This window comes from Carettochelys insculpta, chromosome 34, assembly GCF_033958435.1.
Source record: "Carettochelys insculpta isolate YL-2023 chromosome 34, ASM3395843v1, whole genome shotgun sequence".
In the NCBI taxonomy this organism is placed as follows: domain Eukaryota; kingdom Metazoa; phylum Chordata; order Testudines; family Carettochelyidae; genus Carettochelys; species Carettochelys insculpta.
The window spans coordinates 1,049,454-1,167,478 of NC_134170.1; the positions used below are offsets into that span (position 1 = coordinate 1,049,454).

At 70.0% G+C, this 118,025-nt stretch overlaps 9 protein-coding genes across 14 annotated transcripts; 4 read left to right on the forward strand and 5 right to left on the reverse strand.

Moving 5' to 3' along the window:
• Nucleotides 1-16,895: 16,895 nt before the first annotated feature.
• On the forward strand, nucleotides 16,896-33,739 carry ACHE (acetylcholinesterase (Yt blood group)). The gene is made up of 4 exons (XM_074982965.1): nucleotides 16,896-16,968; nucleotides 26,800-28,293; nucleotides 28,853-29,019; nucleotides 33,476-33,739. The coding sequence occupies exons 2-4, from the start codon at nucleotides 26,807-26,809 to the stop codon at nucleotides 33,595-33,597; spliced, it is 1,776 nt and encodes a 591-aa protein (XP_074839066.1). The 5' UTR covers nucleotides 16,896-16,968; nucleotides 26,800-26,806; the 3' UTR covers nucleotides 33,598-33,739.
• Nucleotides 33,740-46,608: 12,869 nt separating this feature from the next.
• BACC1 (BPTF associated chromatin complex component 1) lies at nucleotides 46,609-48,248 on the reverse strand. Its single transcript, XM_074983024.1, has 5 exons — nucleotides 48,102-48,248; nucleotides 47,905-48,006; nucleotides 47,609-47,805; nucleotides 47,138-47,242; nucleotides 46,609-46,848 (listed from the first exon to the last, which is right to left on the reverse strand). The coding sequence occupies exons 1-5, from the start codon at nucleotides 48,137-48,139 to the stop codon at nucleotides 46,844-46,846; spliced, it is 447 nt and encodes a 148-aa protein (XP_074839125.1). The 5' UTR covers nucleotides 48,140-48,248; the 3' UTR covers nucleotides 46,609-46,843.
• A 2,437-nt stretch (nucleotides 48,249-50,685) lies between these two features.
• Nucleotides 50,686-52,751, reverse strand: RNASEK (ribonuclease K). The gene is made up of 3 exons (XM_074982915.1): nucleotides 52,588-52,751; nucleotides 51,553-51,632; nucleotides 50,686-51,094 (listed from the first exon to the last, which is right to left on the reverse strand). Exons 1-3 carry the CDS (start codon nucleotides 52,663-52,665, stop codon nucleotides 50,956-50,958), a joined length of 297 nt encoding a protein of 98 aa, XP_074839016.1. The 5' UTR covers nucleotides 52,666-52,751; the 3' UTR covers nucleotides 50,686-50,955.
• Nucleotides 52,752-55,173: 2,422 nt separating this feature from the next.
• Nucleotides 55,174-66,732, reverse strand: PELP1 (proline, glutamate and leucine rich protein 1). The gene is made up of 17 exons (XM_074982902.1): nucleotides 66,598-66,732; nucleotides 64,973-65,037; nucleotides 64,756-64,861; nucleotides 64,505-64,654; nucleotides 63,287-63,358; nucleotides 63,157-63,216; nucleotides 62,897-63,047; nucleotides 62,648-62,780; nucleotides 62,296-62,383; nucleotides 62,121-62,209; nucleotides 59,602-59,718; nucleotides 59,245-59,395; nucleotides 58,118-58,259; nucleotides 57,986-58,041; nucleotides 57,708-57,914; nucleotides 56,021-57,313; nucleotides 55,174-55,316 (listed from the first exon to the last, which is right to left on the reverse strand). The coding sequence occupies exons 1-17, from the start codon at nucleotides 66,721-66,723 to the stop codon at nucleotides 55,227-55,229; spliced, it is 3,096 nt and encodes a 1,031-aa protein (XP_074839003.1). The 5' UTR covers nucleotides 66,724-66,732; the 3' UTR covers nucleotides 55,174-55,226.
• On the forward strand, nucleotides 66,722-86,903 carry ARRB2 (arrestin beta 2). Of its 4 annotated transcripts, none has more exons than XM_074982903.1 (17): nucleotides 66,722-66,941; nucleotides 68,564-68,743; nucleotides 71,023-71,053; nucleotides 74,167-74,278; nucleotides 74,360-74,420; nucleotides 75,069-75,113; nucleotides 75,355-75,551; nucleotides 77,098-77,157; nucleotides 78,736-78,803; nucleotides 80,422-80,557; nucleotides 80,639-80,723; nucleotides 82,622-82,694; nucleotides 82,968-83,105; nucleotides 84,385-84,468; nucleotides 84,551-84,630; nucleotides 85,874-85,928; nucleotides 86,265-86,903. In XM_074982903.1, the coding sequence occupies exons 1-17, from the start codon at nucleotides 66,722-66,724 to the stop codon at nucleotides 86,353-86,355; spliced, it is 1,716 nt and encodes a 571-aa protein (XP_074839004.1). In that variant the 3' UTR covers nucleotides 86,356-86,903. The 4 variants fall into 4 exon arrangements, with proteins under 4 accessions (XP_074839004.1, XP_074839005.1, XP_074839006.1 ...); XM_074982904.1 differs by lacking the exon at nucleotides 66,722-66,941 and adding an exon at nucleotides 67,869-68,082 and having other exon boundaries at nucleotides 86,265-86,902; XM_074982905.1 differs by lacking the exon at nucleotides 66,722-66,941 and adding an exon at nucleotides 68,210-68,252 and having other exon boundaries at nucleotides 86,265-86,900.
• Nucleotides 86,904-87,771: 868 nt separating this feature from the next.
• Nucleotides 87,772-93,229, reverse strand: LOC142005628 (autophagy-related protein 16-1-like). Of its 3 annotated transcripts, XM_074982910.1 has the most exons (10): nucleotides 93,127-93,229; nucleotides 92,559-92,621; nucleotides 91,740-91,821; nucleotides 90,865-90,940; nucleotides 90,717-90,790; nucleotides 89,910-90,119; nucleotides 89,751-89,816; nucleotides 89,123-89,192; nucleotides 88,086-88,141; nucleotides 87,817-87,972 (listed from the first exon to the last, which is right to left on the reverse strand). In XM_074982910.1, exons 1-9 carry the CDS (start codon nucleotides 93,227-93,229, stop codon nucleotides 88,094-88,096), a joined length of 792 nt encoding a protein of 263 aa, XP_074839011.1. In that variant the 3' UTR covers nucleotides 87,817-87,972; nucleotides 88,086-88,093. The 3 variants fall into 3 exon arrangements, with proteins under 3 accessions (XP_074839010.1, XP_074839012.1, XP_074839011.1); XM_074982909.1 differs by lacking the exon at nucleotides 88,086-88,141 and having other exon boundaries at nucleotides 87,772-87,972; XM_074982911.1 differs by lacking the exons at nucleotides 88,086-88,141; nucleotides 92,559-92,621 and having other exon boundaries at nucleotides 87,772-87,972.
• Nucleotides 93,230-93,281: 52 nt separating this feature from the next.
• MED11 (mediator complex subunit 11) lies at nucleotides 93,282-95,141 on the forward strand. Its single transcript, XM_074982913.1, has 3 exons — nucleotides 93,282-93,439; nucleotides 94,387-94,517; nucleotides 94,736-95,141. The coding sequence occupies exons 1-3, from the start codon at nucleotides 93,310-93,312 to the stop codon at nucleotides 94,871-94,873; spliced, it is 399 nt and encodes a 132-aa protein (XP_074839014.1). The 5' UTR covers nucleotides 93,282-93,309; the 3' UTR covers nucleotides 94,874-95,141.
• A 213-nt stretch (nucleotides 95,142-95,354) lies between these two features.
• On the reverse strand, nucleotides 95,355-100,182 carry CXCL16 (C-X-C motif chemokine ligand 16). The gene is made up of 5 exons (XM_074982908.1): nucleotides 99,974-100,182; nucleotides 98,341-98,464; nucleotides 95,997-96,391; nucleotides 95,709-95,913; nucleotides 95,355-95,590 (listed from the first exon to the last, which is right to left on the reverse strand). Exons 1-5 carry the CDS (start codon nucleotides 100,026-100,028, stop codon nucleotides 95,560-95,562), a joined length of 810 nt encoding a protein of 269 aa, XP_074839009.1. The 5' UTR covers nucleotides 100,029-100,182; the 3' UTR covers nucleotides 95,355-95,559.
• An 810-nt stretch (nucleotides 100,183-100,992) lies between these two features.
• Nucleotides 100,993-117,681, forward strand: ZMYND15 (zinc finger MYND-type containing 15). Its single transcript, XM_074982916.1, has 19 exons — nucleotides 100,993-101,293; nucleotides 101,976-102,092; nucleotides 103,099-103,193; nucleotides 103,799-103,976; nucleotides 104,376-104,629; nucleotides 105,340-105,377; nucleotides 108,859-109,192; nucleotides 109,781-110,000; nucleotides 110,953-111,108; nucleotides 111,586-111,746; nucleotides 112,329-112,478; nucleotides 112,770-112,856; nucleotides 113,301-113,417; nucleotides 113,949-114,037; nucleotides 114,343-114,444; nucleotides 114,520-114,649; nucleotides 115,006-115,064; nucleotides 115,869-116,029; nucleotides 117,501-117,681. Exons 1-19 carry the CDS (start codon nucleotides 101,178-101,180, stop codon nucleotides 117,679-117,681), a joined length of 2,745 nt encoding a protein of 914 aa, XP_074839017.1. The 5' UTR covers nucleotides 100,993-101,177.
• Nucleotides 117,682-118,025: the final 344 nt, after the last annotated feature.

A 118,025-nucleotide genomic window follows, 5' to 3' on the forward strand; every position in this document is an offset into this window, starting at 1 on the left:
CTGGGGGAGGAGACGGAGCTGGTCTCTGTCGTAGAGGACGGGATGGAGGTGCTGGGAGAGGAGACGGAGCTGGTCTCTGCCGTAGAGGACGGGATGGAGGTGCTGGGAGAGGAGACGGAGCTGGTCTCTGCAGTAGAGGATGGGATGGAGGTGCTGGGGGAGGAGACGGAGCTGGTCTCTGCCGTAGAGGACGGGATGGAGGTGCTGGTAGAGGAGACGGAGCTGGTCTCTGTCGTAGAGGACGGGATGGAGGTGCTGGGGGAGGAGACGGAGCTGGTCTCTGCTGTTGAGGACGGGATGGAGGTGCTGGAGGAGGAGACGGAGCTGGTCTCTGCCGTAGAGGACGGGATGGAGATGCTGGGAGAGGAGACGGAGCTGGTCTCTGCTGTAGAGGACGGGATGGAGGTGCTGGGGGAGGAGACGGAGCTGGTCTCTGCCGTAGAGGACGGGATGGAGGTACTAGGGGAGGAGACGGAGCTGGTCTCTGCCGTAGAGGACGGGATGGAGGTGCTGGGGGAGGAGACGGAGCTGGTCTCTGCCGTAGAGGACGGGATGGAGGTGCTGGGGGAGGAGACGGAGCTGGTCTCTGCCGTAGAGGACGGGATGGAGGTGCTGGGGGAGGAGACGGAGCTGGTCTCTGCCGTAGAGGACAGGATGGAGGTGCTGGGGGAGGAGACGGAGCTGGTCTCTGCCGTAGAGGACAGGATGGAGGTGCTGGGGGAGGAGACGGAGCTGGTCTCTGCCGTAGAGGACGGGATGGAGGTGCTGGGGGAGGAGACGGTGCTGGTCTTGGACGTGTTGCTGGACGTGGATGTATTACTGCTTGTGGCCGTGGCCGTGCTGGTGCTGGTTTTGGACATGGGCGTGTTGCTGGACATGGACATGGTGCTGTGCGTGTTGCTGTACGTGGATGTATTACTGCCCGTGGTCGTGGCCGTGGTGGTGCTGGACGTGGCGTTTGTCTGTGCGTCAGGAACCACTGTGGATAATACAGTTGTGTCACCCCCCAATTGTGTCCCCGGCGCTATCACCCGTCCCCCTTTCACCCTCTGGCCCTTGCTGTGCCCCACAGATCCCCTGTGGCCCCTTCTCTCCTTCCGTGCCCCCGACAACAGGAAGTGTAGCCGCCTCTCGGGGTGCTGCTCCCAGGAAGCCCCTGCTCCCCCCCATGCCCCACTGCCTGCCAGGGGTCTGCCACCTCCCCTGGGCCCTTGGAGTTTGTGCTCCAGGCCAGCCCCATCAGGCAGTGGGGCTCCATGGGGGACTTGTGGGGCTCTAGCGGTTCCCCTACACCTCCCCCACGGGCACACAGGGCTGCCTGCCTCAGTTTACCTCTGTGCTGGTTACAGCTGTGTGGGAGCGGCCCCGCGTGGGGCTGCTGCGGTTCGGCTGTGGGGCGGGTGGGCAGGTCCCTGGGGGGTGGGGCACTGGGGTCACACCCAGGGGGCCGGCGACTGAGCGGGACCCAGGCGAGGCCCTGGGGCTGTGTGATACCCCCTCCAGGCTGTGCTCTCGCACTGACCCCCATCTCCTGCCACGTCCCCACCCTCACCAGTGCACCCCCAGAACCCCCCGGCCCCAAGCTCCTCCCCGCCCCCCAGCCACCTTGCTCCAGCCGCCCCGCCCCCTGTCTGTCCCCCGTCCCTCTGGCCCCATATCCCTCTGTCTGTCCCTCTGGCCCCATGTCCCTCTGGCCCTCCCCTGCCCTCTGTCCCCATCTGTCCTCCCCCGTCCCTCTGTCCCTCTGCCCCCATCTGTCTGTCTCTCTGTCCCCACGGCCCTCTGTCTGTCCCCCGTCCCTCTGGCCCTCCCCTGCCCTCTGTCCCCATCTGTCCTCCCCCGTCCCTCTGTCCCTCTGCCCCCATCTGTCTGTCTCTCTGTCCCCATGGCCCTCTGTCTGTCCCCCGTCCCTCTGGCCCTCCCCTGCCCTCTGTCCCCATCTGTCCTCCCCCGTCCCTCTGTCCCTCTGCCCCCATCTGTCTGTCTCTCTGTCCCCATGGCCCTCTGTCTGTGCCCCGTCCCTCTGGCCCCATGTCCCTCTGGCCCTCCCCTGCTCTCTGTCCCCATCTGTCCTCCGCCCCCATCTGTCTGTCCCCCGTCCCTCTGACCCCGTCCCTCGTCTATCCCCATCTGCTCCTCCATTGCTCTTCCCCCACCTCTCTCTCCCTCTGTCCCCGTCCCTCTTCTGTCCCCATATCCCTCTGTCTGTCCCCCTGCCCTCCGTCCCCATCTGTCTGTCCCTCCGTCTGGCCCCATATCCCTCTGTCTGTCCCCCTGCCCTCCGTCCCATCTGTCTGTCCCTCCGTCTGGCCCCATATCCCTCTGTCTGTCTCTCTGCCCTCCGTCCCATCTCTCTGTCCCTCCGTCTGTCCCCATATCCCTCTGTCTGTCCCTCTGCCCTCCGTCCCCATCTCTCTGTCCCTCCGTCTGTCCCCATATCCCTCTGTCTGTCCCCCTGCCCTCCGTCCCCATCTCTCTGTCCCTCCGTCTGTCCCCATATCCCTCTGTCTGTCCCTCTGCCCTCCGTCCCCATCTCTCTGTCCCTCCGTCTGTCCCCATATCCCTCTGTCTGTCCCTCTGCCCTCCGTCCCCATCTCTCTGTCCCTCCGTCTGTCCCCATATCCCTCTGTCTGTCCCCCTGCCCTCCGTCCCCATCTCTCTGTCCCTCCGTCTGTCCCCATATCCCTCTGTCTGTCCCTCTGCCCTCCGTCCCCATCTCTCTGTCCCTCCGTCTGTCCCCATATCCCTCTGTCTGTACCCCTGCCCTCCGTCCCATCTGTCTGTCCCTCCGTCTGTCCCCATATCCCTCTGTCTTTCCCTCTGCCCTCCGTCCCCATCTCTCTGTCCCTCCGTCTGTCCCTCTGCCCCCATCTGTGTCCCCCTCCGTCTGTCCCCCCATTCCTTCCCCCCACTCCCCTCCTCTGTCCCCACACCCCCAGCCCCCCTCCTGCCCGCCCTCGGCCTGGGGCCGGAGGGGGCACACGCCCTGGGGGCGCAGGGGGCCAGGGCTGCGTGCCGGATCCTCGGCGGGGGCTGCTGTGGACAGGGGGGCCCCGGCCCCGCACCCACCGGGTACTCACCCGCCGCGAGGGCCAGCAGCGCCCAGAGGCAGAGCGGCAGGGCCTGCACCCCCATGTTCCCAGCACGGGCCCCCGGCTGGGCACGGAGGTGAGCAGGATGTGGCCGCCGGGATCCTGCCTGCAGGTGAAGTGCCACCCGCCCCAGGGATGTTGGATTTCGCCAAGGAGAGGGAGGAGAACAGGTGGGCGGAGACCCGGCAGCCGCCCAAACCACAGAGATTATCCATTGATAAAAGGCCGGTCCCAGCCGGGCCGGCCCCACGCCTGGCACCCCACAACCGCCGGGTGGGGGAGTCCATCCACAGCCGGGCCACAGAGCCAGCCTGCCCCTCACCGGGGACACTCACCGTGGCTGCCCCGTTGCACATGGTTGTGCGCAACAGAGCATGGCTGTGAGTGAGCTGGTGGGAATGACAGAGCACGGCCCATGCAAGCTGGTGGGACATGTGCAGGTGACAGTGCACGGCCTCGTGCGAGAGGGTGGGAACAACAGAGCATGGCCACGTGCAAGCTGGTGGGACGTGTGTGGGTGACAGTGCACGGCCTCGTGCGAGAGGGTGGGAACGATAGACCACAGCCACATGCGAGCTGGTGGGACGTGTGTGGGTGACAGTGCACGGCCTCGTGCGAGAGGGTGGGAACAACAGAGCATGGCCACGTGCAAGCTGGTGGGACATGTGTGGGTGACAGTGCACGGCCTCGTGCGAGAGGGTGGGACATGTGGGTGACAGTGCACAGCCATGCGAGTGGGTGGGATGTGTGTTGTGACATCACACAGCTACATGCGAGCTAGTGGGACGTGTGTGTGTGTGACAGCGCACGCCCACGTGCGAGAGGGTGGGAACGATAGAGCATGGCCACATGTGAGCTGGTGGGACGTGTGTGGGTGACAGCACATGGCCTCGTGCGAGAGGGTGGGATGTGTGTTGTGACATCGCACAGCTACATGCGAGCTGGTGGGACGTGTGTGGGTGACAGTGCACGGCCTCGTGCGAGAGGGTGGGACATGTGGGTGACAGTGCACGGCCATGCGAGTGGGTGGGATGTGTGTTGTGACATCACACAGCTACATGCGAGCTAGTGGGACGTGTGTGTGTGACAGCGCACGCCCACGTGCGAGAGGGTGGGAACGATAGAGCATGGCCACATGTGAGCTGGTGGGACGTGTGTGGGTGACAGCACATGGCCTCGTGCGAGAGGGTGGGATGTGTGTTGTGACATCGCACGGCTACATGCGAGCTGGTGGGACGTGTGTGGGTGACAGTGCACGGCCACATGCGAGAGGGTGGGAGGCGTGGTGACAGCGCACAGCACGGGTGACAGGACAGCTGGCTGGCAGGGCACAGCTGGGGGTGAGCAGATGTAACATCTCGGAGAGCGAGGGGTGGAAGCAGCTGTGGGGGGAAGACAGTGCACAGCCACAGATGAGCAAGTGGGATGCACATGTGTGTCAGGGCACGGCCACGTGCAAGCACAAGGTACGTGTGTGACAGCAGATGGCCATGTGCAAGCACAGTGAAATGTTTGAGAAAGACAGTGCGTGGCAGTGCACAAGCAAGTGGGAGCGTGGGAGTGACAGGGAGCTCCTGTAGGTGAGCAGGTGGGACGTGTGTGAGTGAGAACACACACCTGTGGGTGAGTAAACAGGATATCGGTGAGTGTGCACAGGGTGGTGCGAGCAGGTGGAATGTGTGAGTGAGAACAGAGCTGTAGGTGAGCAAACAGGATGTTTGTGAGCATGTACAGGGTCGTGCAAGCAGGTGGGACATGCAAGTGAAAACGCAGCTGCGGGTGAGCACATAGGACGTCTGTGAGCGTGCACAAGGTCGTGCGAGCAGGTGGGACGTGCAAGTGAGAACACAGCTGTGGGTGAGCAAACAGGATGTTCATGAGTGTGCACAGGGTCATGCGAGTGAAAATACGCAGCTGCAGGTGAGCACACAGGATGTCTGTGAGCGTGCACAGGGTCGTGCGAGTGAGAACACACAGCCATAGATGAGCAGACAGGATATCTGTGAGCGTGCACGGGGTCGTGCAGGCAGGTGGAATGTGTGAGTGAGAACACATACCTGTGGGTGAGCAAACAGGATATCCGTGAGCGTGCACAGGATTGTGCAAGCAGGTGGAATGTGTGAGTGAGAACAGAGCTGAGGGTAAGCACACAGGACGTCTGTGAGCGTGCACAGGGTCGTGCGAGCAGGTGGGACGTGCAAGTGAAAATAAGCAGCTGCGGGTGAGCACACAGGATGTTCATGAGTGTGCACAGGGTTGTGCAAGGAGGTGGAACATGCAAGTGAGAACACAGATGTGGGTGAGCACACAGGATGTCTGTGAGCGTGCACAGGGTCGTGCGAGTGAGAACACACACCTGTAGATGAGCAAACAGGATGTCTGTGAGTGTGCACAGGGTTGTGCGAGCAGGTGGGCCATGTGCAAGTGAGAACACACAGCTGTGGGCGAGCAAGCTGGGTGTCCATGACAGCTCACGGTAGCATGCGAGCAAGTGGGCAGTGTGCGAGTGACAGCACACCCCACGTGCGAGAGGTGGGCACGTGTGGCTCCGGGGCCACGCGTGTGCGAGGTCTGACACGCCCAGGCACACGTGAAGCGGGACGGGGCAGCGCAGGGGTCCCTGGGGCCCACGTGACTGGCGGGTCACACGGGGGTGCCGATAACTCCGCCGTGACGTCAGGGTGTGACGGCCGACTTCCCTCTGCACACAGGGTGTTCCCTCCCGAGCAGCCCGGAGCGTGAGCAGCCCTTCAGAGAATGTTTGTCCCCCACCACACCTGCCCTTGGAGCACACTTATCTCGGCAAACACGCCGGCTATTAATAGCCCTGCCAACGTGCGGCACACCCGGCCGCCCCCACACGCCCCTCGCCTCACCCAGCCTGGCTCTTCCTCCTAAGGGCACGGGGGGGCAGGGGCGGGCCAGGACATGGGCGCTGGGAGGGCAGTGGGGGCTGGTGGTTAGAGCGGGGGGGGGCCGAGAGCCAGGACTCCTGGGTTCTCTCCCCGGCGCTGGGAGGGCAGTGGGGGCTGGTGGTTAGAGCACGGGCCGGGAGCCAGAACTCTTGGGTTCTCTCCCCGGTGCTGGGAGGGCAGTGGGGGCTGGTGGTTAGAGCAGGGGGCTGGGAGCCAGGACTCCTGGGTTCTCTCCCCAGCGCTGGGAGGGCAGTGGGGGCTGGTGGTTAGAGCAGGAGGTGGAAGCCAGGACTCCTGGGTTCTCTCCCCGGCGCTGGGAGGGCAGTGGGGGCTGGTGGTTAGAGCAGGGGGGTGGGAGCCAGGACTCCTGGGTTCTCTCCACAGTGCTGGGAGGGCAGTGGGGGACGGTGGTTAGAGCAGGGGGCCGGGAGCCAGGACTCCTGGGTTCTCTCCCTGGCACTGGGAGGGCAGTGGGGGCTGGTGGTTAGAGCAGGGGCCAGGAGCCAGGACTCCTGGGTTCTCTCCCCGGCGCTGGGAGGGCAGTGGGGGCTGGTGGTTAGCCGAGAGCCAGGACTCCTGCGTTCTCTCCCTGGCGCTGGGAGGGCAGTGGGGGCTGGTGGTTAGAGCAGGGGTGGGAGCCTGGACTCCTGGGTTCTCTCCCCGGCGCCGGGAGGGCAGTGGGGGCTGGTGGTTAGAGCAGGGGCCGGGAGCCAGGACTCCTGGGTTCTCTCCCCGGCGCTGGGAGGGCAGTGGGGGCTGGTGGTTAGAGCAGGGGTGGGAGCCAGGACTCCTGGGTTCTCTCCCCAGCGCTGGGAGGGCAGTGGGGGCTGGTGGTTAGAGCAGGGGCCGGGAGCCAGGACTCCTGGGTTCTCTCCCTGCCTGACTGAGCTGCCCCTGCGGTTTGGGGGGGGGGGGTGACCCGTTGGGACACCGGGTTGCGGGCAGGTCAGCTGGGTACATTCCACGGGATTTACCTGGCACCACCTCACCCCCTTTCGGTTTTTCACTTCCTCCTCTGCTCAGTGGGCAGGACCGGCCCGGCTCAATGTCATGTCCTTGCCGAGACGGGCCGGGGAGGATTACGCAACCCCCGAGGTGCGGTCCTGTGTGCGGGGAGCTGCCCGGCAGAGCCCCTGGCGCTGGGGAGACACAGCAGAAATGGTTAGGATGGGATCTCAGGAGGCCATGGAGTGCCGCCCCCTGCCCGCAGCAGGCCCAGCCCCAGCCCAGTCGGCCCCCCAAGAACAGCCTCTCCCCGGCCTCGTCCGAGCCCCTCCAGCAAATCCCCCCTGGCTCTGCTCCTCTGCCGACTCACCGCGCCCCAGTCCCTCGGCCACGTGCTCCGGCCCCCGACGCCTTCCCGTGGCCTCCGCCGGCCCCTCTCCAGCGCACCCCCGTCCTTTCTGCACGGGGGGCCGGAACCGGACGCGACCCTCCGGCTGCGGCCTCCCCGGTGCCGAGGGGAGGGGAACAGCCACTTCCCTAGCGCCGCTGGAAATGCTCCTCCGGAGGCAGCCCCATGCGCCCTTGGCCGTCTCGGCTGCAAGGCCCCACTGGCGGCTCCTCTCCGGCCCCTCGCCCACCGCGCCCCCCAGGGCCGTGTCTGCTGCCCGGCTCCTTAGCCGGTCGGGCCCAGCCTGGAGCAGTGCGTGGGACTCTTCCCGCCCAGCTCCCTGTTCACCTCGGTCCCTCTGGGCCCTGTCCCACCGCCCCGTGTATCTCCCTGCCCCCCGCCTCTCCCCACTTCTCCTCTGCTGACCCCAGGCCCTGCTGGGCCATTGTGATGGAGCTGGGGGGAGTGCCTGTGTGAGACTCGGGCTGGGTGTGTGTGTGAGGGGCAGAGCAGCTCCCAGCTTGGGGGAGGCAGCTGGGGCGGAAAGGAGCTGGCAGCCAGGCTGCCAGGGCGATGCACAGAACCGCCTTAGGCTGCAGGGCTCACACGGAACCAGGAGGCGGGACCAGCCAGCATTGCCACGGTGATGCACAGAACCCCGCGGCGTTGCCACGGTGAAGCACAGAACCCGGCGGCGTTGCCACGGTGACTGACTGGCAGAACCAGGCTCCGTTGCCGCAGTGATGCGCAGAACCAGGCAGCTGCTGCGGCGATGTGCAGAACCAGCCATCGTTGCCGTGGCAATACACAGACCCCGGGTGGCGTTGCCGTGGCAATACAACCACCCCCCCACCCCCGGCGCCGTTGCCGTGTCGATCTGCAGGACTAGGCGGCGTTGCTGTGGTATTGCCATGGCAACCAGCAGACCCCCCCCCCCCCACCCAACAGGGCGATGCACGGACCAGCCGGCGCCGTGGCGTGCGTGGAATGGGCTGGCTCCCTGGCTGGGCTCTGCTCAACCGACCTCTCGCCCGCCCCCCGACTGCGACCCCCGGTGGCTCTGGGCGGGACAGGAGCAGGGTGCCTGTGGGGACGGACCATGGGCTCCCAGGGCCCACTCGCTGGGCAGGGACATCTCCACGTGCAGCCCGGCCCAGCGTCGCATGGAGCAACAAACAACAGAGAGAATAAATAATCAAAGGTCACCCGGGTCCCAGCGAAAGGCTCCCATGGGGCGGGGAGGCCACACCCAGCGGGTGACACAGCAGAGACTGGGAGCAGGGCTGGGAGCCAGGACACCTGGGTTCTCTCCCAGCACTGGGAGGGCAGTGGGGGCTGGTGGTTAGAGCAGGGGGCTGGGAGCCAGGACTCCTGGGTTCTCTCCCTGGTGCTGGGAGGGCAGTGGGGGCTGGTGGGTAGAGCAGGGGCCGGGAGCCAGGACACCTGGGTTCTCTCCCCGGCGCTGGGAGGGCAGTGGGGGCTGGTGGTTAGAGCAGGGGCCGGGAGCCAGGACTCCTGGGTTCTCTCCCCGGCGCTGGGAGGGCAGTGGGGGCTGGTGGTTAGAGCAGGGGCCGGGAGCCAGGACTCCTGGGTTCTCTCCCCGGCGCTGGGAGGGCAGTGGGGGCTGGTGGGTAGAGCAGGGGGCAGGAGCCAGGACTCCTGGGTTCTCTCCCTGGTGCTGGGAGGGCAGTGGGGGCTGGTGGTTAGAGCAGGGGGCCGGGAGCCAGGACTCCTGGGTTCTCTCCCCGGCGCTGGGAGGGCAGTGGGGGCTGGTGGTTGGAGCAGGGGGCTGGGAGCCAGGACTCCTGGGTTCTCCGAGTGGAGACAAGAATGGTGGGTCGGGGCTGGGAGCCCAGGTCCCATACCTGGCTGATTTACGGTGCACGGGGGGCAGGGTGGAATCACAAGCACGTGCGAAGCCCCTCACACGAGGGGGGGGGCCCTGTGATCAGGCGTGGGTTCTGTGTTGGGTGGGGTCCTACGGAGGCCGGGGGCAGGTGCGCAGAACAGACGTTATTCCCCCACTGAGGGCCGACGGCAGAGCCCAGCGGTGCAGGGCTGCACTGGGAGCCGGGGGGGGGAAGCCCCCTTCCCTCCCTCCCTCTGCCCAGGCCCAGCAGCCGAGGCCTCGCCCAGGGATGCCAAGGGCTCAGTGTTTGCTCAGGGATAGACACTGGAGAGGAAGATAAACAGACCAGAGGGCTGGGGAGGGGGCACGTCCCCAAACCGGTCAAGCCCCCGGAGACAGGAAACACATACCTGGGCGCTAGGCAACAGCCATCCCTGACACAACTGCCCAGAGGGGTGTCCCCAGAGCCACCCCCCTGTGCAAGGGGGGCAGAGCCCAGGGGAGCTGTGTGCCTGGGCCAGGGACTCACCTGTGCAAGGGGGGCAGAGCCCGGGGGAGCTGTGTGCCTGAGCCAGGGACTCACCTGTGCAAGGGGGGCAGAGCCCAGGGGAGCTGTGTGCCTGAGCCAGGGACTCACCTGTGCAAGGGGGGGCAGAGCCCAGGGGAGCTGTGTGCCTGAGCCAGGGACTCACCTGTGCAAGGGGGGCAGAGCCCAGGGGAGCTGTGTGTCTGAGCCAGGGACTCACCTGTGCAAGGGGGGCAGAGCCCAGGGGAGCTGTGTGCCTGGGCCAGGGACTCACCTGTGCAAGGGGGGCAGAGCCCAGGGGAGCTGTGTGCCTGGGCCAGGGACTCACCTGTGCAAGGGGGGCAGAGCCCAGGGGAGCTGTGTGCCTGAGCCAGGGACTCACCTGTGCAAGGGGGGCAGAGCCCAGGGGAGCTGTGTGCCTGAGCCAGGGACTCACCTGTGGGGGGGGGCAGAGCCCAGGGGAGCTGTGTGCCTGGGCCAGGGACTCACCTGTGCAAGGGGGGCAGAGCCCAGGGGAGCTGTGTGCCTGGGCCAGGGACTCACCTGTGCAAGGGGGGCAGAGCCCAGGGGAGCTGTGTGCCTGGGCCAGGGACTCACCTGTGCAAGGGGGGCAGAGCCCAGGGGAGCTGTGTGCCTGAGCCAGGGACTCACCTGTGCAAGGGGGGCAGAGCCCAGGGGAGCTGTGTGCCTGAGCCAGGGACTCACCTGTGCAAGGGGGGGCAGAGCCCAGGGGAGCTGTGTGCCTGAGCCAGGGACTCACCTGTGCAAGGGGGGCAGAGCCCAGGGGAGCTGTGTGCCTGAGCCAGGGACTCACCTGTGCAAGGGGGGGCAGAGCCCAGGGGAGCTGTGTGCCTGAGCCAGGGACTCACCTGTGCAAGGGGGGGCAGAGCCCAGGGGAGCTGTGTGCCTGGGCCAGGGACTCACCTGTGCAAGGGGGGCAGAGCCCAGGGGAGCTGTGTGCCTGAGCCAGGGACTCACCTGTGCAAGGGGGGGCAGAGCCCAGGGGAGCTGTGTGCCTGGGCCAGGGACTCACCTGTGCAAGGGGGGCAGAGCCCAGGGGAGCTGTGTGCCTGGGCCAGGGACTCACCTGTGCAAGGGGGGGCAGAGCCCAGGGGAGCTGTGTGCCTGAGCCAGGGACTCACCTGTGCAAGGGGGGCAGAGCCCAGGGGAGCTGTGTGCCTGGGCCAGGGACTCACCTGTGCAAGGGGGGCAGAGCCCAGGGGAGCTGTGTGCCTGAGCCAGGGACTCACCTGTGCAAGGGGGGCAGAGCCCAGGGGAGCTGTGTGCCTGGGCCAGGGACTCACCTGTGCAAGGGGGGCAGAGCCCAGGGGAGCTGTGTGCCTGAGCCAGGGACTCACCTGTGCAAGGGGGGCAGAGCCCAGGGGAGCTGTGTGCCTGAGCCAGGGACTCACCTGTGCAAGGGGGGCAGAGCCCAGGGGAGCTGTGTGCCTGGGCCAGGGACTCACCTGTGCAAGGGGGGCAGAGCCCAGGGGAGCTGTGTGCCTGGGCCAGGGACTCACCTGTGCAAGGGGGGCAGAGCCCAGGGGAGCTGTGTGCCTGAGCCAGGGACTCACCTGTGCAAGGGGGGCAGAGCCCAGGGGAGCTGTGTGCCTGGGCCAGGGACTCACCTGTGCAAGGGGGGCAGAGCCCGGGGGAGCTGTGTGCCTGAGCCAGGGACTCACCTGTGCAAGGGGGGGCAGAGCCCAGGGGAGCTGTGTGCCTGAGCCAGGGACTCACCTGTGCAAGGGGGGCAGAGCCCAGGGGAGCTGTGTGCCTGAGCCAGGGACTCACCTGTGCAAGGGGGGCAGAGCCCGGGGGAGCTGTGTGCCTGAGCCAGGGACTCACCTGTGCAAGGGGGGCAGAGCCCAGGGGAGCTGTGTGCCTGGGCCAGGGACTCACCTGTGCAAGGGGGGCAGAGCCCAGGGGAGCTGTGTGCCTGAGCCAGGGACTCACCTGTGCAAGGGGGGCAGAGCCCAGGGGAGCTGTGTGCCTGAGCCAGGGACTCACCTGTGCAAGGGGGGCAGAGCCCAGGGGAGCTGTGTGCCTGGGCCAGGGACTCACCTGTGCAAGGGGGGCAGAGCCCAGGGGAGCTGTGTGCCTGAGCCAGGGACTCACGCGGGGTGGGGTGGGGGGGCAGAGCGCAGGGGATTTGTGTGCCTGAGCCAGGGACTCACCTGTGGGGGGGCAGAGCCCAGGGGAGCTGTGTGCCTGAGCCAGGGACTCACGCGGGGTGGGGTGGGGGGGCACAGCCCAGGGGATTTGTGTGCCTGAGCCAGGGACTCACCTGTGGGGGGGCAGAGCCCAGGGGAGCTGTGTGCCTGAGCCAGGGACTCACGCGGGGTGGGGTGGGGGGGCTGAGCCCAGGGGATTTGTGTGCCTGAGCCAGGGACTCACCTGTGGGGGGGCAGAGCCCAGGGGAGCTGTGTGCCTGAGCCAGGGACTCACGCGGGGTGGGGTGGGGGGGCTGAGCCCAGGGGATTTGTGTGCCTGAGCCAGGGACTCACCTGTGGGGGGGCAGAGCCCAGGGGAGCTGTGTGCCTGAGCCAGGGACTCACGCGGGGTGGGGGGGGGCACAGCCCAGGGGATTTGCGTACCTGAGCCAGGGGCTCACCTGGGCAGCTCCATCCCCCACGGGCCGCGGCTGATTCGGGTCCCGGCCCCACGTGGACCGCTGGCCCCTCCCCCGCGCCGCGCCGTGGGAACCTTTTGGGCAGAGAGGTGCTGCCCCCTGCTGGCTGCGTGTCCGCCGGGAGCCCCTCCCCGCCCGCGTGTGCGCGCGCGCGTGCGTGTGCGCGAGCAAGCCAGGCGTGGCCGCCTGCGTGCGTGCCAGCCGGCCTGGGCTGCCTGTGTGTTTGTGCAAGCAGCGAGCGGCTGCCAGCGGGTGTGAGCTGGGCGTGGCCGCCAGCTTGCATGCATGTGCGTGTTTGTGCAAGCCAGGCAGGGCTGTCTGCGAGCGTGTGCACGCGTGTGTTTGTGCCCATTAGGCAAGGCTGCCTGCGTGTACATGGGCATGTGTTTTGTGCAAGCTGGGTGTGGCTGCCTGTGTGCGCAAGTGGGTGTTTGTTCAAGCCAGCCAGGGCTGGCTGCCTGTGTTTATGTGTGTGTTTGTGCAAGCCAGGTGGGGCTGCCTGTGTGGGCGTGTGTGTTCGTGTAAGCCAGGCGGGGCTGCCTGTGTGTGTTTGTGTAAGCCAGGCGGGGCTGCCTGTGTGTAAATGTGTGTTGGTGCAGGGCAGCCGGGGCTGCCTGAGTGTGCGTACGGGTGTGCGTGTGTGAGCTCACGTCCCTCCCCTCCACCCGGCTGTAACCAGAGCCCCCCGAGGGAATCTCCGCTGTGGATGCCTCAGCTCTTCCGGCCCAAAATAGCCCCTGGCACCTGGCCCCTTTCCGGCCCCCCCGGGCCGGGGCTGCCCCGGGGGAGGGGTGACCTTCACGGCGGGGCCGTTGCACGCCCCCCGTCAGGCCCAGACACACCCAGCGAGGGGCACAGACCTACGAGCAAAGACACGGGGACACACGCAGAGAAACGTGCCCACACGTATCCCAGACGTGAACACACACACGCACCAGGACACAGATAGGCACACTCAGACGTGTGAACACACAGGCACCGGCACAGGGACAGACACACCCAGACGTGTGAACACACAGGCACCGGGACACGGATAGACACACCCAGACGTGTGAACACACAGGCACCGGCACAGGGATAGACACACTCAGACGTGTGAACACACAGGCACCGGCACAGGGACAGACACACCCAGACGTGTGAACACACAGGCACCGGGACACGGATAGACACACCCAGACGTGTGAACACACAGGCACCGGGACAGGGATAGACACACCCAGACGTGTGAACACACAGGCACCGGGACAGGGACAGACACGCCCAGACGTGTGAACACACAGGCACCGGCACAGGGATAGACACACCCAGACGTGTGAACACACAGGCACCGGGACACGGATAGACACACCCAGATGTGTGAACACACACAGGCACCGGGACAGGGATAGACACACCCAGATGTGTGAACACACACAGGCACCGGGACAGGGATAGACACACCCAGACGTGTGAACACACAGGCACCGGGACAGGGACAGGGACAGACACGCCCAGACGTGTGAACACACAGGCACCAGCACAGGGATAGACACACCCAGACGTGTGAACACACAGGCACCGGCACAGGGACAGACACACTCAGACGTGTGAACACACAGGCACCGGGACAGGGACAGACAAGCCCAGACGTGTGAACACACAGGCACCGGGACACGGATAGACACACCCAGACGTGTGAACACACAGGCACCGGGACAGGGACAGACACGCCCAGACGTGTGAACACACAGGCACCGGGACGGGGGTAGACACACCCAGACGTGTGAACACACAGGCACCGGCACAGGGACAGACACACCCAGACGTGTGAACACACAGGCACCGGGACAGGGGTAGACACACCCAGACGTGTGAACACACAGGCACCGGCACAGGGACAGACACACCCAGACGTGTGAACACACAGGCACCGGGACAGGGACAGACACGCCCAGACGTGTGCACGGAAGGCCCCCCTGGCCCCAGGTGCATGGGTACACACACACACACACACACACACACACACCCCAGCACAGGGATAGACACACCCAGACATGCGCGCACAACCCCCCTCCCCGCCCACGCAGTGCGGCCGGGCCCTGCGCCCTCTCCCCGGCGCCGTTAATGCAATTAACCTCCTGGCTCGGCTCATCCCCTGCTGCAGCGGGCAGGAGCCGCACAGGCACGGGGGGGGGGGGGGGGGGTGCGCTCGCACACGCGCACACCCACACTCACAAACACACACCCTGCCATACAGTCACACACACGCACACACACACCCTGCCATACAGTCACACACTCACACACACACACTCAGCCATACAGTCTCACACACACACACACACTCACAAACACACACCCTGCCATACAGTCACACACACACTCACACACACACACTCAGCCATACAATCTCACACACACACACACTCACAAACACACACCCTGCCATACAGTCACACACTCACACACCCACACTCAGCCATACAGTCTCACACACACACACACACTCACAAACACACACCCTGCCATACAGTCACACACACACTCACACACACACACTCAGCCATACAATCTCACACACACACACACTCACAAACACACACCCTGCCATACAGTCACACACTCACACACCCACACTCAGCCATACAGTCTCACACACACACACACACTCACAAACACACACCCTGCCATACAGTCACACACACACTCACACACACACTCAGCCATACAATCTCACACACACACACACTCACAAACACACACCCTGCCATACAGTCACACACTCACACACCCACACTCACAAACACACACCCTGCCATACAGTCACACACACACACACACACCCTGCCATACAGTCACACACTCACACACCCACACTCAGCCATACAGTCTCACACACACACACACACACTCACAAACACACACCCTGCCATACAGTCACACACACACTCACACACACACACTCAGCCATACAATCTCACACACACACACACTCACAAACACACACCCTGCCATACAGTCACACACTCACACACCCACACTCACAAACACACACCCTGCCATACAGTCACACACACACACACCCTGCCATACAGTCACACACTCACACACACACACTCAGCCATACAGTCTCACACACACACACACACTCACAAACACACACCCTGCCATAGTCTCACACACACACACACACACACACACACCCTGCCATACAGTCACACACTCACACACACACACTCAGCCATACAGTCTCACACACACACACACACTCACAAACACACACCCTGCCATACAGTCACACACACACTCACACACACACACTCAGCCATACAATCTCACACACACACACACACTCACACACACCCTGCCATACAATCACACACTCACACTCACACACACACACACACACACACACACACACACTGCCATAGTATCACACACACACACAAACTCTGCCATACAGTCTCACACACACACACACACACACGCACACAAACACACACCCTGCCATACGGGAGACACACACACACACACACAGCCGTATGGTAACACACACACACTCACAAACACACACCCTGCCATATGGGGGAGACACACACACACACACACACTCACAAACACACACCCTGCCATATGGGGGAGACACACTCTCACACACACACACACACACACACACCCTGCCATATGGGGGAGACACACTCTCTCTGTGCCATACAGTCACACGTGTGTGCATGCACAAACACACGCACACATGGCTGTACGTACGCACCCTGCCATATGTTGACACACACACACACACACACACACTCAACTTGTTGTGTGGTGACACAACACGGACACACACATGGCTGTACTGTCACACACACACACACACACACACACACACTCACACACACACTCAGTGTCCAGCCCCACACAGCGACACACGGCTCAGTAGGGTGAGTGTGATGGGGGGGTGTCACCTCTGAGCTGGGGCTTGGAGCAGGGCCCCCGCCCCACAGCCCTGCCCTGCCTCACTCCTCTGTCCGCTCCCCATAGGCGACCCCACTGACACCAGCCTGGCCCCACAATGCCGGCCTGCCCCCTGCCTGCCCCCCACCTGCCCCACAATGCCGGCCTGTCCCCTGCCTGCCCCACACCTGCCCCACAATGCCGGCCTGCCCCCAGCCTGCCCCACACCTGCCCCACAATGCCGACCTGCCCCCTGCCTGCCCCACACCTGCCCCACAATGCCGGCCTGCCCCCCGCCTGCCCCACACCTGCCCCACAATGCCGACCTGCCCCCTGCCTGCCCCACACCTGCCCCACAATGCCGACCTGCCCCCTGCCTGCCCCCCACCTGCCCCACAATGCCGGCCTGCCCCCCTGCCTGCCCCTCACCTGCCCCACAATGCCAGCCAGCCCCCTGCCTGCCCCCCGCTGCCAGGCAGACCCCAGCCCGCCCCTCCCTCGGCCGGCCCCCCCCCTTCCCCCCCGGGGCGGCAGGGGCTGGGCAGGCTCGCGAGACGTGGCTGCGGAGGGGGGGCGGGGGCGGGGGCGGGGGGGGGCCGGTTTAGCCCAGAGCCCGGATCCCGGATCCCGGAGCCTGCAGCCGGCGGCGCCCGCCAGCCCGGACCGGGGACCCGCTTCCCCCCGCCCCCAGGTGAGCCCGTCCCCCTGCAACCCCCCGGGGTTCCCCATTCCCCTGCAACCCCCCGGGGACCCCCATTCCCCTGCAACCCCCCGGGGTTCCCCATTCTCCTGCATCCCCCGGGGACCCCCATCCCCCTGCAACCCCCCCTGCGTCCCCCAGGGACCCCGTTCCCCTGCAACCCCCGGGGTTCCCCATTCTCCTGCATCCCCCGGGGACCCCCATCCCCCTGCAACCCCCCCTGCGTCCCCCAGGGACCCCGTTCCCCTGCAACCCCCGGGGTTCCCCATCCCTCCTGCAACCTCCTGGGGTTTCCCATCCCCCTGCAACCCTGCCTGCGTCCCCCGGGGACCTCGTTCCCCTGCAACCCCCGGGGTTCCCCATCCCTCCTGCAACCTCCCGGGCCCCCGTTCCCTGCAACCCCCCTTGCGTCCTCCCGGGGACCCCTTTCCCCTGCACTGCCCCTGGGGTTCCCCATCCCTCCTGCAACCCCCTGGGGCCCCGTTCCCCTGCAACCCCCCCTGCATCCCCCAGGGAGCCCCATCCCCCTGCAACCCCCCGGGATTCCCCATTCCCCTGCATCCTCCCGGGGACACCCAACCCCCTGCAACCCCCCTGTGTCCTACTGGGGACCCTGCTCCCCTGCAGCACCCCCGGGGTTCCCCATCCCTCCCGCATCCCCCAGGGACTCCAGTCCCCCTGCAATCCCCCCTGCGTCCCCCTGGGGACCCCCATCCCGCTGCAACCGCCCCTGCATCCTTCCAGGGACCCCGTTCCCCTGCAAACCCCCGGGGTTCCCCATCCCCCTGCAACCCTGCCCTGCATCCCCCGGGGACCCTCGTCCCCCTGCGTCCTTCTGGGGTCCCCCATCCCTACGGCCCATCCGCATCTGCAGCATCGGGAGGCACCTGCAGGGGGGCGGGAGTTACGCAAGCGGGGGGGCTGCGGACTGGTACCCGGCTCCCCCTCCCTGCCCAGCCACCTCCCCCGAGGCCCGGGAGGGGGGGCAGGAGGCTGCTGCGGTAGGGGGAGGGGGAGGGGAGGAAAAGGGAGTTCATGTGACCTGCGGACTCCCCCCACCCCCCCCCCGCAAACACAGGCGCCCCAGGAGATGTTTCCCTTCACAGTGCTGCTGGCCCCGACCAAGGCAGAACCCCCTTGCACCCCCCCACCACCTGTGCGCCCCCTGCCCTGCCCCGTGCTGCCCCGTGCGACCCCCGACCTCCCCCGTGCACACCCCCTGTGCGACCCCCACCCTGCGTCACCCCGTGCGCCCCCCCGCCTTGCATGCCCTCCCATGCTCCCCCCAGCCCTGTGCGCCCCCCTGTGCGCGCCCCCAGTGCGCAACCCCACCCTCTGCACTAACTGTTTGTCCCACCACCACCCGGGCACCCCCCCGCCCTTCATCCCCCAGTGCGCGCCCCCGCCCCGCATGCCCCCCGCCCTGTGCACCCCTCCGTCACCCTCGATCCACCCAAACACCACCCCTCCGTCACCCTGTCCATCACCCTCGCTCCACCCACCCATCCACCCATCCACCCCGTCATCCCTCCGTCACCCTGTCCGTCACCCTCGATCCACCCACCCCATCACCCCTCCGTCACCCCGTCCGTCACCCTCAATCCACCCACCCACCCATCCATCCACCCATCACCCCTCCGTCACCCGTCCCTCACCCTCGCTCCACCCACCCATCCACCCATCCACCCCGTCATCCCTCCGTCACCCGTCCGTCACCCTCGATCCACCCACCCCATCACCCCTCCGTCACCCCGTCCGTCACCCTCAATCCACCCACCCACCCATCCATCCACCCATCACCCCTCCGTCACCCCGTCCGTCACCCTCGATCCACCCACCCATCCATCCATCCACCCCGTCACCCCTCCGTCACCCTGTCTGTCACCCCGTCCGTCACCCTCGATCCACCCACCCATCCATCCATCCACCCCATCATCCCTCCGTCACCCTGTCCATCACCCTCGATCCACCCACCCATACACCCATCACCCCTCCATCACCCGTCTGTCACCCTCAATCCACCCACCCACCCATCCATCCACCCATCACCCCTCCGTCACCCTGTCCATCACCCTCGATCCACCCACCCACCCATCCACTCCGTCATCCCTCCGTCACCCCGTCTGTCACCCTCGATCCACCCACCCCATCACCCCTCCGTCACCCCATCCGTCACCCTCGATCCACCCACCCATCCACCCCGTCATCCCTCCGTCACCCTGTCCGTCACCCTCGATCCACCCACCCCCCCACCCATCCACCCACCCCATCATCCCTCCGTCACCCCGTCTGTCACCCTCCATCCACCCACCCATCCACCCACCCCATCATCCCTCCCTCACCCCGTCTGTCACCCTCGATCCACCCACCCACCCATCCACCCACCCCATCATCCCTCCGTCACCCCGTCTGTCACCCTCGATCCACCCACCCATCATCCCTCCACCACCCGGTCTGTCACCCTCCATCCATCCACCCCGTCATCCCTCCGTCACCCTGTCTGTCACCCTCCATCCATCCACCCACCCATCCATCCACCCCGTCATCCCTCCGTCACCCTGTCTGTCACCCTCCATCCATCCATCCACCCACCCTTCAGTCACCCTGTCTGTCACCCCCATCCATCCATCCATCCACAGCCACACCCACCTCCCCATCCATCCATCCATCCACAGCCACACCCACCTCCCCATCCATCCATCCATCCATCCATCCACAGCCACACCCACCTCCCCATCCATCCATCCATCCACAGCCACACCCACCTCCCCATCCATCCATCCATCCATCCACCCATCCACAGCCACACCCACCTCCCCATCCATCCATCCATCCATCCACAGCCACACCCACCTCCCCCTCCATCCATCCATCCATCCACAGCCACCTCCCCATCCATCCATCCATCCATCCATCCATCCACAGCCACACCCACCTCCCCATCCATCCATCCATCCATCCATCCATCCACAGCCACAGCCACACCCACCTCCCCCTCCATCCATCCATCCATCCACAGCCACCTCCCCATCCATCCATCCATCCATCCACAGCCACACCCACCTCCCCATCCATCCATCCATCCATAGCCACAGCCACACCCACCTCCCCATCCATCCATCCATCCATCCATCCATCCACAGCCACAGCCACACCCACCTCCCCCTCCATCCATCCATCCATCCACACCCACCTCCCCATCCATCCATCCATCCATCCACAGCCACACCCACCTCCCCATCCATCCGTCCATCCATCCATCCACAGCCACACCCACCTCCCCATCCATCCATCCATCCATCCACCCATCCACAGCCACACCCACCTCCCCATCCATCCATCCATCCATCCACAGCCACAGCCACACCCACCTCCCCCTCCATCCATCCATCCATCCACAGCCACCTCCCCATCCATCCATCCATCCATCCACAGCCACACCCACCTCCCCATCCATCCATCCATCCATCCATCCACAGCCACACCCACCTCCCCATCCATCCATCCATCCACAGCCACACCCACCTCCCCATCCATCCATCCATCCATCCATCCACAGCCACGCCCACCTCCCCATCCATCCATCCATCCATCCACAGCCACACCCACCTCCCCATCCATCCATCCATCCATTCACAGCCACACCCACCTCCCCATCTATCCATCCATCCATCCATCCATCCACAGCCACACCCACCTCCCCATCCATCCATCCATCCATCCATCCACAGCCACACCCACCTCCCCATCCATCCATCCATCCATCCATCCACAGCCACACCCACCTCCCCATCCATCCATCCATCCATCCACAGCCACACCCACCTCCCCATCCATCCATCCATCCACAGCCACACCCACCTCCCCATCCATCCATCCATCCATCCACAGCCACACCCACCTCCCCATCCATCCATCCATCCATCCACCCACCCACAGCCACCTCCCCATCCATCCATCCATCCACAGCCACACCCACCTCCCCATCCATCCATCCATCCACAGCCACACCCACCTCCCCGTCCATCCATCCATCCATCCATCCATCCACAGCCACACCCACCTCCCCATCCATCCATCCATCCATCCACAGCCACACCCACCTCCCCATCCATCCATCCATCCATCCATCCACAGCCACAGCCACACCCACCTCCCCATCCATCCATCCATCCACAGCCACACCCACCTCCCCATCCATCCATCCATCCATCCATCCACAGCCACACCCACCTCCCCGTCCATCCATCCATCCATCCATCCATCCACAGCCACACCCACCTCCCCATCCATCCATCCATCCATCCACAGCCACACCCACCTCCCCATCCATCCATCCGTCCATCCATCCATCCACAGCCACACCCACCTCCCCATCCATCCATCCATTCACAGCCACACCCACCTCCCCATCCATCCATCCATCCACAGCCACACCCACCTCCCCATCCATCCATCCATCCGTCCATCCACAGCCACCTCCCCATCCATCCATCCATCCATCCACAGCCACACCCACCTCCCCATCCATCCATCCATCCATTCACAGCCACACCCACCTCCCCATCTATCCATCCATCCATCCATCCATCCACAGCCACACCCACCTCCCCATCCATCCATCCATCCATCCATCCACAGCCACACCCACCTCCCCATCCATCCATCCATCCATCCACCCACAGCCACCTCCCCATCCATCCATCCATCCATCCATCCACAGCCACACCCACCTCCCCATCCATCCATCCATCCATCCACAGCCACACCCACCTCCCCATCCATCCATCCATCCACAGCCACACCCACCTCCCCATCCATCCATCCATCCATCCACAGCCACACCCACCTCCCCATCCATCCATCCATCCACAGCCACACCCACCTCCCCATCCATCCATCCATCCACAGCCACACCCACCTCCCCATCCATCCATCCATCCATCCATCCATCCACAGCCACCTCCCCATCCATCCATCCATCCACAGCCACACCCACCTCCCCATCCATCCATCCATCCACAGCCACACCCACCTCCCCGTCCATCCATCCATCCATCCATCCATCCACAGCCACACCCACCTCCCCATCCATCCATCCATCCATCCACAGCCACACCCACCTCCCCATCCATCCATCCATCCATCCACAGCCACACCCACCTCTCCATCTATCCATCCATCCATCCACAGCCACACCCACCTCCCCATCCATCCATCCATCCACAGCCACACCCACCTCCCCATCCATCCATCCATCCATCCATCCACAGCCACACCCACCTCCCCGTCCATCCATCCATCCATCCATCCATCCACAGCCACACCCACCTCCCCATCCATCCATCCATCCATCCACAGCCACACCCACCTCCCCATCCATCCATCCGTCCATCCACAGCCACACCCACCTCCCCATCCATCCATCCATCCATCCACAGCCACACCCACCTCCCCATCCATCCATCCATTCACAGCCACACCCACCTCCCCATCCATCCATCCATCCACAGCCACACCCACCTCCCCATCCATCCATCCATCCGTCCATCCACAGCCACCTCCCCATCCATCCATCCATCCATCCACAGCCACACCCACCTCCCCATCCATCCATCCATCTATCCATCCACAGCCACACCCACCTCCCCATCCATCCATCCATCCACAGCCACACCCACCTCCCCATCCATCCATCCATCCATCCACAGCCACACCCACCTCCCCATCCATCCATCCATCTATCCATCCACAGCCACACCCACCTCCCCATCCATCCATCCATCCATCCACAGCCACACCCACCTCCCCATCCATCCATCCATCCATCCATCCACAGCCACACCCACCTCCCCGTCCATCCATCCATCCGTCCATCCATCCATCCATCCATCCACAGCCACACCCACCTCCCCATCCATCCATCCACAGCCACACCCACCTCCCCATCCATCCATCCATCCACCTGTCACCCCCTCCATCACCCTGTCTGTCTGTCCATCCCCAGACTGGACTGTCCCCCTCTGTCTCTCCCCACACCACAGCCACACCCTGCCCCCCTCCGCCCCTAGCCGAGCTCTCCAGGTGTGGTGCAGTGTGAGTGGGGGAGGGGATGTCTTGGAGTCGGGGGGCAAAGAATGGGGCTACGGGGCAGGGCAGATGCAGGGGCGGGAGGAAAGGCCGGTTGGGGGGGCGCTTTCTCCGAAGGCTGGTCCCCGCCCCCCCAGCAGTGCCCATGGAGACCCTGCTGTGTTTGCAAACTGAGGGCTATTAACAGCTGTGAACACATCGGCGGGGGGCGGGGAGGGCTGGCTGTTCCCCCAAGGGCGTCCTCAGGCGCGGGCAGCGTGCACGTGCTTTCACACACGTGCGAGTTTCATGCACGTGGATGTGTGCTGGTACATACATGTGAGTTCCATGCCGGTTGGGGGGGCGGTTACAGGTGTGTGGCGTGCCTGGTGTGTCTGATAAGTGTGTTTCAGGCCTGGTGTGGTGATCCACACGTATCCTCTGTGCCTGGTTTGTGTGTGTGTTTTACACAAGCGTTCAGTGCCTGGAGCACATCACAAACACATGTGCTCTGTGCCTGGTTTGTGTGTGACACACACCCATCTTCCACGCCTGGTGTGTGTGTGTCTGTGTGTGTGTGTGTGTGTGTGTGTGCGCGTTTTACACAAGCGTTTGGTGCCTGGGGTAGCTTACACCCATCTCCTGTGCCTGGGGTTTCTGCGCTGCACATTTGTGCGCCGTGCCGGGTGTGTGGGTGCCTGTGCGCCCGTCCCTCATGCACGCACGTGTGCACGTGTGGGGGGGGGGTGTTCCGTGCGCCCCTCTTCAGAGCTGCCCGTGGGGCGGAGGGGGCTGGTCCCAGCCTCCATGGGCCAGTGGGGAGGCTCTGAAATAATCCTTGGCTGGGTTGGGGGTCTCCGGCTAGAGGGGCCCCATCCTGCCCCAAACGGGGAGCCCCTCCCCCTGCGTACCCCAGATCAGCCCCTCCCCCTTTCCCAGGACTACCACAGCAGGGGGCCCCCGGCCCCAGCCCCAGCCCCAGCCCCCGAGCGAGTGCTGGGAATGTCCGGCCGGGGTATTTTGGGCACCAACAGCTGAGCCCGCGCCAGGCCTGGGCACAGCTGCTCCCCACGGCAGGGGGGTGGGGGGCTGGCTCAGGGCCCGGCGGGGGGCAGAGCCCAGCCCCCACCCCTCCCTCCCTGCCAGGCCCCTCCCCCAGCCAGCACAGGGACCGGCAGAGACGCAAGCTCGCCCCCAAACGGCACCGCCCAGAGACGGGGTCCTGCCCCACAGCGCCCCCCTGCTGGGAACCCCCCTCCCACACACACCCCCACACCCACACCCAGGGCTTCTGCCCCACAGCGCCCCCTGCTGGGAACCCCCCTCCCACACACCCCCCCCCCAGGGCTTCTGCCCCACAGCGCCCCCTGCTGGGAACCCCCCTCCCACACCCCCCCCCCAGGACTTCTGCCCCACAGCGCCCCCTGCTGCGACCCACACACACCCAGGGATCCTGCCCCACAGCGCCCCCTGCTGGGAACCCCCCTCCCACACCCCCCCCCCCCCAGGGCTTCTGCCCCACAGCGCCCCCTGCTGCGACCCACCCACACCCAGGGATCCTGCCCCACAGCGCCCCCTGCTGCGACCCACACACACCCAGGGATCCTGCCCCACAGCGCCCCATTGGGAGCCCCACCCACACCCAGGGATCCTGCCCCACAGCGCCCCATTGGGAGCCCCACAAAACCCAGGGATCCTGCCCCACAGCGCCCCATTGGGAGCCCCACAAAACCCAGGGCTCCTGCCCCACAGCGCCCCCTGCTGCGACCCACCCACACCCAGGGATCCTGCCCCACAGCGCCCCATTGGGAGCCCCACAAAACCCAGGGCTCCTGCCCCACAGCGCCCCATTGGGAGCCCCACAAAACCCAGGGCTCCTGCCCCACAGAGCCCCCCTGCTGTGACCCACACACACCCAGGGATCCTGCCCCACAGCACCCCATTGGGAGCCCCACAAAACCCAGGGGTCCTGCCCCACAGAGCCCCCTGCTGGGAACCCCCCTCCCACACACACACCCACACCCAGGGCTTCTGCCCCACAGCGCCCCCTGCTGCGACCCACACACACCCAGGGCTCCTGCCCCACAGCGCCCCATTGGGAGCCCCACAAAACCCAGGGCTCCTGCCCCACAGAGCCCCCCTGCTGTGACCCACACACACCCAGGGATCCTGCCCCACAGCGCCCCGCTGGGACCCACCCACACACACCCAGGCTCCTGCCCCACAGCGCCCCACTGGGAGGTTCACCCCAGCCTGGCCAAGCCGGTTTTTCCGGCCTCAGCGGTGGGGGTACCACCCTGTTTGCTCAGGGATCAAGGGCCTGTCTGCCCCCTCCCCGCCCCATGGACTCCAACCCCACGGGCACTGCCAGCCAGCGACGCATGGGCGGGGCCCTGGCTGGAAGGGGGTGAGTGTGCGATGGGGGGCTGTGATTCCTGCCGGGGCGCCGGGCGGGCTGGGGGGCAGCCGCACAGCCAGTGCAGGGGGACCATGTGTGTGTCGGGGAGCTGTGTGTCGTTGGGCTGGGCAGGGTGTGTGTGTGTCGGGGAGCTGTGTGTCATCGTGGTGGGCAGGGTGTGTCTGAGAATTGTGTGACAGTGTGCACTGGCTAATTGTGTGTGTGTGTGTACATAGTCCCTGGTACCAGGGCTCCTGCTCTGAGTGTGACACCCTGGAGGTGGGAGAGAACCCAGGAGTCCTGGCTCCCGCCCCCTGCTCTAACCACCAGCCCTCACTGCCCTCCCAGCACCTGGGAGAGAACCCAGGAGTCCTGGCTCCCAGCCCCTGCTCTAACCACCAGCCCCCACTACCCTCCCAGTGCCAGGGAGAGAACCCAGGAGTCCTGGCTCCCACCCCCGGCTCTAACCACCAGCCCCCACTGCCCTCCCAGCGCCGGGGAGAGAACCCAGGAGTCCTGGCTCCCGCCCCCTGCTCCAGCCACCAGCCCCCACTGCCCTCCCAGCGCCGGGGAGAGAACCCAGGAGTCCTGGCTCCCGGCCCCCTGCTCTAACCACCAGCCCCCACTGCCCTCCCAGCGCCAGGGAGAGAACCCAGGAGTCCTGGCTCTCACCCCCTGCTCTACCCACCAGCCCCCACTGCCCTCCCAGCGCCGGGGAGAGAACCCAGGAGTCCTGGCTCCCACCCCCTGCTCTAACCACCAGCCCCCACTGCCCTCCCAGCGCTGGGGAGAGAACCCAGGAGTCCTGGCTCCCACCTCCTGCTCTAACCACCAGCCCCCACTGCCCTCCCAGCGCCGGGGAGAGAACCCAGGAGTCCTGGCTCCCGGCCCCTGCTCTAACCACCAGCCCCCACTGCCCTCCCAGCGCCGGGGAGAGAACCCAGGAGTCCTGGCTCCCGGCCCCCTGCTCTCACCACCAGCCCCCACTGCCCTCCCAGCACTGGGGAGAGAACCCAGGAGTCCTGGCTCCCACCCCCTGCTCTAACCACCAGCCCCCGCTGCCCTCCCAGTGCCGGGGAGAGAACCCAGGAGTCCTGGCTCCCACCTCCTGCTCTAACCACCAGCCCCCACTGCCCTCCCAGCACTGGGGAGAGAACCAGGAGTCCTGGCTCCCAGCCTGGCCGTGCTCTACCCACTCCCTGGCGCTGCCCCGCTGGGGCGCTGCATGCGGTTGATAAGGGCCCTGGGGCTGGCGGGCTCCTTATCAGGGCGGCGGGAGGGGCTGGCGGGTGCAGTGGGGCGGGGGGGAGGCACGTCCCCCGCTGCCCCCTAACCCGTCTCTCCCTCCCCCACAGCCTCGACATGGCCGGAGCCGCGCCCGCCGTCCTGCTGTGCTGGGCCCTGGCCCTGGCCCTGGCCCGGGCCAACGAGCTGGTGGTGAGCACCCGGGCCGGCCGGCTGCGGGGCCTGCGGCTGCCCGTCCTCTCGGGCCACGTCTCGGCCTTCCTGGGCATCCCCTACGCCGAGCCGCCCGTGGGGGCCCTGCGGTTCCGGCGGCCCGAGCCCAAGCAGCCCTGGGCCGGGGTGCTGGAGGCCACGGCCTTCCAGCGCGCCTGCCACCAGTACGTGGACACGCTGTACCCCGGCTTCCCCGGCATGGAGATGTGGAACCCCAACCGGGAGATGAGCGAGGACTGCCTGTACCTCAACGTCTGGGCGCCCTCCCCGCGGCCCCGCAACGCCTCCGTGCTGGTGTGGATCTACGGGGGCGGCTTCTACAGCGGCTCCGCCTCGCTGGACGTGTACGACGGGCGCTACCTGGCCCACGCCGAGCAGCTGGTGCTGGTCTCCATGAACTACCGCGTGGGCGCCTTCGGCTTCCTGGCCCTGCCGGGCAGCGCCGAGGCGCCGGGCAACGTGGGACTCCTGGACCAGCGCCTGGCGCTGCGCTGGGTGCGGGACAACGTCCACCTCTTCGGGGGCAACCCCCGGGCGGTGACGCTCTTCGGCGAGAGCGCCGGGGCCGCCTCGGTGGGCCTGCACCTCCTGGCGCCCGCCAGCCGGCCGCTCTTCCGCCGGGCCGTCCTGCAGAGCGGCGCCCCCAACGCCCCCTGGGCCAGCGTGCCGCCCGCCGAGGCCCGCCGCCGGGCCACGCTGCTGGCCAAGCTGGTGGGCTGCCCGGTGGCGGGCGGGGACGCCGAGCTGGCCGCCTGCCTGCGGGGCAAGGCCCCCCACGAGCTGATCGCCCAGGAGTGGCAGGTCCTGCCCCACCCCAGCGTCTTCCGCTTCGCCTTCGTGCCGGTGGCGGACGGGGACTTCGCGGCAGAGGCGCCGCCGGGCGCCGGCCCCGGGGCCGAGACCCAGGTGCTGCTGGGCGTGGTGCGGGACGAGGGCTCCTACTTCCTGCTGTACGGGGCGCCCGGCTTCAGCAAGGACAACGAAAGCCTCATCAGCCGGGAGGAGTTCCTGGGGGGCGTGCGGGTGGGGGTCCCGCAGGCCTCCGAGCTGGCGGCCGAGGCGGTCGTGCTCCACTACACCGACTGGCTGGACCAGGAGAACCCGGTGAAGAACCGCGAGGCGCTGGACGACATCGTGGGCGACCACAACGTGGTCTGCCCCGTGGGGCACTTCGCCGGGCGGCTGGCCGAGCGGGGCGCCCGGGTCTACGCCTACCTCTTCGACCACCGGGCCTCCAACCTGCTCTGGCCCCCCTGGATGGGGGTGCCCCACGGCTACGAGATCGAGTTCGTCTTCGGGCTGCCGCTCGAGCCCACCCTCAACTACACGGCCCAGGAGGCCGCCCTCAGCCGCCGCATCATGCGCTACTGGGCCAACTTCGCCCGCACTGGGTACCGGGGCACGCCGGGTGGGGGGCGGGAGCTCTGCACTGGGGCGTCAGTGAGTTTGGGGGACCCCTGCGGTGCGGGGTAGGTGGGGGCCTTTGGGGGAGCATCTGCGCCCCCCGCGCACAAGCAGGCAACACGCACGGGCTCCGCTGTCGGACGTGCCACGAGCCCTTCCGTCGCCGCCGGCCGCGTCCTGCACAACGTGCGCGCGGTACATTCTGCACCACTGCCGCGCACCCGCGCCCTTGTGCGTGGGCAGAGGTCACGCGCCCTCCCGGCTTGCACCCTCCCGCTGCATACGCACTGCGTAGGGGCTCCCGCTCTGGGGTGGAGGGGTTTGGGGGTTCCCCTCACCGGGTCAGAAATTGGGTGGGTTGGGAGGGGTCCCCAGAAAGAGGGCCCTGCCCCTGCAGAATAGGTGAGAGGTGGGGGGTCCCAGCATTGGGGATAGGTGGGGGAGTTTGGGGGTCCCCAGTGGGGGTCTCTGACCCTGAGGGTTTTATGGGTAAGTTGGGGGATCCCTGGCCAGCTGGACATGACCCTCTCTTCCTCTCCTGCGCAGGGACCCCAACGAGGCGTCAGAGCGGGGCACACGCTGGCCCCCCTACACCCTGCAGCAGCAGCAGTACGTGCAGCTGAACCCGCGCCCTCTGACGGTGGGGAAGGGGCTCCGGGCCCAGGTCTGCGCCTTCTGGAACCGTTTCCTGCCTAAGCTGCTCAACATCACTGGTGAGGCACCTGCGGGGGAGCAGCCTGTCTCGGGGGGCAGGGGGGTTGCGGGGCTCCGTGGAGGACTCTTGCCTGGTGGGAGGAAGGACAATGCATGGGAGGCGGGGTGACCAAGAAGCTCATGGAGGGGAAACTGAGGCAGACGCCACATTGATCTCTCTGCCCGTCGTGGCACGGCCAGCCTGGTATCCCAGCCCCCCAGGGGCCGGTTCATGGCTTAACCCCCCTCCTCCTCTTTTTTCTCTCCCCTCTAGAGCCATGTGCTGCAGCTGGTGGGGGACCAGGGCCCCCCCTTGTCCTCCTGCCCCTCCTCACCCTGCAGATCTGGCCCTGAGGGCGGACCCCGCATGCACCCAGAAGCCGGCAGAGGGCTGGGGCGGGGCAAGGCAGGGCTGGCCCCAGCCTGGAGGACTGGCGGGGCCTGGGGACGCCCCAGGCCCTCGGCAGGGTAGCTGGGGGTGGGGCCCGCGTGGCATATGCGCGCGTGCTCCCTGGTGCACGGGGGGGCAGGCCCCGTTCCCGCCCGCAGCCAGACGTGACCGGGTGGCAGGGACCCAGCGCAGAGCACAGGAACCAGGAGCTGCCAGTACAATCCATCTCCGGGAAGGGGGCCAGGGGGGGGTCCCCGAGCCAGGCACTGGCCTCCTCCCTCCCTCCCCACCCAGCCCAGGCTGCCCCACTCCACGGCCCAGTTCCAACTCAAAGCAGCCAGGCCCCTCCGACCCTTTGTCCTGCTTCCTGGGGAAGAAAGGGGTTACTGGCAGCCTGGGTTACAAGGGCCATGGAGGGCCACCGCCGACAAGGGAGAAATCGTCACACTGAAACGCCCCTCACCAATTCAGTGCGACGGGAAACTGAGGCACCCTATGGGTTACTGCAGAACAGTAGGAAAATACCTGCAGCCTAACCGGGGGAATAAAATGCCCCCCTACGCCAGAGCTTGCTTACAAAGAGCTGAGACATCTGCGACACACCCACCTGTGCACTGCGCACGCTCAACGCACACCGCTCTTGTGCACTCTGAACGTGCAGACGCACTGCGGGCCGACTCCACGCCTGCTGCATGTTGTCCACAGCCCCTGCATATCGACACGCTGTGTTGCAGATGCTGAAAAGTCACTGCTTGAACACTGCACACGGACACACTGCATTGTGGATGCTGAACGGTCACTGCCTGAACACTGCACATGGACACACTGCATTCCAGACGCTGAACAGTCACTGCCTGAACACTGCACATCAACGCACTCAGACACTGAACAGTCACTGCATGAACACTGCACACGGACACACTGCATTGTGGATGCTGAACGGTCACTGCCTGAACACTGCACATGGACACACTGCATTCCAGACGCTGAACAGTCACTGCCTGAACACTGCACATCAACGCACTCAGACACTGAACAGTCACTGCATGAACACTGCACACGGACACACTGCATTGTGGATGCTGAACGGTCACTGCCTGAACACTGCACATGGACACACTGCATTCCAGACGCTGAACAGTCACTGCCTGAACACTGCACATCAACGCACTCAGACACTGAACAGTCACTGCATGAACACTGCACACGGACACACTGCATTGTGGATGCTGAACGGTCACTGCCTGAACACTGCACATGGACACACTGCATTCCAGACGCTGAACAGTCACTGCCTGAACACTGCACATCAACGCACTCAGACACTGAACAGTCACTGCATGAACACTGCACACGGACACACTGCATTGTGGATGCTGAACGGTCACTGCCTGAACACTGCACATGGACACACTGCATTCCACATGCTGAACAGTCACTGCCTGAACACTGCACATCAACGCACTCAGACACTGAACAGTCACTGCATGAACACTGCACACGGACACACTGCATTGTGGATGCTGAACGGTCACTGCCTGAACACTGCACATGGACACACTCAGACACTGAACAGTCACTGCCTGAACACTGCACATGGACACACTGCATTGTGGATGCTGAACAGTCACTGCCTGCACACTGCACATCAACGCACTCAGACACTGAACAGTCACTGCATGAACACTGCACACAGACATACTGCATTCCAGACACTGAACAATCACTGCCTGAACACTGCACATCAACGCGCTCAGACACTGAACAGTCACTGCATGAACACTGCACACAGACACACTGCATTCCAGACGCTGAACAGTCACTGCATGAACACTGCACACGGACACACTGCATTGCAGAAACTAAACAGACACTGCTTGAACACTGAACATCGACACACTCAGACACTGAAGTCACTGCCCGAACACTGCACACAGACACACTGCATTGCAGAGGCTCAACAGTCACTGCCCAAACACTGCACACAGACACTGAACAGTCACTGCATGCACAAACAGTGTTCACAAACCTTGCACAGTCACTTTGCACCCCCACACAGAGAGCACAAGCACCGTGCAAACGTGCACACGCACTCACACCAGGGTCCTGAGCAGGGACGGCTGGATCACGCTGGCTCTGGGCTCTGTCAGGGGAGCTGGCACACACGGGGCAGGCTCACACCAGCCAGCGAGGGGGGAGCCAGGCTCACGCTGCCCCTCCTGGCCCCAGCACCCTACACCCAAAGGGGGCGGCTGAGGGCTTTGGCCATGGATAAATGGCCGTCGCTGTGTTTGCTTTCACATGTCATGATCGTGTCTTTGCTGCTTCAACCCCCCCCCTGCAAATCAAGTGACTTGGGGTGGAGCAGGAGGAGGCCCCCTGAGTGGGGGCACGGGGGGGGAGGTGGGCCCTGGGGTGCAACAGACGGACAAAGCTCAGGTGGGAACAACAGAGGAATAAGATTCCTGAGGGGATGGACAAGGCACATGGGGGGCCCAGTCCTGGGGGAGGGGGGAAGAGGAGTCTTGGCTCTGAACCTCCCCCTCCCCCACTCCGACCCACCAGCCCCCACTGCCCTCCCAGCGCCAGGACAGAACCCAGGAGTCCTGGCTCCCACCCCCTGCTCTAACCACCAGCCCCCACTGCCCTCCCAGCGCTGGGGAGAGAACCCAGGAGTCCTGGCTCCCACCCCCTGCTCTAACCACCAGCCCCCACTGCCCTCCCAGCGCCGGGGACAGAACCCAGGAGTCCTGGCTCCCACCCCTCCTCTAACCACCAGCCCCCACTGCCCTCCCAGCGCTGGGGAGAGAACCCAGGAGTCCTGGCTCCCACCCCCTGCTCTAACCACCAGCCCCCACTGCCCTCCCAGCGCCAGGACAAAACCCAGGAGTCCTGGCTCCCACCCCCTGCTCTAACCACCAGCCCCCACTGCCCTCCCAGCGCCAGGGACAGAACCCAGGAGTCCTGGCTCCCGGCCCCTGCTCTACCCACCAGCCCCCACTGCCCTCCCAGCGCCGGGGAGAGAATCCAGGAGTCCTGGCTCCCGGCCCTGCTCTAACCACCAGCCCCCACTGCCCTCCCAGCGCCGGGGAGAGAACCCAGGAGTCCTGGCTCCCGCCCCTGCTCTAACCACCAGCCCCCACTGCCCTCCCAGCGCCGGGGAGAGAACCCAGGAGTCCTGGCTCCCGGCCCCTGCTCTGACCACCAGCCCCGGGGAGAGAACCCAGGCGTCCTGGCTCCCACCCCCTGCTCTAACCACCAGCCCCCACTGCCCTCCCAGCACCGGGGAGAGAACCCAGGAGTCCTGGCTCCCGCCCCTGCTCTAACCACCAGCCCCCACTGCCCTCCCAGCGCCGGGGAGAGAACCCAGGAGTCCTGGCTCCCACCCCCTGCTCTAACCACCAGCCCCCACTGCCTCCCAGCGCCGGGGAGAGAACCCAGGAGTCCTGGCTCCCGGCCCCTGCTCTAACCACCAGCCCCCACTGCCCTCCCAGCGCTGGGGAGAGAACCCAGGAGTCCTGGCTCCCGGCCCCTGCTCTGACCACCAGCCCCGGGGAGAGAACCCAGGCGTCCGGGCTCAGGAACAGAAGGCTGAACGCATGACCCTGTTTGGGCAGCGGCAGGGCTGTGTGAAATCCTACCAGGGAGACCCACTCTCAGGCCTGTCCACCCACCTGGCCGGTTACACGCGTTCTGTGGGCCCCAGGGGATTCAAGGAGTCGACGTGCGAGGGTGCGGGCGACACGCCGGGCACGGTGGGAACGGAGCCGCGGGGGGCGAGCTCGGTGCTGGGCTCTGGAGGGAACAAAGCAGCTTTAATGCCGGCAGACCCGCCACCCGCCCAGGCGTCACAGGGACACGGTGCGCCCCGCACAATGCGCGTGTTCCCGACCCCCCGCGTGCGCCCCAGACGAGTGCAGCAGCGTCGCGCCCCGCGCAGCACCCGGACGCGCCCACACCCCGGGCGGAGGGACGGACGGGAACCCGGCGCAGGCGGCCGGGGAGGGCAGTGTTGTGAGGCTGGGGGGGCTCCAGGCTGACGGCCGGGGATTGCTCACCCCCCCCCCCGTTTCTCCCCCGGCCAGATAACATCGAGGAGGCGGAGAGACAGTGGCGCCTGGAGTTCCACCGCTGGAGCGCGTACATGGGGCACTGGAAGAGCCACTTCGACCATTATAGCCGGCAGGACCGCTGTGCCGAGCTGTGAGGGGCCCCCAGCCCCCCAGCGTTACCCCCCACAGCCCCCCACCGCTGTGCCGAGCTGTGAGGGGCCCCCAGCCCCCCAGCGTTACCCCCCACAGCCCCCCACCGCTGTGCCGAGCTGTGAGGGGCCCCCAGCCCCCCAGCATTACCCCCCAAAGCCCCCCGCAGCCCCCCACCGCTGCGCCGAGCTGTGAGGGGCCCCCAGCCCCCCAGCATTACCCCCCCAATGCCCCCCACAGCCCCCCACCGCTGCGCCAAGCTGTGAGGGGCCCCCAGCCCCCCAGCATTACCCCCCAAAGCCCCCCACAGCCCCCCACCACTGTGCCGAGCTGTGAGGGGCCCCCAGCCCCCCAGCGTTACCCCCCCAATGCCCCCCACAGCCCCCCACCGCTGTGCCGAGCTGTGAGGGGCCCCCAGCCCCCCAGCATTACCCCCCAATGCCCCCCACTGCTGTGCCGAGCTGTGAGGGGCCCCCAGCCCCCCAGCATTACCCCCCCAATGCCCCCCACCGCTGTGCCGAGCTGTGAGGGGCCCCCAGCCCCCAGCATTACCCCCCAATGCCCCCCACAGCCCCCCACCGCTGTGCCGAGCTGTGAGGGGCCCCCAGCCCCCCAGCGTTACCCCCCCAATGCCCCCCACCGCTGTGCCGAGCTGTGAGGGGCCCCCAGCCCCCCACGTTACCCCCCCAATGCCCCCCACCGCTGTGCCGAGCTGTGAGGGGCCCCCAGCCCCCCAGCATTACCCCCCACAGCCCCCCACCGCTGTGCCGAGCTGTGAGGGGCCCCCAGCCCCCCAGCATTACCCCCCAATGCCCCCCACAGCCCCCCACCGCTGTGCCGAGCTCTGAGGGGCCCCCAGCCCCCCAGCATTACCCCCCACAGCCCCCCACCGCTGTGCCGAGCTGTGAGGGGCCCCCAGCCCCCCAGCATTACCCCCCAATGCCCCCCACTGCTGTGCCGAGCTGTGAGGGGCCCCCAGCCCCCCAGCATTACCCCCCCAATGCCCCCCACAGCCCCCCACCGCTGTGCCGAGCTGTGAGGGGCCCCCAGCCCCCCAGCATTACCCCCCAATGCCCCCCACTGCTGTGCCAAGCTGTGAGGGGCCCCCCAACCCCCAGCATTACCCCCCCAATGCCCCCCGCAGCCCCCCACCGCTGTGCCGAGCTGTGAGGGGCCCCCAGCCCCCCAGCATTACCCCCCAAAGCCCCCCGCAGCCCCCCACCACTGCGCCGAGCTGTGAGGGGCCCCCAGCCCCCCAGCATTACCCCCCCAATGCCCCCCAGAGCCCCCCACCGCTGTGCCGAGCTGTGAGGGGCCCCCAGCCCCCCAGCGTTACCCCCCCCAATGCCCCCCACAGCCCCCCACCGCTGTGCCGAGCTCTGAGGGGCCCCCAGCCCCCCAGCATTACCCCCCACAGCCCCCCACCGCTGTGCCGAGCTGTGAGGGGCCCCCAGCCCCCCAGCATTACCCCCCAATGCCCCCCACTGCTGTGCCGAGCTGTGAGGGGCCCCCAGCCCCCCAGCATTACCCCCCCAATGCCCCCCACAGCCCCCCACCGCTGTGCCGAGCTGTGAGGGGCCCCCAGCCCCCCAGCATTACCCCCCAATGCCCCCCACTGCTGTGCCAAGCTGTGAGGGGCCCCCCAACCCCCAGCATTACCCCCCAATGCCCCCCGCAGCCCCCCACCGCTGTGCCGAGCTGTGAGGGGCCCCCAGCCCCCCAGCATTACCCCCCAAAGCCCCCCGCAGCCCCCCACCACTGCGCCGAGCTGTGAGGGGCCCCCAGCCCCCCAGCATTACCCCCCCAATGCCCCCCAGAGCCCCCCACCGCTGTGCCGAGCTGTGAGGGGCCCCCAGCCCCCCAGCATTACCCCCCAAAGCCCCCCACAGCCCCCCACCACTGTGCCGAGCTGTGAGGGGCCCCCAGCCCCCCAGCGTTACCCCCCCCAATGCCCCCCACAGCCCCCCACCGCTGTGCCGAGCTGTGAGGGGCCCCCAGCCCCCAGCTATACTCCCCAAAGCCCCCCACAGCCCCCCCACTGCTGCGCCGAGCTGTGAGGGGCCCCCAGCCCCCCAGCATTACCCCCCCAATGCCCCCCACAGCCCCCCACCGCTGTGCCGAGCTGTGAGGGGCCCCCAGCCCCCCAGCATTACCCCCCCAATGCCCCCCACCGCTGTGCTGAGCTGTGAGGGGCCCCCAGCCCCCAGCTATACTCCCCCAAAGCCCCCCACAGCCCCCCACCGCTGCGCCGAGCTGTGAGGGGCCCCCCAGCCCCCCAGCTTTACTCCCCCAATGCCCCCCACTGCTGCTCCCAGCTGAGGGGGCCCTCATGATCCCCCAACCTGCCACGGGCCTCAACCCCCCAGCCTTACTGCCCCCCATAGCCTCCCACCGCTGCTCCGAGCTGTGAGGGGCCCCCCAGCCTTACTCCCCCACAGCCTCCCACCGCTGCTCCCAGCTGTGAGGGGCCCCCCAGCCTTACTCCCCCACAGCCCCCCACAGCCCCCCACTGCTGCGCCGAGCTGTGAGGGGTCCCCAGCCCCCCAGCCTTACTGCCCCCACAGCCTCCCACCGCTGCTCCCAGCTGTGAGGGAGCCCCACAGCCCCTCACCTGCCCCCAACACACTCCCGCGGGGCCCCCCATGCCCCCACCACACTTCCACAGCCCCCACCCCTCCCCCCAGACCCCCAGCCATAGGAGGCAGGAAATAAACTGGACTGTGCAATATAAGGAACCCCCCAAGTCTATGGTGTGTGTGTGTGTGTGTGTGTGTCCCCAGGAGACAGGACCCCACCCCCTGCCCCCATCTATCTATAACGGGTATTTAAGGGACTGGTCAGGCGTTAATATCGATATTATATAAAGTAGCAACCCCCGGTCGTGGCCCGAGCGCCCCATGGTGCCCCCCCAGCCCTCCACGTCACCCCCACTCCCCCCCAGCCCCACACCCCTTCTTCACATCCTCCCAGCCCTTCGGCATCACCCCAGCTGCCCCCCAAAAAGCCCCAGTCCTCCCACACCAACCCCCAAACACTCCCCTGCCTGTACCCCAGACCCTCCCATGTCTCCTAACCCCCCCAATGCTCCCATTCCTCCGCCAACCCCTCCCTGGCTGACACCCCCATATGTATTACCTGGATCTCACAGATGCTCCCCACCACCCCCCCACCCAAATCTCCTGCCCCACAACCAGCTCCAGCCCACCTCTGGGCTCCCCCAGCCCCTGACAACCCCCACCGAGCAGGAACCTGCACCTACAAGCGGCGCGCCGGGCCCCACCTGTGTGTGAACCACCCAATAAAGGAATTAAACCTACAAAGAGAGAGAAAAACACTGTCTGGGGGGCAAGGGGCTGTGGGGCGGGAGCGAGGGGACCGGCAGGGCTGGGGGATGCAGGGGCTGTGGGGCGGGAGTGAGGGGACCGGCAGGGCTGGGGGATGCAGGGGCTGTGGGGTGGGAGTGAGGGGACCGGCAGGGCCAGGGGATGTAGGGGCTGTGGGGTGCGAGTGAGGGGGACCGGCAGGGCCGGGGGATGCAGGGGCTGTGGGGGTGGGAGTGAGGGGACCGGCAGGGCTGGGGGATGTAGGGGCTGTGGGGGTGGGAGCGAGGGGGCCGGCAGGGCTGGGGGATGCAGGGGCTGTGGGGTGGGAGCGAGGGGACCGGCAGGGCTGGAGGATGCAGGGGCTGTGGGGCGGGAGTGAGGGGGACCGGCAGGGCTGGGGGATGCAGGGGCTGTGGGGTTAGGAGTGAGGGGACCGGCAGGGCCGGGGGAGGCAGGGGCTGTGGGGCGGGAGAGAGGGGACCGGCAGGGCTGGGGGATGCAGGGGCTGTGGGGCAGGAGTGAGGGGACCGGCAGGGCTGGGGGATGCAGGGGCTGTGGGGTGGGAGTGAGGGGACAGGCAGGGCTGGGGGATGCAGGGGCTGTGGGGCGGGAGGGAGGGGACCGGCAGGGATGGGGGATGCAGGGGCTGTGGGGTTAGGAGTGAGGGGACCGGCAGGGCTGGGGGATGCAGGGGCTGTGGGGCGGGAGTGAGGGGACCGGCAGGGCTGTGGGGTGCAGGGGTTGTGGGGTTGGGAGTGAGGGGACCGGCAGGGCTGGGGGATGCAGGGGCTGTGGGGCGGGAGTGAGGGGACAGGCAGGGCTGGGGGATGCAGGGGCTGTGGGGTTAGGAGCGAGGGGACCGGCAGGGCTGGGGGATGCAGGGGCTGTGGGGCGGGAGTGAGGGGACAGGCAGGGCTGGGGGATGCAGGGGCTGTGGGGCGGGAGTGAGGGGACCGGCAGGGCCGGGGGATGCAGGGGCTGTGGGGGCGGGAGCGAGGGGACCGGCAGGGCTGGGGGATGCAGGGGCTGTGGGGCGGGAGTGAGGGGACAGGCAGGGCTGGGGGATGCAGGGGCTGTGGGGCGGGAGTGAGGGGACCGGCAGGGCCGGGGGATGCAGAGGCTGTGGGGGTGGGACTGAGGGGACCGGCAGGGCCGGGGGTGCAGGGGCTGTGGGGGTGGGAGTGAGGGGACCGGCAGGGCCGGGGGATACAGGGGCTGTGGGGCGGGAGTGAGGGGACCGGCAGGGCTGGGGGATGCAGGGGCTGTGGGTGGGAGTGAGGGGACCGGCAGGGCTGGGGGATGCAGGGGCTGTGGGGTGGGGAGTGAGGGGACCGGCAGGGCTGGGGGATGCAGGGGCTGTAGGGCGGGAGTGAGGGTCACCAGCAGGCTCAGTCCCCGGCCCGGTGGTGGTTCCCTGAGTGGCCGCTAGGGGGCGCCCCTCCCCTCCTGCAGCCCCACGGGGATGTGGGGGGGCCCAGGAGGAGACGGCTGATAACCCACACCCCCCACTCTCTGTGGGGCCAGGCCTGGAGGCAGAGCCCAGCCCTGGGGCGGGAGGGTAACTGCACAGACCCAGGAGCCCCCCACATCTGCTGGGGCGGGGGTATGGAATTTAGAGGGGCAGGGAGGATCCGGGGGTCCCCCCAACTGGCCCGGCCAGCCCAGCCCTGGGGGTGCCATCAGAGTGCAGAGAGACTCGGGGGGCATAGCACTGTAGGAGGCCAGGGAGTGGGCTGGGGGTGCGGCAGGGGGCTGGTGGCCCCCGAGATCTGTGCACGGGGGGGCGGGGGGGCAGGCTCTGGGACTCCAGGGGGAGGTTTCGGGGTGCAGGGGTTTTACCTCAGGCGGATCTGCTCTGGAGGGGCCGGGGTCAGTTTTGGGGGTCCAGGCCCCCCTCAAATTCCCACCTCTCCCCCTCACCTGGTCTAACACCAGGGCCCCTCCATGGGGTGCTACAATAGGAAGAGACATGGGGGGGTCCGAGTTACGATCAGGGGCCCCCAGGCACTTGCAGGAATTGGGGAGCTGCTCTCAGCCCACGGCCTCCATGGAGGGGTCCCCCTGACAGCTCTGCAGACGGTTCTGGGGTCCCACGAATCCCCGGGTTGAGCCGGGGTCTCCGAGCCCAGGGCTGAGGTCTGGGGGGGAGCATTGGGCCAGGGCCCCTGCTTCGTATGCAGCCTCCTGGGCAGGAGCTGAGACCCCCTCAAACTCGTGTCACAGGATGTCGGCCATCAACCCATGAGTGCCAGGGGCTTAACCCAGAGAGGTGCCCCGGGCTGTGGGGGGATACAGGGGCTGTGGGGCGGGAGCGAGGGGACCGGCAGGGCCGGGGGATGCAGAGGCTGTGGGGGTGGGACTGAGGGGACCGGCAGGGCCAGGGGGTGCAGGGGCTGTGGGGGTGGGACTGAGGGGACCGGCAGGGCTGGGGGGTGCAGGGGCTGTGGGGCGGGAGCGAGGGGACCGGCAGGGCTGGGGGATGCAGGGGCTGTGGGGCGGGAGCGAGGGGACCGGCAGGGCCGGGGGATGCAGAGGCTGTGGGGGTGGGACTGAGGGGACCGGCAGGGCCAGGGGGTGCAGGGGCTGTGGGGGTGGGACTGAGGGGACCGGCAGGGCCGGGGGGTGCAGGGGCTGTGGGGCGGGAGCGAGGGGACCGGCAGGGCTGGGGGATGCAGGGGCTGTGGGGCGGGAGTGAGGGGACCGGCAGGGCTGGGGGATGCAGGGGCTGTGGGGCGGGAGCGAGGGGACCGGCAGGGCTGGGGGATGCAGGGGCTGTGGGGTGGGAGTGAGGGGACCGGCAGGGCTGGGGGATACAGGGGCTGTGGGGCGGGAGCGAGGGGACTGGCAGGGCTGGGGGGCAGGGGCTGTGGGGTGGTGCAGATAAGGTCAGTGTGGGTCAAGTTACATTTCCCCTTTGACCTTTGCTCATTTGGAGACCAGATAATTGATTGACAGCCCCATAGTCCCTGCTGTGTGGGGCTCCGAGCCAGGACTCCTGGGTTCTCTCCCCAGCGCTGGGAGGGCAGTGGGGGCTGGTGGTTAGAGCAGGGGGTGGGAGCCAGGACTCCTGGGTTCTCTCCCCAGCGCTGGGAGGGCAGTGGGGGCTGGTGGTCAGAGCAGGGGGCCAGGAGCCAGGACTCCTGGGTTCTCTCCCCGGCGCTGGGAGGGCAGTGGGGGCTGGTGGTTAGAGCAGGGGGTGGGAGCCAGGACTCTTGGGTTCTCTCCCTGGCGCTGGGAGGGCAGTGGGGGCTGGTGGTCAGAGCAGGGGGCCAGGAGCCAGGACTCCTGGGTTCTCTCCCCGGCGCTGGGAGGGCAGTGGGGGCTGGTGGTTAGAGCAGGGGGTTGGAGCCAGGACTCCTGGGTTCTCTCCCTGGCGCTGGGAGGGCAGTGGGGGCTGGTGGTCAGAGCAGGGGGTGGGAGCCAGGACTCCTGGGTTCTCCCCCTGGCACTGGGAGGGCAGCAGGGGCTGGTGGGTAGAGCAGGGGGCCGGGAGCCAGGACTCCTGGGTTCTCTCCCGGGCGCTGGGGGGCAGTGGGGGCTGGTGGTTAGAGCAGGGGGTGGGAGCCAGGACTCCTGGGTTCTCTCCCCGGCGCTGGGAGGGCAGTGGGGGCTGGTGGTTAGAGCAGGGGGTGGGAGCCAGGACTCCTGGGTTCTCTCCCCGGTGCTGGGAGGGCAGTGGGGGCTGGTGGTCAGAGCAGGGGGCGGGAGCCAGGACTCCTGGGTTCTCTCCCCGGTGCTGGGAGGGCAGTGGGGGCTGGTGGTCAGAGCAGGGGGCCAGGAGCCAGGACTCCTGGGTTCTCTCCCCCAGGTTCCTTTCCCTTTTACTCTTACCCTGCCCGGTTGCCGGTGCCCCCCAGCCCTGCCCCACAGCTGGCCCCCCACTATTGGGACGATCGGGGCAGCGTTCGCAGCCCAGGGCTGGGCTCTGTCCCTGGGGGGTGGGGGGGCTCACCCTGCGCCCCCTTTGGGTGCTGAGCTCCGCAGGAGACGGGGAGCTCCCCCCCGATGCTCTGCAGCTGCCGCCGGGGCTCCCCCTGGCTGGGGGGGGGCAGGGCCCGGGTAAAGCCGGCTGTGGGTTGGCACCAGCAGATTCCAGCGTGCGGAGCCGAACGGCTCAGATGTGCCCCATGTAAATCAGACACCCCCCCAAGGCCCCCCCCAGGCCCACGGGGCGCCCTGGGCATCGGGGGTGGGGGGGGCATCTGGAGGGGGCGCCCGGGGGGGGCCGGCAAACGGCCGCTCGCAGCCTGCCGCCGCCTGCCAAGTTGCCGGAGTTGGCACGGTGACAGCCAGCCAGGGACGCTGGGCTTGGCGCGGGCCGGAGCCTGCACAGGGTGATTTTTCCCCAGCCCCCCGGCGGGCCGAGCGCCCCCAAACTCCTCCCACGCCCCGGGGGGGCCCGGGGCCACCCCGGGAATTTTTGCCCGATTTTTCCCGCCCGCCCAAGGGGGGTTATTCGCGTGTAGAAAGTAGCGTGGGGGGAAAAAGACCGAACCTCGGCCGCTCACCCGACTCCGTCCCCTCCCTCGGAGCAGCTGCACCGATGGGGGCCCGGGGCGGGGACCCCCCCTCTCCCTGCGCCCCCCTACCCAGAGAGGGGTGCCCCGCCGGCGGGGGGCGGCTCTGGGCGGGGGTGCTGCCCCAGTGTGCCCCGCCGGGGGGGCAGAACGCGGAGGGGGGGGCTTTTCCGGCCCCCCCAAACGGACGGCGCCGGGTCCCCGCCCCAGGCGTCGGAGGTGCGTGCGGGGGGCCCCGGGCAGCCCCCCGAGTCTGGCTCAGGGCCGAGGAAGGAGCTGGCCTCAGCCAGACACCACCCCCCCCCCGGCCGGGCAGCAGGTAAGTGGGCGCATGGGGCAATGGGGGGCCCCCGGTGGGCGCGGACCGGACCGGACCGGCTCCGGCCCCCCACGACTGGCGGGCGGGTGGGCTGGCAGAGGGCTGCTTCGCTCCCTCGTCCGGGGTGGCAGCAGGAGCTTTTACTGCGCAGGAGGAAGGGAAAACCCCATCTGCGCGGCGAGGGGGAAACCCCCGGCCTCTGGGAACCCCCCAGCTTTGGGGGCGCTGGCGGGTGGGGCGCACAGCCAGAATCGGGCCTGGGGGAGCCGCCCGGCGCCAGGACGGGGGTCCCGGAAACGGAGCTGAGCTGGGCCCCGAATCGCGCCCGCCCCCCCACTTTTTTCAGGGAAAATCCCCGCCCGCCCCACCAGCCCCGACTCGGCCGGCCGCAGACCTGCCTGGCCCCCCGCAACCCCACCCAGGGGCCCACGGCAGCTGGGGGGCGGCCGCCAATCTGCCCCCCGCTGCGACAAGCTCTCCCAGGCGGCTGCGAGGCAGAAAACTGGCCCCCGCCCGCACCCGGGGGGCAGAGGAGAGACGCCCCGCAATCATCCAGCTCCCCCCAAGTCACTGGCGGGGGGCGGGAGCCGCCGGACCCCTATAACACACCCCCCACCATACAGAAACAATGGAGCTCAGTTTCGGGGAGAAAAACACTGTCTGGGCTACAGCCGGGGCGGGGGGGAGACGGCCGGGGCTTCGCCCGCCCGTTTGGGGGAGCCAGCCGCAGATCGGGGGGGCGCTGCTGGAGAAATCGGGCCCCTTGTAAATTCGGGGCCGTCTCCCGCCAGCACTGTGACCCCCCCCCGGAAATGTGGGGCTTTGGGGGTGAATGAGCCGAGTCCAGGAAGGGGGTGGTCGGGGTGTGGCTCGGGGGTGGGGGGTGGCTGGTCGGGGGGGGGCCGGCACCCGGATTTGGGAGGCAGGGGGCTGGGTCACTGGACCCCCCAACCCCCATGAGCAGGCCAGGCCGTGAGCCAGCCGGGAGGGGAGGGGAGGGGGGTTCGGCCCCCCCGCTTTCACCCTCTCACCCCAACAAAGATAGGGAGAACGTCGACCGAGGGGTGGGGGCGCAACGCAGCCCCGGGGGCTCGTACTGGGGGGCTGGATTTATGGGGGTGGGCTGAATGCAAGAGCTGCCCCAGAGGCTGCTGGGAAACACCTCCATTTTCTTTCTCAGACCAGACTCCATTTTGGGCTGGGTGGGAAGAGGCGGGGCGGGGGGGGGGGAGTGGGTGGTGCCCCCCCCATAGATGCGCAGCTGGAGGCCTGTCCCCCCTCCAGTGATGCACCCCGCTCGTCACCCCCACCCCAGTCCCATTATGGGGTACAAACATCCCCCCCAAGAAACCAGTTTGAGTCCAGATCCCCCCCGAAACCGAGTGACCCCCCCAACCAAACGACACCCCCCCCAAAACCGAGGAAGCCCTGGAAATCGAGTGACCCCCAGAAGCAGGCACTCTGCAGCTGAGTGCCCTGCAAAACTGAGCACCCCCGAAACCAAGAGCCATCCGAAACTAAGAGCCCCCCAAAAGCGACCATCCAGCAAAACTGGGCACCCTCACGAAACCGAGGGCCCCCGAAACCGCACCCCCCCAGAATGGAGCACTGCAGAAAACTGAGCGCCCCCTGCAAACGGGGGGCCCCAGCAGCCACGTGGCCCCGAAAAACCGACCACCACAAAACGGGATCCCCCACAAAATCGAGAGACCCCTGAAACCCACCACTGCCCGAAACCGATCACCCCACAAAACTGAGAACCTCACGAAACTGAGCACCCCAGAAACCAGATCTCCCCTGAAACCCAGCACCCCCCAAAAGGGAGCAACCCCTGAAATGGAGCACCCTGAAACCAACCACCGCTGAAAACAATCACCCCGCAAAACTGAGAACCTCACGAAACTGAGCACCCCAGAAACCAGATCCCCCCCTGAAACCCAGCACCCCCCAAAAGGGAGCAACCCTGAAATGGAGCACCCTGAAACCAACCACCGCCTGAAAACAATCACCCCGCAAAACTGAGAACCTCACAAAACTGAGCACCCCAGAAACCAGATCCCCCCCGAAACCCAGCACCCCCCAAAAGGGAGCAACCCCTGAAATGGAGCACCCTGAAACCAACCACCGCCCGAAAACAATCACCCCGCAAAACTGAGAACCTCACAAAACTGAGCACCCCAGAAACCAGATCCCCCCCTGAAACCCAGCACCCCCCAAAAGGGAGCAACCCCTGAAATGGAGCACCCTGAAACCAACCACCGCCCGAAACCAATCACCCCGCAAAACTGAGAACCTCACGAAACTGAGCACCCCAGAAACCAGATCCCCCCCGAAACCCAGCACCCCCCAAAAGGGAGCAACCCCTGAAATGGAGCACCCTGAAACCAACCACCGCCCGAAACCAATCACCCCGCAAAACTGAGAACCTCACGAAACTGAGCACCCCAGAAACCAGATCCCCCCCGAAACCCAGCACCCCTCTAAAATGGAGCACCCTGAAACCGACCACTGCCTGAAACTGATCACCCCCGCAAAACTGAGCACCCTAGAAACCAGATCCCCCCGAAACCCAGCACCCCCCAAAAGGGAGCAACCCCTGAAATAGAGCACCCTGAAACCAACCACCACCCGAAACCAATCACCCCGCAAAACTGAGAACCTCACGAAACTGAGCACCCCAGAAACCAGATCCCCCCCGAAACCCAGCACCCCCCAAAAGGGAGCAACCGCTGAAATGGAGCACCCTGAAACCAACCACCGCCCGAAACCAATCACCCCGCAAAACTGAGAACCTCACGAAACTGAGCACCCCAGAAACCAGATCCCCCCCGAAACCCAGCACCCCTCTAAAATGGAGCACCCTGAAACCGACCACTGCCTGAAACTGATCACCCCGCAAAACTGAGCACCCTAGAAACCAGATCCCCCCAAAACCCAGCACCCCCCAAAGGAAAGCACCCCCTGAAACTGAGAACCCTGGAACTGACCAGCACCGGCGAAAACAAGCGCCCCCCAGAACTGGACTCCTCTCAAAACCGAGCGCCCCTGGAAACCAAGCACCCCCCGACACCGAGCCCCCCTCCCCGGCCTTCGCCCCAGCAGCACATCATGGTTTGTTGAGGCTCTCGGCGCACAAACCGTGTTGTGGTGTTACCGCGCGGGCCGGACTGCAGCTGCCGAGCGACATGAGCGCCCCCCCCACACACACCCCGCCAGCCCCTCTGCCCCGGCCTCAGGCCTCCCGTGCCAGTCCCGCCCCAGCAGCACGTAAATATTGGCAGCATCGGGGCGCCCGCCTGCCAGTATTTCCTCGTGTTGCTCCCGCGGGGCCGGGCCCCACGCCGCCCCCCAGCCGCTGCACCTGCCGGGAGATGCGCCCACCTCCGGGGGGACGGGGGCGCTGACACGGGGACCCCTCACCTGGCATTGAGATGCGCCCGCCTCTGGGGCAGGGGGGCCGGTGACACGGGGACCCCTTGCCCAGTGCTGAGATGTGCCCCCCTCTGGGGCGGGGCGGCCGGGGACACGGGGACCCCTCGCCTGGCACCAAGATGCGCCCACCTCTGGGGCGGGGCGGCCCGGTAACACAGGGACCCCTCATCCAGTGCCAAAATGCGTCCACCTCTGGGGTGGGGCGGCTGGTGACACAGGGACCCCTTGCCCAGTGCTGAGATGTGCCCTCCTCTGGGGCAGGGTGGCCAGTGACACAAGGACCCCTCGCCCGGTGCCGAGATGCGCCCACCTCTGGGGCGGGGCGGCCGTGGACACAAGGACCCCTCGCCCGGTGCCGAGATGCGCCCACCTCTGGGGCGGGGCGGCCGGTGACACAAGGACCCCTCGCCCGGTGCCGAGATGCGCCCACCTCTGGGGCAGGGTGGCCAGGGATACAGCGACCCCTTGCCCAGAACTGAGATGCGCCCACCTCTGGGGCGGGGCGGCCGGTGACATAAGGACCCCTCGCCCGGTGCTGAGATGCGCCCACCTCTGGGGCCGGGGCGGCCAGTGACACAGGGACCCCTCTCCCGGTGCTGAGATGTGCCCACCTCTGGGGCAGGGTGGCCAGGGATACAGCGACCCCTTGCCCAGAACTGAGATGCGCCCACCTCTGGGGTGGGGTGGCCGGTGACATAAGGACCCCTCGCCCGGTGCTGAGATGCGGCCACCTCTGGGGCAGGGTGGCCAGGGATACAGCGACCCCTTACCCACCACTGAGATGCGCCCACCTCTGGGGCAGGGCGGCCGGTGACACAGGGACCCCTCGCCCAGTGCTGAGATGCGCCCACCTCTGGGGCGGGGTGGCCGGGGACACAGGGACCCCTCTCCCGGTGCTGAGATGCGCCCACCTCTGGGGCAGGGTGGCCAGAGAGACAGGGACCCCTTGCTCAGTGCTGAGATGCGCCCACCTCTGGGGCAGGGTGGCCGGTGACACAAGGACCCCTCGCCCGGTGCTGAGATGCGCCCACCTCTGGGGCGGGGCGGCCGGGGACACAGGGACCCCCTCGCCCCGCAGAGGGACTGGTATACCAACGTTCCCCCGGGGCTCTAGCAAAGCCGGGGTACAGCCCCCCGCCCCCCGCGACTCTCTGACCACAGCGCCCTTGCCGACCTGGTTCTTGCTGTTCCCTCCCCTCCTTATCTGTCAGCGCCTCCTCCTGGGCCTAGCCCCCCACAAGGGGCACCCCCCCCCATCCCCAATCTCCTCAGGGGCAGGGCCCTGCGCTCCGCTGCAGGACTCTTGTCCTGTCCCTGGGGGAGCACCCCCCTTCTTCCATCACGTCCCGGGGGAGCCCCCTGCCAGCCCCCAACGAAGCACCCCCCACGGCTGCCCCCCACTGCAGGGACAAGGCACACACCAGCGGTGGGGGAGGGGTCACTTTTATTTGTAATAGAAAACGGTCGCGGGGCAGGGGGCAGCAGGGGGGCACCCACGCCCCGCCTGGCTGGGGGGCAGGAGGGGTGACTCCTCCCCCGTCTCGGGGGGGTGGGGGGCAGTCCATCTGTCTGTCCGTCCGTCCGCGGGAGGTGGGGCGCCATCTCAGCGGGACAACAGGGGCAACCTCGCCAGGCGTCAGCAGAAGCCCGGAGTCCAGGGTCAGACTGTCTGAGAGAGGAGAGGGGTGGAGAGAGAGGCTCAGGGAGGCGGAGCCGGGGCCGGCGCTGGTGCCGGTGCTGGGGGCGGCACTGGTGCCAGGGGCGGCGCTGGTGCCGGGTGCCCCATCTGCAGAGGAACCAACCAGCGCTTTCGGGGCACTCCCCCACCGGCTACAGCCCTGCCCAGCATGATGTCCCCCATTGAGGAGCGCCGCTGGTTACCGGAGCGCCAGGATAAACGATACTCGCCCCACAGAGACACCCCCCACCCCCCAGCAGCCCTCCAAGCCCATACCCTGGTCGAAGTTGAGCTTCTTGGCCGGGGGGGCGTCGCCCAGCCCCTCGATGTCCACCAGGTCGCTGTTGGCGTCCGAGTCGTTGAGGGCGCTGAGGGTCACGTCTGCCGGTGGGAGGGGAGGGTGGGTGGCGAGGGGATGCCCCCTCTTTGCAGCCCCCCTACCCCAGAGCCCCAGCTCGCAGGCAGCGGCCCCCCCCCCTTCTCCCGTTTCTGCTGCGGGCTAACGTGCCCCTGGCCCCCCCAGGGCTGCCGCTCCCGGCCCGACCTCCCCAGAGTGCCCCCGTTGGCTGAGCCCCCACCCCTACCCCACAGATGCTCCCTGCCCGCCGAGACTGGCCGCCACTGCACGCCCCCATACTCCCATTCACAGCCTGCATCCTAGGGCCCCCCCTACCCTGGGAGGCGGCCCCGCCCCACAGCACCCCCTTCCCCCACACCAAAATCGTGGGGGCGGGGGGGGTCACTTACCTGACGCCTTCTGCTTCTTCACAGGGGGGGCGTCCACTGGGGCCGGGGCCGGGGGGGCTGGGGCTGGGGGGGCCGCGGCCGCCGCCCCCACGCCCAGCCCGTGCCCCTTGCGGGGCCCCTTCTTAGGGGAGTCGGCAGGCAGGGGCACCCCGCTGTCCTCGTAGGCCTTGCGCTTGGCGGCCGCCTTGAGCTGCGCCCTGCGGGGGGCGGGAGGGGGGGCGTCAGGGCACTGGGGTGCTGGCTGCCCCCCACCTCCACCCCCACCCCGGCTGCCCCCCGCCCGCCCCCCCCCTTACACCGTCCGCTCCTTGATGAGGGCGCTGATGCGGTGAAGGTCGTCCCCGAAGCGGGTCACCGCCGTCCGCAGCATCTCGATCTCCGCCTCCGTCCACTTCGCCCTGGGGGGTGCGGGGGGGGGACACGGGTCAGGCGCCCCCGACCCTCCCCACCGCCGCCCCCCGCCCCGGCCTCCCCCCACCCCCCCGGTGCTCACCCGGCCGGCGAGGAGTCGCAGACGGGGTGCAGCTGCATGGTGAGCTCGCCCAGGCGGGAGAACGCCGCGCCCGCCGCCGAGAAATCTCCCCCACCTGCGGGGGGCGCGGGGGGGTGGTGAGAGACCCCCCCCGGGAGCCCCCGCCCCCGGGAGCCCCCCGCCCTGATACCCCCCCACTGATACCCCCCCCTCCTCCCCCCGGAGCCCCCCCGCCCTGATAGCCCCCCCCCTCCTCCTCCTCCCCCCCTGGGAGTCCCCTGCCCTGATACCCCCCTCCTGGGAGCCCCCCGCCCTGATAGCCCCCCCCCTCCTCCTCCTCCCCCCTCAGGAGTCCCCCGCCCTGATACCCCCTCCTCCCCCCCCGGGAGCCCCCCGCCCTGATAGCCCCCCCCCCCTCCTCCTCCCCCCCAGGAGCCCCCCGCCCTGATACCCCCCTCCTCCCCCCCAGGAGCCCCCCGCCCTGATAGCCCCCCCCCCCCTCCTCCTCCTCCCCCCCTGGGAGTCCCCTGCCCTGATACCCCCCTCCTCCCCCCCCCGGGAGCCCCCCCGCCCTGATAGCCCCCTCCACCGCCCCGGGAGCCCCCGCCCCTGATAGCCCCCCGCCCTGATCCCCCCCTCCTCCTCCTCCCCCCCCGGGAGCCCCCCGCCCTGATAGCCCCCCGCCCTGATACCCCCCCTCCTCCTCCTCCCCCCCGGGAGCCCCCCGCCCTGATACCCCCCCCTCCTGATACTCCCCCTCCTCCTCCTCCTCCCCCCCCCCGGGAGCCCCCTGCCCTGATACCCCCCCTCCTCCTCCTCCCCCCCCGGGGAGCCCCCCGCCCTGATACCCCCCCCCTCCTGATACCCCCCCTCCTCCTCCTCTTCCCCCCCCCCGGGAGCCCCCCGCCCTGATACCCCCCCCCGGGAGCCCCCGCCCTCATCCCCCCCCCTCCTCCTCCTCCTCCTCCTCCTCCTCCGGGACCCCCCCCGGAGCCCCCCCCCTCCGCTCCTGATACCCCCCCTCCTCCTCCTCCTCTCCTCCTCCCCCCCCGGGGAGCCCCCCGCCCTGATACCCCCCTCCTCCTCCTCCTCCTCCTCCTCCTCCCCCCCCGGGAGCCCCCTGCCCTGATACCCCCCCCCGGGAGCCCCCGCCCACATCCCCCCCCTCCTCCTCCTCCTCCTCCGGGACCCCCCCCGGAGCCCCCCCCCTCCGCTCCTGATACCCCCCCCTCCTCCTCCTCCTCCTCCTCCCCCCCCCCCGGGGAGCCCCCCGCCCTGATACCCCCCCCCTCCTCCTCCTCCTCCTCCTCCTCCTCCTCCCCCCCGGGGGAGCCCCCCGCCCTGATACCCCCCCTCCTCCTCCTCCTCCTCCTCCCCCCCCGGAGCCCCCTGCCCTGATACCCCCGGGAGCCCCCGCCCTCATCCCCGCCCTCATCCCCCCCCTCCTCTCCTCCTCCTCCGGGACCCCCCCCGGAGCCCCCTGCCCGGACCTTGGTGGACGCTGACGTCATGGTGGCCCCGCCCCCGCCGGGCCGCGCCGCGCCGCGGGGGATGACGGGAAGGCGGCGGACGGACCCAGCGCGAGGAGAACGGAGCGGCGGCAGCGGCGGCAGCAGCAGCTTCCGGCCCCCTGCACCCCCCCCCCAGCCACTTCCGGCAGCCGCACTGGGGGCCCCGCCCCTCGCCCAGCGTTCCACGGCCCCGCCCCTTCCTGGCCCCGCCTCCTCCTCGGCGTTCTGCGGCCCCGCCTCCCACCAAGGCTTCCATGGCCCCGCCCCCCGCCGGCGTTCTTCAGCCCCGCGAGGCGCCTAAGCCCCGCCCCTTCCCCCCTGCTGTAGCCCCGCCCCGCCCCCCCCCAGCCCTGCGGCCCCGCCTGTTTCCCCCCCAGAGTCACCCCCCCCCAGTGTCCCCCCAGGCCCAGCCCTGCCCTGCCCCCACATCAGGCCCCCCCCCAGGAATCCCTTCACACCCCCCCTCAGCCCTGTGTGCCTCAGTTTCCACCCCCCCGAGTCACCCCCACCCCAGTGTTCCCCAGGCCCTGCCCTGCCTCCACATCAGCCCCCCCCAGGAATCCCTTCACCCGCCTCAGCCCTGTGTGCCTCAGTTTCCCCCCCCCCAAGTCACCCCCCCCAGTGTTCCCCAGGCCCTGCCCTGCCCCCACATCAGCCCCCCCCAGGAATCCCTTCACACCCCCCCTCAGCCCTGTGTGCCTCAGTTTCCCACCAGAGTCACCCCCCCCAGTGTCCCCCACGCCCTGCCCCCCCCATCAGCCCCCCCCAGGAATCCCTTCACACCCCCCCCTCAGCCCTGTGTGCCTCAGTTTCCCCACCAGAGTCACCCCCCCCAGTGTCCCCCACGCCCTGCCCCCCCATCAGCCCCCCCCCAGGAATCCCTTCACCCCCCCTCCCCCTGCCAGCCCTGTGTGCCTCAGTTTCCCCACCAGAGTCACCCCCCCCAGTGTCCCCCAGGAATCCCTTCACCCCCCTCCCCCCCCGCCCCCAAGCCCTGTGTGCCTCAGTTTCCCCACAGCAGGGGAGCCCTCAGCCCCACCCCACGCCCCCCCCATATAACCCCCCCACGCCCCCCCCAAGACAGGGCCAGCAGCTGCAGGTGGGGCCAAGCTGTTTTATTGAGGGGCCAGCCCCCCCCGGCACACGGGGAGGAGGGTACAACACAGTGGGGGGGCACAGAGTGAACATGAACCCCCCCCAGCCCCTGCCCCCACACGAGGGGGCGGGATTCCAGCCCCAGGGGGAGCACCCCCTTGCCCCAGGGCAGCTGGACGCCCCCAATCCCAGGGCAGCATGGAGGGGCTGGGCGACCCCAAAGCAAAGGGGGGGCAAATAAATAGGGGGCCGGGCGTGGGGCAGCTGTGCTAGTGCACCATGTACTCCTTGCGCTTGTTGAGCCGGACCTGGCAGAAGGCGAAGGCCCCCAGCAGCACGTAGAGCCCGGCCGCGATGAAGCAGTTGTAGCTGACCTGCTCGTACAGGCGGTAGATCCGGTCCGGCCCACTGCGGGGAAGGGGCAACGTGAGTCCTGGTGCCCCACTCCCTGCCCCCCGGCCAGCCAGGCCTGCCCTGGGCCCGGGGGAGCCGGCGCCCCCACAGGGGCCAGGCCCTGCCCCATTCCCACCCCGAGCCAGCCAGTCCTGCCCTGGGCCAGGGGAGCCGGCGCCCCCCACAGGGGCCAGGCCCTGCCCCATTCCCACCCCGCCAGCCAGTCCTGCCCTGGGCCAGGGGAGCCGGCGCCCCCCACAGGGGCCAGGCCCTGCCCCATTCCCACCCCGAGCCAGCCAGTCCTGCCCTGGGCCAGGGGAGCCGGCGCCCCCCAGAGGGGCCAGGCCCTGCCCCATTCCCACCCAGAGCCAGCCAGTCCTGCCCTGGGCCGGGGGGGGGGGGGAGCCGGCGCCCCCGGAGGGGCCAGGCCCTGCCCAGGGGGAGAACGCAGGCCCCCAGAGAACAGCACTCACTCCTTGAAATCCTCCTCCGTGTAGGGAACGTCTTCAATGAGGACGGCTGAGTGTACATTGAAGAAGATTCCCAGCAGGATCTGTGGGGGGAACGGCACAGAGGTGGGGGTCAGCAGGCAGGGGGCTGGGTGGAGCCGGTGCCATGCCCCCAGACCCGCCCCCCGAGCTCTGGGGCAGAGGGTGCTGGCGCCCCCCCTGCAGGAAGCCGGAGCAGCCCAGCGCCTGTTTACACAACAGCAGGCGGCCCAGGCCCAGAGGGAACCGGCCGAGGGGAGAGAGGCCGACCTTGACCGGGACAGAGGGCAGCCGCCGGCCGGCCGGCCACACCCAGGGACCTGCTCTCGGAACCCCGGCACAGCGCCCCCGGCGAGGAGTTCCACCGGTTAACGGGGTGCCCGACCCACGGAAACCCCGCGAGCGCCTGGCCAGTGACACCCTCCGGGGCAGCTCCACCCCCGCCCCGTTACCTCTTCCAGCCGGCGTGGGGAAGTCTGCAGATGGGGAAGTTGGGGTGGGGGGGAGCCGGATCCAGGGACCACAAGGCAGCCCCCCACCCAGCCCATGCCCCCACCTCCAGCCCCTCTGGCCACCCACTTGCGTGCCCCCCCCCCCCCCCGACTGCCAGCTTCCCCTGCCCTGCCATCCGCTCATGTCCGACCCCATGCACCCTTCCAGACCCACACCTGCCCCGCTCCCATGCAACCCCCAGCTCCCCACCCACAGGGGTCCCTCACCCCCCTGCACCCACAACCCTTCCCCCAGACACCCCAGCGCTGCCTGCCCCATGGGCACCCCCACCACACCCCAACCCTTCCCCCAGACACCCCAGCGCTGCCTGCCCCATAGGTACCCCCAACTCCCCCACACCATACCCCAAGCCCTTCCCCCATCCCCCCACTGCTGCCCGCCCCATAGGCGCCCCCAGCCCCACACACACCACACCCCAAGCCCTTCCCCCATCCCCCCCACTGCTGCCCGCCCCATAGGCGCCCCCAGCCCCATGGCCTGCACCCCCCCGCCGCCGCCGCCGCCCACCAGCATGATGACGCCCCAGGCGCTGAGCACGATGCCGCAGGCGGCCAGCTTCGGCCCGCAGCACAGCAGGGAAGCCATGGGGCCGGCGAGGCGGGCCGGACGCGCAGACCCTCCTCCTCCAGCTGCTGCGGGGCCGGGCCGACGCAGCAGAATGAGGCCGGCGGCCCAGGCAGCGGAGGGGTCAGGTGACCGGGCTGAACCACTCTGCCGGCACTGAAGGGGGGGTACCAGAGAACATCGGTGCACCCCCCCCCCGGGAAGCACAATGGAGTCGGCCCGTCAGCCCCAGCCGCGCCTTGGATTGGTTGAGCCGCCCCGGACCGTTCCATTCATTCCCTGGAGCGGGGGGAGGCTATTTGGAGCGGCAGCTCTGGGAGCGCCCCGTACCCCTCAGGCGTGCCGTGGGGAGCAGGGGGGTGGAGAGACACAGTGGGTGAAAATCTTCGGTGTGTGGAAGGAGACGGAACGTGGATTTAAATAGGGACATAAAAAATCACCCCTCCCCCGGAAGTGGTACAGTCTAAAGGCGAGCTGTCACATGACAGGGGCGTGCTGAGGACAGGGGTCACATGAGACCCCCCCCGGCCCCCGTCATGTGACTCGGGACGAGCTCGGATCACGTGACGGTCGCCTGGGGACAGGGTCGCTTGAGGACGGGACCTCCCGGCCTGTGGGCAAGGGGGGGGAGAAGGCCCCAGTAGTGTCACGTGATGCTGGGTCATGTGACCCTAGGCAAGGGCTGGGCCACAGGGGTCACATGGTGCTGGGTCATGTGACCCTAGGCAAGGGCTGGGCCAGGTGACCATGTGCAAGGAATGGCCCACAGGGGTGTCTCATGGTGCTGGGTCAGGTGGCCGTGTGCAAGGGCTGGGCCACAGGGGTGTCACATGGTGCTGGGTCAGGTGGCCATGTGCAAGGGCTGGGCCACAGGGGTGTCTCATGGTGCTGGGTCAGGTGGCCGTGTGCAAGGGCTGGGCCACAGGGGTGTCTCATGGTGCTGGGTCAGGTGGCCGTGTGCAAGGGCTGGGCCACAGGGGTGTCTCATGGTGCTGGGTCAGGTGGCCGTGTGCAAGGGCTGGGCCACAGGGGTGTCTCATGGTGCTGGATCAGGTGGCCGTGTGCAAGGGCTGAGCCACAGGGGTGTCTCATGGTGCTGGGTCAGGTGGCCGTGTGCAAGGGCTGAGCCACAGGGGTGTCACATGGTGCTGGGTCAGGTGGCCGTGTGCAAGGGCTGGGCCACAGGGGTGTCTCATGGTGCTGGGTCAGGTGGCCGTGTGCAAGGGCTGGGCCACAGGGGTGTCTCATGGTGCTGGGTCAGGTGGCCGTGTGCAAGGGCTGGGCCACAGGGGTGTCACATGGTGCTGGGTCAGGTGGCCGTGTGCAAGGGCTGGGCCACAGGGGTGTCTCATGGTGCTGGGTCAGGTGGCCGTGTGCAAGGGCTGGGCCACAGGGCTGTCACATGGTGCTGGGTCAGGTGGCCGTGTGCAAGGGCTGGGCCACAGGGGTGTCTCATGGTGCTGGGTCAGGTGGCCGTGTGCAAGGGCTGGGCCACACGGGTGTCTCATGGTGCTGGGTCAGGTGGCCGTGTGCAAGGGCTGGGCCACACGGGTGTCTCATGGTGCTGGGTCAGGTGGCCGTGTGCAAGGGCTGGGCCACAGGGGTGTCACATGGTGCTGGGTCAGGTGGCCGTGTGCAAGGGCTGGGCCACAGGGGTGTCACATGGTGCTGCGTCAGGTGACCATGTGCAAGGAATGGCCCAAGGGGTGTCAGATGGTGCCGGGTCACATGACCGTGTGCAAGGGCTGGGTCAGGTGACAGAACAAAGCCAGGGTCACATGGCTCCAGGCAAGGTGTGAAGCAGCGCCCATGTGACTGGCAGCCAAGCGCCTCCCGCCTCACCCCCTCCCCAGGGCCTGGCCCCTTGGCCCCCCACGTGCCGGCACCCAGAGCCAGCCAGCAAGCCCGGGGGGAGCGCCAGGGCGGGCAGCCTCGCGCTAAAGCCCCCGCTGGGACCCCCCGCCTTCCAGCGGCCCCCGGGCAGCGTCCCTCCGGCTGGAGGGGAGGGGGGCGTGATGGGCGCAGAGACACCCCCCAGCTGCGACTGGGACTGGCAGGGCAGCCGACGCTCTCCCGCACCAGCCAGAGCTGGGGGACAGAGAGCCCGGGGGAGAGGCTTCCCTGGGGCCCCCAGAAAGCGCCAGAGCCAGCCCCCCCTGCCTTCACCCCGAGCAGTTCTGAGCCCCCAGCCTGCTCGGGGCTCCCCGGAGCCTCCAAGGGTCGAGGGGGGAAGCGGTGGGGAGTGCCCAGGTGTAGCCCAGGAGGGAGGCCCCCCAACTCCCTGGGGGGGCTCTGGCGGGATAGGACCCTGGCCTGGGTGAAGTCCTCGTGCCCCACAACTGCTAGGGAGGCACAGCCCCACGCAGGCCCTGGTGGAGATCTCTGCTGAGCTAGGACCGCCCAGCTTGGAGGAAGCTGGTACAAGGGGACAGCTCGCAGGGCTACCCACCCCCTGGGGCAGTGGCCTGTCCCCGCTCTGGGCGGCAGGACCCTGGGGCCCCCCCCAGAAACCCCCACACACTGCACAGCCTGGAGCTAGGGGGTTTATTCACTCAATCGTCTGGCACACAGAGGGGCGGCTCCTAGGGGCCGGGCTCGGGGGGCTGCGTCTCGTCGTCCGGGGGGCAGTCAACGAAGTCAGCCAGCATGGTCGCGGTCTCGTCCGTCTCCGCCTGTGGGGAGAAAGGGGGTCAGCCCCACTGCCCTCCCCCAACATCTGCCCCAGTCGCCCCAGCTTCAGGGGAGCAGCCCCACCGCCCTCCCCCGACATCTGCCCCATTCGCCCCAGCTCCAGGGGGCTCAGCCCCACCGCCCTCCCTCGACATCTGCCCCACTCGCCCCAGCTCCAGGGGGCTCAGCCCCACCGCCCTCCCTCGACATCTGCCCCACTCGCCCCAGCTCCAGAGGGGTCAGCCCCACCACCCTCCCCCAACATCTGCCCCACTCGCCCCAGCTCCAGGGGGACAGCCCCACTGCCCTCTCCAGACATCTGCCCCACTTGCCCCAGCTCCAGGGGGTCAGCCCCACCGCCCTCCCCCGACATCTGCTCCACTCGCCCCAGCTCCAGGGGGACAGCCCCACCGCCCTCCCCCGACATCTGCTCCACTCGCCCCAGCTCCAGGGGGTCAGCCCCACCGCCCTCCCCCGACATCTGCTCCACTCGCCCCAGCTCCAGGGGGACAGCCCCACCGCCCTCCCCCGACATCTGCCCCACTCGCCCCAGCTCCAAGGAAACAGCCCCACCGTCCTCTCCACCGTCTCCCTCACTCCCCACAGCCCCAGGGGATCAGGCTCATGTCACCTTGAGATCTCCCCCTGCAGCACCGGGGGGGCAGCCCCATCTCCCCCCTCCGCCCCCCAACAGCTCCCGGCTCACCTCTCCCTTGCCAGCCGTGGGCGGCTGCTCCAGCTCGGAGCTGGGCTGGGCCTCCTGCTGACCCCCTGGCCCCTCTTCAGCCCTCTGCTCTCCAGCATGGGGCAGCCCCTCCTCCTTGGGGGGCTGCTCCGCCTCCAGGATGGGGGGCGGGGCTTCCAGCAGCGGTGGCTCCTCCCCCGTCTCCTCCAGGCTGGCCAGTGGGGCCTGCAGGGGGCTGGCTCTGGGCGGCGGGGTGGGTGGGGCCGGCAGCAGCTCCTCCCCCTCTTCCCGCCGGGGCGGAGGGCTGGCCTTCATCACCAGCACCTCCTCCTCCTCCTCCTCCTCCTCCACCTCCGGCAGGGGCGGCGGCTCCGGAGCCTGGCTCTCTTCCACCTCCATGATGAGGTCGTCGGGCTCCCCGGGGGCGGCCGGCAGCTCGGGGGGCCCGGGGGGCGGCCGCTCCTCCTCCGACAGGCCTTCCTCCCCCTCTGACAGGCCTTCCTCCTCCTCGTACTCCTCCTCTTCCTCCTCCTCCTCTTCCAGCTCCTCGTCCTCAAACTCCTCCTCCTCCTCGTCGAAATCCTCCTCCTCCTCCTCCTCCTCTTCCTCCTCCTCCTCGTCTTCCTCCTCGTCAAAGAACTCCTCTTCCTCCTCCTCCTCCTCGTCCTCCTCCTCCACGGCCGCCTCCCCCTCCCCTTCCCCCTCCCCCTCCTCCTCTTCACTGCTGTTGATGCTGATGACGGCTGGGGGGACCTCGCCTGGGACAGGGGGCCCCTCGTCCTCCTCCTCCTCCTCCTCCTCCTCCTCCGGGGGCGGGGCCGGGGCCGGGGGGGCGGGGGGCGGCGGTGGGGGCGGGGGCGGCGGGGGGGCCTTGGGCAGCAGCCCCTTGGGCACAATAACCACACTGTCGTCCGAGTCGCTCTCCAGCGAGATCTCAACGTCCGACTCCTCCTCCTTCTCGTAGTGTACGTAGACGGGGCGCCGGGCCTTGCCCCCTAGCCCCGCCCCCGGCCCCAGCCCCGGCCCCGCCTCCTCCCCGGGCGAGGCCGCCCGCCCCTCCCCCGCCTCCTCAGGCCCGGCCGCCGGGGGGGGCAGCAGCCCCAGGTGGTTGGCGGCGGTGGCGGTGGGCGGTGGCGGGCGGGCGGGTGGCGGGCCCGGGAAGGGCGCGGGCTGCCGGAAGGGGGAGGCGGCCAGCTCGGCGGGGGCGGGGCCGGCGGAGGGGGAGGGGCCGGTAAGCGGCAGCTGCAGGGAGGGGACGCGAGGGCGGGCCAGGGCGCTGCAGGTCACCAGGGCTTCCGCGCAGAAGGACGACACCTGTAGGGGGCGAGAGAGGGGTGGGGGGTCTCACCTGCAGGCTGGGGTCCCGCTGGCCCAGGCGGGAGGGGGCAGGCAGGGGCAGGGGGTCTCACCTGCAGGCTGGGGTCCCGCTGGCCCAGGTGGGGGGCAGGCAGGGGGCAGGGGGTCTCACCTGCAGGCTGGGGTCCCGCTGGCCCAGGTGGGGGGCAGGCAGGGGGCAGGGGGTCTCACCTGCAGGCTGGGGTCCCGCTGGCCCAGGTGGGGGGCAGGCAGGGGGCAGGGGGTCTCACCTGCAGGCTGGGGTCCCGCTGGCCCAGGCGGGAGGGGGCAGGCGGGGGCAGGGGGTGTCACCTGCAGGCTGGGGTCCCGCTGGCCCAGGCGGGAGGGGGCAGGCAGGGGCAGGGGGTCTCACCTGCAGGCTGGGGTCCCGCTGGCCCAGGCTGAAGGCCCGGAGGGCGCAGTGCAGTGGCGGAGAGCAGGTGGGCGCAGGCGCCAGCAGCAGGGCCAGCAGCAGGCGATAGAGCTGCTGGCGACAGGCTGGGCTGGCGTAGGGGCCCCCCGGGGGCACATCGCCCTGGCCCAGGCGCAGCAGCAAAGGCACCGCCAGCTCCTGCAGCCTCTGGGGGGCAGAGATGGGGATCAGGTAACGCCCCAGGGCCTCCCCGCTGCCCCCCGCGCGCCGCCACTCACCCGGTGGGTCTCCTCCGGCAACAGGCTGCCTGCCAGCAGGACGGCCCGGCTCAGCGCTGTGGGGAGGCAGAAGGCAGGGCTCAGGGCAGGCGCAGCAGGAATGGGCCCCCCGGCCCCCCAGAGCCCCCTTACCTTGCAGCGCCGCCTGGCACACGTCGCTGTTGGCCAGGGGGTCCTGCTTGCGGTGCAGGGCCGGGGCCTCGTCCCCCTCCGACAGCTTCGGCTTCTTGGGGGCGCTGGGCTTCCCCTCCGAGCCGGCCCGCCACGCCTTCAGCTGGGGGCGACAGGGGGGCTGACAGGTGCAGGGGCGCTCTCCCCGGCAGCCAGGGCTGGCCCCAACGCTCTCTGGGGCAGGGAGCAGGGCAGAGACCAAGAAGGAAGCGCAGTGGGGCAGGGAGCAGGGTTGGGGCCCAGCAGGGGGCACTGTGGAGTAGGAAGCGGGGCAGGGCTGGAAGACTCTGGGGGCGCCGTGGGGCAGGGAGGGGAACACGGGCCCAGCAGGGGGCACCGTGAAGCAGGAAGTGGGGCGGGGGCCCAGCAGGGGGCGCCGTGGGGCAGGGCAGGAAGACTCTGGGGGCGCCGTGGGGCAGGGAGCGGGGCGGGGGCCCAGCAGGGGGGCCATGGGGCAGGAAGTGGGGCAGGGCAGGAAGACTCCGGGGGCGCTGTGGGGCAGGGAGCGGGGCGGGGGCCCAGCAGGGGGGCGCCGTGGGGCAGGGAGCGGGGCAGGGGCCCAGCAGGGGGGTGCCGTGGGGCAGGGAGCGGGGCAGGGGCCCAGCAGGGGGGCGCCGTGGGGCAGGGAGCGGGGCGGGGGCCCAGCAGGGGGGCGCCGTGGGGCAGGGAGCGGGGCGGGGCGGGGGCCCAGCAGGGGGGCGCCGTGGGGCAGGGAGCGGGGCGGGGGCCCAGCAGGGGGGCGCCGTGGGGCAGGGAGCGGGGCGGGGGCCCAGCAGGGGGGCGCCGTGGGGCAGGGAGCGGGGCGAGGGCCCAGCAGGGGGGCGCCGTGGGGCAGGGAGCGGGGCGGGGGCCCAGCAGGGGGGCGCCGTGGGGCAGGGAGCGGGGCGGGGGCCCAGCAGGGGGGCGCCGTGGGGCAGGGAGCGGGGCGGGGGCCCAGCAGGGGGGCGCCGTGGGGCAGGGAGCGGGGCGGGGGCCCAGCAGGGGGGCGCCGTGGGGCAGGGAGCGGGGCGGGGGCCCAGCAGGGGGGCGCCGTGGGGCAGGGAGCGGGGCCGAGGACTCTGGGGCGCCCCGGCGGGGGGCGCTCTCACCTTCACGCTGTCGGCGGGGGGCGCGATGTCGCTCAGCAGCTGGCCCAGCAGGGGCTCGGTGCGGTGGGGGGGGCCCTGCAGCACCCCCGCCCCGGCACCGGCCACCTGCACCCACAGATCCAGGACGCGGTAGAGCCTGGTGCGCACGGCGCTGCAGGGGGCAGGAAGAGGGCCTCACTCTTCCCCCCAGGACGGGCGCAGCCCCACCTCCCAGCCCGCCCCACAGCACAGCCCCAGGGGCCGGGGGGCAGCCCCAGCCAGACACCCGCAGCTTGGGGGGGGGGCAGTGTAACCCCCAGGGTCACCCCTGGACCCTCCCGCGACCCCCCAGCCTGCAGCCCCCCCCGTCCCACTGACCTGTGGGGCTTCTCCTGGCCCGGCAGTGCCGCCTCCCTGCCCCCGCTCCACATGGCCAGCACCTGGGGGAACAGACGCCCCAGCACACTGCCCCAGCGCACCAGCCGCGCCCCACACCTGTGGGGAGAGGAGACCAGCGTCAGCCTGCGACCCCCCCCAGCGCAGCCCCCCAGCCGCGCCCCACGCCCAGGGCAGAGGTGAGCCCCAGGGGCCAAGGTCCCCACTCACAGCCCCCAGCCGCGCCCCACGCCCAGGGCAGAGGTGAGCCCCAGGGGCCAGGGTCCCCATTCACAGCCCCCAGCCGCGCCCCACGCCCAGGGCAGAGGTGAGCCCCAGGGGCCAGGGTCCCCATTCACACCCCCCAGCCGCGCCCCACGCCCAGGGCAGAGGTGAGCCCCAGGGGCCAGGGTCCCCATTCACAGCCCCCAGCCGCGCCCCACGCCCAGGGCAGAGGTGAGCCCCAGGGGCCAGGGTCTCCATTCACAGCCCCCAGCCGCGCCCCACGCCCAGGGCAGAGGTGAGCCCCAGGGGCCAGGGTCTCCATTCACAGCCCCCAGCCGCGCCCCACGCCCAGGGCAGAGGTGAGCCCCAGGGGCCAGGGTCCCCATTCACAGCCCCCAGCCGCGCCCCACGCCCAGGGCAGAGGTGAGCCCCAGGGGCCAGGGTCCCCATTCACAGCCCCCAGCCGCGCCCCACGCCCAGGGCAGAGGTGAGCCCCAGGGGCCAGGGTCCCCATTCACAGCCCCCAGCCGCGCCCCACGCCCAGGGCAGAGGTGAGCCCCAGGGGCCAGGGTCCCCATTCACACGCCCCAGCCGCGCCCCACGCCCAGGGCAGAGGTGAGCCCCAGGGGCCAGGGTCCCCATTCCCGGCCCCCAGCCGCGCCCCACGCCCAGGGCAGAGGTGAGCCCCAGGGGCCAGGGTCCCCATTCACAGCCCCCAGCCGCGCCCCACGCCAAGGACAGAAGTGAGCCCCAGGGGCCAGGGTCCCCATTCACACCCCCAGCCGCGCCCCACGCCCAGGGCAGAGGTGAGCCCCAGGGGCCAGGGTCCCCATTCACACCCCCCAGCCGCGCCCCACGCCCAGGGCAGAGGTGAGCCCCAGGGGCCAGGGTCCCCATTCACAGCCCCCAGCCGCGCCCCACGCCAAGGACAGAAGTGAGCCCCAGGGGCCAGGGTCCCCATTCACACCCCCAGCCGCGCCCCACGCCCAGGGCAGAGGTGAGCCCCAGGGGCCAGGGTCCCCATTCCCGGCCCCCAGCCGCGCCCCACGCCCAGGGCAGAGGTGAGCCCCAGGGGCCAGGGTCCCCATTCACAGCCCCCCAGCCGCGCCCCACGCCCAGGGCAGAGGTGAGCCCCAGGGGCCAGGGTCCCCATTCACAGCCCCCCAGCCGCGCCCCACGCCCAGGGCAGAGGTGAGCCCCAGGGGCCAGGGTCCCCATTCACAGCCCCCAGCCGCGCCCCACGCCCAGGGCAGAGGTGAGCCCCAGGGGCCAGGGTCCCCATTCCCGCCGCGCCCCACGCCCAGGGCAGAGGTGAGCCCCAGGGGCCAGGGTCCCCATTCACAGCCCCCAGCCGCGCCCCACGCCCAGGGCAGAGGTGAGCCCCAGGGGCCAGGGTCCCCATTCACAGCCCCCCAGCCGCGCCCCACGCCCAGGGCAGAGGTGAGCCCCAGGGGCCAGGGTCCCCATTCACAGCCCCCAGCCGCGCCCCACGCCCAGGGCAGAGGTGAGCCCCAGGGGCCAGGGTCCCCATTCACACCCCCCAGCCGCGCCCCACGCCCAGGGCAGAGGTGAGCCCCAGGGGCCAGGGTCCCCATTCACAGCCCCCAGCCGCGCCCCACGCCCAGGGCAGAGGTGAGCCCCAGGGGCCAGGGTCCCCATTCACACCCCCCAGCCGCGCCCCACGCCCAGGGCAGAGGTGAGCCCCAGGGGCCAGGGTCCCCATTCACAGCCCCCAGCCGCGCCCCACACCAAGGACAGAAGTGAGCCCCAGGGGCCAGGGTCCCCATTCACAGCCCCCAGCCGCGCCCCACGCCCAGGGCAGAGGTGAGCCCCAGGGGCCAGGGTCCCCATTCACAGCCCCCAGCCGCGCCCCACGCCCAGGGCAGAGGTGAGCCCCAGGGGCCAGGGTCCCCATTCACAGCCCCCAGCCGCGCCCCACGCCCAGGGCAGAGGTGAGCCCCAGGGGCCAGGGTCCCCATTCACACCCCCCAGCCGCGCCCCACGCCCAGGGCAGAGGTGAGCCCCAGGGGCCAGGGTCCCCATTCCCGGCCCCCAGCCGCGCCCCACGCCCAGGGCAGAGGTGAGCCCCAGGGGCCAGGGTCCCCATTCCCGGCCCCCAGCCGCGCCCCACGCCCAGGGCAGAGGTGAGCCCCAGGGGCCAGGGTCCCCATTCACACCCCCCAGCCGCGCCCCACGCCCAGGGCAGAGGTGAGCCCCAGGGGCCAGGGTCCCCATTCCCGCCGCGCCCCACGCCCAGGGCAGAGGTGCGGAATCCCACCCCCCGCCCCGGCACTCACGCCAGGATCAGGGCCGCCAGCACGTCCAGGATTTCCAGGTGAACGGAGGGCAGGAGATGCGCCCTCAGCAGCCCGTCGCCGATGCAGCTCTGGGGGGAGGAGGAGGTGGGGGTCAGCCGGGCGGCGGGGGGGGCTCGCGGAGTGAGGCGAGCAGCACCCCCACGCCCGCACTCACCACGCTCTTGAGCGAGATGTTCAGAGCCCGACAGACGACGTCCAGCACGTCCTGGACCGGGACGCTCACCGGGGCCACGAACTCGCCGCTGCGGGAGGACAGGGCGGGGGAAGAGGCTAGTGGGGGGCTCCCCCCTTTGGCAGGCCCGGCCCCTGCACTCCAGCCCGAGGGGCAGGGCCCCGGCTGCCACGCTTGTCGGGTGGTCTCCGGCCGCCCGCTCTGGGCCTCGGGTTCCCCACGTTACCCCTCTGGAGGCGGGGCTGCGGGTGGGGCTCCGCCTGCCTGGGGGCGCCCAGCCCCTCGGGAGAGCCCCGGCGCGGCGAGGGACGGGGGGACGGCGGTGGGCGCGTACCTCAGCGTGAGCTGCAGACACTTGGCCAGGCCGGAGAAGCGGGCGTGGAGGCCGAGGACGAAGCTGGTCTCCCCGTCGGGCGCGGCAGGCGGCGGGGGCAGGTCCACGCCGGGGCCCTCATAGGGCAGGGGCTCTGCGGGGGGCAACGGAGGCCCTGAGCGGCTGCCACCGGCGCCCCAGATTCTGGGGAAACCCCCACGTCCCCCAGGGCCCCGCAGGGCGCCTGGTCCCCCCCCGCCCCCCCCTTACCCGTCTCGGCTCCCTCGTAGAGCTTCCCCAGCAGGCTGTGGAGCGTGGCCAGCAGTCCCCGGACCTGCTGCTCGCAGCATTCGCGGTGCTTCAGCCCCTGGGTGAAGCCGGCGCCCAACGAGGGCAGGAGAGCGTAACACTCACACGCCAGCTGGGGGCGGGGGGGAGGGGGTGTCAGCGGTGGGCCCAGCAGCCCCCCACCAGCGCCGCCCCGCCCCGCCCCCGCAGATCCCCACGGGCCCAGCCCCCCAGCGCGGTACCTGCTGCAAAGGAGGCGACTCCGCATCGACGCGGGACAGGAAATAGGCCGCCAGCTTGCCCTGGGGGGGAGAGCGGGTGAGCAGCCAGCCGGAGCGCACCCAGGAGCCCCCGCCCCCCGGGGGCACTTACCCGCAGAGAGCCGCAGGCCCGGGGGTAAAAGCTCATGCAGGCCTTGATCCCCTCCAGCGCCGACAGCTGGCACTGGGGAGAGAGCAGAGACGTGGACCCCCGGCCCAGGGAATGGGGCAGGGCCTGGCCCCTCTAGGGGCGCCGGCTCCCCCCGGCCCAGGGCAGGACTGGCTGGCTCAGGGGGTGGGAATGAGCCAGGGCCTGGCCCCTCTAGGGGCGCCGGCTCCCCCCAGCCCAGGGCAGGGCTGGCTGGCTCAGGGGGTGGGAATGGGGCAGGGCCTGGCCCCTCTAGGGGCGCCGGCTCCCCCCGGCCCAGGGCAGGGCTGGCTGGCTCAGGGGGTGGGAATGGGGCAGGGCCTGGCCCCTCTAGGGGCGCCCAGGGCAGGACTGGCTGGCTCAGGGGGTGGGAATGGGGCAGGGCCTGGCCCTCTAGGGGCGCCGGCTCCCCCGGCCCAGGACAGGGCTGGCTGGCTCAGGGGGTGGGAATGAGCCAGGGCCTGGCCCCTCTAGGGGCGCCGGCTCCCCCCGGCCCAGGGCAGGACTGGCCGGCTCAGGGGGTGGGAATGGGGCAGGGCCTGGCCCCTCTAGGGGCGCCGGCTCCCCCGGCCCAGGGCAGGACTGGCTGGCTCAGGGGCAGGGAATGGGGCAGGGCCTGGCCCCTCTAGGGGCGCTGGCTCCCCCGGCCCAGGACAGGGCTGGCTGGCTCAGGGGGTGGGAATGAGCCAGGGCCTGGCCCCTCTAGGGGCGCCGGCTCCCCCGGCCCAGGGCAGGGCTGGCTGGCTCAGGGGGTGGGAATGGGGCAGGGCCTGGCCCCTCTAGGGGCGCCCAGGACAGGGCTGGCTGGCTCAGGGGGTGGGAATGGGGCAGGGCCTGGCCCTCTAGGGGCGCCGGCTCCCCCGGCCCAGGGCAGGACTGGCTGGCTCAGGGGGTGGGAATGGGGCAGGTCCTGGCCCCTCCAGGGGCGCCGGCTCCCCCCGGCCCAGGGCAGGACTGGCCGGCTCAGGGGGTGGGAATGGGGCAGGTCCTGGCCCCTCCAGGGGCGCCGGCTCCCCCCGGCCCAGGGCAGGACTGGCCGGCTCAGGGGGTGGGAATGGGGCAGGGCCTGGCCCCTCCAGGGGCGCCGGCTCCCCCCGGCCCAGGGCAGGGCTGGCTGGCTCAGGGGCTGGGAGTGGGGCAGGGCCTGGCCCCGGGCAGGCGCTGGGGGTCGGGGTGACTCACCTCCGGCTTGAGGGCCAGCAGGGACGTGAGGAGGCCGGGGATGTGGTTGGTGCCGATCTCGCGGGCGAGCTCGGGCAGCTGGCTGGAATAGCGCAGCAGGTCCTGCAGTACCGCCACCCCCAGCGCCATGGTGGGGGCCGGGTCCTGGGACTGCGGGGGGCCGGGAGGGAGAGGGAGAGGGAGAGGTGAGGCCACGCCCCCGGCCGGCTCGCCCCACCCCCCCCGCCCCGGCCCGCCCCCCAGGCGCTCACCTGGAGCAGGTGCTGCAGGCTGCGGAGCCAGGCCAGGCAGTGCAGCTGGAAGGGCTCCGTGGGGGTCTCGCTCACCAGCAGGGAGAGCAGGCACAGCCCCTCGAACCTGGGGGGCAGAGGGGGCGGAGTCAGGCGCTCGCCCGGCTGGGCACCCAGGGCAGCCGCCAGGCCCTGCGCCAGCCGGGGCGGGGGGCGGTGGGACGGGCGGGGGACTCACCGTGTCTTGAGGGCGCCCAGCCGGGCGGAGGTCACCCCCATCAGGCGCCCCAGGGCCGGGAGGTTCTGGGCAGACAAAGCAGCGGGGGACAGTGAGGGGCAGTGGGGACCCCTCAGATCTCTAGTCCCCCAGCGCCCCACGGACACTACAGGGGAACCCCTCAGATCTCTCCCCCCCGCGCCCCACGGACACTACGGGGGACCCCTCAGATCTCTCCCCCCCGCGCCCCACGGACACTACGGGGGAACCCCTCAGATCTCTCCCCCCCGCGCCCCACGGACACTACGGGGGAACCCCTCAGATCTCTCCCCCCCGCGCCCCACGGACACTACGGGGGACCCCTCAGATCTCTCCCCCCCGCGCCCCACGGACACTACGGGGGGACCCCTCAGATCTCTCCCCCCCGCGCCCCACGGACACTACGGGGGAACCCCTCAGATCTCTCCCCCCCGCGCCCCACGGACACTACGGGGGAACCCCTCAGATCTCTCCCCCCCGCGCCCCACGGACACTACGGGGGACCCCTCAGATCTCTCCCCCCCGCGCCCCACGGACACTACGGGGGGACCCCTCAGATCTCTCCCCCCCGCGCCCCACGGACACTACGGGGGAACCCCTCAGATCTCTCCCCCCCGCGCCCCACGGACACTACGGGGGAACCCCTCAGATCTCTCCCTCCCGCGCCCCACGGACACTACGGGGGACCCCTCAGATCTCTCCCCCCCGCGCCCCACGGACACTACGGGGGGACCCCTCAGATCTCTCCCCCCCGCGCCCCACGGACACTACGGGGGAACCCCTCAGATCTCTCCCCCCCGCGCCCCACGGACACTACGGGGGAACCCCTCAGATCTCTCCCTCCCGCGCCCCACGGACACTACGGGGGAACCCTCAGATCTCTCCCTCCCGCGCCCCACGGACACTACGGGGGACCCCTCAGATCTCTAGTCCCCCAGCGCCCCACGGACACTACGGGGGACCCCTCAGATCTCTCCCCCCCGCGCCCCACGGACACTACGGGGGACCCCTCAGATCTCTAGTCCCCCAGCGCCCCACGGACACTACGGGGGAAGGGCGAGGCTGGAAGCGGGGCTCTGGGGGTGGGGCTCCGGGCGGGGGTGGGGCTGGAGGCGGGGCCCGGGGAGGGGGCGGGGCCGGGACTCCGGGCAGAGGCCTGGGGAGGGGGCGGGGCTCCAGGCAGGGCTTGGGGCAGGGGTGGGGCCCGGGGAGTGGGCGGGGCTGGGGCGGGACTCAGGGCGGGGCTCTGAGCTGTGGGAGGGGCTGGAGGCGGGGCCGGGGCTCTGGGGAGGGGGCGGAGCTCTGGGCGCGGGGCTCTGAGAGAGAATGGGGGCGGGGCCCGGAAATGGGGCGGGGCCGGGGCTCTGGGCGAGGGGGCGGGGCCCGGGTATGGGCTCTGGGAGGGGTTGGGGGCGGGGCTCTGCAACGGGATGGGGGCGGGGCCCGGGTAGGGGGCGGGACTAGGGCAGGGCTCTGGGAGGGGCTGGGGGCGGGGCCGGGGCTCTGGGGAGGGGGCGGGACTAGGGGCGGGGCTCTGGGCGAGAATGGGGGCGGGGCCCGGGTATGGGCTCTGGGAGGGGCTGGGGGGCGGGGCCCGGGGCGCTCACCTGCCCGGCGGCGCCGCTGTCCCGCAGGCCGCGCACGAGGCCGGGCAGCGCGCGCGGACAGGGCGGCCGGGCCCCGCCCAGCGCCTCCAGCAGCAGCCGCCCCGGCGAGCCCGCCACCGCCGCCATGCTGCCAGCCGCGCGCGCGCCGCTCCGACGTCACCGCCGCGCGACACGTCGCCCTGGCAACGGCCCCCTCCGACGCGTCACCGCCCCGCGACCGGCCGCCCGGGCAAACGCCCGCGCCCCCCTGCTTACGTCGCGGCGCCGTGATTGGACACCCGAGCCACCCGCCTTTCCCGCCCTCCTGACGTCATTCCCTCGCGACGGCCAGGTGGAAGCGAGCGGTAGGCGGGGCCAGGGACCGCCCCTGGAGACCACTTCCCGCGGGGGGCCTAGAAACCGCCCCGAGTTCCTCTTTCCGGGTGGGGGGGTCTGGAAACTTCCCCTTGACCCTCTCCCCTCGACCGGGGAGGCCTGGAAACCGCCGTGTGTGCGTGTGTGTCCGTGTCCATCTCCTGGGGAGCCTGGAAACCGCCCACTGTCACCCTTTCCCCGTTGGGAGAGGCCTCGAAACAGCCTCTCCTCCTCTTTCCGTTGGCGGGGTGGCCTAGAAACGTCCCTTCTGTCCCTCTTCTCATGGGGGGGGTGCTATTAAACCACCCCCAGTCCTCTTGGGGGGAATAGAAACCACCCTTTGTGGCCTATCTCTAAGGAGGGGGCCTGGAAACCGCCCTGGGCCCCTGTTTCCCCTGTGGAAACCACGTTTGCTTGGCCAGCCATAGAAAACCCTGGAAAGCATTGCAGAGCATCTGTTGCAGGAGGGCTGAAAACCACCACCCCTACCCCTCCTCAGTGGTGGGGGGAGTCTGAAAACCACTGTCTGTGCCCCTTCCCTGAGTGGGGAGGCTGGAAACCACCATAGGTTGGGGGGGTCTTGAAACCGCCATATGGGCCACTCCTCAGTAGGGAGGGCCTGGGACATGTGCCCACAACCAAAAGTGGGCTGGCAGGGAAGTGCCCCTCTCCAACGGGTGGACTGGAAACCGCTCTTTGCCACCCTCTCAGCGTCCCATTTGGAAACTGCCTGTGGCTTCTGCCTCCATGGAGGGGCCAGGCCAGGTTGACGGCCTCAAAGGGGTGCTGGGAAGGTGTCTGAAAACCGCTGTGGTTCCCTGTCAGGAAAGGGGGGCCTGGAAACTGCCATATACCTGAGGCTGGGGGGTGGCTCTTGACAGGGAGTCCATAGAACCATCTGGGGGAGACTCCGGGCAGCCCCCAAGGCGGGCATGGGGCCAGAGCACAGCCCTGGTCTTTCTACCGGTGGGGCCCAGTGCCAGCCTCCCCCCAGGCCCTGGGGAAAGCCAGGACAGACCCCGGCCAGTCCGGAACAGGCCGCAACCGCTGCTCTCAGTTCCGCTTTCACACCTGATGGGGCAACTTCCGCGGGCCAGCGGCTGCTTTCCAGGCAGGGGGCAGGGTGCTCAGGTCGGTGGCTCAGTGTATGCAGAGGGTGTGCACGAGAGAAGGGGGGCTGCACGGTGCATGCACGTGGGGGGGTACACGGTGCATTGATGGGGTGACGTGCACAAGGGGAGCCGCACAGTGTTAGCACAGGGCGTGCACACAAGGGGAGGTTCCACGGTGCGCGCACAGGGGTACGTTGGACGGACTGGGGGTGGTTGCAGGGTGTGTACACACGACAGGGGGGTTGCACAGGGCTGTGTTGCACGGACGGGGGGCATTGCACGGTGCGTGCATGGGGGTACACGGGTGTGTTGCACGGACGGGGGGCATTGCACGGTGCGTGCATGGGGGTGCACAGGGCTGTGTTGCACGGACGGGGGGCATTGCACGGTGCGTGCATGGCGGTGTTGCACGGTGCAATCAGAGGGGGGCTGCCCCCCCCCCCAAGTTGCAGCAACATCTTCTCTCTTCCCCCGCCCCCCACTACTCCGCCTCCTCCCAGGCGCGCCCCCTGATTGGCTGCGCCTCCCCCCACGTGACCCGGGCGCCGGGGCTGGCCATGGCTTCATTGGGGTCCGCTGCAGCTCGGGGCCGCCCGGAGCCGGGACGCGAACCCCGCACCTAGCGCGGCGCCTGCAGCGGAGCGGAGCGGACACGGCATGGGGGAGAAGGCGGGCACCAGGTAGGGGTGGGGCGCGCCGGGCCGGGGGGGGGGTGCGTGGAATCCAGGCGTCCGGCCCGAGGGGCAGGTCCCCCCACCCCCCCGGAACCCAGGAGTCCGGCTCCCTGCCCCTCCCCCCCGCTCTAACCACCAGCCCCCACTGCCCTCCCAGCGCTGGGGAGAGAACCCAGGAGTCCTGGCTCCCACCCCCTGCTCTAACCACCAGCCCCCACTGCCCTCCCAGCGCCGGGGAGAGAACCCAGGAGTCCGGGCTCCCACCCCCTGCTCTAACCACCAGCCCCCACTGCCCTCCCAGCGCCGGTGAGAGAACCCAGGAGTCCTGGCTCCCACCCTCTGCTCTAACCACCAGCCCCCACTGCCCTCCCAGCGCCAGTGAGAGAACCCAGGAGTCCTGGCTCCCACCCCCTGCTCTAACCACCAGCCCCCACTGCCCTCCCAGCGCCGGGGAGAGAACCCAGGAGTCCGGGCTCCCACCCCCTGCTCTAACCACCAGCCCCCACTGCCCTCCCAGCGCCAGGGAGAGAACCCAGGAGTCCTGGCTCCCGGCCCCCCGCTCTGACCACCAGCCCCCACTGCCCTCCCAGCGCCGGGGAGAGAACCCAGGAGTCCTGGCTCCTGCCCCCTGCTCTACCCACCAGCCCCCACTGCCCTCCCAGCGCCGGGGAGAGAACCCAGGAGTCCTGGCTCCCGGCCCGTGCTCCGACCACCAGCCCCCACTGCCCTCCCAGCACCGGGGAGAGAACCCAGGAGTCCTGGCTCCCACCCCCTGCTCTAACCACCAGCCCCCACTGCCCTCCCCGCGCCGGGGAGAGAACCCAGGAGTCCTGGCTCCCGGCCCCTGCTCTAACCACCAGCCCCCACTGCCCTCCCAGCACCGGGGAGAGAACCCAGGAGTCCTGGCTCCCACCCCTGCTCTAACCACCAGCCCCCACTGCCCTCCCAGCGCCGGGGAGAGAACCCAGGAGTCCTGGCTCCCGGCCCCTGCTCTAACCACCAGCCCCCACTGCCCTCCCAGCGCCGGGGAGAGAACCCAGGAGTCCTGGCTCCCGCCCCCTGCTCTAACCACCAGCCCCCACTGCCCCCCCAGCACTGGGGAGAGAACCCAGGAGTCCTGGCTCCCGGCCCCCCTGCTGTAACCACCAGCCCCCACTGAGTGGAGAGAACCCAGGTGTCCAGGCTCCCCTATGTGGGAGGAACTGGCTGTGGGGCAGGCCTGGGGGACCCCCTGCTCTGCCCCCGTGGCTGGTCTGGACGCCCGCCAGCGGTACCAGGTACTGGGAGAAGAACGAGAAAACGGTGAAACCAGTTCCTGGTAGCAGCCACTGGTTCGGACACCTGGGTTCCTACTGGCCTCTGGCTGAGCTCCTGGACACCTGGGTCCTCGAGGGCTAGGGGGAGGGCCTTCCCCCACTGCCCCATCTCTGCCCCAGGGGACCCAGCTGGCCGCTGCCCAAAGGGGGGAGCCCCACCTGCCCCCCACGCAACCTCCCGGTGCCCACCCACTCCCAGCCCACAGCCCCTGGCTCCGTGGAGTACCCAGACCGGGCTGGGATGCAGCCAGCTCTGGGGTGGGGCGGTGTCTGCAGGGCGCTGGGAGTGGGGGGGCTGTGGGACCCCCCAGCTGTCACCCACTGCCCCTCCTCCGGACTTCCTAACGATATCCTGTTTAGAAACCAAAACAGGAAACGGCACGTCCTGTGAGAGGCACGTGTCCCTGAGGAGGGCTGGCCCTGCCCGCCGGCCGGGTCCCCTGCCCCCCGGCTCTGCCCCCCGGCCGGGTCCCCTGCCCCCTGGCTATATCCCCTGCCCCCGGCCAGATCGTCTGACTCCTGGCGCTGCCCCCTGAACCCCACCCCTCTGGCTCTGCTCACACCCCTGTACCCCGACCCACAGCCCTTGTGCCCCAATCCTGCCCCACCCCTGCTGGTACAACTAGTCCCCAAGGGGGCTGGGGCTGGGGCTGGGGTGAGACCCACTGTAACGCCCCTGGGCAGGATGGGGGAACCCTGGGGCCAGCTCTGCCTGCCCACCTTGTGGGGGGACAGCCGGGGGGGGCAGAGATTGGTTCTGTGTGGGAGGGGCTCCACAGATGGGTGGCAGACGAGGGGGTTCAGCTGGGTGCTCCCTTCCCAGGCCCCCCCAGCTACTGCTGTTGCTAGGCAGCCAACCTGGATCCTGTTACCACGGCGAGGTGCTCAGCCAGGGCAGGTGGGAGAGCAGAGGTTTGGGGGGGCCAATGGGAGGCGGTTCTGACCCCCCCGTTTTCTCCCCCCCCCCAGGGTCTTCAAGAAATGCAGTCCCAACTGCAAGGTGAGTGACAGCCTGGAGCCCCCCAGTACCCCCCACTCAGCTGGCGTCCCCCACTCCCACCCACAGCTCCTGCACCCCCCAGCCCTGCCGGTCCCCTCACTTCCACCCACAGCCCCTGCACCCCCAGCCCTGCCGGTCCCCTCACTCCCACCCACAGCTCCTGCACCCCCCAGCCCTGCCGGTCCCCTCACTCCCGCCCAACAGCCCCTGCACCCCCAGCCCTGCCGGTCCCCTCACTTCCAACCCACAGCCCCTGCACCCCCAGCCCTGCCGGTCCCCTCACTCCCACCCACAGCCCCTGCATCCCCCAGCCCTGCCGGTCCCCTCACTCCCACCCACAGCCCCTGCATCCCCAGCCCTGCCGGTCCCCTCGCTTCCAACCCACAGCCCCTGCATCCCCCAGCCCTGCCGGTCCCCTCGCTTCCAACCCACAGCCCCTGCATCCCCAGCCCTGCCGGTCCCCTCACTCCCGCATCCCCCAGCCCCTGCATCACCCAGCCCTGCCGGTCCCCTCGCTTCCAACCCACAGCCCCTGCACCCCCAGCCCTGCCGGTCCCCTCACTCCTAACTCCACAGCCCCTGCATCCCCCAGCCCTGCCGGTCCCCTCACTCCTAACTCCACAGCCCCTGCATCCCCCAGCCCTGCCGGTCCCCTCACTCCCGCCCCCACAGCCCCTGCATCCCCAGCCCTGCCGGTCCCCTCGCTTCCAACCCACAGCCCCTGCACCCCCAGCCCTGCCGGTCCCCTCGCTCCCGCCCCACAGCCCCTGCATCCCCAGCCCTGCTGGTCCCCTCACTCCCACCCACAGCCCCTGCACCCCCAGCCCTGCCGGTCCCCTCACTCCCGCATCCCCCAGCCCTGCACCCCCAGCCCTGCCGGTCCCCTCACTCCCACCCCACAGCCCCTGCATCCCCCAGCCCTGCCGGTCCCCTCACTCCCGCATCCCCCAGCCCTGCATCTCCCAGCCCTGCTGGTGCCCTCACTCCCGCCCCACAGCCCCTGCACCCCCCAGCCCTGCCGGTCCCCTCACTCCCACCCCCACAGCCCCTGCATCCCCAGCCCTGCCGGTCCCCTCACTCCCACCCTGCAGCCCCTGCATCCCCCAGCCCTGCCGGTCCCCTCACTCCCACCCCCACAGCCCCTGCATCCCCCAGCCCTGCCGGTCCCCTCACTCCTGCCCCACAGCCCCTGCACCCCCCAGCCCTGCCGGTCCCCTCACTCCCACCCCCACAGCCCCTGCATCCCCCAGCCCTGCCGGTCCCCTCGCTCCCGCCCCACAGCCCCTGCATCCCCCAGCCCTGCCGGTCCCCTCGCTCCCGCCCCACAGCCCCTGCACCCCCCAGCCCTGCCGGTCCCCTCGCTCCCCACCCACAGCCCCTGCATCCCCCAGCCCTGCCGGTCCCCTCGCTCCCGCCCCACAGCCCCTGCATCCCCCAGCCCTGCCGGTCCCCTCGCTCCCACCCCACAGCCCCTGCATCCCCCAGCCCTGCCGGTCCCCTCGCTCCTAACCCCACAGCCCCTGCATCCCCCAGCCCTGCCAGTCCCCTCACTCCTAACCCCACAGCCCCTGCATCCCCAGCCCTGCCGGTCCCCTCACTCCCACCCCCACAGCCCCTGCATCTCCCAGCCCTGCTGGTGCCCTCACTCCCGCCCCACAGCCCCTGCACCCCCCAGCCCTGCCGGTCCCCTCACTCCCACCCCCACAGCCCCTGCATCCCCAGCCCTGCTGGTCCCCTCACTCCCACCCCCACAGCCCCTGCACCCCCAGCCCTGCCGGTCCCCTCACTCCTGCCCCACAGCCCCTGCACCCCCAGCCCTGCCGGTCCCCTCACTCCCACCCCCACAGCCCCTGCACCCCCAGCCCTGCCGGTCCCCTCGCTTCCAACCCACAGCCCCTGCATCCCCCAGCCCTGCCGGTCCCCTCGCTTCCAACCCCACAGCCCCTGCACCCCCAGCCCTGCTGGTCCCCTCACTCCCGCCCCACAGCCCCTGCACCCCCCAGCCCTGCCGGTCCCCTCACTCCCACCCCCACAGCCCCTGCATCCCCAGCCCTGCTGGTCTCCTCACTCCCACCCCCACAGCCCCTGCACCCCCAGCCCTGCCGGTCCCCTCACTCCTGCCCCACAGCCCCTGCATCCCCCAGGCCTGCCGGTCCCCTCGCTTCCAACCCACAGCCCCTGCATCCCCCAGCCCTGCCGGTCCCCTCACTCCCGCATCTCCCAGCCCTGCATCCCCCAGCCCTGCCGGTCCCCTCACTCCTGCCCCACAGCCCCTGCACCCCCCAGCCCTGCCGGTCCCCTCACTCCCACCCCACAGCCCCTGCATCCCCCAGCCCTGCCGGTCCCCTCACTCCTAACCCCACAGCCCCTGCATCCACCAGCCCTGCCAGTCCCCTCACTCCCACCCCACAGCCCCTGCATCCCCCAGCCCTGCCGGTCCCCTCACTCCTAACCCCACAGCCCCTGCATCCACCAGCCCTGCCGGTCCCCTCACTCCCACCCCACAGCCCCTGCATCTCCCAGCCCTGCCGGTCCCCTCACTCCCGCCCCACAGCCCCTGCATCCACCAGCCTTGCCGGTCCCCTCACTCCCACCCCCACAGCCCCTGCATCCCCCAGCCCTGCCAGTCCCCTCACTCCCACCCCACAGCCCCTGCATCCCCCAGCCCTGCCGGTTCCCTCACTCCCACCCCCACAGCCCCTGCATCTCCCAGCCCTGCCGGTTCCCTCACTCCCGCCCCACAGCCCAGCCTGGGTGCTGGGTTTAAGAGTCCCTCCCTACTTTTGGTTTCCTGTTGTGGTTCCCCCGAAACCCCCCGCCTTGCCAGCTTCCTCCCGCCTGTGCCGACACAGGCATCCCAGCGTCCCTCCCCACCCCCCCCTTCGCACGCGCTAGTGAGCGCCTCTGGCACAACGTGGCAGGGCCCAGTCCATGGGGCAGGAGGGGAGCCCTGGGCTCCGGGCAGGCACGGGTTAACCCCCCTCCCCGGGGTTTGTTTACCTGAGTTCCCACGCACCGGCCCCCCCCTCCGGCTGCCGATTGGCTGCCCCCCTCCCTGGGGCTGCCCCGGTCCCGGGGGGCGGGAGCTGGCGACAAACAGGTGTTGGCAGCAGCCAGGGGCGGCGAGCACGGCCGGGGGGTGTCATGGAGCTCCTGGATCTCGACCGGATTAGGTGCGAGGTGCCCGGCGGCCTCCAGGTGTTCAGGAAGGGGCTGGGGACCCAGGTAAGGCGGGGGGGGGGCAGGCTGGCCGCTGGGGGCCCCGTCCGTCCGTCCGTCCTGCCATCCGTCCGTCTGTCCCCACAGCTCACCGTCTACCTGGGCCAGCGGGACTTCGTGGATCACCTGGACAGGGTGGACCCTGTGGGTGAGTCAGGGGGCAGTGGGGCCAGCAGTGGGGGCCTCAGGGGGGTCAGTGGCGGGGAGTGAGGGAAAGGTCGGGGGTGGGGGGAGTTGGGAAAGGGGGGGGGAGTGGCAGGGTGGAGTTAGGGAAAGATGGGGGTGGCAGGGGGAGCCAGGGAAAGGCGGGAGTCCGAGGGGGGGGGAGCCGGGGAAAGGCGGGGGGCCGAGGGGGGGGTCGCAGGGGAAAGGGGGGGGAGCCGGGGAGAGGGGGGGGCCAAGGGGGGGGTCGCTGGGGAAAGGCGGGGGGCCGAGGGGGGGGGTCGCTGGGGAAGGGTGGGTGGCCGAGCGGGGGGGAGCCAGGGAAAGGCGGGGGGCCGAGGGGGGGGTCGCAGGGGAAAGGCGGGGGGCCGAGGGGGGGGAGCCGGGGAAAGGCGGGGGGCCGAGGGGGGGGAGCCGGGGAGAGGGGGGGCCGAGGTGGGGGTCGCCGGGGAAAGGCGGGGGGCCGAGGTGGGGCTCGCAGGGGAAAGGCGGGGGGCTGAGGGGGGGGTCGCAGGGGAAAGGCGGGGGGCCGAGGGGGGGGGAGCCGGGGAAAGGCGGGGGGCCGAGGGGGGGTCGCCGGGGAGAGGGGGGGGGCTCGAGTCAGGGCCGTCTCTCACCCCCCATGCCCCCGCAGACGGCGTGGTGCTGGTGGACCCGGAGTACCTGAAAGATCGGAAAGGTGAGAGCCGTGGGGGGTGGGGGGAGTCCAGGCTCTGCCCCCAACTCTGTCAGTCATGCAGAGGCGGAGCTAGTGGGGGACAGGAGTGAGTGTCCAGGCCCCGCCCTGGGGGGGGGGCGTCGGTGCCGGGCAAGGGGCGGGGGAACATCCTTGGGAGGCGGGGCCAGTTGAGGGGTGTGGTCACAGGTGGGCGGGGCCAGGAAAGGCCACGCCCCGACCCTGCCCGCCCCGTCCCCTGCAGTTTTCGTGACTCTGACCTGCGCCTTCCGCTACGGGCGGGAGGACCTGGACGTGCTGGGCCTCTCCTTCCGCAAGGACCTCTTCGCCGCCACCTGCCAGGCCGTGCCGCCCCTGCCCGAGGGGCACCGGCCCCCCACCCGCCTGCAGGAGCGCCTGCTGCGCAAGCTGGGGCCCCACGCCCACCCCTTCGCCTTCACGGTGAGACGGGCCCCCCGAGTCCCCCCAGGGACCCCAGAACCCCTCCCCCGGGGCCCCCACGCCCACCCCTTCGCCTTCCCGGTGAGACGGGACCCCAGAACCCCCCCAGGGACCCCCACGCCCACCCCTTCGCCTTCACGGTGAGACGGGCCCCCCGAGTCCCCCCAGGGACCCCAGAACCCCTCCCCCGGGGCCCCCACGCCCACCCCTTCGCCTTCCCGGTGAGACGGGCCCCCCGAGTCCCCCCAGGCACCCCAGAACCCCTCCCCCGGGGCCCCCACGCCCACCCCTTTGCCTTCACGGTGAGACAGGACCCCAGAACCCCCCCAGGGACCCCAGAACCCCTCCCCTGGGGCCCCCACGCCCACCCCTTCGCCTTCCCGGTGAGACGGGCCCCCTGAAACCCCCCAGGGACCCCAGAACCCCTCCCCCGGGGCCCCCACGCCCACCCCTTCGCCTTCACGGTGAGACGGGCCCCCCGAGTCCCCCCAGGGACCCCAGAACCCCTCCCCTGGGGCCCCCACGCCCACCCCTTCGCCTTCACGGTGAGACGGGCCCCCTGAAACCCCCCAGGTACCCCAGAACCCCTCCCCCGGGGCCCCCACGCCCACCCCTTCGCCTTCCCGGTGAGACGGGCCCCCCGAGTCCCCCCAGGGACCCCAGAACCCCTCCCCCGGGGCCCCCACGCCCACCCCTTCGCCTTCCCGGTGAGACGGGCCCCCCGAGTCCCCCCAGGGACCCCAGAACCCCTCCCCCGGGGCCCCCACGCCCACCCCTTCGCCTTCACAGTGAGACGGACCCCCCGAGTCCCCCCAGGGACCCCAGAACCCCTCCCCCGGGGCCCCCACGCCCACCCCTTCGCCTTCCCTGTGAGACAGGCCCCCTGAAACCCCCCAGGGACCCCAGAACCCCTCCCCCGGGGCCCCCACGCCCACCCCTTTGCCTTCACAGTGAGACGGACCCCCCGAGTCCCCCCAGGGACCCCAGAACCCCTCACCCAGGGCCCCCACGCCCACCCCTTCGCCTTCACGGTAAGGCAGGCCCCCCGAGTCCCCCCAGGGACCCCAGAACCCCTCACCCAGGGCCCCCACGCCCACCCCTTCGCCTTCACGGTAAGGCAGGCCCCCCGAGTCCCCCCAGGGACCCCGGAACCCCTCCCCCGGGGCCCCCACGCCCACCCCTTCGCCTTCACGGTGAGACGGGCCCCCTGAAACCCCCTGGGGAGCCAGAACCTCCCCCGGCACCCCACAACCCCCAGGGCCCCCCCCAGGGCTCCCATTCCCACCCCTTCACTTTCACATTGAGATGGGCCCCCCAGAACCCCCCGGGTCCCCCCCGCTCACCCCTTCGCCTTTGCAGTGAGATGGGACCCCAAACCCTTAGAGTCCCTCTGAAATCCCAGAGCCCCCCAGGATCCCCAAAAGCCTCCAGAGCAATCTAGGCCTCTTGACTCTTCTTCATCTTGGCGGCGACACAATTCCCTGCACCCCAACCCCAACACCCCATTGGCGGGGTCTGAGTCCTATTAACTTTCCCGTTGTCTCAGATCCCCCAGAACCTGCCCTGCTCCGTCACACTGCAACCCGGCCCTGAGGACACCGGCAAGGTACGGACAGGGCTGTGGAGCAGGAGTGAGGGAACTGGCAGGGCTGGGGGATGCAGGGGCTGTGGGGCAGGAGTGAGGGAACCGGCAGGGCTGGGGGATGCAGGGGCTGTGGGGTGGGAGTGAGGGGACCAGCAGGGCCGGGGGATGCAGCGGCTGTGGGGTGGGAGTGAGGGGACCGGCAGGGCCGGGGGATGCAGGGGCTGTGGGGCGGGAGCGAGGGGACTGGCAGGGCTGGGGCATGCAGGAGCCGTGGGGCAGGAGTGAGGGGACCGGCAGGGCCGGGGGATGCAGCGGCTGTGGGGCGGGAGTGAGGGGGACCGGCAGGGCTGGGGGTGTAGGGGCTGTGGGGGTGGGAGTGAGGGGACCGGCAGGACTGGGGGTGCAGGGGCTGTAGGGCGGGAGTGAGGGGACCGGCAGGGCTGGGGGGTGCAGGGGCTGGGGGGTTAGGAGCGAGGGGACCGGCAGGGCTGGGGGATGCAGGGGCTGTGGGTTAGGAGCGAGGGGACCGGCAGGGCTGGGGGATGCAGGGGCTGTGGGGCGGGAGTGAGGGGGACCGGCAGGGCTGGGGGTGTAGGGGCTGTGGGGGTGGGAGTGAGGGGACCGGCAGGACTGGGGGTGCAGGGGCTGTAGGGCGGGAGTGAGGGGACCGGCAGGGCTGGGGGTGCAGGGGCTGTAGGGCGGGAGTGAGGGGACCGGCAGGGCTGGGGGGTGCAGGGGCTGGGGGGTTAGGAGCGAGGGGACCGGCAGGGCTGGGGGATGCAGGGGCTGTGGGTTAGGAGCGAGGGGACCGGCAGGGCTGGGGGATGCAGGGGCTGTGGGGCGGGAGTGAGGGGACCGGCAGGGCTGGGGGATGCAGGGGCTTTGGGGTTAGGAGTGAGGGGACCGGCAGGACTGGGGGATGCAGGGGCTGTGGGGGTGGGAGTGAGGGGACCGGCAGGAATGGGGGTGCAGGGGCTGTGGGGCGGGAGTGAGGGGACCGGCAGGACTGGGGGGTGCAGGGGCTGTGGGGTTAGGAGTGAGGGGACCGGCAGGGCTGGGGGATGCAGGGGCTGTGGGTTAGGAGTGAGGGGACTGGCAGGACTGGGGGGTGCAGGGGCTGTGGGTTAGGAGTGAGGGGACCGGCAGGGCTGGGGGATGCAGGGGCTGTGGGGGTGGGAGTGAGGGGACCGGCAGGGCTGGGGGATGCAGGGGCTGTGGGGCGGGAGTGAGGGGACCGGCAGGGCTGGGGGATGCAGGGGCTGTGGGGGTGGGAGTGAGGGGACCGGCAGGGCTGGGGGATGCAGGGGCTGTGGGGGTGGGAGTGAGGGGACCGGCAGGGCTGGGGGATGCAGGGGTTGTGGGGTGGGAGTGAGGGGACCGGCAGGGCTGGGGGGTGCAGGGGCTGTGGGGCGGGAGTGAGGGGACCGGCAGGGCTGGGGGATGCAGGGGCTGTGGGGCGGGAGCGAGGGGACCGGCAGGGCTGGGGGATGCAGGGGCTGTGGGGCGGGAGTGAGGGGACCGGCAGGGCTGGGGGATGCAGGGGCTGTGGGGGTGGGAGTGAGGGGCACTGAGCTAACAATTTCTTTTTCTCACTCTCAGGCCTGTGGGGTCGATTATGAGATCCGAGCTTTTTGTGCCAAATCGTTGGAAGAAAAAATTCACAAAAGGTACTAAAGCCCCAGTGTAGCGACTGTGAACCCCCCCACTGCCCTCCCAGTGCCAGGGAGAGAACCCAGGAGTCCTGGCTCCCACCCCCTCCTCTAACCACCAGCCCCCACTGCCCTCCCAGCGCCGGGGAGAGAACCCAGGAGTCCTGGCTCCCACCCCCTCCTCTAACCACCAGCCCCCACTGCCCTCCCAGCGCTGGGGAGAGAACCCAGGAGTCCTGGCTCCCGGCCCCCTGCTCTGACCACCAGCCCCCACTGCCCTCCCAGCGCTGGGGAGAGAACCCAGGAGTCCTGGCTCCCGGCCCCCTGCTCTGACCACCAGCCCCCACTGCCCTCCCAGCGCCGGGGAGAGAACCCAGGAGTCCTGGCTCCCACCCCTGCTCTGACCACCAGACCCCACTGCCCTCCCAGCGCCGGGGAGAGAACCCAGGAGTCCTGGCTCCCGGCCCCCTGCTCTGACCACCAGCCCCCACTGCCCTCCCAGTGCTGGGGAGAGACCCCAGGAGTCCTGGTTCCCGGCCCCTGCTCTGACCACCAGCCCCCACTGCCCTCCCAGTGCTGGGGAGAGACCCCAGGAGTCCTGGCTCCCGCCCCCGCTCTAACCACCAGCCCCCACTGCCCTCCCAGCGCCGGGGAGAGAACCCAGGAGTCCTGGCTCCCGGCCCCCTGCTCTGACCACCAGCCCCCACTGCCCTCCCAGTGCTGGGGAGAGACCCCAGGAGTCCTGGTTCCCGGCCCCTGCTCTGACCACCAGCCCCCACTGCCCTCCCAGTGCTGGGGAGAGAACCCAGGAGTCCTGGCTCCCGGCCCCCTGCTCTGACCACCAGCCCCCACTGCCCTCCCAGTGCTGGGGAGAGACCCCAGGAGTCCTGGTTCCCGGCCCCTGCTCTGACCACCAGCCCCCACTGCCCTCCCAGTGCTGGGGAGAGACCCCAGGAGTCCTGGTTCCCGGCCCCTGCTCTGACCACCAGCCCCCACTGCCCTCCCAGTGCTGGGGAGAGAACCCAGGAGTCCTGGCTCCCGGCCCCCTGCTCTGACCACCAGCCCCCACTGCCCTCCCAGTGCTGGGGAGAGACCCCAGGAGTCCTGGCTCCCGCCCCCGCTCTAACCACCAGCCCCCACTGCCCTCCCAGCGCCGGGGAGAGAACCCAGGAGTCCTGGCTCCCACCCTCTGCTCTAACCACCAGCCACCACTGCCCTCCCAGCGCCAGGGAGAGAACCCAGGAGTTCTGGCTCCCGGCCCCCTGCTCTGACCACCAGCCCCCACTGCCCTCCCAGCGCTGGGGAGAGAACCCAGGAGTCCTGGCTCCCGGCCCCCTGCTCTGACCACCAGCCCCCACTGCCCTCCCAGCGCCGGGGAGAGAACCCAGGAGTCCTGGCTCCCACCCCCTGCTCTAACCACCAGCCCCCACTGCCCTCCCAGCGCTGGGGAGAGAACCCAGGAGTCCTGGCTCCCGGCCCCCTGCTCTGACCACCAGCCCCCACTGCCCTCCCAGCGCTGGGGAGAGAACCCAGGAGTCCTGGCTCCCAGCCCCCTGCTGTACCCACCAGCCCCCACTGCCGTCCCAGCGCTGGGGAGAGAACCCAGGTGTCCGGGATCTGACCCCTGCCCCCGCAGGAACTCGGTCCGGCTGGTAATCCGGAAGGTGCAGTACGCCCCCGAGACGCCCGGCCCCCAGCCCATGGCCGAGACCACCCGGCACTTCCTGATGTCCGACCGCTCCCTGCACCTGGAGGCCTCGCTGGACAAGGAGGTGGGGCTGGGGCTGGGCCTGGGCGGGGGGGGGGGGCACTGGAGCTGGGGGCCTGGTCTGACCCCTGCCTGTGCCCCCCAGCTGTACTACCACGGGGAGCCCCTCAGCATCAACGTGCACGTCACCAACAACTCCAGCAAGACGGTCAAGAAAATTAAAGTCTCAGGTGCGTGGGATGCACTGGGCGGGTGGGGGCAGCTGGAACTCGGGGGGCGGTGCAGACAGACGGGGGGGCGGTTGGTACCGGGGGGGGGCGGCTGGTGCTGGGGGGCAGCGCAGACAGAGTGGGGGGGGGCGGCTGGAACTGGGGGGGCGGCTGGTGCTGGGGGGCAGCGCAGACAGACGGGGTCGGGCGGCTGGTGCCGGGGGGGCGGCTGGTGCTGGGGGGCAGCGCAGACAGAGCGGGGGGGGGGCGGTTGGTACCGGGGGGGGCGGCTGGTGCTGGGGGGCCGCGCAGACAGACGGGGTCGGGCGGCTGGTGCCGGGGGGGCGGCTGGTGCTGGGGGGCAGCGCAGACAGACGGGGTCACGCGGCTGGTTCTGGGGGGTGGCGCAGACAGATGGGGACGGGCGGCTGGTGCCGGGGGACGGCTGGTTCCGGGGGGTGGCGCAGACAGAGCAGTGGGGGAGCGGCTGGTGCCGGGGGGCGGCTGGTTCTGGGGGGTGGCACAGACAGAGCAGTGGGGGGGCGGCTGGTTCTGGGGGGGCGGCGCAGACAGATGGGGACGGGCGGCTGGTGCCGGGGGACGGCTGGTTCCGGGGGGTGGCGCAGACAGAGCAGTGGGGGAGCGGCTGGTGCCGGGGGGCGGCTGGTTCTGGGGGGTGGCACAGACAGAGCAGTGGGGGGGCGGCTGGTGCCGGGGGGTGGCTGGTTCTGGGGGGTGGCGCAGACAGAGCAGTGGGGGGGCGGCTGGTGTCGGGGGGCGGCTGGTTCTGGGGGGTGGCGCAGACAGAGGAGTGGGGGGAGCGGCTGGTGCCGGGGGGTGGCTGGTTCTGGGGGGTGGCGCAGACAGAGCAGTGGGGGGGCGGCTGGTGTCGGGGGGCGGCTGGTTCTGGGGGGTGGCGCAGACAGAGCAGTGGGGGGGCGGCTGGTGCCGGGGGGTGGCTGGTTCTGGGGGGTGGCGCAGACAGAGCAGTGGGGGGGCGGCTGGTGTCGGGGGGCGGCTGGTTCTGGGGGGTGGCGCAGACAGAGGAGTGGGGGGAGCGGCTGGTGCCGGGGGGTGGCTGGTTCTGGGGGGTGGCGCAGACAGAGCAGTTGGGGGGCGGCTGGTGCTGGGGGGTGGCGCAGACAGAGCAGTGGGGGAGCGGCTGGTGCCGGGGGGCGGCTGGTGCTGGGGGGTGGCGCAGACAGAGCAGTGGGGGAGCGGCTGGTGCCGGGGGGCGGCTGGTGCTGGGGGGTGGCGCAGACAGAGCAGTGCGGGGGCGGCTGGTGCCGGGGGGTGGCTGGTTCTGGGGGGTGGCGCAGACAGAGCAGTGGGGGGGCGGCTGGTTTCGGGGGGTGGCTGGTTCTGGGGGGGCGGCGCAGACAGAGGAGTGGGGGGGCGGCTGGTGCCGGGGGGCGGCTGGTTCTGGGGGGGCGGCGCAGACAGAGGAGTGGGGGGGTGGCTGGTGCCGGGGGGCGGCTGGTTCTGGGGGGTGGCGCAGACAGAGGAGTGGGGGGGCGGCTGGTGCCGGGGGGCGGCTGGTTCTGGGGGGGCGGCGCAGACAGAGGAGTGGGGGGGCGGCTGGTGCCGGGGGGTGGCTGGTTCTGGGGGGGCGGCGCAGACAGAGCAGTGGGGGGGCGGCTGGTTCTGGGGGGGCGGCGCAGACAGAGCAGTGGGGGGGCGGCTGGTTCTGGGGGGGCGGCTGGTGCCGGGGGGCGGCTGGTTCTGGGGGGGCGGCGCAGACGGACGGGGACGGGCGGCTGGTGCCGGGGGACGGCTGGTTCCGGGGGGTGGTGTGGACAGACCAGGCAGCGGCCGCCCAGGGCAGCCCCAGAGAACACCCCCCAGGGCAGACGGTGGCGGGGGGGGTGAGTCACACCGGGGGGCTCCCAGCCCCCCCACATCTGACCCCTTCCCCGCAGTGCGGCAGTACGCGGACATCTGTCTCTTCAGCACCGCCCAGTACAAATGTCCTGTGGCACAGACGGAGCAGGAGTGAGTCGACCCCCTAAACCGCCCCCCCAACAGCCCGGGGGAGATTTCCAGCCCCCCATCAGTGGGGGGAGCCCTGGGCGGAGGGCTGTGTCTGGGAGGGTCCTGGGGAGACGCCCGGGGGGTCCCCGGCTGGGGTGCACCGGGGGTGTGGGGCTCGGGGTACGGGGGAAATGGGGTTCACGTGGGCCAGGGCTGGGCAGACTGAGGGGTACGTAGAGACCCCTGGCAGGGGTGGGGGCCCCTGCTCACCCCCCACTCCCTCTCTGTCCCCAGCGACCAGGTCTCGCCCAGCTCCACCTTCTGCAAGGTGTACACGCTCACCCCACTGCTGGCCCACAACCGCGAGAAGCGCGGCCTGGCCTTGGACGGCAAACTCAAGCACGAGGACACCAACCTGGCCTCCAGCACCATGTGAGCACCGCCCCGTCCCGCCCCAGAGCTGGGCGCATCTCGGCGCCGGGTGCCTGCGTCCCTGGCCGCCTTGACACCGGGTCCCCGTGTCGCCAGCCGTCCCGCCCCAGAGCTGGGCGCATCTCGGCGCCGGGTGCCTGCGTCCCTGGCCGCCTTGACACCGGGTCCCCGTGTCGCCAGCCGTCCCGCCCCAGAGCTGGGCGCATCTCGGCGCCGGGTGCCTGCGTCCCTGGCCGCCTTGACACCGGGTCCCCGTGTCGCCAGCCGTCCCGCCCCAGAGCTGGGCGCATCTCGGCGCCGGGTCCCTGTGTCCCTGGCCGCCTTGACACCGGGTCCCCGTGTCGCCAGCCGTCCCGCCCCAGAGCTGGGCGCATCTCGGCGCCGGGTGCCTGCATCCCTGGCCGCCTTGACATCGGGTCCCCGTGTCGCCAGCCGTCCCGCCCCAGAGCTGGGCGCATCTCGGCGCTGGGTCCCTGTGTCCCTGGCCGCCTTGACACCGGGTCCCCGCGTCGCCAGCCGTCCCGCCCCAGAGCTGGGCGCATCTCGGGGCTGGGTCCCCGCATCCCCGGCCGCGCCCCCCCCCCCCCCCCCCCCCAAGAGCTGGGCACATCTCGGCGCCGGGTCCCCGTGTCGCCAGCCGTCCCGCCCCAGAGCTGGGCGCATCTCGGGGCCGGGTCCCCACATCCCGGCCGCCAGCCGTCCCGCCCCAGAGCTGGGCGCATCTCGGGGCTGGGTCCCCGCATCCCCAGCCGCGCCCCCCCCCCCCCAAGAGCTGGGTGCATCTCGGCACCGGGTCCCCGTGTCGCCAGCCGCCCCGCCCCAGAGGTGGGCGCATCTCGGCGCTGGGTCCCTGCGTCCCTGGCCGCCTTGACACCGGGTCCCCGCGTCACCAGCCGTCCCGCCCCAGAGCTGGGCGCATCTCGGCGCCGGGTCCCTGTGTCCCTGGCCGCCTTGACACTGGGTCCCCGCGTCACCAGCCGTCCCGCCCCAGAGCTGGGCGCATCTCGGCGCCGGGTGCCTGCGTCCCTGGCCGCCTTGACACCGGGTCCCCGTGTCGCCAGCCGTCCCGCCCCAGAGCTGGGCACGTCTCAGTGAGGAGTCCCCGCATCCCCGGCTGCCCCGCCCCAGAGGTGGGCGCATCTCAGTCGGGCGAGGGGTCCCCGCGCCCCCGGCCGCCCCGCCGCAGAGGTGGGCGCATCTCAGTCGGGCGAGGGGTCCCTGCGCCCCCGGCTGCCCCGCCCCAGAGGTGGGCGCCTCCTGACTCTGGGTTGCGTTTCAGAGTGAAGGAGGGGGCGAACAAGGAGGTGCTGGGGATCCTGGTCTCGTACCGCGTGAAGGTGAAGCTGGTTGTGTCCCGGGGCGGGTAAGTCTCTGGTCCTGTTACCCCCCAGCTCTGTCCCTCTCGGCCTCCTGCTCACTGTGGGCTGTGATCTCCTGCCCCCCAGGGACGTGTCTGTGGAGCTCCCCTTCGTGCTAATGCACCCGAAGCCCCCCGAGCCGTTTGCACCGTCAAAGCCACAGTTAGGTAAGGGGTAAACAGCCCATTTAACTATCCCGCCCCGCCCCAGAGGTGGGCGCATCTCAGCGCTGGGCAAGGGGTCCCCTTGTCACTGGTCGCCCTGCCCCAGAGGTGGGCGCATCTCAGTGCCGAGCGAGAGGTCCCTGTGTCACTGGCCGCCCTGCCCCAGAGGTGGGCGCATCTCAGCGCCGGGCGAGAGGTCCCTGTGTCACTGGCCGCCCTGCCCCAGAGGTGGGCGCATCTCGGCGCTGGGTGAGGGGTCCCCACGTCACTGGCCGCCCCGCCCCAGAGCTGGGTGCGTCTCAGTGCCGGGTGAGGGGTCCCCGTGTTATTGGCCGCCCTGTCCCAGAGGTGGGCGCATCTCAGCGCCGGGCAAGGGGTCCCCTTGTCACTGGTCGCCCTGCCCCAGAGGTGGGCGCATCTCAGTGCCAGGCGAGAGGTCCCTGTGTCACTGGCCGCCCTGCCCCAGAGGTGGGCGCATCTCAGTGCCAGGCGAGAGGTCCCTGTGTCACTGGCCGCCCTGCCCCAGAGGTGGGCGCATCTCAGCGCCGGGCAAGGGGTCTCCTTGTCACTGGTTGCCCTGCCCCAGAGGTGGGCGCATCTCAGTGCCAGGCGAGAGGTCCCTGTGTCACTGGCCGCCCTGCCCCAGAGGTGGGCGCATCTCAGTGCCGGGCAAGGGGTCTCCTTGTCACTGGTTGCCCTGCCCCAGAGGTGGGCGCATCTCAGTGCCAGGCGAGAGGTCCCTGTGTCACTGGCCGCCCCGCCCCAGAGCTGGGTGCGTCTCAGCGCCGGGTGAGGGGTCCCCTTGTCACTGGTCGCCCTGCCCCAGAGGTGGGCGCATCTCAGCGCCGGGCAAGGGGTCTCCTTGTCACTGGCCGCCCTGCCCCAGAGGTGGGTGTATCTCAGCGCCGGGCAAGGGGTCTCCTTGTCACTGGCCGCCCTGCCCCAGAGGTGGGCGCATCTCAGTGCCGGGCGAGAGGTCCCTGTGTCACTGGTCGCCCCGCCCCAGAGGTGGGTGCATCTCAGTGCCAGGCGAGAGGTCCCTGTGTCACTGGCCGCCCTGCCCCAGAGGTGGGCGCATCTCAGTGCCAGGCGAGAGGTCCCTGTGTCACCAGCCGCCCCGCCCCAGAAGTGGGCGCATCTCTCGCCAGGCACTGAGGTCCCTGTGTCACCAGCCGCCCCGCCCCAGAAGTGGGCGCATCTCGGCGCCGTGCCTGGCGGGAGAATAATGCTCTTTTCTCTCCCCTAGTTGTTCCCGAGACAGACGCCCCTGTGGACACAAACCTCATTGAATTTGAGCCTCAGTAAGAGCTCCCCCATTCCCTGGGGGCCTGGGGGGAGGGATTTGGGCCCTGCACCCGGGGTGGGGGAAGGGGGGCTCAGCCACCAAGTGGCTTAATGGAGTCTTGGGGGGAGTGGGGCAGACTCGGCTTGTTACTCGGCTGCCCCCATCAACAGGCTGTGAGGTACAGCGCCTCCCTGCTCCCTGCTGAGAGTCAGGGCCGGCTCCAGGTGGGACTGAGCCCAGCCCTGTGGGTCTCTCCCTGGGGGGGCCAGGGTGGAGTCCACCCCACACAGGCTGGTGGGAGGGAGGGGAGCTGGCACCACCCTCACCCCCCATCCGTTCCCCCCCACCCCAGCTATGGGCAGGACGACGACATTGTCTTCGAGGACTTTGCCCGTCTGCGGCTCAAGGGAGTCAAGGACGACAAGGACGACGACCGTTTCTGAGGGGAGGGGGCGACTGTCCGTCCCCGTCCCCCCCCGCTTCTCCCTTGCCTGTGCCAGGGTGGGGCGTGCAGGGCATTTTAACCGTGTCTGTCTGGCCTTTTTAACGCTGCCCCCCCAGTGCTGGGGCACCCCGACCCCCAGTTCACTTCTCTGGGGGGGCCCCTGGAAACAGGAGTCTGTCTTAGTAATGTCACGGGGGGGCCATCAGCTTCTCTCCCCCACCCCGAAGATTTTAATCCTGCTGAGCTCTGTAGGGGGCACAGCTCAGCTCCCCCCCAGGCCCCCCCCCCCAAGAAGCACTGGACTCCCCCTCCCCCAGGGGTTATTGCTGCTTGAAGGCCTGTTCTCTCTTCCTGGCTGGCTGGATTTTTAACTGGGGGGGGGAACCCTCCTCTTCTCTCCCCCCCCCCCCCGCCCCCACAGTTCTGCCCCAGCCCTGGGCTTGCTGCTGGGGGGAGAACCTGGCAGCATCTGCTATCCAGCCATGGGGTGGGATTGTGGGGGGCTAGGATGCTGCAGCCATGTGGGATTGGGGGGTGGGGCACAGAAATAAAGAAAATATCAACTCATTCCTGGTGTGAGAGGGGCTTCCTCAGGGCAGATCAGCTGTTCTACTTCATGGCCTCAGAGCCAGCTGCCCTGCCCCAGAGGTGGGCGCATCTCAGTGCTAAGCAAGGGGTCCCAGTGTCACCAGCCACCCCGCCCCAGAGGTGGGCGCATCTCAGTGCTAAGCAAGGGGTCCCAGTGTCACCGGCCACCCCGCCCCAGAGGTGGACGCATCTCAGTGCTAAGCAAGGGGTCCCTGGGTCACCCGCTGCCCCGCCCCAGAGGTAGGCGCATCTCAGCGCCAGGCAAGGGCTCCCTCTGTCAGCAGCTGCCCCGCCCCAGAGGTGGGCGCATCTTGGGGTTGGCCGGGGGTCCCTGGGTCACCTGCTGCCCCGCCCCAGAGGTGGGCGCATCTCAGCGCCAGGCAAGGGCTCCCTCTGTCAGCGGCTGCCCCGCCCCAGAGGTGGGTGCATCTTGGGGGCAGGCAAGGGGTCCCTGTGGCACCGGCTGCCCCACCCCAGAGGTGGGCACATCTCAGCCCCAACATCCCCTGTAATGTCCATAAGGTCAGTGTTGGAGGACTGCCTGACCATAGAGCACAGCTACGGCGGCTAGACCAGAGTGCGGGCCAGTAGGGGTTCATGTCTGCAGCCTGGAGGACGTGGGAGACACTCTAGTCTCCCTCTCTATGGCAAGGCATCTGGAGCTCCCCCACCCCACCATAGAGAGGAAGGTGCGGTTTCCCTTGGGCTTAGAGAGTCTGCCAGCTGCCATAGAGCCCAGCTCTGGGGCAAGAGCAGCACTCAGCAGGGCCACTCTTGCTCCAGCTCTATGGTCATGGATGACTTCAGTTACCAGCCAGCATTTTCGCCACAAAGTTGATGTGTATTCAAATATGCAGATCAGCATCCCCCTCTATTTGCATACACCAGCCAGTTTTCCATCCCCTGCTCAGGCAGACGGAGCAGCTGCAGCCCACCGCCCCCCCCTTCTTCACAATGGGGGTCACTTGACTGCCCCTAACTTAGGGGGCAGTAGGCTTGGGCTGCGCTGTGGGTCCAGGTGCTGGTTCTGCAACAAGAAATGGGGGGGGCTGTTAGAGGGACAGTGTGGGGGGGGCTCTGCATAGGGCCAGGGGTGCAGGGACATGCCCTGGTCTGACACCCCCACAGCCTCACACTTACCTCCCCCCTCAGTGGGCGTCTCCACTTCTCTGCCTGGGGTTGGGACCCACCCCTGGCTGGCGGGGCAGGGGAAACGGACAATAGCATGAGAGACGTTTGGATCCCACCCCTCACCAGGAGAGAACCCAGGAGTCCTAGCTCCCACCCCCTGCTCTAACCACCAGCCCCCACTGCCCTCCCAGCACCGGGGAGAGAACCCCGGAGTCCTGGCTCCCACAACCTGCTCCAGCCACCACTGCCCTCCCAGCGCCGGGGAGAGAACCCAGGAGTCCTGGCTCCCACCCCCTGCTCTAACCACCAGCCCCCACTGCCCCCCAGCGCCGGGGAGAGAACCCAGGAGTCCTGGCTCCCGCCCCCTGCTCTAACCACCAGACCCCACTGCCCTCCCAGCGCCAGGGAGAGAACCCAGGAGTCCTGGCTCCCGCCCCCTGCTCTAAACCACCAGCCCCCACTGCCCTCCCAGCGCCAGGGAGAGAACCCAGGAGTCCTGGCTCCCACCCCTGCTCTAACCACCAGCCCCCACTGCCCTCCCAGCGCCAGGGGGAGAACCCAGGAGTCCTGGCTCCCACCCCTGCTCTAACCACCAGCCCCCACTGCCCTCCCAGCGCCGGGGAGAGAACCCAGGAGTCCTGGCTCCCGGCCCCCTGCTCTAACCACCAGCCCCCACTGCCCTCCCAGCGCCGGGGAGAGAACCCAGGAGTCCTGGCTCCCGGCCCCCTGCTCTAACCACCAGCCCCCACTGCCCTCCCAGCGCCGGGGAGAGAACCCAGGAGTCCTGGCTCCCGGCCCCCTGCTCTAACCACCAGCCCCCACTGCCCTCCCAGCGCCAGGGAGAGAACCCAGGAGTCCTGGCTCCCGGCCCTGCTCTAACCACCAGCCCCCACTGCCCTCCCAGCGCCGGGGAGAGAACCCAGGAGTCCTGGCTCCCGGCCCCCTGCTCTAACCACCAGCCCCCACTGCCCTCCCAGCGCCGGGGAGAGAACCCAGGAGTCCTGGCTCCCACCCCCGTAACCACTAAAGCCCCCATTCCATCTCACCAGCTCCTCACAGGACCGGTCACAGCTGCTTTCACTGGCTGCCAACTCAGCTCCTGGCTCGGAGGCAGACCTGGGTGGGGGATGGGTGTTACTTTGGGGGGGGTCACCCTCACCCCTGCTGCAGCTGCCTCTGGGGCGGTGTGCCCCCAGCAGAGCTGAGCACAGTGGGGGGGCAGAGTGGGGGCATGGGGCAGAACACGGCAGCAGCTGGGGTAAGGTGGGATATCGGGCTCACGGGGGCAGTGTGCTGGTCCCCAGGAATTTGGGGGTATATAGGGAGCTGGGGGACACCCCAGCATTTGGGGCAGAGAGGAAGGGGACTGGCCCCCAGCAGAGTGAGGGGATGGGGGTTCTGGGGCTCACAGGGGCAGTCCTCTGACCCCCTAGAATGTGGGGGGATGGAGCAGGCTGGGGGGACACCCCAGGATGGGGGGCATGCAGGGATGCGGCATCTGGGGTTCACAGGGGCAGTGCTCCGGCCTCCTGGAATGTGGGGGGTTACGGGGGGGCTGGGGGGCACAGGAGGCAGGGGACTGGCCCCCAGCAGGATGGGGGAACACAGGGAATGGGGGGACATCCGGGGGTCCGGCGATCACCCCCACGGCAGGGCCGCCAACGGGGGCATTACCCAGCCTCAGCCGCCAGCTGCAGCCTCTCCAGCTTCCGCTGCAGCCGGACCACATGGCGCTGGTACCTGGGGGCAGAGAGGCAGGTTGGGGGTGGGGCCGGCCGGGGGGCAGGGCCCCCCTTGTCCCAGCGGGGGTTCGGCGGGGGGAGGGGCGCTCACCTCTCCTCCCGGGCGTTGGCCTCGTTCAGGCGTTCGGCCTCCAGCCGCTTCTCCTGCACCCAGCGGGTCTCCAGGGCCTCCCGGGCCCCCAGGGCCGCCCCCAGGGCCACCCCCAGGGCCCCGGCCTCCTGCCGCTGCGCCCCCAGCTCCGCGTGCAGCTCCTGGCAGCGCCCCGTCAGCACCGCCAGCTCCCGGGCACAGCGCCCCGCCCTGCGTCCCACAGCCGCCGCCCAAGGGTCAGCGCCCGCCAGGACCCCCATGCGGGGGGCCCCGCAGGGCGCTGGGGGGGTGCGGGCCCCCAGAGGGGAACTCGTGGGGCCGTGGGGGGTCAGGGCAGCCTAGGGGTGGGGAACCACAGAGGGGAAGTTGGGAGGCCCCAGAGGGCTGGGGAGGGGGGTACGGGGGGTCAGGGCAGCCTGGGGGACGGGCGACCCCAGAGGAGAAGTTGAGACACCCCAGAGTGCTGTGGAGGGGGGCACTGGGGGTCAGGGCAGCCTGGGGGATGGGGGACCCCCGAAGGTAAGTCAGGGGACCCCAGAGGGCTGTGGGGGGGGGCAGTGGGGGTCAGGGCAGCCTGGGGGATGGGGGACCCCAGAGGGGACGTTGAGACACCCCAGAGTGCTGTGGAGGGGGGCACTGGGGGTCAGGGCAGCCTGGGGGATGGGGGACCCCCGAAGGTAAGTCAGGGGACCCCAGAGGGCTGTGGGGGGGCACTGGGGGACCTCAGGGACAATGGGCTCCCCTGAGGCCGTGGAGGACGGGGGCCCAGCAGGACTCTGGCAGCCGGGGGGGGCAGAGGGGTCTCACCTGGCCCGGTGCTCCCGACACTCGGCCTCGCAGCGGGTCAGGGCGTCGCTCAGGTGGGCCACGCGCTGGGCCAGCTGCAGGGCATCGGGGGGGGGGGGTGTCAGCGACAGAGGCCCTGCCCCCCACAGCCCCCCAGCCCCCAACTCACCTCGGCCTGAGCCCCCCGCAGCTCCGCCACCTCCACCACATGCTGCAGCCGCAGGGACACCAGCTCTGGGGCAGCGCTGGGGACACAGGCACGGGTGAGTCCTGCCCCACAGCGCCGCCGGTCCCCTCGCTCCCGCCCCCCAGCCCCTGCACCCCCCAGCCCTGCCAGTCCCCTCGCTCCCAACCCCACAGCCCCTGCATCCCCCAGCCCTGCCGGTCCCCTCACTCCCACCCCACAGCCCCTGCATCCCCCAGCCCTGCCGGTCCCCTCACTCCCACCCCACAGCCCCTGCATCCCCCAGCCCTGCCGGTCCCCTCACTCCTACCCCCACAGCCCCTGCATCCCCCAGCCCTGCCGGTCCCCTCGCTCCCGCCCCCACAGCCCCTGCATCCCCCAGCCCTGCCGGTCCCCTCGCTCCCACCCCACAGCCCCTGCATCCCCCAGCCCTGCCGGTCCCCTCACTCCCGCCCCACAGCCCCTGCATCCCCCCGCCCTGCCGGTCCCCTCGCTCCCACCCCCACAGCCCCTGCACCCCCCAGCCCTGCCGGTCCCCTCACTCCCGCCCCCACAGCCCCTGCATCCCCCAGCCCTGCCGGTCCCCTCACTCCCGCCCCCACAGCCCCTGCATCCCCCAGCCCTGCCGGTCCCCTCACTCCCGCCCCCACAGCCCCTGCATCCCCCAGCCCTGCCGGTCCCCTCAGTCCATCCCTGCAGCCCCTGCATCCCCCGGCCCTGGCGGTCCCCTCGCTCCCGCCCCACAGCCCCTGCACCCCCCGGCCCTGCCGGTCCCCTCACTCCCGCCCGCCCCACAGCCCCTGCATCCCCCAGCCCTGCCGGTCCCCTTGCTCCTGCCCTACAGCCCCACCCTCCTTTACCTTGATTCCTGGGATCCCAGCTCGGTCTGCAGGCTCTCAGCCACCAGCTGCTCCAGGACCCGGCGCTCCAAGAGCTTTTCATCTGCAGGACAAGCACAAAAAATTGGGAGGGGTTGGGAGCCAGGACTCCTGGGTTCTCTCCCCCGTGCTGGGAGGGCAGTGGGGGCTGGTGGTTAGAGCAGGGGGTGGGAGCCAGGACTCCTGGGTTCTCTCCCCGGTGCAGGGGGGGCAGTGAGGGCTGGTGGTTAGAGCAGGGGGCTGGGAGCCAGGACTCCTGGGTTCTCTCCCCGGCGCTGGGAGGGCAGTGGGGGCTGGTGGTTAGAGCAGGGGGCGGGAGCCAGGACTCCTGGGTTCTCTCCCCGGCGCTGGGAGGGCAGTGGGGGCTGGTGGTTAGAGCAGGGGGTGGGAGCCAGGACTCCTGGGTTCTCTCCCCGGCGCTGGGAGGGCAGTGGGGGCTGATGGTTAGAGCAGGGGGTGGGAGCCAGGACTCCTGGGTTCTCTCCCCAGCGCTGGGAGGGCAGTGGGGGCTGGTGGTTAGAGCAGGGGTGGGAGCCAGGACTCCTGGGTTCTCTCCCCAGCGCTGGGAGGGCAGTGGGGGCTGGTGGTTAGAGCAGGGGTGGGAGCCAGGACTCCTGGGTTCTCTCCCCAGCGCTGGGAGGGCAGTGGGGGCTGGTGGTTAGAGCAGGGGCCAGGAGCCAGGACTCCTGGGTTCCATTCAAGCTCCCCTGCAGGCCGCGCAGCTGCCCTATGACCCCTGCAGGGGACAGACCCTCCGCCGGAGCCCTGGGCCGTGAGCCGCCTGCTCCTCGCACGTCTCACCGGAGTCGCACGTCTCCTGCACCAGTGTGATCGTGCACAGGGGCCGTGGGTGTCGGAGGGGCTCTGGGAGGAGGCAGCATAGGAGGGGTGAGGGGCCTGGGGCTGTGGCCCCCTCACGCCCTGGCTGTTCACAAAGCCCCGCCCCCGGTTCAGGCCCCGCCCCCTGCTCCGCATCAGGCTCTACCACTCCAGCTGTGGCCCCGCCCCCGACTCAGGCCACACCTCTGCTCACAAGTGTGCAGCAGGCCCCGCCCCCCGGCTCAGGCCCCACCCCCTGGCCACAGCCCCGCCCCCGCTCACGGGTCTGCACTAGGCTCTGTCCCCATGCGTAGCCCGTGCTCACGGGTCAGCTCCAGGCCCCGCCCCCCAGCTCAGGGCCCCGCCCCCGGCACAGCTCAGATCCAGGCCCCGCCCCCGGCTGTAGCCCCGCCTCCGCTCGCGACTCTGCACCAGGCCCCGCCCCGCTCACAGCTCAGCTCCAAGCCCCGCCCCCACGCTCAAGCCCCGCCCCGGCACACGGCTCTGCAGCAAGCCCCGCCCCTCACTCAGGCCCCGCCCCCTCGCTCACGGCTCTGCACCAGGCCCCGCAGCCCCCGCGTCCCGCGCTCGCGCTGCGCCAGCTCCCGCCGCACGTGGCGCCGCCAGGCCGTGTCGGGCCCCGCCCCCTCCATGGCTTCCGGGAGCCGCACGGGCCGCCGGGATTTGTAGTGTCGGGCCGCCGGGGCGGGGCGGGGCGGGGCCCGGGTAGCGCATGCGCGGCGCCTGGCGGGGCCGCTTACGGCGGCCGCGCGGGGCCATGGCCACCTACAGCGTCGCCAACGAGCGGCTGCGCGTGCTGGAGGAGCTGGAGCGCGAGATCGGCGCCTCGCTGCAGAGCGCGGGTAGGGCCGGGGGCCGGGCCAGCTGCAGAGCGCGGGGCGGGCGGGGGCCGGGCCAGCGGCCGGGGGCGGGGCCGGGGCCGGCTGCAGAGCGCGGGCGGGGCGGGGATGGGGTGGGGCCAGCGGCCGGGGGCGGGGCTGGTTGCAGAGTGCAGGGCGGGGCCAGCGGCCGGGGGCGGGGCTGGTTGCAGAGCGCAGGGAGGGGCCAGCGGCCGGGGGCGGGGCTGGTTGCAGAGCGCAGGGAGGGGCCAGCGGCCGGGGGCGGGGCTGGTTGCAGAGTGCAGGGCGGGGCCAGCGGCCGGGGGCGGGGCCAGCGGCCGGGGGCGGGGCCGGCTGCAGAGCACGGGTGGGGCCAGCGGCCGGGGGCGGAGCTGGTTGCAGAGCGCAGGGAGGGGCCAGCGGCCGGGGGCGGGGCTGGTTGCAGAGCGCAGGGAGGGGCCAGCGGCCGGGGGCGGGGCTGGTTGCAGAGTGCAGGGCGGGGCCAGTGGCCGGGGGCGGGGCCAGCGGCTGGGGGCGGGGCTGGTTGCAGAGCGCAGGGCGGGGCCAGTGGCCGGGGGCGGGGCCAGCGGCCAGGGGCGGGGCCGGTTGCAGAGCGCAGGGCGGGGCCAGCGGCCGGGGGCGGGTCCGGCTGCAGAGCTCGGGGCGGGGTGGGGCCAGCGGCCGGCTGCAGGGGGTGGGTCCTATTCACGCGCACCCGTCAGGCAGAGCCACTGCAAGTGGGCGGGGCTTGCCGGGGGGCGGGGCTTTGAGGGCTGCACCGCCTCCTTTCTGCTGTTGGGAACCAGTAAGGGGCGGGGCCTGCTGGAGGGGGCGTGGCTCGTGGCAGGGGGCGGGGCCTGCAGTGGGGGGGAGGGGTGCGTGCTGTGGGTCGGGTCGGGAGGCGGGAGGGGGCGGCGGGGGCTGGGGGGCTCGGGGCGCCCCCCGACCTGAGCTGTCCCCCCGCCCCCCAGGGAACGTGATCCTGGAGCTGTCGAAGGAGAAGCCCAGCGAGCGGCTGCTGGAGCGCCAGGCGGCCCAGTTCAGCGCCTCCGTGCAGAAGGTGGAGTCCGAGCTCTCCGCCCAGATCCGCTACCTCACCCAGGCGAGTGGGCGGGGCTGGGGGCGGGGCCTGGGCGAGTGGGCGGGGCTGAGGTGGTGAGGTCGATGGAAGTGGGCGGGGCCTGGGCGAGTTGGAGATGCTGGGGGCGGGGCCTATGGAAGTGGGCGGGGCTGAAGGCGGGGGGGGGGGTCGTGTGGAAGTAGGCAGGGCCTGGGTGAGTGGGCGGGGTCCCCCAGGCTCACCCTCCCTGCTCTGCGCAGGTGGCCACGGGGCAGCCCCACGAGGGGTCCAGCTACGCGGCCCGCAAGGGCTGCCAGATGGCGCTGACCCGGGTGGACTACGCCCGCCTGAAGCTGGGGGAGCTGGCCCACACCTGCGAGCACATACTGGAGCAGTAGGGGCCGCCCCCCCCAAAACACGGCTGGAACACGCCAAGCACACACCAAGCACACGCCCAGGGCAGAGGAGAGGTGCCATTTGCCTGCTGGACGTGCCCGCGTGTGCCGACTGGCCTCCGACACACGGCCCTGTCCGGGCACGGCGGGGACACGCTCCCACACACATGACCGGCAGCGCCAGGCTCCGCCCACACCCATGGGGGGCAGCCCGGGGGGCGGGGAGCCTGGTTTCTTCTACTGCTGTGTTAAATAAAAGGGAAACCCCCAGGCTGAGACTCTCTCTCTCTCAGGGGGATACGAATGGCGTGGGGAGTGGGGTGCCCCAGCCTCTCCCAGTACCAGTTCCCAGTCCCCTGCCCCCCCCGCCTGGGAGTGGGGGTTCCCCGGGGGAGGGGGGTGTCACAGCCCCTGGCGGGGGAAGTTCCCCTTTCCAGACCTGCCCCCCTTTGCCCCCCCCCCGCAGGAACGACCCACACTGGGGCTGAGTCCCCCAACGGGTTTTATTCAGTGCAGAGAGCGGCCCCGGCCGGTGCTGCAGGTTAGGCTCCGTGGGGCCCATCGCCCGGCCGGCGCAGGGCGGGGCTGGGCCCCCGAAAGAGCCAGTCTTCCTCCCGGGGGGGACGGGACACCCTCGCCCCGCCCCGGGGCGCTGCGGATCAGAGGCGCTGGTCGGGGGGGGCTCGCTCTCATCCCAGCTCGCAGGGGTGGAACCGCAGCCTGCGGGGGGGCAGAAAACGGGACAGGGGGAGGGTTAAAACGAAGCCAGGACCCCGCCCCCCAGCCCAGCCATGGGGGGCAGCCGCCGGGGGTGGGGACTCCCCGTTGCCCTGCTTACCAGGGTCTCTGCCTGGGAGGCTGAGTCCCTGGGGGGGCCCCCCGGCTTCTCCGGCACAGCAGGTAGGTCACCACAGCCACCAGGGCGAGAGAGACGCCCAGCAGGCCCAGCACGGCCATGAGGTGGGACTGGGGCTGCCTGGGTGGGGGCCCCTCATCTGCTCCCTCCCCCTGCCAGGGCGCCAGGCTGGGCCCCCCGCCAGAGCCTGCAAGACAAAAGGGGAGCGTTAGTGACTGGGGGGGGCAGGGTCCCCCCACCCCAGGGGCAAAATCCCTACTGCGTGCTCACCAGTGGGTCGGGCCAGGGGTCCCAGAGGCTCTGTGGGTCTGGCCGAGGGTTCAGGCGGCTGTGTGGGTCTGGCTGAGGGTTCAGGCCACTCTGTGGGTCGGGCCGGGGATCCGGGTGGCTCTGTGGGTCGGGCCGGGGCTCCGGGCGGCTCTGTGGATCGGGCCGGGCCTCTGGGCGGCTCTGTGGGTCGTGTTGTGGGTCGGGGCCAGAGTCTGGGCGGTTCTGTGGGCCCGGCTGGGCGTCCTGGCAGCTCTGTGAGTCGGGCCGGGGCTCCGGGTGGCTTCTGGGCCCCTTTGTGGGGGTCGGCCCCAGCCTTGCGATCCACCAGCTCCCGGAGGCGGACGACCCAGTCGGCGGTGTGTAGGCCACAGATTTTCTTCTGGGGCAGCTGGAACCTGTGGGGAGAAGCGCAGGTCCCACCAGCCCCACAGCCCAGCCCGGGACGGTGCGGGCAGGTGTCGGCATTACTGGAGCTGTGAGTTAAACACGAAAGCCGTTTCTGGGCTCGCTGTCCTGGGGGTGCCCCCCAAGCCTGGCGCCCGCTGGGCCGAGGGGAAGGTCCCCGGGAATGACCCACAAGTGGCTCTCCGGCAACACGGAACTCGAGAAAATCGCCTGAGCCGCCAACCAGCTCCCAGCCTGGCTGGGATTTCCTCCGCGCTCGGGCAAAGGGACCCCAAAGGGTCCAGCCACGGTCCCAGCTGGAGAGCCCCGGGCCCCCGGCCGCAAGCCCAGCTCCCCGTTCCAGACAATTCAACGTCCCACGCCCGGCCCGGAGCCCCACGGGGGGCGTTCGGGGGTGAGGAACGGGCTCTGTTTCCGGCAAAGCAGGAACCCGGCGGGGAGCGGTTGGGTTCCCGGCGCGGGAGTCATGCCCAAAGCGCCTCGCTGCAATTTGGGGGTGTCCCCGGGGTGCGGCGGGAGGCAGAGAGCCCCACCCGCCCACCTGGGCAGTGCCCCTCCACGTGGGGGAGGAAGGGGTCTTCCCGCCACAGGGCCGGATGCGCCGGCCTTGGCCTTCAGCCCTCGGGACCTGAGCCTGTGCGGCCTGGGGGCCGTCCCCGGGGGATGTGTTTGCAGGGGCCCTCTCAGCTTGTACCGGCGGCCGTGTGCTGCGACCAGAGCTGTGACTGACGGGTGTTGTGTGCCCCGGAACCGGGTCTGGCCCTCGCCCTCGTCCCCCCTTGGCTCTTTCTTTCTTTCTTTGTGTCTTTCTCTCTCTCTCTCTCTTTCTTTCTCAGTCACTCCTCTAATTTCTTTCTTTCTTTCTTTCTCGTTCACCCCTTTAATTTTTTTTCTTTCTCATTCACACCCCTAATTTCTTTTCTTTCTTTTTCTTTCTTTCTCGTTCACCCCTTTAATTAATTTTTTTCTTTCTTTCCTTCTTTCTCTCATTCACGCCTGTAATTTCTCTTTGCTTCTTCTTCAATCCTTTTTCTTTCTTTGTTTCTTTCACTCCTCAAATTAATTTCACTTTTTCTTTCTTTCTCTCATTCATCCCTTTAATTTCTTTTCTTTCTCATTCACTCCTTTAATTCCTTTCTTTTTCTTTCTTTATTGTTCACCCCTTTATTTTTTCTCTCTCTTTCTTTGTTTCTTTCTCATTCACCCCTTTAATTTCTTTCTTTTTTTTCATTCACTCCTCTAATTTCTGTTTTTTCTTCAATCCTTTTTTCTTTCTTTTTCTTTTTTTTGTTTATCCCTTTAATTTTTTTTCTCATTCACTCCTTTAATTTTTCTTTCTTTTTCTTTCTTTCTTGTTCACCCCTTTATTTTCTTTTTCTTTTTCTTTCTTTCTTTCTGTCTCATTCAGTCCTTTAATTTTTGTTTCTTTTTCTTTTTTTCACTCCTTTAATTTTTCTTTCTTTTTCTTTCTTTCTCATTCACCCCTTTCATTTCTTTCTTCCTTTTTTTCTCATTCGCCTCTTTAACATTTTTCTTTCGTCCTTTCTTTCCCTTTCCACTGCGGATGCTAAAGGATCGGGCTGGTGTGCTGTTCTGGGTAACATCTCTGGACCTATTGACCTGGGCCTGTGGCTGGGCCCTTTGGGGCCTGGGTGGATCTGCGCGGAGCTGGCGAAAGAGGGTTTCGTGGCCTCTCAGGCGAGGAGCCGGGGCTGGTTCGGGGCGTAGGAGCGGCTGGAGAATCTGTGGGTTTGCCGGGGTGGCTCCGGGCTGGGCCGTGGGGCTGGCGGGGGGAGGCGTGTGCTGTGCCGTGGGGAGGAGGAAAGCCCGGCTGGGCTGTAACCACCCGGTTTGAACCCGCTTGCCAGGCTGGGTTCCCCCAGCTGTGCCCAGAAGGCCCCGAAAGCTCCAGCGTGCCTGGGGCCGCGGGGGGACGTACCGGATCAGGTGCAAGAGGCAGAGCTCGTAGGACTGCACCCTGGTGGCGAGGAGCTGCAGGTCCGCGGGGGGGCTCACTCTGTGGCACCGACAGGCGGCAAAGATGCTCCCCTCGTTGGCCCAGGCTGGGGGGCGGAGACAGCCGCATTAGGGGTCAGGCCAAGGGGGCACAGGGGGGTGGGATGGGGGCCCAGATACACCAGCCCTGGGGGGGGTTGGGGGGTCTCAGCCCCAGGGGAGGGGTCAGGGGTCCCAGCCCAGCCCTGGGGGAGAGATTGGGGGGTCCCAGCCCAGCCCCGAAGAAGGGATCGGGGGTCCCAGCCCAGCCCCAGGGGAGAGGTGGGGGGGTCCCAGGGGGTCCCAGCCCAGCCCCGGGGGGGGGGGTCCCAGCCCCAGCCCAGCTCCGGGGGGGGTTCCCAGCCCCGGGGGAGGGGTCGGGGGGGTCCCAGCCCAGCTCCGGGGGGGGGTCCCAGCTCCAGGGGAGGGGTCGGGGGTCCCAGCCCAGCTCCGGGGGGGGTTCCCAGCCCCGGGGGAGGGGTCGGGGGGGTCCCAGCCCAGCTCCGGGGGGGGTCCCAGCTCCAGGGGAGGGGTCGGAGGTCCCAGCCCAGCTCCGGGGGGGTCCCAGCCCCAGGGGAGAGGTGGGGGGGTCCCAGCCCAGCCCCGGGGGGGGCGTTCCCAGCCCCGGGGGAGGGATTGGGGGGGTCCCAGCCCCAGCCCAGCTCCGGGGGGGGTTCCCAGCCCCGGGGGAGGGGTCGGGGGGGTCCCAGCCCAGCTCCGGGGGGGGGTCCCAGCCCCGGGGGAGGGGGGGGTCCCAGCTCCAGGGGAGGGATTGGGAGGGTCCCAGCCCCAGCCCAGCTCCGGGGGGGGTCCCAGCTCCAGGGGAGGGGTCGGAGGTCCCAGCCCAGCTCCGGGGGGGTCCCAGCCCCAGGGGAGAGGTGGGGGGGTCCCAGCCCAGCCCCGGGGGGGGCGTTCCCAGCCCCGGGGGAGGGATTGGGGGGGTCCCAGCCCCAGCCCAGCTCCGGGGGGGGTTCCCAGCCCCGGGGGAGGGGTCGGGGGGTTCCCAGCCCAGCTCCGGGGGGGGTCCCAGCTCCAGGGGAGGGGTCGGAGGTCCCAGCCCAGCTCCGGGGGGGTCCCAGCCCCAGGGGAGAGGTGGGGGGGTCCCAGCCCAGCCCCGGGGGGGGGTTCCCAGCCCCAGGGGAGGGATTGGGGGGGTCCCAGCCCCAGCCCAGCTCCGGGGGGGGGTCCCAGCCCCGGGGGAGGGGGGGGTCCCAGCTCCAGGGGAGGGATTGGGAGGGTCCCAGCCCCAGCCCAGCTCCGGGGGGGGTTCCCAGCCCCGGGGGAGGGGTCGGGGGGGTCCCAGCCCAGCTTCGGGGGGGGTCCCAGCTCCAGGGGAGGGGTCGGAGGTCCCAGCCCAGCTCCGGGGGGGTCCCAGCCCCAGGGGAGAGGTGGGGGGGTCCCAGCCCCGGGGGAGGGATTGGGGGGGTCCCAGCCCCGGGGGAGGGATTGGGGGGGTCCCAGCCCAGCTCCGGGGGGGTCCCAGCTCCAGGGGGGGGTCGGGGGTCCCCGGGCGCGGCGGTGGACGGGGACGCGCGGGCTGCGTGCGCCCAGGGCGCAGCGGGGCCGGGGTCCCTCACCCGGCGGGGCCCGCAGCAGCAGCAGGAGCAGCAGCGCCAGGCGGGGGGCGGCCATGGGGCCGGGCCGGGCGGGAACCGAAAGCGCCCCGCGGCGCTGGGCTGCGACCGGACGGGACCGGACGGGGCTTTCCGCGGGGCGGGCCGGGGCGGGACGTCTGCCCGTGTGCCGGGCCGTGCGCCTGCGGCTCCCCGGCGTCCCCGCCGCGCTCTGGGGTCCCCCCTCCGCTCCGCTCCGCCCCCTCCCCCGCGCTCTGGGGTCCCCCCTCCGCTCCGCCCCCTCCCCCCGTGCTCTGGGGTCCCCCCGGACTCCCCAACTCCGCTCCGCCCCCTCCCCCCGCGCTCTGCGGTCCCCCCGGACTCCCACCCCCGGGCTCCCCAAACTCCACTCCGCCCCCCCGGGCTACCCAACTCCTCTCCGCCCCCTCCCCCCGCGCTCTGGGGTCCCCCTGGACTCCCCAACTCCGCTCCGCCCCCTCCCCGGGTGCTCTGGGGTCCCCCCGGGCTCCCCCCTCTGCTCCGCCCCCTCTCCCCGCGCTCTGGGGTCCCCCCGGGCTCCCCAACTCCACTCCACCCCAGCCCTCCCTACACTCGGGGGTTCCCCTGGGCTCCCCAACTCCGCTCCACCCCCCCACACTCTGGGGTCCCCCCAGTCTCCCCAACTCCGGTCCATCCCCCCCGGGCTCCCCAAACTCCTCTCTGCCCCCCTGCGCTCTGGGGTCCCCCCGGGCTCCAGGCCCCTCCTCCCACGCTCTGGGGTCCCCCCGGGTTCCCTAACCCCCCCTGCCCTCTGGGGCTCCCCCCGGGCTCCCTAACGCCCCTTCCCCCCCGGGCTCCATAAACCCCCCTGCACTCTGGGGTTCCCCTCCAGGGCTTCCCACCCCACCGCGCTCTGGAGTTCCCCTCCCAGGCTCCCGAACCCCCCTCCTGCTCCCGCTCTCTGGGGCTCCCCAACCCCCTCCCCCGAGCTCTGGGGTTCCCCTCCCAGCTTCCCCCTTCCATGTAGGGTTTCCCCCCAGGGCTCCAACCCCGCCCCTAACTTCCTGGGGTCCTCCCTGTGCCCTGGTCTCTCCGCCCCCAAGCTTCCTGGGGTTCCCCCCAGGGCTCCCACCACCCCCCAGCTTCCTTGGGTTCCCCCCACCCCCACATCTCTCCTGGCAGCTCCCCCTCTGGCCCCACCGCCCTTCGATTCCTGCCCCCGGGCTGAATGCTGAAGTGGGGACTCTCCCTTCTTATTTCTACAGGCGCCCGGAGGGGCGTGCCTCAGTTTCCCCACCTGCCACGTGCCCACCTGGTAGGGACTTGCAGGACCTCGTGCACAAGGTAGAGGCAGGACATGGGGGGGCACAGCTGCCACCAGACCCCCCCACAAGTCTGCACCTCCCCGCAGGGTGCAGGACCCCCCCCGCACCGGTGCCAGAGGGGAGGTGACCCATGCCCCGCTCACGGCCTGCAGGGACACCCTGCACCCCAGGGTGCTGACGTGTGGCTGGCTCGGGGGGCAGAGACAGGCTCGGGGTGCGGCCCCAGGCAGGCCCCCCGAGATGGGCTGTCGTGCTGCGGGGCGCTGTATTTAGCTGAGAGGCTGGGGGGGCCCCGTCTGCAGAGCCAGCATGTGGGCTGCTGGAGGGGGGGGTCTGTGGGGCCCAGACAGGGACGGGTGTGGGGAGTCAGACCAGCCCCTGGACTCCCCCCACCAGGCCTGAGCAGAGGTCGCCGAGTCCGGCTCCCGGCAGGCCTGGCGCCGTCCCGGCCGACGTCTGTCCGACCTGCTTGGAAACGTCTCCCGCCGCCAAGATCCCAAACCGCCCTGGCTGCAGGTTAAGCCCATTGCTCTGACCTGCCCTCAGAGGCCCAGGGGAGCCATTCGTCCCACCCCCCTCCTCATGCCCTTCTTGTCGGTACTGGGCAAGTCCCTCGCGTCCCGTCGTCCCCACACGGAATGAGCCCTGGTCGTTCCGGCATCGCTCCCGTCGTCTCACCCGCTCCCGTTTCTGCCCCCCAGCGCAGGGCCCCGAAGGGGACGTGAGACGCCGGTGGAGGTTCCCCCCCGCCGCAGCGCGGGGATTTTATCCCCCGGGTTCAGCTGCGTGGGTTTGCTGATGCCCTGCCGTGACCCCAGGTGAGTGCCTCAGTTTCCCCAGGCCCGGCCGCCGTGCGCAGTGGTGAGGGGAGCGTCAGCGCCGTGGCTTCTCGCACGTCCGCAATGGCCGGCCCAGCTCCCCGTGACCCCGGCCGGCTGGAGGGGGAACCGGGCTGGGGAGGGCGGAAAGGGGCCAGGGCCCGGCTGGGGGACCCCCAAGATGGGTCGTGCCAACGCCTCCCGGTTTCCGGGCTGACCCGTCTGTCCCTGTCCCCCCCGCGCCCCCTGCCAGCCGGGGCTCGCATCTGGGGCAGGGCCGGGGACCCCCACACCAGGCAGACAAGGTCTAATCAGGGCAGAGCGCAGCTCAGGGCTCCGTGAAATTGGGGCCAGGGTGCGAGCTCGCCCCACAGAGACCAGCGTGGGGTACTCAGAGGTACCCAGCACCCAGAGAGGAGCGAAATGGCCCAGGAAGGGGTGTGATCAGGCAAGGAGGGGTGTGAAAGGCTGCTTGGGGTGTGATTGGAAGGGAGGGGTGTGAGTGGCTGATTAAAGGGGTGTGATCAGACAGGGAGGGGTGTAAAAGGCTGCTTAGCGGGTGTCAATGGACAGGGAGGGTGTGATCGGACAGGGAGAGGTGTGAAAGGATAATTGGGTGTAATTGGATGGGGATGGGTGCGATTGGATGGGGGTGTGATCGGACAGGAAGGGGTGTGAAAGGATGACTGGGGTGTGATCGGACAGGGAGGGGTGTGAAAGGGTGCTTGGCGGGTGTGATTGTCTGGTCGGGGTGTGAAAGGCTGCTGAGGGGGTGTGATCACCCCTGGAGGGCTGCAGGACTGGCAGCCCCCTTGGCACGGCCCCTGGGGCCTCCCCGCCATGGAGCTGGGCTGGGTGTGGGGGGTCACAGCTCAGGGTGAAGGGACACCGGGGTCGGGTCACAGAGCAAAAGGGATATCGGTATGTGTAGGGCCCTTTAAATGTCACTATGACATCATCGCCGGTGGCACTGTGATGTCACAGCCAGCGGCCCCGCCCCCTCCAGCGCCCAGCTGGCCCTCCCGCGCCGAGGGCGGCCAATGGCAGTGTGGCGGCTGATACAGCTCCTCCTCCTCGGGGCCACGGGTGCCAGGGCATCAGGTGGGTGTCGGGGCCTCCTCACATCATGCGCTGCCCCCCCCACCCCAGGGCCGTCCCTGCATGTGATGTCACTGTGGGCGCTGATGTCACACGTGGGGGCTGTGATGTCAGCCAACAAAGGGAGCAAGGGGGGGTTGTGTAAGCATTAAACGGGTCACCTCCCAGAGCCCCAAAGAGGAGCCCCGGACGCCTGGGTTCTCTCCCTGGTGCTAGCAGGGCAGTGGGGCTGGTGGTCAGAGCAGGGGGTGGGAGCCAGGACTCCTGGGTTCTCTCCCCAGCGCTGGGAGGGCAGTGGGGGCTGGTGGTTAGAGCAGGGGTGGGAGCCAGGACTCCTGGGTTCTCTCCCCGGCACTGGGAGGGCAGTGGGGGCTGGTGGTCAGAGCAGGGGGTGGGAGCCAGGACTCCTGGGTTCTCTCCCCGGCGCTGGGAGGGCAGTGGGGCTGGTGGTCAGAGCAGGGGGTGGGAGCCAGGACTCTTGGGTTCTCTCCCTGGTGCTGGGGGGCAGTGGGGGCTGGTGGTTAGAGCAGGGGCTGGGAGCCAGGACTCCTGGGTTCTGTGCCAGCTGCGGGAGGGCGAACGTTTCTCGCTGGGCTCTGGCTCCCCAGGGTGCGGCTTGCAGCCCGCACCCAGCTCTGCCTCCAGGATCATCGGGGGCCAGGCCAGCCGCCCAGGGGAATGGCCCTGGATTGTGAGCCTCCAGACCCAGGGACACCACTTCTGTGGGGGCAGCATCATCCACCCTTGGTGGGTGCTCAGCGCCGCCCACTGCTTCCCCCAGACCCGGTAAGGGGGCTGTGGGTCAGGATGAGGGGTCCTGGGGGCCAGGCCAGGGGGGCCTAGGGTCACTGGGGGGGCTCGGGGGGGCTGGGGATCTGGCCGACAGGTGTTGGGGGCCGGGCCAAGGGGGGCTGGAGGGCCAGGGGTCAGGCCAGGGCGCAGGGGCCTGGGGGCTGGGCTAAGGGGAGGTGAGGGGCTGAAGGGCACTGGGGGGGTCCAAGGGCCGGGCCGAGGGGCACTGGGGGGGTGTGGGGGTCAGGCCAGGGCGCAGGGGCCTGGGGGCCGGGTTGAGGGGAGGTGGGGGGGCTGAAGGGCACTGTGGGGGGCTGGGCCGAGGGGCATTGGGGGGGTGTGGGGGCCGGGCCGAGGCGCCGGGATCGGGACGAGGGGTCCCCACCTTTGCAGCCCCCAGGAGGTGCTGGTGGCGGCCGGCAGCGTGACGCTGGGCATCGGGGGCGTCATCCGGCGGGTCCGGCGGATCCTGCTCCACCCCAGCTACAGCCGCAGCACTTACGACTCAGACCTGGCCCTGCTCCTGCTGAGCCGGCCCCTGCCCCCCGGCCGCGGCCTGGGCCCCCTCTGCCTGCCCGCGGAGATGGACGAGGACGACAGCCAGTGGGGCGGCTGCCGGGTGGCCGGCTGGGGGACCACCCAGTACGGTGAGCCGGGGGGGCATCTCACAGGGCAGGACGCAGGCTCGGGGGCGCTGCTGGAAGTCGGGGTGTCGGGGGCTGGGGGTTTTTGAGGTGCAGCGCCTCTCTCGCAGGGCAGGACGGAGGCTCGGTGGCGCTGCTGGAAGTCGGGGGCTGGGGGTTTTGGGCTGGAGGTTTCGGGGTGCAGCGCCTCTCTCGCAGGGCAGGACGGAGGCTCGGTGGCGCTGCTGGAAGTCGGGGGCTGGGGGCTTTGGGCTGGGGGTTTCGGGGTGCAGGCCGTCGGGGTGCAGCGCCTCTCTCGCAGGGCAGGACGGAGGCTCGGTGGCGCTGCTGGAAGTCGGGGGCTGGGGGCTTTGGGCTGGAGGTTTCGGGGTGCAGGCCGTCGGGGTGCAGCGCCTCTCTCGCAGGGCAGGACGGAGGCTCGGTGGCGCTGCTGGAAGTCGGGGGCTGGGGGTTTTGGGCTGGAGGTTTCGGGGTGCAGGCCGTCGAGGTGCAGCGCCTCTCTCGCAGGGCAGGACGGAGGCTCGGTGGCGCTGCTGGAAGTCGGGGGCTGGGGGTTTTGGGCTGGGGGTTTCGGGGTGCAGGCCGTCGGGGTGCAGCGCCTCTCTCGCAGGGCAGGACGGAGGCTCGGTGGCGCTGCTGGAAGTCGGGGGCTGGGGGCTTTGGGCTGGGGGTTTCGGGGTGCAGGCCGTCGGGGTGCAGCGCCTCTCTCGCAGGGCAGGACGGAGGCTCGGGGGCGCTGCTGGAAGTCGGGGTGCGGATCATGGACTGGCTGCGCTGCATGTGGTGGATGGGGGCCCTGACCCAGAACATGCTCTGTGCCGGGCACGAGGAGGGCGGCCGGGACGCTTGCCAGGTGGGGACCACCCCCCCCTTGCCCTGCCCCCCGTCACTCGCTGTGCCCGGCCCCCCCCCTCAGCTGCATGAGGCTCCCCCGGCTCTGCCTCCCTCCGTCATTAGCCACTGCCTCGTTAGGCCGCCCCGGGGCTCGCTGACGGGCTCTCTCTGCCCCCTCGCAGGGTGACAGCGGGGGACCCCTGCAGTGCCGGGCCCCCCAGGGCTCCCGCTGGTACCAGGTCGGCATCGTCAGCTGGGGCCGGGGCTGCGGGCAGCGCCAACGTCCGGGCGTCTACACCCGCGTGGCCAATTACCGGGCCTGGTTGGACGAGGCCACCGCCACCGCCGGGAGACCCCTCCGGCCCCCCAGGCTCGCGCCCCCCACGCAGGGTTCTGCCCCCCAGGAGGCGGAGCCAGAGGGCACCCCAGGCGGGGGGCTCCGCCCCTGCCCGCCACAGCCCCTGGCTTTGGCCTTGGCCTTGGCCTTGACCCTGGGACGGTGGCTGGGTTGAGGCCGGCGCAAGGCATGCTGGGAAGACGGAGGACTTGGCTGCCGCCACCACAGGGGATTCTGGGAAGGGGGGGCAAGGCCGGTGCCCCCGCAGAGGATTCTGGGAGGACGCGGGCGACCCCTGGGGGTGCTGATTGGCTGGCGCTGCCGGGTGGGGGCGGAGAAGGGTCATTAAATGCTTACACAGCGGAGCAGAGTGACTCTTGGGGGGAACGTGGGACCCAGGCGTCCGGGGGGGGGGCCCGGGGGAGGGGACCTGGGACCCAGGCATCCGGGGGCCCCTGGAGAGGGGAGCTGGGGCCCAGGCATCCGGGGGGCCCTAGGAGAGGGGAGCTGGGACCCAGGTGTCTGGGGTGGGGGCCCCGGGAGAGGGGAGCTGGGACCCAGGCATCCGGGGGGCCCTAGGAGAGGGGAGCTGGGACCCAGGTGTCTGGGGGGCCCAGGGAGAGGGGAGCTGGGACCCAGGCATCCGGGGGGCCCTAGGAGAGGGGAGCTGGGACCCAGGTGTCTGGGGGGCCCAGGGAGAGGGGAGCTGGGACCCAGGCATCCGGGGGGCCCTAGGAGAGGGGAGCTGGGACCCAGGCGTCTGGGGGCCCTGGGAGAGGGGAGCTGGGACCCAAGCATCCAGGGGGCCGCGGGAGAGGGGAGCTGGGACCCAGGCGTCCGGGGCCACAGTGGGGAGGGGACCTGGGACCCAAGCATCCAGGGGGCTGCAGGAGAAGGGACCTGGGACCCAGGCGTCAGGAGGCCCCGGCCATCCGAGGGGGCAAGAAAAGGGGAGATGGGACCCAGGCGTCCGGGAGGGGCCAGAAAAGGGGAGACGGGACCCAGGCGTCGGGGGGCCGCGGGAGAGGGGAGCTGGGACCCAGGCGTCCGGGCCGGCAGCACGCAGGGGGTGCTTCCCTGGGGGGCCTGGAGGAGCCGGGGGGGGCGCAGGCCCGGGGAGCCGGAACCCGGTGAGCTCACAGTGGAATCTCGGGGCGCCCGGGTATTTACGTTCGAAGCAGCCGGAGGCAGCAGGTGCCCGGGGACCGGGGGGGCTGGCGTGGGGGCCAGGGCCAGGGTCGGCGGGGGGTTAAGGGCAGCTCTGGGGTGCTATTGGGGCCCAGGGGAACGGGGTGGGGGCCTCGGTTCAGGGGTCCTAGGAGGGAATAACAGGGGCTGGGCTGTCGGGGGCTTAGCCACAGGCTCAGCCCCCCACCCCATGAACTCAGGACAGTCACAGGGTGGGTGCCAGTTGGAGGGGGTAGGAGGTGGGTTCAGGGGCACAGTGTGGAGGTTTAGGGGGCAGTGTGGAGGTTTGGGGGGCCCAGGGCACTGCATGGAGGTTTGGGGTGATGGGGCGCAGCAGGGAGGTTTGGGGGTGCAGGGCGGAGGTTTGGGGTGCACAGAGCACAGGGTGGAGGTTGAGGGGCGCAGGGTGGAGGTTCGGGGGTGCAGTGGGGAGGTTTGGGATGCTTGGGGGCGCGGTGTGGAGATTCAGGGTGCCAGGGGCACAGCAGGGAGGTTCAGGGGCACAGGGTGGAGGTTTGGGGTGCACAAAGCACAGGGTGGAGGTTCGGGGCACAGCGGGGAGGTTCGGGGTGCTGGGGGTGCAGTGGGGAGGTTGGGGGGTGCAGCGGGGAGGTTCGGGGTGCTGGGGGTGCAGCGGGGAGGTTCGGGGTGCTGGGGGGGTGCAGTGGGGAGGTTGGGGGGGCACAGCAGGGAGGTTCGGGGTGCACAGAGCGCAGGGTGGAGGTTTTGGGGGTGCAGCGGGGAGGTTCGGGGTGCTTGGGGGCACAGGGGGGAGGTTTGGGGTGCCGGGGCACAGGGGGGAGGTTGGGGGATGCAGCAGGGAGGTTCGGAGTGCCAGGGGCACAGGGGGGAGGTTGGGGGGCGCAGCGGGGAGGTTCGGGGTGCCAGGGGCACGGGGGGAGGTTGGGGGGGCGCAGCGGGGAGGTTCGGGGTGCACAGAGTGCAGGGTGGAGGTTTGGGGGTGCAGCGGGGAGGTTCGGGGTGCATGGGGCACAGGGGGGAGGTTGGGGGGCACAGCGGGGAGGTTCGGGGTGCACAGAGCGCAGGGTGGAGGTTTTGGGGGTGCAGTGCGGAGGTTCGGGGTGCCAGGGGCACAGGGGGGAGGTTGGGGGGCACAGCGGGGAGGTTCGGGGTGCACAGAGCGCAGGGTGGAGGTTTTGGGGGTGCAGTGCGGAGGTTCGGGGTGCCAGGGGCACAGGGGGGAGGTTGTGGGACACAGCAGGGAGGTTCGGGGTGCACAGAGCGCAGGGTGGAGGTTTGGGGGTGCAGCGGGGAGGTTCGGGGTGCCAGGGGCACAGGGGGAAGGTTGAGGGGCGCAGCAGGGAGGTTCGGGGTGCACAGAGCGCAGGGTGGAGGTTTGGGGGTGCAGCGGGGAGGTTCGGGGTGCCAGGGGCACAGGGGGGAGGTTGAGGGGCGCAGCAGGGAGGTTCGGGGTGCACAGAGCGCAGGGTGGAGGTTTTGGGGGTGCAGCGGGGAGGTTCGGGGTGCTTGGGGGCACAGGGGGGAGGTTGGGGGGCGCAGCGGGGAGTTTTGGGGTGCACAGAGCGCAGGGTGGAGGTTTGGGGGTGCAGCGGGGAGGTTCGGGGTGCTTGGGGCACAGTGTGGAGGTTTGGGGTGCCAGGGCACAGGGGGGAGGTTGGGGGGGCGCAGCGGGGAGGTTCGGAGTGCCAGGGGCACAGGGGGGAGGTTCGGGGTGCCAGGGGCACAGGGGGGAGGTTGGGGGGCGCAGCGGGGAGGTTTGGGGTGCACAGAGCGCAGGGTGGAGGTTTGGGGGTGCAGCGGGGAGGTTCGGGGTGCAGGGGCACAGGGGGAGGTTGGGGGGCGCAGCCTGGTCGCCAGGCCCCCCCCGGCTCTGAGCCTCGCACCCCCCCAGATGGAGTTCGTGACGGGGTACCGGGCCGAGGTGCTGGACCTGGCCGAGGTGCTGCTGAGCTGGCACCGGCACCAGCACCAGGCAGGGGGCCCCCGGGCTGGGCCGCGCCAGCTCCGCCAGGAGGGGCTCATCCGGCGGCTGCCCCCCGACCCGGCCCTCTGGCTCCTGCACCTGCTGCCCAACCCCTGCCTGGCGCTGGCCCTGGCGCTGCCGCCGGGGGGCCTGGGGGAGCCCCGGGGGCGGCTCTGCGGGGAGGACCCCCTGCAGCTGCGGGACCTCCAGCGGGCGGTCGCCTTCCTGCGCCTGGACGAAGAGGACGAGGGGATGGAGCCAGGTACCCCCGAGCCCCCCGTCCGCCCCTCCCCCGTTCCCGCGGGGCGCCCCCCGTCCGCCCTTACCCCGTTCCCGCGGGGCGCCCCCCCTCCGCCCTTACCCCGTTCCCGCGGGGCGCCCCCTGTCAGCCCCTCCCCCGTTCCCGTGGGGCGCCCCGCGGGAACGGGGTAAGGGCAGATGGGGGGCGCCCCCTGTCCGCCCTTACCCCGTTCCCGCAGGGCGCCCCCCGTCCACCCCTCCCCCGTTCCCACGGGGTGCCCCCCCATCCGGCCTTACCCCGTTCCCGCGGGGCGCCCCCCATCCGCCCTTACCCCGTTCCCCTGGGGCACCCCCTGTCCGCCCCTCCCCCGTTCCCACAGGGTGCCCCGCATCTGCCCCCCCGGCCTCTGGGGCACCCACTGTCCGCCCCTCCCCTGAGCCCCCCGACAGCCCCCCCGTTCCCACAGGGTATCCCCTCTGCCCCCCTCCACTCCTCCCCCATTCCCACAGGATGTCCCTGTCCGCTCCTCCCCCGAGCACCCCCGCAGCCCCCCGTTCCCACAGGGCTTCCCCATGCGCCCCTTCCCCCGCCCGGGCTGTCTCCCCCCAGGCCAGGCGCTGGTGCATGTGGAGCGCCTCCTGCTGGTGACGGACGAGCGCGGCACGGTGATGGGCCTGGACTTCCAGCTGGCCGCACCCCCGGCACCCCCCGGCCCCCCGCTGGAGCAGCTGGCCCTGCGTCTACTGGCACGCAGCATGGCCTGCCCCCTGGGCGCGGGGGAGCCCCGCCGGCCCCGTCTGCTGGCCGTGGGGGACCCCACCTTGCACCAGTGAGTCCTCGTGAGCACGTGTGAGCGGGGGGTGTCCCTTCTGGCCGTGGGGGACCCCACCTTTCACCAGTGAGTCCTTGTGAGCGCGCGTGAGTGGGGGGTGTCCCTTCTGGCCGTGGGGGACCCCACCTTGCACCAGTGAGTCCTTGTGAGCACGTGTGAGCGGGGGGTGTCCCTTCTGGCCATGGGAGACCCTGCCGTGCACCAGTGAGTCCTTGTGAGCATGCGTGAGCAGGGGGTGTCCCTTCTGGCCGTGGGGGACCCCGCCTTGCACCAATGAGTCCTTGTGAGCACGCGTGAGTGGGGGGTGTCCCTTCTGGCCATGGGGGACCCCACCTTGCACCAGTGAGTCCTTGTGAGCACGCGTGAGCGGGGGGTGTCCCTTCTGGCCATGGGAGACCCCGCCTTGCACAAGTGAGTCTTAGTGAGCACGCGTGAGCGGGGGCTGTCCCTTCTGGCCATGGGGGACCCCGCTTTGCACAAGTGAGTCCTAGTGAGCATGTGTGAGTGGGGGCTGTCCCTTCTGGCCAGGGGAGACCAGCCTTGCACAAGTGAGTCCTTGTGAGCACACGTGAGCAGGGGGGTGTCGCTTCTGGCCATGGAGGACCCCGCTTTGCACAAGTGAGTCTTAGTGGGTGCACGTAAGTGGGGGGTGTCCCTTCTGGCTGGGAGAAACTTGCCTTGCACGAGTGAGTCCTTGTGAGCATGCGAGTGGGGGGTGTCCCTTCTGGCCGTGGGGAACCACGCCTTGCACAAGTGAGTCCTAGTGAGTGTGTGTGAGCGGGGGCTGTCCCTTCTGGCCAGGGGAGACCAGCCTTGCACAAGTGAGTCCTTGTGAGCACATGTGAGCAGGGGGGGGTCCCTTCTGGCTGTGGGGGACCCCAGCTTGCACGAGTGAGTCCTAGTGAGCCCTGCCCTGCCCTCTGACCCTGCCCCTCGCTGCTCTCTGCAGGTTGCTGGTGCCACTGCTGCCCCGCCTGGGGGTGCGGCTGAGCCCGGGGCCCATGCGGGGCTGGGGCCCCAAACCTGCCTTCAGCCTCCCCTCCATGCGGGTGCGGGCCTGCCACGTCTGCCGGCGGCACAGCTTCCAGGCGCGGCTGCTGCCCTGGTGAGCAGGGCACGGGGGGGGGGGGGCCGAGCCCGGGGGGGGGCTTCGCACGGCTACTCTGTGCCCACTGCTGCTGGTGCCCCCTACTGGCGCACAACTACCCCACGCTCGCAGCCTGTTCCCCGTGCAAGCTCACAGCTACCCCCTCCCCACTGCTGGTGCCCCATGCCAGCGCACGACTGCCCGTGCAAGCTCACAACTACCCCCTCCCCCTGCTGGTGCCCTATGCCAGCGCACAACTGCCCTGTGCAAGCTCACAACTACCCCCTCCCCACTGCTGGTGCACCATGCCAGCGCATGACTGCCCTGTGCGAGCTCACAACTACCCCTTCCCTTCTGCTGGTGCGCCGTGCCAGCACACGACTGCCCTGTGCGAGCTCACAACTACCCCCTCCCTTCTGCTGGTGCGCCGTGCCAGCACACAACTACCCGTGCAAGCTCACAAGCACGCCGACTCTGACCCCGCTCCCCCCGCAGCCAGCAGTGCCGGGCCGTGCTGTACTGCTCCGAGCGGTGCCGCACGACTGACTGGGTCCGCAGCCCCGAGGACGCCGCCCACCGTGCCTGGTGCCAGCGCATGGCCGGGTACGTGGCCCGCGCCCACCAGCTGGCCGACCTGCCCTTCACCTTCACCCCAGGTGAGCGCAGGGGCCCTGGGGCTGGGGGCTGGGGGACACGGACCCATGGGGGCTGGGGGGGGCCCTGGGGCAGGGGGGACACGGAACCATGGGGGGCCGGGGGGCATGGACCCGTGGGGGGTATGGGGGGCCCTGGGCCTGGGGGACACGGACCCGGGGGGGTCTGGGGGGCCCTGGGGCTGGGGGCGGGGGGGACATGGACCTGTGGGGGTATGGGGGGCCCTGGGCTTGGGGGACACGGACCCATGGGGGTATGGGGGGCCCTGGTCCTGGGGGACATGGACCCATGGGGGGCTGGGGGGCCCTGGGGCTGGGGGACACGGACCCGTCAGGGGCTGGGGGATCCCTGGGGCTGGGGGGGACACAGACCCATGGGGGGCTGGGGGCAGGGGGGACATAGACTTGTGGGGTGCTGGGGGGCCCTGGAGCTGGGGGCGGGAAGGACATGGACCCATGGGGGGCTGTTGGGCCCTGGGGCTGGGGTGGGGGGACATGGACTGGTAGGGGGCTGGATGGGGGAGAGGGCTGGGGGCTCCAGGCAGAGCTGGGGTTTATTGGGGGCTCGCCCCCCCTGCGTTGCAGAGGTGACCAGCGAGGGGTTCAACAAGGAGGGGTTCCTGGCCGCCCGGGGGCTGACACGAGGGTACTGGGTGCTCGAGAGCATGATGGTGCGGACCCCCGACTACGGCGTGGGGCTGGGGGGCAGGAAGCCATGGAACCCCCTCCCCAGTGGTGAGTATGGGGGGCAGGGCGCGTCCCCTCTGGAGGCACCGGCTCCCCCACCCCAGGGCAGGGCTGGCTGGCTCAGGGGGTGGGAATGGGGCAGGGCCTGGCCCCTCTGGGGCGCCGGCTCCCCCACCCCAGGGCAGGGCTGGCTGGCTCAGGGGGTGGGAATGGGGCAGGGCCTGGCCCCTCTGGGGCGCCAGCTCCCCCGGCCCAGGGCAGGGACTCTGGGGTCTGGGACCAGGACTGGGGGCCGCCAACTCCCCCCCTCCACTCTGACACCCCCTCTCCTCCCTCCAGGTAACCCCTTTGAAGCGCTGAGGCCGGAGGGGGGAACCCCCCTGCCCCCCATCCCCCTGGAGCCCCCTGCACCCAAAACCTATTTCAGTGAGACGGGGGAGGGGCCAGTCATGGGGGGGGTGGAGCCAGTGAGAGCTGGGGGGCGGGTTGGGGAGGGGTGGGGGAGAAGCCAAAGGGGCAGGGGCGAGGCTAGTGAGGGCATGGGCGGGGCTAGTGAGGGCACGGGCGGGGCTAGTAAGGACAGAAGGAGGAACTAGAGAGAAGGGGCGGGGCTAGAGAGAAGGGGCGGGGCTAGTGAGGGCAGGGGCGGGGCTAGTAAGGACAGAAGGAGGGGCTAGAGAGAAGGGGCGGGGCTAGTGAGGGCAGGGGCAGGGCTAGTAACGACAAGGAGAGGCTAGAGAGAAGGGGCGGGGCTAGTGGGGGGCGGGGTAGTGAGAGCTGGGGGGCTGAGCAGGGGGAGGAGCCAGTTACAGGAGGGGGAGGGGCCAGCTGCGGCTGGGGGCGGAGCTCTCACTCCTGGGGTCCCCCCAGGCTCGTGGCAGGAGTACTACGCCTGGCGGGGTCTCCCGCTCAGCTCCCCCCTGGCCGTCCTGCTCACCTACCCCCTAAGCGTCTACTACATCGTCACCCAGCTGGCCCCCCGGCACTGTGAGTGGGGTTTGGGGTTCCCTCGGGGGGGCTGGGAACTGGGGTCCCCTCCCCCCATCTGCCCCCCCAGCACTGTTAGTGGGGTGCAGGGGTTCCCTGGGGGGCTGGTAACTGGGGTCCCTTTCCCCCATCTGCCCCCCCAGCACTGTGAGTGGGGTTCAGGAGTCCCCTGGGGGGCTGGTAACTGGGGTCCCTTTCCCCCATCTGCCCCCCCAGCACTGTGAGAGGGGTTCAGGGGTTCCCTGGGGGGCTGGTAACTGGGGTCCCCTTCCCCCATCTGCCCCCCCAGCACTGTTAGTGGGGTTCAGGAGTCCCCTGGGGGGCTGGTAACTGGGGTCCCTTTCCCCCATCTGCCCCCCCAGCACTGTGAGAGGGGTTCAGGGGTTCCCTGGGGGGGCTGGGAACTGGGGTCCCCTCCCCCTAGCTGGTCCCCTGGCACTGTGAGTGGGTTTGGGGGTCCCCTCGGGGGGGGGCTGGGAATTGGGGTCCCCTCCCTGCGCACCACCCCTTGACTCTTCCTCCACCTCCCAGTCCCAGAGCTGAAGCTGCTGAATAAGCCCTCGCTGAAGATTCACATCCTGGAGGCGGGGAAGGAAGCGGAGATGGCCCCCCTCTTCTGGGTGTGCGGGGCAGGCGCAGAGCGTGGAGGGGCGCCGTGGGGTGCCATGGGGCGGAGGGCAGGCGCAGAGCGTGGCGGGGCAGGGTGGGGGGCCATGGGGTGGAGCGGGGGGCCGGGGGCCAGGTGCGGAGCATGGTGGGGTGCCGTGGGGCAGGGCGGGGGGCAGGCGCGGAGCGTGGCATGGAGGGGCCACAGGGGGGCAGGGGAGGCCTGGTTCACAGATGCAGGAGTCAGGCTGGGGCGGGGGGGGCGGGGGGGGCTCCTCCCGGGCCCCTCCCTGTGACGCCCCCCGGTGGTGCCCCACAGGAGCTGTCAGTGCTGCTGCCCCCCACGGCGCTGGAGCTGCTGTTCCTGGGGGGCGCGTTGCCCCCCGAGGCCGACGGGCAGCAGCTGCTGCTGCAGAGAACGGTGAGCTGGGGGGCGGGGGGGGCGGGGGATCCCCGAGTCGCCGCAGCTGACCCCGCCCCCCCTTCTGCCCCCCAGGAGGCCCGCGAGGTGCGCGCCTGGGCTGGGCCGGCCCCCAAGGCCAAGGGGGGACGTGGGGGGCTGCAGGTGAGATTCTGCACCCAGGCCACCCCCCTGCTGCAGGGCCCCAGACCTGACCTGGTCATCGGTGAGTGGACCCCCGGGGGGCTGGGGGGAGGGGCCCAGGCTGGGGGGGGAGTCGGGGGGATCTGGGGGAAGGGCCCAGGTGGGGGGAGTCGGGGGGATCTGGGGGAGGGGCCCAGGCTGGGGGGGGAGTCGGGGGGATCTGGGGGAAGGGCCCAGGCAAGGGAAAGTCGGGGGGATCTGGGGGGAGTCTCGGGGTCGCTCCGGGCTGGGCAGACACAGCCGTCTGGGGGACCCAAGGGGATCCCCGCTGCGGGAACTGGCAGCCCTGGGCCCCGGGCATGGGAGGGGGACCCCAGAGGCGCAGTGGAGGGGTCCCCAAGCCCGGCTAACCCCCCCCCACCCCCCGTTCCGTCTCAGGGTTCAATTCCGGCTTCGCGCTGAAGGACGCCTGGCTCAGCACCCTGCCCCGGCTGCAGGTGGGAGCCCCCAGCCCCCCCAACCCGCCCGGGGCCACAGCGCCCCCCCGAAGCCCCAACCCCCTCCTGCTGCCCCGAGCTGGTCCCTTCCTGCTGGATGCAGAGCCTCCCCCCCGCCTGCCCCCCGCGCTCTCTCCTCCCCCGGCCCCGGACGCCTGGGTCCCCGCCCCCGGACGCCTGGGTCCCCGCCCCGGACGCCTGGGTCCCCAGCGGGCTGGTACCTGGGTCCCCGCCCCGGACGCCTGGGTCCCCAGCAGGCTGGTACCTGGGTCCCCGTCCCCGGACGCCTGGGTCCCCAGCGGGCTGGTACCTGGGTCCCCGCCCCGGACGCCTGGGTCCCCAGCGGGCTGGTACCTCGGTCCCCGCCCCGGACGCCTGGGTCCCCAGCGGGCTGGTACCTCGGTCCCCGCCCCGGACGCCTGGGTCCCCAGCGGGCTGGTACCTGGGTCCCCGCCCCGGACGCCTGGGTCCCCAGCAGGCTGGTACCTGGGTCCCCGTCCCCGGACGCCTGGGTCCCCAGCGGGCTGGTACCTGGGTCCCCGCCCCGGACTCCTGGGTCCCCAGCGGGCTGGTACCTGGGTCCCCGCCCCAGACGCCTGGGTCCCCAGCGGGCTGGTACCTGGGTCCCCGCCCCCGGACTCCTGGGTCCCCAGCGGGCTGGTACCTGGGTCCCCGCCCCCGGACTCCTGGGTCCCCAGCGGGCTGGTACCTGGGTCCCCGCCCCCGGACTCCTGGGTCCCCAGCGGGCTGGTACCTGGGTTCCTGCCCCGGACGCCTGGGTCCCCACGCGCCCCTCCCCCGCAGGCGCTCCGGGTGCCGGCCTACTTTACGGAGTGCAGCGAGTACAGCTGCGCGGTGGACGAGGCCACGGTCTCCATGGCCACGGGGGGCAGCGCCAGCACCCCCCACCTCAACCCCTTCCGCTCGCCCTTCCGCCAGCCCGGCGTCGACAACGCCATGCCCTGGTAGGGGGCGGGGCCAGGGGTGAGGCGGGGCCTGGGGGTGGGGCCAGGGGTGGGGGAAGCCGGGGGGAGGCTGGGGGTGGGGCCAGGGTGAGGCTGGGGGCGGGGCAGGGGCGGGGCTGTGTTCTGGGCTGGGGTCTAATTTGACCTCCGACCCCAGTTGGTGTCCTCCAATGACCTCTGACCTCTGGCTGACCTCTGACCCCCAACAGGGTGCCCCCCTGCGGTGATATGTTAATGTGATCTCTGACCCCCCATCAGCCCTTCCCTGGGCCCAGCCAGAATGACCTTTGACCCCCAGCCTCCTCAATGGGGTGTGACCTCTGACCTCTGCTGCAGTTCGCCCCCTGCTGACCACCTCTGTGACCTTTGACCCTTGGGCTACGTCTACACGTGCACCCAACTTCGAAATAGCTTATTTCGATGTTGCAACATCGAAATAGGCTATTTCGATGAATAACGTCTACACGTCCTCCAGGGCTGGCAACGTCGATGTTCAACTTCGACGTTGCTCAGCCCAACATCGAAATAGGCGCAGCGAGGGAACGTCTACACGCCAAAGTAGCACACATCGAAATAAGGGTGCCAGGCACAGCTGCAGACAGGGTCACGGGGCGGACTCAACAGCAAGTCGCTCCCTTAAAGGGCCCCTCCCAGACACACTTTCATTAAACAGTGCAAGATACACAGAGCCGACAACTGGTTGCAGACCCTGTGCCTGCAGCACGGACCCCCAGCTGCAGCAGCAGCAGCCAGAAGCCCTGGGCTAAGGGCTGCTGCCCACGGTGACCACAGAGCCCCGCAAGGGCTGGAGAGAGAGTATCTCTCAACCCCCCAGCTGATGGCCGCCATGGAGGACCCCGCTATTTCGACGTTGCGGGACGCGGATCGTCTACACGTCCCTACTTCGATGTTGAACGTCGAAGTAGGGCGCTATTCCCATCCGCTCATGGGGTTAGCGACTTCGACGTCTCGCCGCCTAACGTCGATTTCAACTTCGAAATAGCGCCCAACACGTGTAGCCGCGACGGGCGCTATTTCGAAGTTACTGCCGCTACTTCGAAGTAGCGTGCACGTGTAGACGCAGCCTTGGTGGCACAACCTCTGACCTGCTGACCTGACCCTGTTTTTTCACCCTCCCCCCCAGTCCCCGTCAATGCCCTGTCGAGTGACCCCTGGCCCTACTGGGCTGACCTGTGACCTTTGACCCCATAATCCCTCTTCTTAGCCGTCCCCTCTATGGTGACCTCTGGCCCTGTGACCTTTCGACCCCTGTGACCTTTGACCCCACTGGGGTGACCTTTGACCCTGGTAGCCCCCCTTCCTACCAGCTCCCTCCATGGTGATCTCTGACCCTGTGACCTTTTGACCCCCATGGCCTCTGGCCCTGGCGAGTTGACGCCATGACCTCTGACCCCACTGTGACCTCTGAACCTGCCGTGACCCCCTGACCCCCGTTTCCTCCCCCCCCCAGGTACTCCAACGCCTTCATCTTCCACCTGCTGTACAAGGGGGGGGCAGGGGGGGCACGGCAGCCCCCGGGGCCAGCCCCGCCCCCTGCCCCCAGCCCCGCCCCCCAGGGGCCAGCACCCGGCCCGGCCCGCGCCCGCCGCCAGCAGAAGCGGCAGAACCGGGGGGGGCGCCGGCACAGATGACGGGGGGGTCATTGCGGGGGGCTTGGGGGGGGGGCAATAAACTTCCAAGGGCACCAGAGCCTGCGCCTCATTACTGGGCCCCCTGCACTGGGGGGTCCCCATGGGCTGACTCACGCCCTGCCCCCCACGTCTGGCCCCCTCCGTCTTCTCCCCCCCCCCATTTCCAGGTGGGCCCTGACAGCCCCCCAAGGCCGAGCCCTGCCTGGCACCAGCCGTGACGTCTGCCCCGGCCCTTTGCCCGGCTTATCAGAGAGCAAACAGCCAAGGCCAAGTACAGGCAGCTCCGAAGCCGGCTCCTCATCCCCCTCGGCTCTGGGTAGCGTGGGGCCCCCCCCCCCGGCCAC

Excerpts from the sequence above, each read along its gene's own strand:
- ACHE (XM_074982965.1), top strand. The coding sequence starts at position 26,807 with ATGGCCGGAGCCGCGCCCGCCGTCCTGCTGTGCTGGGCCCTGGCCCTG. Across the intron at positions 28,294-28,852 it reads GCCAACTTCGCCCGCACTGG|GGACCCCAACGAGGCGTCAG; the intron begins GTACCGGGGCAC and ends TCTCCTGCGCAG. Across the intron at positions 29,020-33,475 it reads TAAGCTGCTCAACATCACTG|ATAACATCGAGGAGGCGGAG; the intron begins GTGAGGCACCTG and ends TCCCCCGGCCAG.
- BACC1 (XM_074983024.1), bottom strand. The coding sequence starts at position 48,139 with ATGCAGCTGCACCCCGTCTGCGACTCCTCGCCGGCCGG. Across the intron at positions 47,806-47,904 it reads CTCATCAAGGAGCGGACGGT|GGCGCAGCTCAAGGCGGCCG; the intron begins GTAAGGGGGGGG and ends CGCCCCCCGCAG. Across the intron at positions 47,243-47,608 it reads GAAGAAGCAGAAGGCGTCAG|ACGTGACCCTCAGCGCCCTC; the intron begins GTAAGTGACCCC and ends TCCCACCGGCAG.
- RNASEK (XM_074982915.1), bottom strand. The coding sequence starts at position 52,665 with ATGGCTTCCCTGCTGTGCTGCGGGCCGAAGCTGGCCGCCTGCGGCATC. Across the intron at positions 51,633-52,587 it reads CCTGGGGCGTCATCATGCTG|ATCCTGCTGGGAATCTTCTT; the intron begins GTGGGCGGCGGC and ends TTCCCCCCACAG. Across the intron at positions 51,095-51,552 it reads ACGGAGGAGGATTTCAAGGA|TGGGCCGGACCGGATCTACC; the intron begins GTGAGTGCTGTT and ends CCTTCCCCGCAG.
- ARRB2 (XM_074982903.1), top strand. The coding sequence starts at position 66,722 with ATGCTGCCAGCCGCGCGCGCGCCGCTCCGACGTCACCGCCGCGCGACA. Across the intron at positions 66,942-68,563 it reads CGGCCAGGTGGAAGCGAGCG|GCGCGCCCCCTGATTGGCTG; the intron begins GTAGGCGGGGCC and ends GCCTCCTCCCAG. Across the intron at positions 77,158-78,735 it reads GCCCTGAGGACACCGGCAAG|GCCTGTGGGGTCGATTATGA; the intron begins GTACGGACAGGG and ends TCTCACTCTCAG.
- PELP1 (XM_074982902.1), bottom strand. The coding sequence starts at position 66,723 with ATGGCGGCGGTGGCGGGCTCGCCGGGGCGGCTGCTGCTGGAGGCGCTG. Across the intron at positions 64,862-64,972 it reads CTGGGCGCCCTCAAGACACG|GTTCGAGGGGCTGTGCCTGC; the intron begins GTGAGTCCCCCG and ends TCTGCCCCCCAG. Across the intron at positions 55,317-56,020 it reads CCACGGCTGGCAAGGGAGAG|GCGGAGACGGACGAGACCGC; the intron begins GTGAGCCGGGAG and ends TTCTCCCCACAG.
- LOC142005628 (XM_074982909.1), bottom strand. The coding sequence starts at position 93,229 with ATGGAGGGGGCGGGGCCCGACACGGCCTGGCGGCGCCACGTGCGGCGG. Across the intron at positions 90,941-91,739 it reads CTGGGATCCCAGGAATCAAG|CGCTGCCCCAGAGCTGGTGT; the intron begins GTAAAGGAGGGT and ends CTGTGTCCCCAG. Across the intron at positions 90,120-90,716 it reads TGTCGGGAGCACCGGGCCAG|GGCGGGGCGCTGTGCCCGGG; the intron begins GTGAGACCCCTC and ends TGTGGGACGCAG.
- MED11 (XM_074982913.1), top strand. The coding sequence starts at position 93,310 with ATGCGCGGCGCCTGGCGGGGCCGCTTACGGCGGCCGCGCGGGGCCATG. Across the intron at positions 93,440-94,386 it reads CGCCTCGCTGCAGAGCGCGG|GGAACGTGATCCTGGAGCTG; the intron begins GTAGGGCCGGGG and ends CCCGCCCCCCAG. Across the intron at positions 94,518-94,735 it reads AGATCCGCTACCTCACCCAG|GTGGCCACGGGGCAGCCCCA; the intron begins GCGAGTGGGCGG and ends TGCTCTGCGCAG.
- CXCL16 (XM_074982908.1), bottom strand. The coding sequence starts at position 100,028 with ATGGCCGCCCCCCGCCTGGCGCTGCTGCTCCTGCTGCTGCTGCGGGCC. Across the intron at positions 96,392-98,340 it reads TGCCTCTTGCACCTGATCCG|GTTCCAGCTGCCCCAGAAGA; the intron begins GTACGTCCCCCC and ends TTCTCCCCACAG. Across the intron at positions 95,914-95,996 it reads ACCCCTGGCCCGACCCACTG|GCTCTGGCGGGGGGCCCAGC; the intron begins GTGAGCACGCAG and ends TTTGTCTTGCAG.
- ZMYND15 (XM_074982916.1), top strand. The coding sequence starts at position 101,178 with ATGCTGAAGTGGGGACTCTCCCTTCTTATTTCTACAGGCGCCCGGAGG. Across the intron at positions 103,977-104,375 it reads CACTGCTTCCCCCAGACCCG|CCCCCAGGAGGTGCTGGTGG; the intron begins GTAAGGGGGCTG and ends CCACCTTTGCAG. Across the intron at positions 115,065-115,868 it reads GCACCCTGCCCCGGCTGCAG|GCGCTCCGGGTGCCGGCCTA; the intron begins GTGGGAGCCCCC and ends CCTCCCCCGCAG.